This window comes from Pseudorasbora parva, chromosome 24 (genome assembly GCF_024679245.1).
Source record: "Pseudorasbora parva isolate DD20220531a chromosome 24, ASM2467924v1, whole genome shotgun sequence".
In the NCBI taxonomy this organism is placed as follows: domain Eukaryota; kingdom Metazoa; phylum Chordata; class Actinopteri; order Cypriniformes; family Gobionidae; genus Pseudorasbora; species Pseudorasbora parva.
The window spans coordinates 3,534,726-3,659,799 of record NC_090195.1 but is presented as its reverse complement, the minus strand read 5'-3'; the positions used below and the strand labels follow the sequence as shown (position 1 = coordinate 3,659,799).

General features: G+C 38.7%; 4 protein-coding genes and 1 long non-coding RNA gene across 12 annotated transcripts in view; 4 read left to right on the top strand and 1 right to left on the bottom strand.

Annotated features, from left to right (window-relative positions):
• Window positions 1-2,602, top strand: part of ntn2 (netrin 2) — a 38,727-nt gene extending 36,125 nt beyond the window's left edge. For both annotated transcript variants that reach the window (XM_067434608.1, XM_067434607.1), the window contains one exon: window positions 124-2,602. In XM_067434608.1, coding sequence (XP_067290709.1) covers window positions 124-458 — 335 coding nt within the window. In that variant the 3' untranslated portion in view covers window positions 459-2,602. The remainder of the gene's footprint in view (window positions 1-123) is intronic.
• A 26,244-nt stretch (window positions 2,603-28,846) lies between these two features.
• Window positions 28,847-47,570, bottom strand: eps8l1b (EPS8 signaling adaptor L1b). Of its 4 annotated transcripts, none has more exons than XM_067435623.1 (18): window positions 47,503-47,570; window positions 44,805-44,963; window positions 42,944-43,075; window positions 42,766-42,827; window positions 41,730-41,836; window positions 41,597-41,655; window positions 39,228-39,357; window positions 38,857-38,945; window positions 37,715-37,789; window positions 37,393-37,541; window positions 37,172-37,310; window positions 35,325-35,383; window positions 34,785-34,893; window positions 33,875-34,000; window positions 33,677-33,797; window positions 32,155-32,317; window positions 30,645-30,777; window positions 28,847-29,152 (listed from the first exon to the last, which is right to left on the bottom strand). In XM_067435623.1, exons 1-18 carry the CDS (start codon window positions 47,530-47,532, stop codon window positions 29,066-29,068), a joined length of 1,929 nt encoding a protein of 642 aa, XP_067291724.1. In that variant the 5' UTR covers window positions 47,533-47,570; the 3' UTR covers window positions 28,847-29,065. The 4 variants fall into 4 exon arrangements, with proteins under 4 accessions (XP_067291724.1, XP_067291725.1, XP_067291722.1 ...); XM_067435624.1 differs by having other exon boundaries at window positions 34,797-34,893; window positions 47,503-47,569; XM_067435621.1 differs by lacking the exon at window positions 47,503-47,570 and adding an exon at window positions 45,500-45,873.
• LOC137064249 (uncharacterized) lies at window positions 32,235-37,707 on the top strand. 3 transcript variants are annotated; one of them, XR_010901530.1, is made up of 5 exons: window positions 32,235-32,367; window positions 34,783-34,912; window positions 35,338-35,410; window positions 37,219-37,371; window positions 37,452-37,707. It is a non-coding gene; the product is annotated as an uncharacterized lncRNA (long non-coding RNA). The 3 variants fall into 3 exon arrangements; XR_010901532.1 differs by lacking the exon at window positions 32,235-32,367 and adding an exon at window positions 33,736-33,866; XR_010901531.1 differs by lacking the exon at window positions 32,235-32,367 and adding an exon at window positions 33,806-33,936.
• slc6a16b (solute carrier family 6 member 16b) lies at window positions 42,951-69,356 on the top strand. Its single transcript, XM_067435625.1, has 12 exons — window positions 42,951-43,085; window positions 51,605-51,809; window positions 51,911-52,068; window positions 53,750-53,870; window positions 53,980-54,161; window positions 56,568-56,678; window positions 65,026-65,267; window positions 65,355-65,502; window positions 66,282-66,483; window positions 66,631-66,790; window positions 66,878-67,040; window positions 68,416-69,356. Exons 1-12 carry the CDS (start codon window positions 43,083-43,085, stop codon window positions 68,692-68,694), a joined length of 1,974 nt encoding a protein of 657 aa, XP_067291726.1. The 5' UTR covers window positions 42,951-43,082; the 3' UTR covers window positions 68,695-69,356.
• An 11,990-nt stretch (window positions 69,357-81,346) lies between these two features.
• slc17a7b (solute carrier family 17 member 7b) lies at window positions 81,347-123,696 on the top strand. Of its 2 annotated transcripts, XM_067434633.1 has the most exons (13): window positions 81,347-81,474; window positions 88,402-88,654; window positions 90,908-91,026; window positions 91,115-91,229; window positions 92,614-92,701; window positions 115,897-115,983; window positions 117,948-118,090; window positions 118,180-118,329; window positions 118,612-118,744; window positions 118,913-119,023; window positions 120,321-120,448; window positions 120,817-120,886; window positions 121,400-123,696. In XM_067434633.1, exons 1-13 carry the CDS (start codon window positions 81,413-81,415, stop codon window positions 121,696-121,698), a joined length of 1,758 nt encoding a protein of 585 aa, XP_067290734.1. In that variant the 5' UTR covers window positions 81,347-81,412; the 3' UTR covers window positions 121,699-123,696. The 2 variants fall into 2 exon arrangements, with proteins under 2 accessions (XP_067290734.1, XP_067290735.1); XM_067434634.1 differs by lacking the exon at window positions 120,817-120,886 and having other exon boundaries at window positions 121,400-121,580.
• Window positions 123,697-125,074: the final 1,378 nt, after the last annotated feature.

Here is a 125,074-nt window from a genome sequence, read left to right as displayed (position 1 = left end):
AAATCTCACAATTTAATTTGTAATGTACGACACTTTTTATTTAATAAGCATCTGATTCAGTGCAGAATTGACCTTATTGTTAATCATATCTAGTGTACTGTTCTCATGTGTGTGTATTTGTAGCCGTCCAGGTCAGTGTGTTGGACATGGAGACAGTCGGCGACTGGGCCAAATTTGCTGTGAATCTGGTGTCTGTCTACAAGAGCCGTGGAGAGCCGCTGAAGAGAGGCGATCACGTGCTGTGGGTCCATATGAAGGATCTGGCCTGCAAATGCCCAAAAATACACATGGGCAAACGCTTCCTCATCCTGGGCACGACTGAGGGTCCCACGAGTCCCGAACGCCCGGGACTGCTGGCTGACAAAAACAGCCTGGTCATTCAGTGGAGGGACAATTGGACTCGACGACTGCGCAAGTTCCAGCGCAAAGAGAAGAAAGGCAAGTGCGGCAAAGCGTGATGGGATTGCGGGAAACTCTTTATTATTGACCACTGTCCTGCGTACGCGGGAGACTGCGAGACCGAACTCTGCGTGTTGTCGTCTGTACGTTTCCAGTGCGTTATTTGATATGTCGTCCTGTTGGTCAGCCTTCTAAAGGGACCGTTAAAAAGACTGTTTCTAATCACACACCACTGAATCTCACACACACACAACACAAGGACTGATTCCATTTCCTCTCAAAGCCACAATTTAATCTATCAAATATGAAATATGTCCTCAAATTACAAATCAGCAGAACGGTTCTGTCCGCATCTGGTTCGGTTCTTCTCGTCTTTGTGGCCTTCATTAGATGGTCACACTGGTGTTCACCACACGCTGCTCGCTTCAGTTCTGAAAACCTCAAAATCTTCATCGTCATCATCGTCGGTCTGGATCATTTCACATTTGAAGACCTTATTAAGCCTTCTCACAGCTGTGGATTGTGTGCTGTACGTGTGGATGTCTACTTTGATACTGAAGTTTTTTTCATCTAGTGGAAAAATGTCCATTAAATGTCCCATAGAACCAAACATACTCTGTGCAAGTATGCAAATGCAGGAATGTCTATCTTTACATGGACGGTTCGCTCAAAATTCACCCAAAAATGTATATTTTGTCATCATTTACTCACACTAATGTCATTTCAAAAACCCAGTGTTTCATTCTATATTCTGTGGAACGCAAGAGGAAAATGTCCTTCTTTTCCATATAAATACTTTCTGTTAAGCACCACAAAATGGCAAAACTCACTATAAAAGTAATCCATATAATGTCTAAATGAAATGAATAATCACAAGTTAAAGTCATTAAATGGCACCAGAAGATTTGGATTATAGTCCATGAGTTTAATGGACAAAATGATATGATCAATAAGTTATGACAACATATGTTTTTACATTGCTTTAACTCATCAAAATAAGGAATTTCAACTTTTTTAAAGTCAGTTTAATGTAATTTAGTTGAAATGACTTAAGCATCCAAGTTGATTGTACTTAAAAATATAAGGCAATACTAGCATACGAGTTCTGAAGGATATGAGGCAAGTAAAAAATTATAAAAAAAATGTATTTGGGGTAAATTGTTCCTTTAAATCAGTTGTGTTATGTTCAAGTAGCTTTAAACATGTCCAACATTTTAACTAAACTTAAGGTTGGAATACACGACACGACTTAAAAAATCTCAACAGACTTTCAAGTCATTCAGAAAACAAATTGTGATGCAATCGGCCTTCGAAGAAGGCAGCTAATATGATCAAAATATCAAACATGTTTGATCTACTCCAACTTGGATGAATTCATAATTTTAATCATACGCAATGCAACTTTCTGTGAAATTTCCGAGGGCTTGGAGACTTTCGGTAACTAGCGTTGACTCCTCCTGATTGTAAAAAATCTGGGCCAAACTTGTGTAGTATCTCTCATCTTGCACAGTAGTCCATCTGAAAGAGAAATCTGACTGTAGTGTAGAAGAAGACAGTTCATGCGAATGCTTTATAGCGCCCCTTGTGGCAGTGTGTACATGCACAGCTACATGAACTGCATTCTGGTGCGCTTCTGAATCTAACGACACGTGAAAGCAAGCTTGCTACTTGTGTTTGCATACTTTAGTAGAGCATGTTTCAGGGATAATGCTCTGTCCTACTGTTCGTCACTCTTTGTCTTCTACTACCGAATGTCTCGGTTTTTATCCGCCGCCTGACCATTTAAAAGACAGGACAAAGACGAGAATAATGACATGTATTGTTCTTGTTTGCATCTCTTACTGTCAGACACACATACACACAGGGGTCTTTAAAGTCTGAGACCACTTGCTTTTTTTATTTTAATTACAAATGCATTATCAGCATAACAATTTGCATTGAAAATGAATTAAAGTGCCCCGATTATGCTATTTTAAAGGTTCCTAATTTTGTTTTAGAGTCTCCTAAAATAGGTTTACATGCATCCAAAGTCAAAAAACACTTGAACTTTCTCATAATATCCATTACAGCATCAGCTCTTTTCTTACAGTGTCTGATACGGTTTAATAAAGCATTCAGTCTCTCTAAACCCCGCCTTTCTGAGAGCCTGCTCTGCTCCGATTGGTCAGACAGCCTGATCTGTTGTGATTGGTCTACCGCTTACAGCACATGTCGAAACCAGACACTCATTACTATATCTGAATTTCTGCTCATCTTCTGTCATATGAACAGTAACGATGATGATGGTTTTACCTTATCAATTTAAGAAAAAAGAACATCAAAGTGGATTTTCTTTTGCAGTTCTTTCTTTTAGGATACAATAACTTATCTTTGAAACTTTGCAGACTTTTTACATTCACAAACATATCTTACACAGTACATGAAAGGTTTTACCTGAAAAAGCATAATAGAGGCACTTTAACATTTAGTGGTATTTGGTGTCATTGCAGCAGTTGACATGAACAACCAAGATCATATTTCCAGCATTATTTGACTAATAAATGCCACAAATATAAGTATATAAATAAACAAATAACAGATTTTCCGTCTTTCAAACTTTGCGACCTCAGTGTATTAGCTATGTCAAATATCAGTAATTGTTCAGAGAAATGAAGGAATTACAGTGAAGGATTAACTAGAGATAAAATCGCTCATTTATATTCATGATCATGTCTAAACGAATTTCAGTACTAAAGTTTGTTTTACACTGTCTCTTTGCTGGATTAAGAAGTAAATCCCTTTTATTTGTGAAAAAAAATCACCGCCCAACCAATATGTCTCACGAGTGTATGATGACAGAATGTTTATTGTCAGGATAAGATGATTTCTATTGTAGTATTTTATGTTGATAGATGTCTGTGTTTATGCAATAACTAGTCTTTTGTATGCCAATGTTTGTTCTTTGTTAAACTAACAGGAGAGTTAACTGAAGTAGTGTTAAAATGTTGATCATTTTTAACCAGCATCCGTAGACACACTGTGGTAAACTCTCACACACATCATGCCACACACACACACACACACACACACACACACACACACACACACATACATATATATATATATACACTGTGTGCACTGTCTATAATTTTTATGTATATTTTAATACACACACATTCATATATATATATATATATATATATATATATATATATATATATATATATATATATATATATATATATATATATATTTAAGATTGTTTTTTATATTTATATATAAAATATTTAAATATATAAACAGTCTATACATAAATATATACATATGTGTGTATTCAAAAATACATAATACTTATTCACAGTAAATCACAATTGACTAGGGATATGTACGGAATGGAATACTATTATCATACTAGAGTTTATCATCCATACTGCATACTATTTCACATATTTTTCTTATTAATAAACAGCATGCAGCGTTAACTGCTTGGTAAGCAGTATGATAATATTCCATTCCAAACATTGCCAAGTGCTCTGTGTGTAACATTGTATCCCACAATGCAATGCACTCAACCTGACCTTCCTTTTGCAGTGTGACAAATGCACAGGAATTGCTATCAGCATATATTGTTTGTGATCTGTCGTCCAAAAGTTAAGACATCTTTGCACGAAGTTAGGTTAAAAATGCAAGACAACCATATTTACAAGATGACAACAGGACGAGTTAAACATGCAACGTGATGAGGTGACAATGTAGCGTTCTACTGTTTGCATAAATGCTTATTGTTGCATGTTTCACATACTATTTTTAAAAAGCAAAATATTTTATATCTGATTAACACAAACAGAATTGATTAACCCGAGGGATGAACAACACAAGTAGTGCAAACATTAACTAGTATGCTATTATTCCCTTCTGAACATAGTCAAGGGTGTAGCGATGCCAAGGAAATGCCATTTCCACAGCAATTTCCATTTCCATTTTACTCCTGGACTTGAGATGAGAGACTATAAACATACAAAAGCTTTCCCGCTGCATGAGTGGCACAGATTACCGGTTTTAATGACCCTTATGTCATTAAATAAATGAACAATTAGAGAAAGACTGAATTCTGTTTCTGGAGGGAAGCGGCCGACGTGCAGAATGTTTCTGCTTGTGCGAATGTATTTGTCTTTATAGTTGTGTGCAAAAGTTTGGGCACAATTCCCACATTTCCTCTTTGGTTGATTCATTTTGGCAAGAAGATTTCACTGCCATCCCAACTGAGCATGTGCTAAATTAGCTTTGAAGAAATGCAGCAAACAAACAGCTTTTCTGCATTAAAATGAGCAGAAATAAACAGAACGTTTAGATCAGCCACAGGCATTTGCGCACAACTGTATATTTTTACATATCGGTGTATGAATGAATATGTGTATGTATTTGTACATCCATTAGTCTGAATGTGATGTGTGTCTGTATGAAGATGTACATACATGAGTCAATGTGCAGTTTGATGAACTTTATGTTTCAACATGAGGAATATTCTTCCATCTAACGTACTGGGAGAGTTTCTCTCCTTCTCAACACCCGTTTTATTTGCTGTCTCTGTAACTGCAATGACCACTGAATTAATCAAATATACAAATAAATTATTAGTTGATGTATGTTTTTGTCTTGGTATTTATCAACTGTAATTAGTTCTGTACCACTTTAAAAGGGCCATATAATGCCCATTTTTAGAAGATTTGTCCCCAGAGTGTGTATGTGAAGTGACAGCTCAAAATACCCCACAGATCATTTTATAATGTTAAAATTGTCACTTTTTGAGGGTGAGCAAAAACATGTGTTTTGTGTGTATCCCTTTAAATGCAAATGAGCTGCTGCTCCGGCCCCCTTTCAAGAAGAGGGCGGAGCTTCAAGAGCATGTGTTAGCAGCTTCGATTACCTCATAAAGACACACTGAAAATGTCTGAAACTGTTCAGCCTTTTATGTTCAAATCGGAGTCAGACAATGAAGAAGAGACTCAAGAAGAAGTGACAACTAGAATAAGACCGGACGTTTCTGAAGGGTTAGTTGATGAATTAATGAGTTAACTATCTTATAGTCATTGATTAGCATGTTCTGTCATAATAATCTATAAATCACTCAAGTGGGAACTGTTTGTAAGGTTCACAGAGCCAGAGAATATCTGCTGCAAGAAGAGAGAACAGGTTTAGTTTAGTTTAATTACGGTTATAACTTATGTTGTCATCTTGCTTTATGACATGCTATTGCATTTGTGTTCGTACTGCATCAATAATGTGAAAAGATGAATGACAGCTTGAGCGACTCTTAAATGTGCTCGACTACAACAACTCTTCCTCTTCTCAACATGGCCTTATGTTGCATTCCCGGGGGCGGAGTTTATGTAAATTTTAGGGTTAGTGATGTCACTAACCCAGGAAGAAGCTCGTTGTAGTCCCTACTAGCTCTTTGTTGTAGTCCTTTAAAATCAATTTCTGTAAAGGAGAATATCTCCTTTTCTTTGACCTTTGAGCGTTGTAACTCTGCAGATGTTATTTTTTATGCTCAAACAGCAACATTACACACTAACTAAAGATAAAAAAGTCAGATCATAATCAACCACCTCTTTAATTAAAGCCTCACTGTGTCAAATTGAAAATTGAATTGAGAATGCTTTTTGGCTAGAAGTTTGAAATGCCACCTATCAAAATTGATTTAGTTTTTGTTTACATTTATGCATTTGGCAGATGATTATGTTTAAAGTGACACTGCAGTCATTTAATCATTTATGCATTCCCTGAAAACTGAACCATGTCATGGTATTCATTTTCCAGAATGAATTACCTGTGTGCATTTCTTTGAATTGCAGATCATTGTTCCTCTTCCTGTCATTCCAGCTCAACTTCCTGTATGCTGTGCTTGTGGCCAATTCCATTTAAATTGAAAGGGAGCCAATTCTTCAATTCTGAGTTTTGCATATAATTGAATTCTGTCCTTCATAACAAACAGTCCAACATAACTGATGAGTGAATCATATAGATCCAGCTAACGAAAGGTGTTCTTTCAACGTTTTAAACCTTTTTAGTAGTGCTCTCGTTTGACTTCAAGAATAGAATATGTAATAATCTAAAATCTTCATACACCTTAGCACCCAAATACAGCACCCTAGCAACCACCCCACAGACCATTGAAAATAGGGGAAGATGGATATAAATAAATCAGAATATCATAGAGACATGTGAGTTTGGCTCTTTTGATTTGGGCAGACATACAGTCTATTACTTTAACCGGCTAACTGTCTAGCCATGCCCTAGCAACCATTGTCGAGCACCCTAGTGACCCAAACCCAAAGAGGGATATCTTCAAATCGAATGCCATAAACGCATTGCGGTTGGTTTATATCATTCATACTAACAAGCAGCCTTTGGAGTATCATCAGCAGCAGCTGCCAAGGCACTCCCTAGCAACCAGAGTACCCTAGCAACCCTTACGCAAGACCCATATCTCTGCATCAGTTTATCGTATAGAGATGTGGGTTGGCTCTTTTGACTCATGCTAGCAAACGGGACATCCAACATGCTACACATGCTAACAGTGAGTAGCTACATGCTAATAGTGATTAGCTATGTGCAAAATCATGCTAAGAACATGTTAAAAACTCCATAGTAACAATCTGTGACAACTACCAACCACCTGCCAACACCACTGCAGCCTCCCAAAACACCCTAGCAATGTCCTATCAACCACCCAAAATATCTTAGCACCTGAATAGCAACCACCCTGAAGACCCTAGCAACCACCTAGCAACACCCTACGAACCACCTAGAATACCCAACCCGTTCACACTCCCAAGGCGTCAAAATCCGAAGCATGGTTGAGTGCCTTCCGCGTCACAATGAAGCGGCTAAAGGTGCCCTTAGGGGTCATTTTTTGATGCGCTGGGTGCTCCATTCATTTCAATGAGAAACCTTTGGCGTCACACACAGACGCATTTAATTCTTTGCATTTGTAAAAGCAGACATGATTTTATTAAAATTTAAAGGCTACTTTTATATTTTGGAGCAACTAACCCAACTCCTACCCTAAACCTACCCACATCTTAACAATATAAAACACATACCAGGCAAATAAATGTACAGTCACAAGTATTTATTGCAAAAACTGACCAAAACGTATTAAAGGGTTACTTCAGCGATTAGCATATGGCTTTGTATCAGTAGAAACCTTGGAGTATATTCAAATGATCGTGCTCCCCCCTCTTATATCCCCCAGAGACGAGAGATTTATGCATTTTATTTCTGGAAAAATTCCTCTCGTGACGCAAATTGACGATATTTGCGTCACGAGAGGAATGATTGCCCAGAGGCTAAAGACTACAGCCAGCAGAGGGAGCCATTTCCGCATGTTTTCAACTCGTGCATGGGGAATGGAGATCACACTTACAGCACAGCTCAGCTATAGGCATTAATTTAAACGGATGCTAAGCAATGTAAGTGTTTTAACTTCTCAAATTAATTTCTATGAAAGTTAAGCTTCCAAAAGCATGAACTGAAAACGCGTTGTGAATGTATGCCGCGAATGTGGTCGCGATTACCTCAGCTCTCATCACGAGAGCTCATCAACTCATTTATGACGTTAAATGTAATCTGACTCCTAATCTGAGTCTGCTGTGAAACTCACGCGGCAACTCGATCGTTATATTGAACAGACACGTTCAGTATTTAATTGTAGGAACTCAGTCTCTGTAATCCAGTAGCGGTGGCTTTGTGAATGGCCTCACAGGGCAGCGAAGCATTCTGGGAATTGTAGTCTTTCATCCCCATTAGACAAAAATACATTTTCTGTCTTTTCTCTGTCTAGAAAGCACCAAATTAAAAAATAATTTCACATTTCTACTACATTAATAACCCAGTTTAAATACAGATTCATCTTCCCAGTGCTGAAGTACCCCTTTAACTCATGTTGCATTGCATTCCAAGTCTTCTGAAGTCCTACGATGTCTTCATGTGAAGAGTTGATCTTGATGTTTTAATCGCTGAAATGATGATCCCGCTGCCCCGTGAACGAACTCATTCATAACTCATTCAAATGATTCAAAAGACTCCTGAGCATGACGCAATCGGTCACAAGACACACGAGAGCCAATGACATTTTACAATCAATGCTGACGTAATGACGCAATTGGTCTCAATACATACGAGAGCCAATGACATTTCACTATGAAATCTGACGTAACGGGCGGCAATATTTTAAATTTGTTGTGTTCATGATCCTCGGCGGATGGAGATGCCTATTGCTTTGCCAAACGACTGATTTGCATGAAGAAAATCCCCAAAAGCGATAGGCATCTCCATCCGCCGAGGATCATGAACACAACAATTTTCAAATATTGCAAACTTTGGCCTCAGAAAACTTGGATTATTTAACTTTTTTGAAAAACTCGTGGATGCAGTCGTATGTTATATCGTGTGTTTTATATCATGTTCACACAAATGGGTAGGTTTAGGGATGGGGTGGGGTTGGGTTACATGATAAAATGTGTTTAAATAGCGTAAATAATATAAATGTAATGAAATTATGCTTGCTGATTTAATTGAGAGGCACACTCCAACATGTTATAATGGCAAAATTATAAACCAATAAATAATTGTAATAAATAAATCAAAAAAAAATTTTCACCATGACGATAATATTCCCATAACCAGTGTCTGTGACGCCAAAGTTTTCTTATTGAAATGAAAGGAGCACACAGCACGTCGAAAAATGACGCCAAGGGGCACCTTTAGCATCTTCATTGTGACGCAGAAGGCACTCGACCATGCTTCGGATTTTGACGCCTTGGGAGTGAGAATGGGTTGGAATACCTTAGCAACCACCTAGCAACACCATATCAACCAACCAGAACACCCTGGCAACCACCCAGAAACACCCAATCGGCAAGCAGCACACATTTTCTTCAGGAAATGTATATTCTAGGTTTCTGAATGTTCTCTCAATGTTCAAAACATTGGTTATCTGAACATTAAAGGAATATTCCATTCTTCAAACATTATGGGAATGTTTAGCTGTTTAGCTATGAACATTTTGAAACAATTAGGAACGCTTAAAAAAACGTTAGATGAACGTTGTATAGAAAAAGTTTTGTACTGACATTTTGAGAGCATTATTAAATTATTAAGACCATGTAACTTTTAACAAACATTCTATTAACATTACTGGTATAACGTTTGTTCAGAACCTTGCCATAACAAGCTGCCGAAAGAACCACAAGAAAGAGAAGATTCACATTCTCCGAACAACTCTGAGCTTGTGTGTTTGTGCATGTGTTCTGTAAAACCAGAGTGAGTGAATTTTGGTAACTTTCCGACATGGTTTGGAGGGTCAAAACAGATGTAGAATAATAAAAAGCACATGTGAAAGAGAAATAGAGCTACATCACTCGCACAATCCTTTCAAAGTCGGTTAAAAAAAGAATTCTGCATGAAGATGATGAAAACAAACAGAACCAATGCAAAATACTCCTGAACTCGATATCAGCTCATGTCTTTATTATCGCGTGCCGCATGTCTGTGGATTGTTCTGATGACTTCTAAATCAGTCTACGACAGATCTCAGACATTATTTGCTCAGGTTTGCTTCAAACTAAATAAGCTAAGGAGTGATGGTGTGTAAAGGTGCAGTGGGGACACATCATGACTCGAGTCGCTGAAGGTGGTTCTGGCACATGCACACACAGAACGAGCGGCTTAATAATATACAGGTTTAAATGTATATAAACACGAGCAGGTTTCTGTTGGGCTGTATACATTACACTGACGTGTCTTAATATTTATACACCAGAGCGTACAGGGAGTTTGGAGAATTTAGGTGCTATTACTGTGTTTTCTCAGGTGTTTTTGCTGTTGATCTTAGAGAAGGACTCTGCTTAGACTGGCTGAGCGCTCCGCACAACACAAACACACACACCGCTCTGGCTTTACACCAGCAGAGAGGAAACTCATCTGACACTTCCTGTGTGTTTCAGAAACCAGCTGATGATTAATTAATGACTCAAAATAGCCTGTTAAGAATCAGTAAGAATGCTAATCTCTTCAAAGAATTGTTTCAGCACTGAATCATATTATCAAAAAATATTTTGAGTGTATATCATTCTTGAGTTACTACATTTTATTAGGAAGATAAAAAAGCAACCACCCAGAATACTAGCAACCACTTAGCAATGCCCTAGGGCCACCCAGAATACCTTAGCAACCATCTAGCAACACCATAGCAACAACATATATCACCCTAGCAACCACTCAGAACACCAAAGCAACCGCCTAGAAACACCCAATCGGCAACCGAGTGCTGAGTTTTCCCACTGCAAGCACCACTCGCATTTTCTTCAGGAAATGTAAATTCTAGTTTTTTAAACACCTAACATCGCTTGTTTTTAACTTGTTTATATAACTGGAGAAAACAAGCCAGAGTAAATATGATATATTTTCATAATATATATATTATATTTTCATATTATACATTTTTAAGGATTTTTTGATTTAAACCAAAATAAATAAACTATCGGTTTGTTTGTATTTTATGGTGTCTTGTGTTATTTGGACACTAAATTGTGGTCTTTTTAACTCCAAAACAAGTTAAAGGGATAGTTTTAAAATTAAATTTTGATATGTGTTAGCTTACCTCATGGGCATACGAGATGTAGGAGTATTTGTTTCCCCAGTAGTTTCAATTTTGATCATTTTAGGTCAAACCGTTCTTGTCTGTGCCTCACATAATGCAGGTCTATGGTCACCACCTCAAAGAGCAGACACAGAGAAGTCCAAATTAAACAATCCCCCATCGTAAGTACACACTGATGGCCTAAGACACGAAACGAGCGGTTTGTGTGAGAAAGCGAACAGTATTTATATCGTGTTTACCTCTTGTACACCACTACGTCCGACTGATCCGAGGGCGCGCGTGCGTGTTTCCTGTGGTGTACAAGAGGTAAAAACGATATAAATACTGTTAGCTTTCTCACACAAACCGCTCGTTTCGTGTCTTAGGCCATCAGTGTGTACTTACGATGGGGGATTGTTTCATTTGGACTTCTCTGTGTATGCTCTTTGAGGTGGTGACCATAGACCTGCATTATGTGAGGCACAGACAAGAACGGTTTGACCTAAAATGATCAAAATTGAAACTACTGGGGAAACAAATACTCCTACATCCCGGATGCCCATGAGGTAAGCTAAAACATATCAACATTTCATTTCAAAGTGAACTATCCCTTTAAGCAGTTTTTAACTTTTTTTATAAGTTATACAAGAGTCAAAATATTTTTGAAGTTGGTTTAATTTAATTTTGTACATTTATTTACCGCATGTTGAAGAAACAAGGTCAGAAACACACAGAAGTGAATGATTGACCAACACGTTTCTAAAGCATTAATCAAATAGCGTTATGAACACGTCATGTTGAAGTCAAATAGATAGATAGAAATAGAGCCAGTAATTTTGTATTGTAAGTGTAGAGCATGTTTCAGTCCTGAGGTCACCCTAATGCTGTCATTTCATTCGCAAAACCAAAGTCTAAAATCTAAAGCTTTTCTACCCTGCGTCCACTACTATTTCCTTGAGGAAATGCAAATCTACTTGGAGCCTTGCTTTTGAAAAGTGTACAGTATATGTGTGTCAAGTTCAGGATCTGGGCTGCAAACACAAAGGTTGCGGTTTCACGTCCAAGTATACAGGGGCGACCCAGGATCTGGAGAGTAACATAGATTACAATCGCTCTCTGTCACCATTGTACCCTTCAGCAAGACATTTAACTCCAGGCTGCTCCAGAGGGACAGAACCTGCAATTAGCGTACTGTAGGTCATTTAAGATACAAAGCGCCTGCTAAAAGCCAAGCATTTAAGGTGAAATAGCCCCTCAAAGTGCTGTAACATCATCTCAGTAAATTCATTAGTCTGAGTTTGCTGGAGTTGAAAACGAGCACAAAGGTCTGTAGCATGAAGACGACGGCAGCACATTTCCACTCAATACTTTTAGGCTTTTTCTCTTAACACACTTCTCTCTTCTTCAACCTCTGGCATTTCACACAGACAGATTTTGGGTTGTGGTACAAGAACTTCCACACATACCAACCCACTCTCGCTCTCTCTCGCTCTCGCTCTCTCTGTCTCTCTCTCTCTCTCTCTCTCTCTCTCTCTCTCTCTCTCTCTCTCTCTCTCTCTCTCTCTCTCTCTCTCTCTCTCTCTCTCTCTCTCTCTCTCTCTCTCTCCCTCTCTCTCTCTTTCTCTCTCTCTCAAGTTACCGGGTTTAAAGTGGAAACTTCATCCTTTATTTCAACACAAATCAATTAAACCACGTCTTGAGGATTACCAAAGCACACACACACTAACGCTGAGGTACGACAATTAGAAATTTAGTCTCTCTCCATCCTAAGAGCAATTCCCAAGTTTGCGTATCTCATTAGCTGGTGAAGAGAGACAGCATGCGGCTCTAATCACCTCAACACTTTTAGTGAAAGAGATGCGGGGAACTTGAATCCATGTCTCACATGTGCAGTTTGAACACCGCCACAAGTGGAGCTATTTTACTCACTGTTTTCATGTTCGTTCTGGCTTCAGATCAAACAGAAGTAGGCTAGGAGCTCAAATCTTTATTATTTTGTTGTTTTAAGAACAAACAAGTATTATAAAGTAGTTGAATTACAGAAACAATGCTTTACACAAGGGGCTGGTTGCACTTACAAGTTAGTCATCTTTTTTTTTCTCTCTTTAAGACTGTTCATAAATGTTTTAAATCAGTTATATAAAAGCAAAGATTACTCTTATTTGAAACCAAAAAGTAAGAGTGACTAATCTCTAGTTGTTCAGATACCTGAGACACGGTCATAACAATAAGAGCCCTATTTTAATGATTTGAGCACATGGTCTGAAGCACAGGTGCACCTGTTCCACTTTTGCCAGTTTAATGGCAGAAAAAATGGTCAACATTACCAGGTGCATGGTCCAAAAGAGTTGTACTATAGTCTCTTAATGAGTCATGGGTGTGCTTTAGGCATAACACATGCAATAAACCAATCAGAGTCTTATCTCCCATTCCCTTTAAAAACCAGTTACGTTTGCACCATGGCGGATTCACTCTTTACATGGCGGAATATACACATCCTCAACCTGAGTCAGTTTAAATACATGTGTATTGCCACAATTTGTTAAATAAGTAGCCAATTTATTAGTAGCCAGTTCACGCGTCCCTGTGTGTGTAATAAGCAGAGTGTAGGCACCTGCAGCAGTCAGGTGGTACAGGTACAGTGCACTGCACTGTAAGTTCCCTTTCGAGAGAGGTTCCTCGTATTACGTATGGGAAAAACTCCTTTTCTCGAGAATGTGAAGCAAAACTTTTAATAAAGGTATCTATGTAAAGCGCAGTGAGCTGCACGGCCATAGCCCAGCGCGAGGAGCGCTCTGATTGGCCGGGCTGCGGCAACTGCAGGAACCTATGGTGAGGCGGCTGAGAGGAACGAACCAATGGGGGGCGTTCCAGAAGCCCGCCGAAAAAGGTGCTTATATTTGCATACAGGAGGCTATATAAGACCCTAATTCGCCATAGGTGTCAGATTTTATCTCCTTCAGCGATACCTTCGCTGGTCTCCGGAAGAAGCACCGCCGTTGAAAAGGCACCAGCGGAACCTGCAGCTGAGGACGACGGACTCCCTCTCCTCCTTCTCTGCCGTTCCAGCTACGCCATCCGGCGTTATATATCCTTTAAACTGTGTCTATGTTGAGTGTTATATGTGTTTGTGTGTGTGTTGCCGCTGCAACGCCACTTCTAGAGCTTACAGGCTTGTTCTACTCGAGGACTCTCTCGTTCCGCCGCGTCGTTAAGCGCCGCGGAAAGACGGAGCTCTTCTCACTCTCCCTCTGCTCTCGTCCCGTCGCGCTGAATAGCGCCGCGGAAAGAGAGAATGTTAGAGGACATGAGCACACTCAAGCCGAAGCTCTCTTCACTCTGCCGCCGCCGCGGCTCTTCTTCCGCCGCTGCCACAGAGTTGTTCCCACTCTTCTCTCATTCCGTCGCGCTACAGCCGCGGACAGAGAATACTAGAGTGAATAGGCGAACTCGAGCCGAAGCTCTCGTCACTATACCGTCGCGCTGAGGAGGCGCCGCGGACAGACGGAGTTTTTCCTCAGTCTTCCTCTTCTCTAGTTCAGTCGCTCTATCGCCGCGGACAGAGAATACTAGAGTGAATAAACAAACTCGAGCCGAAGCTCTCGCCGTGCTAGAAGCGCCGCGGACAGAGTTTTACCTCACGCTTCCAATTCTCTCGTCCTGTCGCTCTATCGCCGCGGACAGAGAATACTAGAGTGAATAAACAAACTCGAGCCGAAGCTCTCGCCGTGCTAGAAGCGCCGCGGACAGAGTTTTTACCTCACGCTTCCAATTCTCTCGTCCTGTCGCTCTATCGCCGCGGACAGAGAATACTAGAGTGAATAAACAAACTCGAGCCGAAGCTCTCGCCGTGCTAGAAGCGCCGCGGACAGAGTTTTACCTCACGCTTCCAATTCTCTCGTCCTGTCGCTCTATCGCCGCGGACAGAGAATACTAGAGTGAATAAACAAACTCGAGCCGAAGCTCTCGCCGTTGTAATGGCTGCCTTGTCATGATAGCGCGCGCCCCTTCCACAGCGCGTTGCTGACTAGAGCGCGGCTTACGTCATAGCACGCGCTCACTGTCAGAGCATAAGGGCGTCGGAAAATGGCTGCCAAGCTAAGCCCTTTTTTCACTCTATCACTTCCAGTCCCCTTTATTCAGGCGGCTGGAAAGGCTTTTACACTGTAGACAAAGTGTCCACTACACAGTGTGCACCCCTACATAAGCACTGTTAATTCAGCCTCACAAAATCACAAATAAATCCCGCCGCGGCCGGATTACACCATATAAAGTCAACTAGCCTTATTGCAGTCAACTAGCCTGTGGTCAAACACGCTTGTCTGCATGCGCGCTTTCAGTCTAGACTAGAGCATAACGGCATTGTGGAATGGCTCACATACCACCCGCACTTCCTTACATTCTTCCAGTTCCCTTAAGTTAAGTGACTGGAGATGAAATATTGCAGTCAACTAGCCTGTGTTAAACACGCTCGTCTGCACACTAATGCTGTGTGCGTTTACCCCTGTGGATTTGCTCACTGGTTTGCACCGTGGGTATTCTACGTAGGTTGTGCGCCACTGCACATTGTTTACACTACACACAAAAGAGCTTTCTATGTAGGAAATGTGCCCACTTTACAGTCTGCACTCCTGCACCCAAGCACTTTTCACAAAGTTCACTCTCGCACACACAATATAAATGTGAGGCGTGCGCCCACTGCAAAGCCTGCACCGCCAAAACTAACACTATCCCCACAGTGTTACAAGCAATGTTACAGCACAAGCAACCCGGCTAACAGGCCCCTATTACTAAGCGGCCAGCCCCCGAATCTAATTCAACCCCTGGCTTCACGAGCCCAGGCCTGGCAGGCTATTCCTGGTATATAATATTGGGTGTTGAACATATAAAACGAGGTTCTCGCTACAGTTTTGCTCGCAGACCCCGCGATTCAAGCCGTGGTCGAGCCCTCTGTAAGAAGCAGTGTCAGTCACGTGCTTCTCGCTGAGGCATTGAGACTGTTAAAGGAGAGAGCGGCAGAAACAGTACACCCGACGCTAGCGAGTCAGGTTTTTACTGTCGCTAATTCCTCATGCCGAAAATGGGTGGCGGTTTCAGGCCCATTTTCCAGGCATCTGAACAAAGCACTTATGACACGCTCGTTTCAAGGTGCTGACGGTGAAACAAATCCTCGCGCACATTCGCCCCGGGGATTGGGTTTTCTCAATAGATCTGAAAAACGCATACTTCACGTTACGATAACCCCCCACCCCCACTACAGGCCATTCTTGAGATTCGCCTTCGAGGGGCAGGCTTATCAGTACAGTCATTGTCATAGACTCAAGAGTTACGGCATAAGAACCACCACGTCTTGATAATGTACATAAAATCGCTAGGGCAGCCGAGATCAGACTCTCTTCACTGCATGGCTAAGCATCTCCTTTTATGGGCAGAGCACAATCTGAGCTCCCTAAGGGCGGCTTACGTGCCAGGTATTCTGAATCAGGGTCCGGACATGTTATCCAGAGGACCCATGTCCCCAGGGGGATGGTCCCTTTACCCGCAAACAATTCAGCTCGCACAGCACACGCTACCCAATATTTTTTTTTTTCTGCAAACGCAGGGATGCCCTGGCCCATGTTGGCCCAGGCTCCCTCTATATGTTCCCTCCGATCGCGATCCAGCTGCAGCCTGTGCTTTTTAATAGCCCCACTTTGGAAGAACCGCACATGGTTCTCCATACTGTTTCAGCTGTCAGACACAGCCCCATGCCTATTCTGCCAATGAAAGGGAAGGTCTGGCATCCCAATCCCGAGCTGTGGGCCCTCCACGTATGGCCCATCAACGGTATCCGGGAACCTCTCTGACAAGTTATGAACACTATTTCGGAAGCTAGAGCCCCTGCTATCTGGTAGCTCTGCTTTGAAGTGGTCAGTGGTTTTCTAACCAATGTGCTACGCGAAACATCGGCGCACACTCATGCGAACTGGCGGAACCGCTCGCTTTCTCCAAGAGCTAATGGATGCGGGTCGTCCCCCCTCCATACTCGGGGTGTGTGTCTCCGCCATAGCAGCTAGCCACGCTCCGATCGCGGCACATTCACTAGGGAAAAGTGATCTTATTGTGTGTTTTCTTAAAGGGGCCAGGAGATTCAGCCCGCCTTGCCCCTACCTCGGTCCCTATTTGGGACCTCGCCATGGTTTTGGAGGCCGTGAAGGGTTCCCCCTCCTAACCACTTCAGAACACGAGCTTGAAGCACATATCACTCAAAACCGTTTTTCTGCTGGCTGTGGCCTCGGTTAACCGAGTGGGTGGCTTACCTGCACTCTCCGTGAGCCCTTCCTGTCTTGAGTTTGGGTCCAGCAACTTCAAGGTTGTGCTCAAACCGAGGCATGGTTTTATGCTGAAAGTGCTATCAACCCCTTCAGTATGCAGGTCTTTGCACTGCTTAACCCGCGTCTCAGAGAGAATAAGACGCAAACCTATTCTGCCCAGTCAGAGCATTGAGATTGTATCTAGAGCACTCCGCCCCCTTCAGGCAGTCGGATCAGCTCTTCATTGCTTCGGTGGCCGCACTAAAGTTTGTGCTGTCATGAAACAGTCTCTCACACTGGATAGTGGATGCAGTCCCACTAGCATATAGGTCTAGGACCTAACCTGTCCTACAGGCATTTAAGCCCACTCCTCTAGAGGCATGGCCTCATCTTGGGCTTGGTCGTGTGACATTTCTTTGGAAGATATCTGTGCGGCGGCAGGCTGGGCCTCTCCGTCCACTTTTATCAGATTCTACAAGTTGGAGGTTCCAGCTCTACAAGCAGGGCTTCTCTCCATCTAGGCTCTATCTTGACCCTGGCAAACAGATTGCCTTACATTTTGGCCTGTACACATTAGTCCTTAAGCACTATTCATTCATCATAGATCCGACTATGTCCGATCAGCTGTTCAAACGAACCGACTCTTCCGGTTCTTCATTCCCCTTATAAGCCGCCTCTGTCGGTGTCTCGGGTGTTTATAACATGTGCTTTGGGTATACTGGGTCAGTCAGCACACACGGCGCTTTACATTGTGTTCCCATACGTAATACGAGGAACCTCTCTCGAAAGGGAACGTACTTGGTTACTTTCGTAACCTCGGTTCCCTGAGAGAGAGGAACGAGTATTACGTTCCGTGCCGTGTTTATGCTTCTCAGGTATCGCTTCAGTCGATCTTAAAACCTGACACCTATGGCGAATTAGGGTCTTATATAGCCTCCTGTATGCAAATATAAGCACCTTTTTCGGCGGGCTTCTGGAACGCCCCCCATTGGTTCGTTCCTCTCAGCCGCCTCACCATAGGTTCCTGCAGTTGCCGCAGCCCGGCCAATCAGAGCGCTCCTCGCGCTGGGCTATGGCCGTGCAGCTCACTGCGCTTTACATAGATACCTTTATTAAAAGTTTTGCTTCACATTCTCGAGAAAAGGAGTTTTTCCCATACGTAATACTCGTTCCTCTCTCTCAGGGAACCGAGGTTACGAAAGTAACCGAGTACGTTTATGTTCATTATCATTGTAATGCTATGAGCTTTGGGACATCATTTAATGGCATGTGATGCATTTTGCAGACTGCTGTGTGTGATGTGTTTTGGAGGAGGCGTGGCTTTACAGACACTCTGAAGGGAGGATGGGATTTTATCAAGGGGGTAATCTTGATACGACAATGCATAAAAGGTTCCATTACCTTATATCTTACACTATTGCCCCGTAGAAGCTGTTTTTGTAAAAATAGGCTAACGATTGTTTTATAACCAACGCGAGCGACTCTGTCACACAGTTGAGAAATGACCGTATAGACCTGAGGAGACGCTCAGAAGCAATCTTTTACTGTCTATGAGACAGTCGGGGGGACGTGTAGACATAAAGTCCGATAAAGTCAAAGGAGAAGAATGGGGAGAAGCCGATAGTGAGCCAAAAGCAACGGGACAAAACATTTAAACAACGTGATTCAGATTTCCCTTTCCACAACTACTAGAAGACCTACAGCTGTCAGACAGGAGGCTCACGTCACATCTACGTCGTCAAGCTCAGTCTGAGCCTGCGCAGTTCTCTCAGCCATCAGGAAGTGAGTGCTTCTAATTGACTTCATTTTCCGCCGTTGAAGTCAATGGGAACGCTCTGTCCATTTCTTTTACTGTCTATGGATCTTATGCTTTCAATGCTAGCTCGCTATTGCTACTAGCCTCTCTGAAATTGTCTTCCCTACATTTAAGTTTTTTTAACAAAACAATTGACAGATTGACAATTAACAAATGGAGGCCAACCCCTTCCAAAAATCCTCCAAAAAATAACAATATTAAATCAACAATAATAATCAATTCAGGGCTAAATTTAAACAAAAAATAATCGTTTTTATTGATCATGTCATTTATTTTTAATTTTTTAGTAGTTTTGGGCCTCCATATTAACAATCCTGCTTTAAACCCTTCAGTTTAGGGGTTTTCAATCTTTTAAATGCCATGGACCCCCAAATATGATCATCCCTGTGTGAGAGACCTGCATCCTAACATTTATAAGGTATCTGTCTTTTATAAACACACAATTTATACACAGAAAAATGTATTTTATAAATCTAAAATTAGTTTGTCACATTATATTATATGTTTTGTTCTACGTGTATTAACTTTGTGGTTTATTTAATTTAAATACATTTTTTATTTATCCATATTAATGTATTTTTTTATTTTAATCTAATTTTATTTATTTATTAGATGAATAACAAACTAATATTTATTCCTTGAATCATATTTATTTTATTTAGAACTACTTTTTTGCTATAGTCATTTATTAGAATTAATATTATTATTTAACATTATAATTATTTGACCGCAGTTTGAAAACCCCTGCTGCAGTTTATTTGCTCCATAGACTTTCATTGCAAGTGCTTTATTTTTCATTTGTTTGTACAAACTCAGGGATGAGTCAACATTATCTAGAGTTCTATTTAACCTGGAATATTCATTAAAAATCCCAGTTATGGTACACAGGTCACACTGGTAAAAAAAAAAAAAAGAGTCTTTTTTTTAGGGTGTGTGTTTCTCAGAGATGCGCTGTGTGTTGTGTGTTACTTTGAAGTGCTGTGTTATGTTAGAGGTTTGCTTTCTTGTTCTGGCTGCCTCAGTTTCCCCCACAGCGTCTGGGATTTGACTTGGCAATTCCAGAACCTTCCATTTCTTCTTTTTTCAATTTGCTCGGCACATTTGAAGGGATTTATTCAAACTGACTTGTATCACATCTCAGCTGGTGTTCAGCCCAAGTGCACACAAAACACTCTTTGGACAGTTTGGATGCTACAGATTCTACACTCTGATAAGGCCAAATTTGGTTCTCAATGCTTAGTATGATGTTTGGCGACCGCAGCACATAACAGCAGGAAAACCACCTATACAGTCAGACCTGGTGGTGGTAACATTCTTTACTGTGGCAAGCACTGGAAAATTCATAAAGACAGCAGGGAAAAAGATTGGAGCTGTAACATGCCGTCCATGGGACTGAGATGATCTTTCAACATGACACTGACCCATAACATGCCATAAAACGTGCGCGAGAGTCGCTCAAAACCAGAAGATTAATGTCCCAGCGCAGAGCTAAGGCCAACTGAGCATCTGTAAAAGAACTTAAGTTTCTTTCCAACCTGATGGAGAGTTTTTCATTCTGCCAGGAAGAATGAACTAAACACAGACAAACCCCCAAGAGACTCACAACTCTGACTGCAGTCTGAAATTCAGTTTCAGATAGAGAGATACAGTTTGATTACATTTGATCATTATGTTTGGCTTAAATGCCAAACAACCACCCAGAATTCCATAGCAACCACCTAGAACAACCTGGCAACTGCATAGCAACACCCTAGCAACTACACAAAATATCTTAGTTATCTATCTGTCTTGTCTGCCTGCCTGTCTACCTTTCTGTCTGTCTGCCTATATGTCTGTCTGTCTGCCTGCCTATATGCCTGTCTGTCTGCCTATATGCCTGTCTGTCTGCCTATATGCCTGTCTGTCTGTCTGCCTGTCTGTCTGCCTATATGCCTGTCTGTCTGCCTATATGTCTGCCTGTCTGTCTATCTGTCTGTCTGTCTGCCTATATGTCTGTCTGTCTGTCTGTCTGCCTATATGTCTGTCTGTCTGCCTATATGTCTGCCTGTCTGCCTATATGTCTGTCTGTCTACCTATATGTCTGCCTGTCTGTCTGTCTGTCTGTCTGCCTATATGTCTGCCTGTCTGTCTGTCTGCCTATATGTCTGCCTGTCTGTCTGTCTGTCTGTCTGTCTGCCTGCCTGCCTATATGTCTGTCTGTCTGTCTGCCTATATGTCTGCCTGTCTGTCTGCCTGTCTGTCTGTCTGCCTATATGTCTGTCTGTCTGCCTGCCTATATGTCTGTCTGTCTGTCTGTCTGCCTATATGTCTGCCTGTCTGTTTGTCTGTCTGTCTGCCTATATGTCTGTCTGTCTGCCTATATGTCTGTCTGTCTGCCTATATATCTGTCTGTCTGTCTGTCTGTCTGCCTGTCTGTCTGCCCATGTGTCTGTCTGTCTGTCTGTCTGCCTATGTGTCTGTCTGCCTATGTGTCTGTCTGCCTATGTGTCTGTCTGCCTGTCTGTCTGTCTATCTGTCTGTCTGCCTATGTGTCTGTCTGCCTATGTGTCTGTCTGCCTGTCTGTCTGTCTGTCTGTCTGTCTGCCTATCTGTCTGTCTGTCTGTGCCTATCTGTCTGTCTGTCTTTCTGCCTGTCTGTCTGTCTGTCCGTCCGTCCGTCCGTCCATCCATCCATCCATCCATCAGTTTGTCTGATAGACTACATGGTATTAAAACCTTCAAACATCAAGCTTTTAAAACTACTTGTTTATGTCTTATGTTCTTTTCAAATTCGTAATGTGAAGTTACCAACCCAGTTGACTTCTACAATATTTCTGAATGAAACATCAGGATGGTGACAAGCGGCTGTATGAGTGTGACTGATGACGTCAGATGGAAAGGAAAGTTGAGAGGTTTAGTAAGTATATTTTGATGAACAATTATTGCATTAAATCATTTAGGTTTCTCTTTAGAATATTATGCACTGATGGAATTGTTCACAATGACATTATGAACATGTATTAAGAAGTAAATCTTAAATGATTTTGCTCTGATCCACACCTGACCTGTGTGCTTTGAGTAGTAATTATTTAAAGTTGAATTCTCATGTGCTCACAAAGGTCCGTCCGTGCGTTCGGAGTCTTCTGGGGATGCAAAGCCGCGTCTCCATGACACCCAGGGGGCGGAGCTTCCACGGTGCTATGGGAAAACAATCTGGACAATCTGAAGGACAGACAGAAGAACTGCAACAAAAGGCTTTAAGAGCGGCAGACAGCTCGTTCAAACCCCGAGCGCGTATGTGTGAGGCATTGTCTACATACACACCATCCATCAAGCGGTCAGGTGGCTCTCTCCCTCTCTCATCATTCTCTACAGCGCTCTTTCTACAGCATGAAATCAATTTTTTGCTCCTCATTTCCTTTGCCAAGAAAAGAGGCAAGTCTGCCAGACACACACACACACACACACACACACACACACACACACACACACACACACACACACACACACACACACACACACACACACACACACATTCCTCGTGTATTCCCATTGGACTTGTTAGGCGGAGTCTGTGTTTAAGTCTTGCCTAATTTAAAATAAGAAGCATTTTAGTTTACTGATTATGATCCTAAAACTTTTCAAACACACACACTCCATGATCAAAGATGCGCACACACATACATACACACACTGTCTTCATTGTCCAGACCACCCAGTGTGTGTGTTTTTGAGTGAGGGGTTACTTATCTATAGTTAGAGGATCAAACTATATATCTGCCTCCAGAAGTTAGCAAAGCCTTTTTAGGGAAGAACCAGGGTCATCCTTAATTTCAAAAATGATAATTAAATACAATTAATATTTGTATAATATTTTATCTTTTTTAAATGTATTTATCTAAAAAAAAATGTTTACTTGTATTTATCTAAAAAAAATTATTTTGTATGTTAGTACAAAAGGTTTTCTATCAGGAATAATACATTTTTATATAAAAACATTCAAAATGTACAATATTCTCATTTACGCAGATAAATGAGTAAACAAGTTTTGCTTTACTTTTAAAGTGGGAATTCTGATACGGAGGAATCCTATAGCAGTTTATCCTATTTTTTTAAATTATTAATTATGTTTTATTTTTATATTAAAAATGCAAAACATTTTCTTTTTACAGTTTCGGTTAGTCTGTAGAAATATATACATTTGCTATATATAAAAAACATTAGCATTAACCTTCTAGTATGTCTTATTTATAGGTTTGCCTTTACATTCAGTGTGGTAATTCTGATATGGAATACAAGCGGCTTTCCAATGAACTCTTGGTGATGTTTTGGTGGAAAATGTTGAGGTGAAGACAGTGTATTTCCAGTAAAATGCTCCCGATATTCCATTGGAATGTTTCTGATGTTCCAGTGGAATGTTTGTGATGTTCTGCTAGAATTAACATTTCTGGAGCGTGTCAGATGGCCGTCCAAAATCCAGTGCGTTATCCCGCTAGTATTTTTCTCATTATCCCGCCCTCGCGTTTCTCTGTGTCGGAGGAAAACACAAGGAGAGGCCGAAAAGAGAAGATGTTGTGACGGAATTTTCATCATCTTCTCTGTGACTGGTGTCGGAGTGAGCGGTCGGATCCAAAGAGGCTTTGTGTTGTTATCACGGCTTGCTGAGTGACGCGCGCGCACACACACACACGCGGCGCGGGCTGCAGGTGCAGGATCCTGGAATGTGTTTGAAATGATGTTCACCTGCAGGGGCCGTGAGAACCTGAAGGACTCAACAGAAACACGAACTCCACAGAGATCAAAGGTCAGAGGGCATCCTCTTGGTCTCATGTGAAATATCCACTCTGGATATTGACACACACACATACTAAAGTATTTCTCGTCAACCAATACAAATCTTGAACAGGTGCAGTGAGAGCGTCTCGCAGTCAGGATATGAGGGGGGTTTCGATTGTGAGGAGAAACTTTATGCGAAGGCCAGGACGGCGCTCTATTCGAGAACATGAAGCAAATGCTTCAATTTAACAAACAAACGCTAACATTTCATGCATCGTGCTTTAATGCAATGTGTCCGAATGCGGTTCATATCAACCATGCAATGCTGCATTCACAGGTTTTTTATATTTCAAAATGGGTTGCATGTTATTTACAGTACAGAAAGGTAACTACATGGGTTAAGCTTCAGGGTTAGTACATAGTTATCCAGTTATTGTAATAACTACATGAGGAACAGGACTGTAAAATAAAGTGCTACCCCAAAATATATCAATATAATGTTCAATAAATAAGGCAAAACAAGGCTTGCACATTAGACATGAGCAGAACTTGTATAACAAATTAAATACTTTAAATACAAAAATTAAATAAATGAAATGTTAAGACTGAACAACAGAATCACAAAAGCATACATGTACATATACATCTATCCATCAAGAATCAAAATATGTTCAAAAACCTAATTTTTAGGTTCTAATGATTCTGATTAAATTTGTTAAAATATACATATGTATATAACATTTAATTTGTGTTCCTGGTAATCAGAATAACTTTCCCTCTCTCCCGCAGCAACATCTCTTCTCTGTTTGCTGACGTGAGGGCGGGGCAACCTGTCACTCACATGAGATCCACCAATAGCAACCATCCAATCAATTCCTGATGGACAAAATCAAGTCCCGCCCTACGTTTTGTCTTGTTTGAGAAGTTGTTTCACTGAACAGTTTACTGCAGAACAACTCCCCTTTTTATAGCATCAAATGACTAACTAAATACAAGCTTATTTCCATGCCTTTATTACATCGCGGCTGGATTACTGTAACTCCTTATATTATGGTGTCGCAAAGTCTCAAATTTCTCGGCTCCAGTTAGTACAAAACGCCGCAGCGAAATTCTTAAAGGGCTATAGGAAATTTGATTATGTTACACCTCTTTTTTAAGATCGTTACATTGGTTGCCTATAGAGCTCCGTATTGAGTTTAAAATTTTGTTACTTGTGTACAAATCTTTAAAAAAAGTTGCTCCCCCATATTTATCTACTCAATTTCATTTGTATAGATCAAATAGGAGCCTTCGATCAAATGATCAATTTACATTTTACATTTACATTTAATCATTTAGCAGACGCTTTTATCCAAAGCGACTTACAAAAAAGGGTAGAGCAATAGAAGCAACGAAACAAACAAGGCCAACAACCTGTAAGAGCTTTTTTTTTTTTTTATAGCAAGCTACAACAAATACTCACGTACGGAAAATACAGAACACTGGATTTTGATAGCTATGATAACAACCCATTAGGACTAAGGCTGTTGCCCCAACTGTTGTCGTTAATGCGGATTCAGTGGCCCAATGGGTTGGTTTTGTATGGCATTCTAGCTAAACGCGCAGCAATAGCCATCGACAGCAAAAACTCACGTACGCAAAATACAAAATACACTGGATTTTGGTAGCTATGATAACTATGTAACATACCCGCCTGAAGGCACAAATCCGGATTAGAGATGTAGATATGATCAGTAGGTGCTATTCTGTATTGGTCAAGTGCAATAGGAAAAGTGCAATTGGAAAAGATGTGTCTTAAGATGTTTTTTAAAAATGTTATTCAATTTCTGCTTCATATTCCAAAAGCCCGCTTAAAGACAAGAGGAAATCGTGCTTTGGCTGTGGCCGGCCCTACTCTCTGGAATAAGTTACCCCTCGAAATTAAATTGGCCTCTACTGTATCAGAATTTAAAATCAGGTTAAAAACCTTTTTTTTTAACTTGGCTTTTAGTTGATTTTTATTTATTTTATTTTTTTTATACTGGCTTTTCGGTTTTTATCTGAACTATGATGTGATTTGATCTTGAAATATGATATGCTTTATCATTTTGTTTTTATTATATGTTTGACCATGTTCAGCACTTTGGTAGGTTCTACCTTGCTTAAAGCGCTTTATAAATAAAGTAACTTGAACTTGACTTAACTTGAACTTATTTTAAAAAACGAATATTAAACCTTTGTCATAAAAACTAACCAAAATGACAGAATCCATCTTTGGAAAAAAATTTTTTTGAAGTGTAATTTGATTGTTTCGTTTGTCTCTCGTCTCAATACATGGAGGGGGTGGGGTTTATGAGCTATACTGGGACCAACCACCTGGACGTGCTCGACACACTTAAAATCACAATAGAAAAGAAAGAACTATCACAACTTAAAGGGTTAGTTCAGCCAAAAATGAAATGTCTGTCATTAACTCCTCCCCCTAATGTCGTTCCTCACCCGTAAGACCTCCGTTCATCTTCACACACAGTTTAAGATATTTTATATTTAGTCTAAAATATAAATATTTTATATTATTTGAAATCAAACCCGGAAGAGAAGACAATGCTGAATAAAGTCGTAGTTTTTGTTATTTTTGGACCCCAATGTATTTTCTGATGCTTCAAGAGACTCTAATTAACCCACTGATGTCTCATATGGACTACTGTGATGATGTTTTTATTCCCTTTCTGGACATGGACAGTATAGTGTGCATACACTTGCATACGCTCTCGGACTAAATATAAAATATCTTAAACTGTGTGTGAAGATGAACGGAGGTGTTACAGGTGAGGAACGACATTAGGGAGAGGAGTTAATAACATCAGTTTCATTTTTGGGTGAACTAACCCTTTAAGCGCAACTCGGCCGTCATTATGTTAAGCCCCGCCCACCGACTCTATACACGATGTGATTGGCCCGACCAGAGTTTGGCTTTTACAGCTCAGAAGTGTATTGAGAGTTGCTAGACGACACTCGCAGCAGATTAGATTGGCTGCCGCTAGGGTGCGTCTAGATTTTAGGCTAGGATTCACCATATTAAAAACAAAAAAAACTCTAAATTAAGGCACAAAAAGACACAATGAAGAATCGTTTGGTAAAATCACATGACTTGGCGAGTTCGATACAAGCACAAACCACTAATGTTCACAAAACGAAAACATTTGTCCTGCCAAATCGATTAATCCCATCCAAAAAAAAGTGTGTACTTTGTATAATTATTATGTATATATAAATACACACATATGCGTGTTTATATTTAAGAAAAATGTGTTATATTTATATATCAAATATTTATGATATAAATGTATATACATGCAATATTTCTTAAATATATACACGTATGTGTTTGTATTCAAATATACATAATTATAAATAGTACACACACACATATATTTGAAACACAAACTTTTATTTTGGATGTGATTAATCGATTTGACAGCACAAAAAAAATTGAAAGCTCCCAATCATTCAGTACTGCCATTGAGATGACCGAAAGCTAACGCACCGCTCTCTCCAGGTACATCATCACACTCTCAGTGTTTCGGGCCTAAAGCATCAAACTTATGTTTGTACAGGTTCAGTGTGTGTGAAATCATAATATGGGTTTAATTAGCTAATGAATCTCACACATAAACTCTGCAGCTGTCTTAATCAAACATACAAACACACATTCCTCATCTCACCTGACACGACACCCGAGCAGCTGCTGAGAAACACACACACACACACACACACACACACACACACACACACACACACACACACACACACACACACACACACACACACACACACACACACACACACACACACACACACACACACACACACACACACACAGGCGTAATGGGTTTTATACTGCACAAACCATACTTTCTATCCCCTTACACTGCCCCTGCTCCTAAACCTACCCATCACAGGAAACATTCTGCATTTTTACTTTCTCAAAAAACTCATCCTGTATGATTTATAAGCATTTTGAAAAGTGGGGACATGGGGTAATGTCCTGATATGTCACCATTTTCTGTAATACCTGTGTCATACACATGTTATTATACACATTTTTGTCCTGATATGTCACAAACACACACACACACACACACACACACACACACACACACACACACACACACACACACACACACACACACACAGCGCCAGCATATAAAATCAATGTGAGAACTAGGGTTCCTTATAAAATGAGTTACCGTTCACAAACTTGTGTTAGTTTAGTATTATTGGGATACTATTATACTTATTAATGGTTATTCTTTTTATTTAATATATTCATTTTTAGTTAAAGCTTTAGAATTTTTTATTCTTCTTTCATTTTATAAAATATATGGCTTTTAATTTAAGTTAACCCTGCTAGGAGCAACAGCAGATACTAGTGAAAGATAAACTGTGTTTGTTTTGATTATTAGCGAGCCAAAATTATTCCACTTGGGTATTTTCTATTTGGTGTATTTTACTCCTTTGTGTTTTGGGGGTTTATTGCAACTAAAGCTGACTAAGCAATAGAGCAATACTTGCATTTGCTTTGTCTGAAGTTCAAGAACTACACAAGTGACACCAAAACGTTGTATTATTTCTAGATGGGCACATATAAACTAGTTAGGTTTGTAAGTATTAATATCATAATTAGTGGTATTTGCTTAGTTCTTGTCCAAGTGCATGTTGAGATTGATGGACCTTTAGTACATTGATTGCTTCTGAACTCTTTTTGTTTCATTATGTGGATTTCAGTTCTGGTTAAAGGTCTGGCTGGGAACCAAAGGTTGCAGCTTGTAGAAGTCCCAAAAGGGTTGATCTCTATATATCCGCAATATCACTGTGATATTGACAAGACACTGATTTCTTTAGTAATGGTAAAGTTTGTTTTGCACAGCCTGGTGTCTGCTGCCCTCTTGTGGAGAAAGAGGAATCGATAGTTTGTGCATTAAATGCATTTATTGAGAATATATTAGTAACCCATATTACACAGGTAATTTAGATGTTTGTACATAATTGTGCAAATTTACAATTCTCATTTCATGCCGTAAAGCTAAATGGGTAAACAAAACAATCTAAATCTGGTTACAATAACATTAATGATCTTATGCTCTTACACAAGATACACAGAGAGTGTATTTGAACTCTAGTCTATTCAATAGATCTTCATAAAGTTCCACTCTCCAGTTTCGAATCCACCTTCATCTTCTGCTTCTCCATCACCGTCTCCAGCTCTGTGGCTCTGTGAGCGTCCTGAGAGAGACACACAGTGTGTTTGATGGTCTTTAATTAGGTTGAAACTTTAATGAACCATGTTTAAGCAAGTGGTTAATGCATCTTTGCCTAGCCAATATTTTACTGTGCAGTATACACCGATCAGGCACAACATGACCTAATCCTAATATTGTGTTGGTCCCCCTTTTGCCACCAAAAGTGCCCCGACCTGTCAAGGCATGGACTCCACTAGACCCCTGAAGGTGTGCTGTGGTATCTGACACCAAGATGTTAGCAGCAGATTCTTCAAGTCCTGTAAGTTGCGAGGCGGGGCCTCCATGGATCGGACTTGTTTGTTCAGCTCATCCCACAGATGCTCGATTGGATTGAGATCTGGGGAATTTGGAGGCCAAGTCAACACCTTAATCTCGTTGTTGTGCTCCTCAAACAATTCTTGATTGCATTTTTGCTTTGTGTCAGGAGCATTATCCTGCTGGAAGAGCGACAGCCACCAGAATACCGTTTCCATGAAAGGTTGAACATGTTCTCAACAATGCTTAGGTAGGTGGAGCGTGTCAAAGTAAAATCAGGCAGGACCCAAGGTTTCTCAGCAAAACATTGCCCAAAGCATCACACTGCCTCTGCCGGCTCACCTTCTTCCCATATTGCATCCTGGTGCCATGTGTTCACCAGGTAAGCCATCACACAGTAGCTCGTCTGTTTGATCGGACCACACGGGCCAGCCTTCGCTCCCCACGTGCACCAATGAGCCTTGGCCGCCCATGACCCTGTGGCCGGTTCTCCACTGGTCCTTCCTTGGAGCACTTTTGATAGATACTGACCACTGCAGACCGGGAACAGCCCACAAGAGCTGCAGTTTTGCTCTGACCTAGTCGTCTAGCCGTCACAATTTAGCCCTCGTCAAACTCGCTCAAATCCTTACGCTTGCCCATTTTTCTTGCTTCTAACACATCAACTCTGAGGACAAAATGTTCACTTGCTGCCTAATATATCCCACCCACTAACAGGAGCCGTGATGAAGAGATCATCAGTGTTACTCACTTAAACTGTCAGTGGTCATAATGTTATGCCTGATCGGTGTATACCAACAAATATATAATCTCGACTGAAATATACAGAAAATTCAAAAAATATAAATGATATATGGTGTGTAATTTCTGGAAAAAGAGTGGCAAAATATGCATTGATGTTAAATATCAATTATAACATATTGGTATGTTTTTAATTCAAAGGTAATTCAGTATAAAACCATTTATTTTCATTTTAATAAACCAAAATGATACTGTACATGAGGGGATGTATGTCTGGACAGGAGTGAGTGGATTTAATATTGTGACCTTACAAAATGTTTAGTTTGTAAAACATTTAAATTTATAATTTTATAATTTAAAAACATTCTAAATGTAGAAGTAGAGTTTGATTTACTCCATAATCATTATATGTAGCTTCATATAAAACAACAGAAGTGTATGACACCTGGATGAAGTAAATGGCAGTGTGTTTGAGGTACCTCTATCTGGGCTCTCTGTACGGTCAGCTGACTGTAGACTCTAGCGCCCTCCTCAGGAATAACAGCGCGCAGCTCTTCTTTATTCAGAGAGAACAGCTGAGCTCCGTTCAGAACCCGCAGACACTGAACAGTCCTGCACACACACAGCAACAACACAAATGTGATGACACACATGTGGATTAAACTAGTACATGTTCTCAGCTCTGGCCCTCGAGCTCCACATTCAGGCAGAGTTTAGCTCCAACCTTGATCAAACTCACCTGCTTGTAACTTTCTAATAATCCTGAAAACCTTGATTAGCTTGTTCAGGAGTATTTGATCAGGGTTGGAGTAACATGTATCAGGAAAGTAGACCTTTAGGCCCAGAGTTAAGAACCCCTGATTAAAAATCACATTTTACCAGTCAGGACATTACACAAAAGAGTTTCAGACCGGTTTGTTCACTTAAATAAAAAAAGATTAATGTACCGAAAATGCATAGGGAAAATACTAGAGTTTCTATGATTAATAAAGGCTAAAATCATACTAAACTAATGTGTGGGACAGAGGTGGACAAAGTACACAACTCTTTTACTTGAGTAAAAGTAACAATACTACTGGTCAAATATTACTTCGTTACAAGTGAAAGTTGTAAAAACAGATTTTTACTCTAGTAAAAGTACAGAAGTATTTGTTTTCAAAAGTACTTAAGTATCAAAGTAAATTTCCTTTTTTATGCCAACACATTATTTTATTATTGTTGTATAAATGCACACTGTCATCATGGTTTAAGTCATTCAGTGATGCTCCATCTGACATACTAGCATACGACTAACTTAAACTCATTTGAATAATATAAGTTACAAAGCTGCTGTCACTTTACGGCCGAATGCATGGATCCAATACACTGATACACATCTGATATTCTCCTAACTTTACTCTTCTCTTTCTCCCAGACGTTTATATTTTTTATATTTTATAAGACATGCACCAAGTGTATGCCAACTAAACTAATCTTGATTTTTTTTTTAAATAACTGAAACATACTATCAAAGCATGGCTATGGGTGCACACACTTGTGTCTAAGGACCGTCTTCCATTTTGCTATGAACTGATCAGTGTTTAAAAAAAGTTGGGGAAATGTTTATGACCCTATAAGAGTGATTCGTGATAGACTGTCTGCAACAACAACAACAAAAAACCTTTTAAAGAAGGAAAAAATCATCCACAGACTTTCAGAGCTGCAACAGAAACAACTTTCGAAATGTTGTGGGGTAAAAAGTACGATATTTGTCTTTCAAATGTAGTGAAGTAAAAGTCATAAGTTTCCAGAAAAAATAATACTCCAGTAAAGTACAGATACTCAAAAAGTGTACTTAAGTTCAGTACTCTAGTAAACGAGCTTAGTTACTGTCCACCTCTGGTGTGGGATCAGTTTTTTTTCCAATGTCAGTGATGTGAGGTGTTACAGGCAGATTGTGATTATTAATAGTTGACTGATTGCTGTGGTAAAGTGTTTTTCCGGACTCACGGTTCACTGAAGCCTTTCTTCTGCAGCCAGTTTTCCACCTCCGCCGGCGGTGAGTTGAAGTCCAGCGGCGCAGACGTGTCCGTCGAGCGAGGAATGGTCAGTCGAGGAGACAGATTCTTCCCGCTGGTCAAGCGGTGCAGTAACTCATCATTCACCTGCATCGCTGACACAGGACGAGAGGGTCAATATGAGCACAAGAAGAAAGAGCTGCCCGTAAGCATCATTTACTATTATTATATTATATAATACATTAGGATTATTTAACTAAAATTCAAACCATTAAAAACATTTTAGTTACATGAAATCAATTAAATTAAATAATCAGCTTTTTATAAGGGCAACATTTCATATTTTTTTATTTAGTTGAAGTCAAAGTACTAAATTAACTAAAACAAATATTTTATAAAAGCAGTATAGTATGGAACTTGTTTCCGCCACAGAATAAAAATGTAAAAAAGTTAATTGCAACTTTTTATCTTACTTTACTCACAATTCTTAAACACAAATGCAAGTTTATATATATATATATATATATATATATATATATATATATATATATATATATATATATATATATATATATATATATATATATATAAAAACTTGCATTTGCAATTATACATTATGCGATTGCAATAAACTTGCAATTATATATTTTTTTTATATATATAAATGATTTATTTATATATATATATATATATAAAATGTTGTGGTGGAACGACGCTTCCATAATATATAGATATTTTTAAATTAATAAATAAATGACAAAACATAAAACAAAATTACTAAAACTTTAACATTTAAATATAAAAATAAAATGTACTTTAAAATATTAACAGAAGCTATAATAATATCAATGATACTAAAATAACACTGATTTAATACTTTCATTTTAGTTTAAGTTTTAGTAATTATGCTATGGGCTATTATAATATTTATCATTTTTTCTCTCTATTTAGCGTTAATTAATTTTTTATTACAGATTTAGTCATTTTAGTACTTCAGTTAGTTGCCAAGGCAATATTAAATATTAAATATTTTCCATTTTCATTTTTTCTATTTAAAACATTTAACCTAATTTAATCTTTCTATTTCATTAAATTTTATATAATATATAATATACATACATTTTATATACTTTCAAATACTGAAACGCTTTTTAATCGTTTTAGTTAACTAAAACAACACTGGTTTGAGAAGCACTTTCGATCTCGTTCTTCTCTTGGAGAATCTTGGGTTATACTTTATTTTAAGGTGTCCATGTTACAGTGTAATAACACAATTAAGCACTAAATAATAGTAATTAAATACATGTTCTTACTATATAATTATGGTGATTAAGGTTTGGTTTAAGGTTAGTTGCATGTAATTATGCATAATTGACTGTTATTACTATAGCAATAATAGTATGTAAAATGTGTAAAATAAAGTATTACCGAAACGTGAGATATTAAAGCGATCTGATGTGAGATGTTTAGGTTGGTCAGCCATAGGTCACCTGATACGAGTGTGTTTATTATACCTCTCTCTGTGTCCTCCGGCATTGATCCGTGAATCATGCTGCGTGGCCGAGCGGGGCTGGGGTCAGAGGTCACGGCAGATGGGCTGGGCAGGCCGTTGAATATCGGTGGAGCAGCGGGAGGCTGAAACGGAGACGATGGATGTCAGAAGCAGGAGAAGAAGAGAGATGAGTAATGAACTGAGCGATGAGAGTTTGTACCTTTGGAGTTCTGTGGACCACAGGGTTGTCGATGTGTGTGATCGGCTCCAGGATGTTAAACGGCACGAATCCCACTTCGTTAAACTTATTACGACACTTCCACCATCGCTTAGACGACTCGATCACCTGCACGACAGAAAAAGACAGGAAAATAAGGGATCATTTGCATTATTATAATACTTGGATGTGATACATATAAGTGCTGTCAGATTGATCGCAAAAAGTTTGTTTATATATAATATGTGTGTATGTATATATATATATATATATATATATATATATATATATATATATATATATATATGTATGTATGTACACACGCACACGCATATATAATATACAATTATTTATATATATATATATATATATATATATATATATATATATATATATATATATATATATTATATAACCAAACTTTTATTATAGAATTGATTAATCATGATTAATAGTTTTAACAGCACTAAAGACAGATATATATATATATATATATATATATATATATATATATATATATATATATATATATATATATATATATATATATATATATATATATATATATATATATATATATATATATTTGTGTGTGTGTGTGTGTGTGTGTGTTTGTATGGGGATTTATGCTTTAGCAAGTCATGCATGAAATTAAATAAATATATATTTATAATAAAATAAATAAATGTAAATGAATAAATGTTTAAAGAAATCTTCAGCTATCTCTATAAATAAATTCAAAAATATAAATTATATACATAGAAAATAAAAATTACATATATTAAAAAGTTCAAAATTAATGTATGTAAAACATTTTTGCATTTTGCACAAAATATTGCATTATATTTTGATTAGGTTATGGGTTGTGTTTGTATGTATTCATTATAATGATCTTTCTATAACATTAACAGACATCACTGATGACCTCTAGCTGCTCTCCTTGAAGTACAGACAGCTCACTGTTGTTCCGCGCAACAAAATCATAACTGCAGCGATACAAGCGCTCCTTCACACCGCCATCCCTGAGGAACAGAGACAGATGTGAGCACATTCCCAAATACAATTACAAAATAACAACCACCTTTCATTACTGAGATAAAACAGGACAGAAACTCTGAGTCATTTAAGAGCAGAGACAATAGACAATGACTGAATGAAGGTTTGTTTCACAGTGAAGCCATTCATTTACACTGAAGCGAAACTCCTCAGAGTCCACACCACAGATTCACTTTTGGTAGTTAGTCTTTTGTTATTTGTGTGAACAATCCCTGGCCAATATTGATCCTTACATTGGTCTGGAAGGAATTGATCTTTGCCTAATGTGATTGACTGTCAACAGAGCAACAGTTTCCTGTCACAGGTCTGACGATCCCTGATTGGTTACTTTCTATTGACTAATGATATGAGGATTAATGAGAGTGTCTGTGTGTTTGTTGGTGTGAACCAAACTTACGGTTCGTCTGTAGTCTGAACAGGAGCAGTGTGATGGTCCGGAGCGGGGGATGACGTCAGCTGGGTGTGACAGACACAATTCAACATGTGAGCAAATTAACATAAACTCACAATAATGGATGAGGAAATCACATTTAATGGTTTGTTTTTCTTCATGGTTCATTATGTTTTTAAATTCTTTGCTACCATCTGACTGTTTGGTTAGCATAAATAAATTATAAATAACTTAAACGGCCCAGAAAAAGTCATAAAATTGTCATTTATAAGAGACTAAAGAAACTAATCAAAGAAGCCTATCCAGTGTGTACAGTATATATGTATATTCAACAGTTTGGTTGAATATACATATATACTTAAGTGAAGTTAATTATTTTAAAATAATGAAGTTAATTATTTTATTCAGGAAGGATGCATTAAAGGGTTAGTTTACCCATCCTCATCCTCATCCTCATCCTCATGTTGTTCGACACCCATATTAGTGTTGAAATCCGATGGCTCAGAAAGGCCTTCATTGACATTAATGTCATTTCCTCTCTCAAGACCAATAAAGGCACTAAAGACGTCGCTACAAAGCCCATCTCACTACAGCGGCTCTACAATCATTTTATGAAGACACAAGAATAGTTTTAGTGCACAAAAAAAAACCTAAATAACGACTTGTATAGTGATGAGCCGATTTTAAAAAAGCTTCGATCCGTTATGAATCAGTGAATCGATTCATGATTCGGATCACCAATGTCACATGATTTCAGCAGTTTGGGGATTCGACACGTGATCCGAATCATGAACTGAATGAGAATCAAATTTTTTTTTTTTTTTAAATCAGCCCATCACTATACAAGTCGTTATTTAGGGGTTTTTTTGCGCACTAAAACTATTCTCGTGTCTTCATCTAATGATTGTAGAGCCGCTGTAGTGAGATGGGCTTTGTAACGACGTCTTTAGTGCCTTTATGGGTCTTGAGAGAGGAAATGACATTGGTGTCAATGAAGGCCTTTCTGAGCCATCGGATTTCAACACTAATATCTTCATCTGTGTGTGAAGATGAACGGAGGTCTGACGGCTGTCCAACCACATGAGGGAGAGTCATTAATGACAGAACTTTCATTTTTGGCTTAACTAACCCTTTAAATGTATCAAAATTGACATTTTTAATGTCAAATAAATGCTGTTTCCACAAAAATATTAGGCAGTTTTCCACACTGATAATAAATGTTTCTTGATCCTTATATTAGTATGATTAATGAAGGATCATGTGACACTGAAGACTGGAGTAATGATGATAAATGCAGCTTTGATCACAGTTGAAAATGGTTATTTTAAAATGTAATATTTCACATTTTCACATCAAATAAATACAGCATTTTGTACATTATTGGCAGAGGCGGACAGTATTGAAGTACTTTTACTTTCCAAGTAATTATGTTTTTCAAGTAATATGTACTTTATTAGTGCCTTCTTTGAAAAACTTTTACTTTACAACAATCCAAAACATAATATTGTACTTCAAAATTTCATGTTGAATATCATTTAATACTTAATTACATTAAAAATGTAGTACTGTATACTTTTACTTGTTTAAGTTTTACTTGAGTAAGTTTTACAAGTAAGAAAGTACTACATTTTTTATGTAATTAAGTATTAAAGGTAATAAAACAACATCTTTTATTTATGAAATGTAGTGCAGTAAAAAGTATGACATTATATATTATGCTTTGAAATGTATTGAAGTAAAAGTTTTCCAAAGAAAAACATGATAAAGTATATAGTTAAAAATTGACTTGAGTAGAAAGTAAAAATACTCCACTACTGTCCGCCTCTGATTATTGGCCAATATGCCTACATTACCTCTACTTTTGAGAGCTCTGCGTCCTGTTTGTGTTCTGACTCCACAGGATCGAGCCAGCCGGCGGCGTCGGACCCCGGAGGCTTCCAGCCGTCCTGAAACACGAGTGTGTACGGCGCCACGGGGCTCCGCAGAGCAGACCTACACGAAGGGAACCAGCCATCAGCATGTGCTCTTATTAAAGGGACAGATCTCCACAAATGTACATTTCAGCTTTAAGTACTTTTGATGTGTCCAGTTAGGCCCTAAAGAGATCCATAACGCGTTCTCCTGTGCCGTCAGGTTGTTCTGTAGCAGAGCCACGGCCCCTTGCGTCATAGCCGGGCTGGACACGGACGCAGCGAAACCAGGACCTCCGGTTGCCTTCACGATCTACAAACACACACATACACACACGAGGGTGAGTTGAGTGCACTGTTCTGCGTCTGTTCTCCACACAATAGCCCTTGAAAACAATACAGCGCAACAAAGGCCTTAAAAGCGCTGCTGTTTGTTCAAGAGAAATATGTGCAAACATATATAAGTGCACACACACACAGCCTTACCATGTCGAGCGGTTTGAAGACGTGATGCACGAGCTCCTCAGAGGTCGGATTGGAGATGGTAGATTTTAGCCGTGCCTGTAAAACAAACAGTGAGAAACTTCATACAACACTGAAGAACTAAGCTCTTGAAATTTTGATATAAATTAATAGTATTATTAATATTAACAATAATAATTGTTTTCTAGTCAATTCAATATATAATAATAATATATTATAATAATATATTCATAGCGGTATTAATAACTATATAATACAATGTTGTTTTTTATTACATTAGCAATTTTAATAATGTTAATATAAAATAGTATATAAAAATAACCAATAATGTTAATTATTACATTAGTAAATTAATAATTAAACTTAAATAAATATTAATTATTTATTTATTTATTTATCATATATTATATATAATATATTATAAATAAATAGTATTATTATTAACAATAATAATTATGTATTTATAATTGTAATATTAATTATACATTAATAACAATATTAATAATCATTTAATATAATGTTGTTACATTAACAATTTTAATAATAAAATAATGATTATTATAATGTAAATTATGAGTGAATGAAGCTCTTGAAATTAATAGTATTATTAATAACAATAATAATTTTTAAATATTAATAGCAATAAATAACTATATAATATGATATTGGTAATTATTACATTAACAATTTTAAAAAGTAAATATAAAATAGTTAATATAAAATAAATAAATAATATAAATCATTATATTAGTACATTATTAAGAATTAAGCTGTTGAAAATAATTATATATTTATATAATTTGACATTTTATTTATAATTGTATGTTTTTATATAAGAAATCAATAATAATAATAAATAATATTTATAATATATATTTAAAAATGTTTAGAGATGCAAGTTACATTTTCTGGGAAATTAAATGTATACTAAATATAATATTTTTGATATATATATATATATATATATATATATATTAAATTATAAATTATTAGTATGCATAATAAAAATAATAAATATGAAAAATTATACAATTAAAAAATGATCAATTAAATCATAAATTAAAATATATAATAAATTAATGAATTTACCCAGAAAAACATGTTGTGACCTTATTATTTAATAGTGATATTCGTTCATGACTCACCAACAGGCTGAAGATGTATTTGAATTTCTGAAACGCGTCCAGAAACTCTTTCTCAGAAGGAGGTTTGGCTTTAGCCGTGAGAAGATCCTCTAGAAACACACAACACACTCTCTGAAACACTGATCATGTGTGCTGTTATCAAAATAAAGTGAAACATTTCCAGGTGCATTATGTTCTTGGAACAAATGCAGATTTGTTTCAGAGGATTCAGGCATAGAGTATGTCAGAAGACGGACAACACACACAACGCTTTCCCTCCAGGGACTGATAACAAACCCGCATCGACTGATACTTCACTTGTGTTTTGGGGATCATTCACAGTATTTTTGCTTTCTTTTGATAAGCATTCAGGTTTATTCTTTTTTTCATACCATCTGCACTTTTCTTCTGACTTTTCTTCTTCTTTTTGCTCCTCTGGTCAAGGATAATCTGAGCCTCTGCTGACTGCTGCAGCTTTCCCATGAACGCTTCGATATCGTCAAAACAATGATTAAGCACATCCTAGAAATAGAGAGAGACGGCGGTCAGTAATAAAAAGACATGCTGAGATCTCTGATTTGGTTCTTCTTGATGTGTGAAACTGCTGTTAATGTACACAGTGATATCAGTGTGGCGCTGCTGGTCACGCTAATGGTCAAACTGAAGGTCGAATAGAGCCTCTGAGGTCAACGGTCTTATAAAGCGTCACTGACTGACTGAACAATACTTGCTAAGTCACTCATACTTTGTCCCTGTTAGTTAAATACAGAAACCAGAAATATCTGCAAAGTTTTAAACATGATGATGTATACAGTAAAGTAAAAAAAAAAAAATTATATATATATATATATGTCTGTGTAATTTACACATGCATGCATACATACATATGCTTTTTAATTTTAAATAAATAAAAAGGAGAAAAAAGAGATAAGTAGCATTTTCGGAGAAATTAAACACCAAATACAATATTTTAAATGTATTAAATGATGAATTATTATTATTATGCATAGTAAAAAGAAGAAATATTAAATAAATATACGTGTGTGTGTGTGTGTGTGTGTGTGTGTGTGTGTGTGTGTGTGTGTGTGTGTGTGTGTGTGTGTGTGTGTGTGTGTATGTGTGAGCCTGTTTATGTGGTTTATGAGGACACAAATTTGTATTACTACATGGGTATTAACCTGGTATTACACTATAAATGTGGTTTATGAGGACATATCAAATGTCCTCATAATTCAAATGGCCTTAAAAACATACTAAATGATGTTTTTTGAGAAAGTAAAACTGCAGAATGTTTCCTGTGATGGGTAGGTTTAGGGGCAGGGGCAGGGGATAGAAAATACGGTTTGTACAGTATAAAAACCATTACGCCTATGGAGAGTCCCTGTAAACCACATAGACCAACATGTGTGTGTGTGTGTGTGTGTGTGTGTGTGTGTGTGTGTGTGTGTGTGTGTGTGTGTGTGTGTGTGTGTGTGTGTGTGTGTGTGTGTGTGTGTGTGTGTGTGTGTGTGTGTGTGTGTGTGTGTGTGTGTGTGTGTGTGTGTGTGTGTGTGTGTGTGTGTGTGTGTGTGTGTGTGTGTGTGTGTGTGTGTGTGTGTGTGTGTGTGTGTGTGTGTGTGTGTGATTTAACAGTTTAGGGTAAGATTAAAAAACTTTAATACTTTAATTCAGCAAGGATGCATTAAAATGACAATAATGACATTTATGTTACAAAATATATCTATTTCAAGGTAATGCTGTTGTTTTTATCTTTCTGTTAATCAAAGAATCCTAAAACATTGATAATAATCATAAATGTTTCAAATCAGCATATTAGACTGATTTCATTGTTACAATGATACATTTTAAAATATATTCAAATAGAAAACCTTTTCTTTATTTTTTTATTGAAATAACATTTCACGGTAACACTTTATTTTACAGTGTCCTAGTTACATAAGTCACATGTAAGAACCATAGTAATAACAGTAAATTATGCATAATTAAATGAAACTAACCCTAAACCAAACCCTAACCCTACCCTATGCCTATCGTAAGTACATGTAGTAATTAATATTACTCAGTACTTAAATATATAACTACACTGTAACAATGACACTTTCAAATAAAGTGTAACCATTTCACTGTATGGCTGTTTTACTGGAGAAATGAATAAACTCAGCCTTAGTGAAAAGAGACTTCTTTCAAAAACATTAAACATTTATTATAAACATAATTGTTCCAAACTTTTGACGTGTGTGTGTGTGTGTGTGTGTGTGTGTGTGTTTGTGTGTGTGTGTGTGGGCATGTTTTTGTGACATATGAGGACACAAATGTGTATAATGACATGGGTATGACACAGGTATTACAGGAGAGGGTGAAATATGAGGACATTACCCATGTCCCCACTTTTCAAAAGGCTTATAAATCAGACAGGAGGAGTTTATATTAGAAAGTAAAAATGCAGAATGTTTCCTGTGATGGGTAGGTTTAGGGGCTGTGTGTGTGTGTGTGTGTGTGTGTGTGTGTGTGTGTGTGTGTGTGTGTGTGTGTGTGTGTGTGTGTGTGTGTGTGTGTGTGTGTGTGTGTGTGTGTGTGTGATGGGTAGGTTTAGGGGCAGGGGCAGTGTAAGGAGATAGAAAATACGGTTTGTACAGTATGAAAACCATTATGCCTATGGAATGTCCCCATATGTCACAAAAACAAACGTGTGTGTGTGTGTGTGTGTGTGTGTGTGTGTGTGGGTATGTGGGTTTGTGTGTATTTGTTTATATATACTCACTACGTCCATCTGAGCCTTAAGAAATGACTTATCAGGTTGACCGTTTGCCAGTCCATTAGCTAGAAATGAGAAGGAGTGTGTTAATCTGTGTTTGTTTATAATGAAAGTATAGATAGCATTGATCCACACACACCTCTGATGCCTGGGTAGGGTGGAGGGGGGTTGGATGAGGGTGGGTTTGGGGCTTGGGTGTACGGAGGGCTCGGGATTCTCGAAATATCCATACTGGACTGAGAGGACCTAAAACAAACACATTTACATGACAACACACCCTTTACACAGAATGAAAGTGCACGTTGTAGTCTAGCGGAAAATGTACAGTATTTCATTCACTACTGATGTACGTCACGGCGCTTTAATCTAAATGTGATTTAATTTCTGCCACACAATGATAATGAGTCATCGACAAACACATCAAACATCTTTTGACTTAACAAACGTTAAAAATAACGCCCATACAAACACACACACAATGGTAAAAAAAAGCTTTTTATCTTCTAAATAAAAGGCATTATCTTTTTTTATATAAAGACTTAATAATAAAATAAAAAATAAAGCTTGAGCTAATTTACTAAGCTAGTCAAATGTAGTGCCTTAGTCTTCTAATGTTTTATACAAAGGTTGATTAAACAGAAACCCAAACCCTAAAAGAAAACCTTCAGCAGGTTTTAAAACGACAGGACATCCCTCACTTTTCACTCGCTTATAGAGACAATTCTGTGCACAAAGTCTAAGTTAACCCACACACACTCATTCATAAATTATACTAGAAAATATGTTTGGCATTCAGTTTGACATTGAGATGCCTTGAGGTTAGTTCAACATATCTCCCGCTGTGAATCTCCCTCACACGAACACACAAACACACACATTCTCTAAAGCTGATAAGCGCACACAGAGCAGATGAAGATAACACACTTTACCTGACTGCAGTTCTGGTCGTAAGTATTTAGTCCTAAAGAGCAGCCGAGGTCGAATGAATCTTTATTTCCTTTGGAAACTCTGTCTCTCTCTCTGTCTCCCTCCCTGTACTCTCAGTCACTCCTTCGTAAGTTATGTGGAAACTGGTTAAACCGGTTTAGCTGCTCGATAACAGGTTCTTTTCTCTCTATCTGGGTAGTGAGCGCGCTGTGAAGATTACAACATCACCTGACGGTTCAGATCAGTACCTGTTCTCTCTTATAGTGAAATGCGACACAATTCGCTTGATGTCATCTCTTATGTGCTCCGCCTGAAATGTGCAAACAGGTAGACAGTGATGTCATTATAGAGGCGGAGCTCTGCCTGGAGAAACACACAGGTATCATCTGAATCAAGTATTGATCGATGCAATGAATCTTGTCTCACTTTGACAGACGCACAGCTGAAGAAATGCACGCTCGGCCTCTTCTGGGTGCAGCTCTGACAGACCAGCAGGAGAAGAGCTGGGTTTACACAATCACAGCGGAGAAGAGACGGCAAGGCAAACTCCTCCAGTTCCTCATCAATGGTCAGTCATGGAACAATCACACATTCATCATTAGTGGCAGCTGCATCTACATGCATTGAATAGTCTGTTCAACGTGCAATGCTTCACAAATACACAACTGAGTGATCAGATCAAGTGTATTTGAGTGTGTCTTAAATGCTGCAGGATCTTTTCTCTTCACTGACTTCATTTGAAATCTCAGTCCTTTAATCAGCTGGGGTTTTGCTGGTGCTTACAAGATAAACTTACGAGAACTTTATTGTGTGTGCATTAATCATATGCAACAGTTAATTGGCTCATTTCAAATTTCAAGGCTTAGATTTAATAACCCAGTGTTTGGGTAGTTTTTGTGTAACCCAGATCCTGGGTCAGACGTAACAACCCAGTGTTTGGGTAGTTTCTCAGATCCTGGGTCAGACGTAACAACCCAGTGTTTGGGTAGTTTCTCAGATCCTGGTTCAGACGTGACAACCCAGTGTTTGGGTAGTTTCTCAGATCCTGGGTCAGACGTGACAACCCAGTATTTGGGTAGTTTCTCAGATCCTGGGTCAGACGTGACAACCCAGTGTTTGGGTAGTTTCTCAGATCCTGGGTCAGACGTGACAACCCAGTGTTTGGGTAGTTTCTCAGATCCTGGGTCTGACATGACAACCCAGTGTTTGGGTAGTTTCTCAGATCCTGGGTCAGATGTGACAACCCAGTGTTTGGGTAGTTTCTCAGATCCTGGGTCAGTTGTGACAACCCAGTGTTTGGGTAGTTTTTGTGTTACTCAGATCCTGGGTCAGACTTAACAACCCAGTGTTTGAGTAGTTTCTCAGGTCCTGGGTCAGATGTAACAACCCAGTGTTTGGGCAGTTTTTGTGTAACCCAGATCCTGGGTCAGACGTAACAACCCAGTGTTTGGGTAGTTTTGGTGTTACTCAGATCCTGGGTCAGACTTAACAACCCAGTGTTTGAGTGATTAGATCAAGTGTCTTAAATGCTGCAGGATCTTTTCTCTTCACTGACTTCATTTGAAATCTCAGTCTTTTAATCAGCTGGGGCTTTGCTGGTTTTTAGTGGACTTGCAAGAAAATTTTACATTCATGTATTTGGCAGACACTTTTACCCAAAGTGATTGCATCACATTGCATTCAAGTTAACACATATTCTCCCGGTTTCACAGCCTTAAGCCGAGTCTCAGACAAATGCATGTTTGAGATGTTTTATATTGCACCATCTCAAGATGTACACCAGAAGTGTTTTATTCTGAGGCATGTTTATAGACGCTACTTAAATGTCCTCACAGAACTAAGGCCTAATCTGGATAAATCTAAGCCTTGAAATCTGAAACCAGGCAATTATCTGTTGCATATGATAAATGCACACACAATAAAGCTCTAAAGACTTTTGGACTATTCTTTCTTTGCTTGCTTTTTGCCATCAGTTTAATGGTAGTGTATGCAGTAGCTCTGACTTCTCAGTGTTTGGTAGTTTTTGTGTTACTCAGATCCTGGGTCAGACGTAACAACCCAGTGTTTGGGTAGTTTTTGTGTTACTCAGATCCTGGGTCAGACGTAACAACCCAGTGTTTGGGTAGTTTTTGTGTAACTCAGATCCTGGGTCAGACGTAACGACCCAGTGTTTGGGTAGTTTTTGTGTAACTCAGATCCTGGGTCAGACGTAACAACCCAGTGTTTGGGTAGTTTTTGTGTAACTCAGATCCTGGGTCAAGTGCTCTGTTCCGTGTTTTATTCGTACCTGGTTGTGTCTGTCTCTCAGGATGACTTTGTTGGTCCAGACCTCAAGCATCACCTCGGCACTGGAGAGCCGATAAGAGTCAACGAGAAGTTGAATCTGTGAGAGAGCCTCTTCAACAGTCTCCACACCCGCATCTCCCAGAGAGAAACTCACCAGCCGCTGGATTAAAAATAGAGCAAAAATCAGCATCACTGATATCAGGCTGTAAAAAAGATCAACAAAAAACATGGCAACGCACACACACTTATCAGCAGCACGCATGAATCACCTCTTCAACTGCCTTTTCTAGTTATTTAAATGCTTTGATTATAAATAATTGACCGTTCTGGAACACTGAACATTTCATTATATACATTCGATGTTTGGATTTTTTTTTTGCATTTATGCAAAACAAATCCAAAACGGTGTTTTAAAGTCAACCTGAACTGGCATTCATTTTACTTCTGTAATATGAAGCATTTCTGACCGAAACTGGATATTCAATGAAGAGATGTTGAAATAAAGTGAACGTGGTTGTGATTGAATTTTTTTTTACACAAAAAGAGTCGATTCTGATTTCATGCTAACTTAATATCAACCACACACACCCTGTTTCCCCTACAAAAGCATAAAGCACTTACTGTCCTTAAGTTACGCCCAATAAGAGAATCAACCCTGAGCGCATGTAAAAACAACCCCCCAAACTACAGACTCACCGTCAAGAGATCTGAACAATGTAAAAAAAGTCTTGCATCGACTTGTTCAGTCCTATTCGGTTGTGAATATTTGTATTGGTTTATTTTGCACGTCTTTAGCCAGTATAATAACTCTCTGAAGTGCATGTTCATCATCTGTTCAGCTCATTTCATGTCTTATCAATCTGGATAAGAGCAACTGCTGGACATGGCAGTCAGAAGAGGGCATATTTAAGTCGTCTTTGCTTTTTAAGATACTATTGCTGTTGCTCATACTTTAAATATAGTGGTTGATTTAAACTAACCATAACCAATGGTTCCCTTAAATTCTTGGACTGGCCAAGAATTCTTGGGGTCAGACGTAACAACCCAGTGTTTGGGTAGTTTTTGTGTCACTCAGATCCTGGGTCAGATGTAACAACCCAGTGTTTGGGTAGTTTTTGTGTAACCCAGATCCTGGGTCAGACGTAACAACCCAGTGTTTGGGTAGTTTTTGTGTAACCCAGATCCTGGGTCAGACGTAACAACCCAGTGTTTGGGTAGTTTTTGTGTAACCCAGATCCTGGGTCAGACGTAACAACCCAGTGTTTGGGTAATTTTTGTGTAACTCAGATCCTGGGTCAGATGTAACAACCTAGTGTTTGGGTAGTTTTTGTGTAACTCAGATCCTGGGTCAGACATAACAACCCAGTGTTTGGGTAGTTTTTGTGTAACTCAGACACTGGGTCAGACGTGACAACCCAGTGTTTGGGTAGTTTTTGTGTAACTCAGATCCTGGGTCAGACGTGACAACCCAGTGTTTGGGTAGTTTTTGTGTCACTCTGATCCTGGGTCAGACATAACAACCCAGTGTTTGGGTAGTTTTTGTGTCACTCTGATCCTGGGTCAGACGTAACAACCCAGTGTTTGGGTAGTTTTTGTGTAACTCAGATCCTGGGTCAGACGTGACAACCCAGTGTTTGGGTAGTTTTTGTGTAACTCAGATCCTGGGTCAGATGTAACAACCCAGTGTTTGGGTAGTTTTTGTGTTACTCAGATCCTGGGTCAGACGTAACAACCCAGTGTTTGGGTAGTTTTTGTGTTACTCAGACACTGGGTCAGACGTAACAACCCAGTGTTTGGGTAGTTTTTGTGTTACTCAGACACTGGGTCAGACGTAACAACCCAGTGTTTGGGTAGTTTTTGTGTAACTCAGATCCTGGGTCAGATGTAACAACCCAGTGTTTGGGTAGTTTTTGTGTTACTCAGATCCTGGGTCAGACGTAACAACCCAGTGTTTGGGTAGTTTTTGTGTTACTCAGACACTGGGTCAGACGTAACAACCCAGTGTTTGGGTAGTTTTTGTGTTACTCAGATCCTGGGTCAGACGTAACAACCCAGTGTTTGGGTAGTTTTTGTGTTACTCAGATCCTGGGTCAGACGTAACAACCCAGTGTTTGGGTAGTTTTTGTGTTACTCAGATCCTGGGTCAGACGTAACAACCCAGTGTTTGGGTAGTTTTTGTGTTACTCAGATCCTGGGTCAGACGTAACAACCCAGTGTTTGGGTAGTTTTTGTGTAACTCAGACACTGGGTCAGACGAGTTATTTACCACAGGCTTTTTTTCAGCAGAGACTGCTCGATTACACTTGAATTACTTCTAAATGTTAATTTTTAATTCTAATATTTGTTAAACAAGCTTAAATGTTGGCCATATTTAGAACTACCTTAAATAAGCTATACTGTGAAATATGATTGTAAATAAAGGAATTATCATGCAAGCCAGTGGTTGTGTCTGTTATTTAAATTTTTTAGAGGATTTAAATTAATCCACAGACATTAATTCACGTATGAAGTAAAAAAAAAAAAACGTGTTATAATAAAAAATGTATCATCTATGCTGTGATAAATCAACTCATTATGCTGGGTTAAATAAACAACCCAATGTGTTGGGTTAATTTTACCCATTGTTTTTAACCGCGTGTTTTTTAGAGTGTATAATTCACAGGCAAACACTGCTCAACCCTGGCCGATACGATACTCACAGTAAGCAGGTGTTGTGATATCACCTCCATCAAGAGCACTGACTGTCACACACCTGTGGAAACTCAAACAGATCAGACATGAGCATACAGTATGTGACGCGGATGTTCATGTGTATGTGACTGAACACATTTGAATGTAGCAGCGTCAGAAAGTGTGATTTTTACACCTTCCCTGTCCTCCTCCTCCTCCTGTTGGACCTGTCTGACTGCCTGCAGGCGTTTCAGATGAACAGACACTGTAAGCGCTGACCTTCACTTTTACATTGATGCTCAGAGAGCTTCATTATGAGGAATGAATGGACTATAATGAGCTAAATAAGCAACTAAATCACCATCTCTTTAAGTATTGAGACGGTTAAAAAAGAAACAGACAATGTCTGACTCATTTAAGGAAAAGTTGAATGAATGAAAGATGAATATGCTGTCATTATTTACTCACCCTCATGTTATTCGAAACCCATGTGACTTTCACGGAACACAGAATAAGATGTAAGATTAGGATATTCATCAACAGTTCAAGCGGCTCTTTTAACAGAAAGCACCTTAAGAATCGATGTGCAATATTTAAAAACGGCCGAATTAAATATCGAAATGTTGCCCTCCACCAATTGCAAATGTTCATATTCAAACAATGTAAAAAAAAAATCAGGTTTCCAATTGAACATTTTCTAGTGACTGATCATATCTACATTTTTCAGTTGGTCGAATTGAATTTCTGTGACTTAAATTGCATCAACTCACAGAATATCAATTCGGCCAACAGAAAAATGTAGATATGATCAGTCACCAGAAAATTTTCAATTAGAACGTGTTTTTTTTACAGTGAACTAAATGCATAAAGACTAAATAACTTCCGGTGAATATACATGCAGCATGAACATTTTTCACAACATCTCCTATTTTATGTTCCTAGGAAGGAAGTCATGCATGTTTGGCAAGGCATGAGTAAACAATGACATCATTTTCATCTTTAAATGAACAGTTCCCAATAGGTAGAAGAGAGAACGAGACACACACGAGTGTTTCTATTTCACAAACAAAACATGACTGATCATTTCCTTCATCTGTAATATCCTTTAAACAAATATAATACAGAAAAATATATGAAATGGCACAAGAATCAACTCTCTTAAACTCACCTCCTGGACGGTTGTCTTCTGACTAGTATTGTCAAAAACTCGATGTATTTTGATAGTGTGTTACTGTTAACCGCCCAGACATTCCTCTCACCATCTCTTATGTCTCACCATCGATACATCACAGACCAGTAAAGATGATGGTAATCTGAGATGGAAAAAATGTCTTAGGTGAGTGATCTTACTCGCCTTAAGGTATTTCTAAACTTATATTCATTATTATTGGCTCATGTACTCTTATTTTAGCCGTTTTGGGGGCATTACAAGTAACGTAAGTTATGTTATCGGTTAACTTTTTTTGTCATGTAACTAAAGTAATACTTTATTTTTTACAGATTTTTACATTTACAACCAAATATCTGTTACTTTTTAACCCCCGGAGCCGTGTGGAGCAGTTATATGATGGATAGATGCCCTTTAATGGACTTCAAAACAGAAACAGCCGTTCACTGCCATTATAAAGCTTGGATTAGCAAATATAAACATCTTAAATGTAACTCTGATTGTGTTTGTCTGAAAGAAGAATGTCTTTTACATCTAGGATGACTTGAGGGTAAGTATACTCATCTTTTTTTTTACTAGAGTGTGACATTTTTTTCTGTAGAGCTGAAAGGTGTGTTTGAGCTGCTGTATTTCCTTTAGCCTGAGGCTTTTGTTGTGTAAGGGCCTTTACATTGGCCAAAAATATAACATTTGTTGTTATTAAAAACAAACAAGCAATTCAAGTCGAGGAGAGCAATGTACATAATGCATTACATCAAAGTAACGCAATACTTGATTTTCAATACTTCAACACTGCATTAACTATATCTCATTGAAAGAGTTTTCTGGCTTTTAGTCTGTTAGCTCTGAGGTCACATCTGGCCACCTCTGGTTCACATGTGTGTTCTCAGGACAACATTGTGGGCGTGGCTGTTTTTGCTTTAGTGGGCGGTTCTTACTTGAGATTGACAGCTGGAATGTCGAACTCAACAACGTGGCAAAATAAACTCCAGAGGAATGAACTTTCTCCTTGTGGCTGAAACAGCACCTGAGGTTTAAAATGTGACGGATCGTTTATTCCCGACGCACTTTTATTGCTTTACTGAACTTTTATGGGTCCTGGCATTTCAGCTGAATTTTGAAAGTCTTGGATCATTTCTTTGAGGTTTTATGTCTGATCGTCAGAGGACATACAACGAGGATCTGCTACATTTTCAGTCATAAGAGAGGTAGGCTATAACAAAAATGGTTGATTATTATGATTCACTTATTATTAAATCGTAGGCTATGACATTTCCATAGCAGCAAGACGAAATATGTAGTTTGTAAGTTGCTTTTATAAAATTAATTTTTTAAACGTTTTAAATGGTCTAAGGCAGTTATTATATTCCTGGCAAGGCTTCTTTGCATTATATAAGAATAAGTATTTTCACGGTCAGTTGGGCATCGACAGGGAAATAAGATGCAAAGCGTCACGTGTTTACAGCGCCACCGGCCGGTCACTTCTACCTCGGTGTAATTTTCTTACTTGATTGCATCATTCATCAGTGAAACTTTCTGAAGGAAATGCAGAGCCGCAAAAAAAGAAAAGACATGCAGAGACGCATGTCAGCAATCCAGCATATAGGAAACCGTTTTAAAAACATACACAAACATTTATAAAGGCATGCTAGAGGTATATGGTTACGAACGAGGTGACATTTCAGGCTAAAACGCGCGTTCACAAAGCTACGAGCGTCGCGAGTGGGCGGGGCCTTGTAAATGGATGGACGCGCGCGTGGCTGAGGGTGTTTCCTGTGGTTCTGTAAACGCATAACCACTACGGAAGAGTAAAACGCGCGAAAAAATGAACGTCTTTCGGTACCGCTAAACGTCAAATAGTAGTTTCTAAAATACGGTTCGCCTGGGGAAGTTGTGAAGGGGTCGTTCAAAGAGGATTTGAGCCGCACGCCGGTGACAATAGCGCGCGCCTACACAACACGTGCGCGTGCGTTGAGAGCCCAAAATAATCAAAGCAGCGGTGAGAATTTATTTAACTCATATACTTACTATGTGTACATGTGTATTAATATTAAGCTGTACTGATTTAAAGTCATTTTGGACGCATATTGATTATCATATGATATGCACTAGCTGATATCTGACTGGTTACATTGCTTTACTGGCTCCACAGTGTTAGATTTTACCAAACAGCGTTTGGGTTTGATTAATCTTTCACTAAAGAACGTATTTATGCACATATTCAAACTGTTTTTTTTTTTTTGAATGCCTATCTGCCACTTTAAAGCCCATGTTTCCTGCTGTCAGGTGTAGATATGTGCGCATGCGCCTTACCATGGTGATGATAACACGTAAATGTCAGGGAATTAAAAAAAGTTTTCCAGACCTTGAATAACGTTAGTGTGTTTGTTCAGTTTATTTTTCCACATTCAGATTGCTTTTGGCATTGAAAGTGAGCTTAGTCATGTCATTTAGATCCATTTTATTTTTAAATTTCCTACAGTTTTGAGTCATAAACCACTTGATTTATTATTATAATAACAACAAGTTTATTTATAGATGTTGATGATAATAATGGTACATTAGATTTTTTTTTAGTATATTAATATACAGTAGTATGTTTTTATTTAATAGATGTCTTTATACTGTAACCTGTCTAGCTACAAATACTTATGAATGCAAATGCAAAAATAAATTGTACCTGGAGTGCTTCGGGTTCACATTGCATATTATAAGCACCATTTAAAAATTCATATTCAGTAATCACAATTTCACTGATCAACATTTCTTCTTATGTTTTTACACCATTATTTGTTTGGACTGAATACTCAAACGGAAATGAGCAGTTTTATGACTGAATTTGTGGCAAGATGAGATCAATCTTTATAGCAGCATATTTTATAACAAAGACAAATCCTCAAAAACAGCTGTGGTTAATGTGTGATTTGTTTGAATGGGAAAACAAGTTTCTGTTTTTCTCTCAGATGACGTCCGAGAAGCCTCCATTACCTGCAGACGGCCAGGGGGACGAGGCTGAACTGGGGTTAGAGGTCGAGCAGGAGGTCCCGGTGGAAACGGTCCGAGATGGATGGGACAGTAAGGTGGAATATTTCCTCGCTCAGGTCGGATTCAGTGTGGGATTGGGAAATGTGTGGCGCTTCCCGTACCTCTGCCATCAGAACGGAGGAGGTGAGCGAGGAGGAGATTATGCCAATATTGAATACAAAGACTAACCAGGCGTATATATTTAATAATTCTTGTTTTGTTTGAAACATTGTCATGTCTATTAGGAGCGTTCATCTTGCTGTATGTGGTGTTGATGGTGCTGGTTGGAGTGCCGTTGTTTTTTCTGGAGTTGGCGGCCGGTCAGAGCATCAGACAGGGAAGCATCGGCGTCTGGAGACACATTTCTCCAAAACTAGTTGGCATTGGCTACTCCAGCTGTGTGGTGAGTAATTGCTTTTTTTAATTGGCTGATTACTCTGATATAACACTGAAATTGTGAATTTTAGAGATGCACCGATCGATCAGCCAGGGACCGGAATTGGCCGATTTGCTCTGACCGGTCGGTCTGTCTCACGTCTTTTCTACGGCCAGCTGGTCCGTTTTGTTGTCAGCGGCACAGGCATTAATCTCAGCTGCACGTTCTCACTCTTCTTTTCGACTGCGAAGTGACACACACCCGCCTCCTCTCACTCACTCGTCTCGTTCGCTCCGGTTAAATGGTGCTTGTATTGCTCATCATTTTAGTCATTCCCGCAGGTTTTGCGCTCATACCAAAAGCGCAACCACTGTCAAGTTATCAGGGATTCTCAGCCTCAATTTTTGCCCAAACTTCAACTTCAGAACTTCAGAGTGTGCATGGAATAACTCCAAACATCTGAATATTCATCACTGAAGCAATGTATTGAAAATCTTTCAGCAGTAACTTGATTTTCTTTTGCTTATTTGCTTTTACTAACGTATACAGAGAAACAAACCATTTACAAATATGAGTTAAGACACAGCAATGAGATAACTTAAGGATATTTAACTCATGTGAACAAACAAACTGTCACTAGACTACTCAGGAGTATTTTTACATGGATGTTCATCAATGACTCTAAATCAAATGCACTTACTGCACATGACCAGTTAGCATAATAAATGCTAAAATTCAGATCTCATATCTAAACTCATTGTATCTGATAGACTTTTTCATCATTTAACAATTATATTTTTTTCCTTTTTTGCAATTTCAAGTTTGGCTTAACCACCACTGATCTATATAAGTGGAGCGCACAAACCGCTTCTCAGTCTCAATCAGCTTGTGAGTTGCAAGGACCAAAATAAGTGGCCAATGGCGCATAAAAAAATGGTTAAATACACACAAAATTATGCCAAAATGCTCATCTTGGCGAGTATTCAGTTAAACACAGTAAATTTTGGAACACAAATAGCTGAGAGAGATAATGCATGTTGTGTAACAGTATATTAGATTTGAAATCACCAATGAAATCTGACAACGGTCTCATAAGTTTTGTTTCTAAACGCTCGAATCAAGACAAAAAAAATGCGTTTTTCAACCTGCACAAAGCTAATGTGCATGTGCAATCCTGTCTCTTTTATTTAAAAGGCATTTATTGGGTGTAGCACTTTCTCCCATTCATAAGTAATAATAATATAATATAAAGTATATAAAGTCTTTGTCTTCACTCATGGTCTCATGTACAGACATGTACCCCATTACCTGTGCCAACCAGGTATAAAATATAAACTCTTTCATAGTGAATCAGAGTAAGACAACATGTTTTGGACGAATGATTGATGATATATTCACAATAAAAAGTTACATAGTGTAGCTTTTAATCATCAGACATCACAAAATACACAAAATTGTCGTATCATCTGTAAGCCTGGTCTCGAACCAGAGCTGTTTGGACCGATCAAATTATCAGGGCCTGATTGAGAACTTGTTCATATATGCATTCACCTTTACTATTTCTCTCAAAAATGATGATCATGTTGGTAAGTACTCTGTCTATCCTTAAATAATCTGACTATGACGATGTCAGGCTAATCATCTGTTGAACTGGTTGTTAATTTTCTCTTTAAAACATTGGCTTTCTTTTTCTCTCTTTATTTCCCAGGTGTGTTCCTTTGTTGCTCTGTATTATAATGTCATCATCAGTTGGAGTATCTTTTACTTGGGCAATTCTTTCCGGTATACTCTACCGTGGGAAAACTGTCCAACAGAAGGGAACAGCACTGGTAAGGATTAGTGTGTGTGTTGTGCAAGACAATTGGATATTGTTTAGATACGAGGAGCTGATGCCAGAAATGTGAAGCTGAAAACTAAAGATGCGTTTGTTGTTTTAAGTCGTAGTGAAGGAATGTGCCGCCAGCTCTCCCACGTCGTATTTCTGGTACCGTAAGGCTCTGGACATCACCGACTCCATTGATGAAACGGGAGAGTTCAACCTCATCATCACTGGATGCTTGCTGCTCGCTTGGGTCATCGTTTGTCTGGCCATGTACAAGGGCATCAAATCTACCGGCAAGGTACTCTCAGTGTGTGTTTGTACTATGCATAATGATTTAAAAGCAAGATAAAAAAATGCAATAAGTATTTAATAATAATGATTTAAAAACAAAAAATACTATTTCTATGCAAAATGTTTATTTTAAAATGCGGCAATAATTGTAATTTAAAACAAAATGCAAAGAAAGTTTGATTAAAAAAAAAGATAATAATAAAAAAAATGGCAAGCTGCTTAAATCAAACTTTCTTTGTTTGTGTTGTGATTTGCAGGGATGTGATTTTTCCGGATTAATCCGGAATTCCGGATTTTCCGACCTGAAAATGTGACCTACGTAAATCATGCAGATCTGTAAAAAAAAAAAAAAATGGCGGGGGGGATTGGGGGGTTGACCGTCATCTCACAGCCGTCACCATGGTAACCCGGGACGAAACCACGATCGCGGGATGGGCAACAAGCAGTGTTGCCAACTTGGCGACTTTGTCGCTATATTTAGCGGCTTTTCAGACCCCTCTAGCGATTTTTTGGACAAACTTCAGCTACTTTAGTTTATAAATGTCGGCAGTACTGTCCTGCGAGCGCGAGGTCTTATTTCCCCTCTGTCACACACACCTCTCTCTGCGTCTGCCCTGTTCAGTGAATGGCTGAGGGGAGCTGCACGCGCCTACAGACAGCAGCTGACAGACGTGAATGAGCGAGCTACACATGAGCACACAAGGTTGCCATCGATTTCTCACTTAATGTTATCTGCTTCTTTTGTTTTATATTTAAATAAATGAGTTATGATGAGTTCCATCTCTTGTGCTTATCACTTATATTACTCTCTCACAGAGCTTTAGTTCATCCAGTTTCTCAATTCAGATTTTACACATAATTTTTTTTGTAATTCACTATATCATATATTGTATGACAAAAAGGTATAGGAAATGAAAACATTTATTGGACAATCGACTGTAGGCTATTATATTATTGTAAAATATAGTAGGCTAAATGAAAAAACGTTACGCAGGCTGAACGCAAGGACGGCGTGATGACGTCACTAATATGCTAATTAACGCATAACGTCATCTAGCGACATTTAGCGATTTTTTTTGGCAGGCTTTAGCTACTTTCCTTGGAAAATAGTTGGCAACACTGGCAACAAGGACTGTATCGTGACAAGAACATCGCCGGATCGGATGATCTGGGTATACTATTGCTTTTGTCTATATATAACCTATAAGTTACTAATTTGACTTTGTTGTCGATTGATTAGATGATCGATTTTGATTGATTTTCCACTATGGCAGGATGTTTAAGCTGCATTTAACATTAACTTGACAGCTAACATTACTTGTATTTGCTAGCACTAGCTATATATGCAAACAGCGCGCTTTTCGGCGCCCCCCGCTTTTTTCACGTCAGTTTGGGTGACAAAGTCATCTGAAGCCATTCCATAGCTTAACCCTTAAATGCATGACTGTTTCGCCAAACATTCTTACATTAAATATAGAACCTTACCCAGATCTATATTTAACATGGATAACGTTAGACCTCTACCTGTCGCGATAATATATAAAACTCCTGATGTTAGAGTGATGTAACAGCTACAGAAGAATAAAATAAAACCTATTTCGTTACCTTTTGGAGCTTGGAAGGGTTCAGTTTGAGCAGATGTTTAATACCATCATCATATTTCCTCGTCAGAGATCGTTTACCAGTATATTCAGCATCTGCCTCATATTCGCGATCTCCAGCATATTCTCCAAACTCATTTTCAATGTCTTCAAAATCAATATTTTGCTCACTGACAGCTTCTTGACCACATCCATCATCAAGAGACAGTGACACTAATATTTGATTGTGTTTAATACTTGCTCTCTGCAGTAAATCACTAAGCCAAGTTTTGCAGATTATAATTATTATTGTTTCGTTTTCTGTCAGAGGTAACTATGAGTGAAACGTCACTTCATCATTGTGTATCAGACATTGCCACCTTGTGGAATAAATGTGAATTGCACCCCCATTTCGTCATTATAGATTAATTTATCATGCCAGGCGCAAATTCCAAAAGAAACGTGTAGAGGCTCTAAAAAAGCTTTCTACAAAGGCTAAAGAGTCATAGAAAAATTGAGGCCTTCTTTTGACATGAAAATGTGCATGCTGCACATTTAGCTATTAAAATTGGGTAAAAATGCATCCACCAAATAATTAGTTATTTTTCATACTGTACAAAAAAAGTTATTACAATAAAATGTATTTTTTTGTTCAAATAAGTTGTTATGGGTCCTGCTTTACTGTCCGTATTGATCCGCCACCAGTTTGATCGGCAGGGTGGGGGTGGTCTATATTATAAAATATGGTATATTTTCGTGCTTTTTTGTCCTTAGCCAATCACATGCCTGGATTTGATTATTGATGATATTGATCAGTTATTGGTTATATGCAGGTGATGTATTTCTCCTCCGTGTTTCCGTACGTGGTGCTGCTGTGTTTCCTGATCAGAGGCGTGACGCTGGACGGAGCTTCTGAGGGCATCAAGTTCATGTTTTACCCTAGAGTACGTAGACAAACACATGACTGCTTTCTTTTTATTTCTTTTTATTTTACCTTTATTTAACTAGGTAAATCGGTTGAGAACAGGTTCTCATTGGCAACCGCGACCTGGCCAAGATAAGGTGCAGAGTACAAGGCGACATGAAATTACACATAACATACCAACATTCAAATACACAATCAAAAATATAGAAGACGTTCAAATTATAAATAAAAAGCTCTAGACATTGTGCAAAAATAAAAATGGGCAAATAGATGCGATAACAGGCATTTCATTTAGTACGTGCAAAAATACATTCGACTATATTTGCAAAGAGCATCAACATGTACAGTGGTCTGTCAGTCAATTTGATAGTAAAACTTTAAAAGCAGTGATTGAAACAATGGATTCTAATTTGAGAGACTTTTGTAAAATGTTCCAATCATTTGCAGCAGAAAATTTAAAAGAAGAGCGGCCAAAAGAGGTGCGGGATTTTGTGGGGTCTAGAGAGATATATTTACTCGAGCGCAGGTTAAATACAGGCACTGATATGGTTACTAGAGTACTTGGGTAAGATGGTGGTTTACCTAATGTGGACTTGTAAATTAACGGATACCAGTGATTTAGGCGCCGGGTGTGTAACGAAGGCCATCCAACTAGTGAGTAAAGAGTACAGTGGTGGGTGTTGTATGGGGCTTTAGTAATAAAGAGAATCGCACTGTGGTAAACAACGTCCAATTTCTTGAGTAGACAATTAGTAGCAGTTCTGTAGACAACATCACTAAAGTCAAGCATTGGGATGATGGTCATTTTCACAAGGGCCAGTTCTGCAGGAAGAGTAAATGAAGCTTTATTTCGAAATAGAAACCCGATCCTGGACTTGATCTTTGACTGGAGATGGTTTATGTGGGTTTGAAAAGAAAGACAGGGGTCTAGCCAGACTGCACTGCATGTTGAGCTCCAGAATATGAGCAGGATTTATTGATTACACACCACAGGCACCAAACAGTGTCTTCTCTTAACAGTGTTCTGTTATTTATTTAAAAAGCAGCATTGCTTTTAGTATTAATTATGTACCTATATATTAATATTTTTAATTGCCTTTTTGTATTTTTTTAGCCATCATTTTAGTTTGTTTAAAGCTACACTGTGTAACTTTTTAGGGGCCAAGCACCGAAGGTGCGGAGGCACCTATTGAAATCGTTAGTGTTCCTATTATTATTATTAGGGGCCAAGCACCGAAGGTGCGGAGGCACCTATTGAAATCGTTAGTGTTCCTATTATTAGGGGCCAAGCACCGAAGGTGCGGAGGCACCTATTGAAATCGTTAGTGTTCCTATTATTATTATTCTGCTTCTTCTTCTTCTTCTTCTTCTTCTTCTTCTTCTTCTTCTTCTTCTTCCGCCATAGGAGTCTCTGGCAGCCCATAGAACCGTATGGTAAAAAGTTGTGAAATTTGGCACACTCATAGAGGCCAGTCTGAGCTGTCACTATAGCAAATTTGGTGCCTCTAACTCAATCCCTCTAGCGCCACCACCTGTCCAAAGTTTCACTCATATTTATGCTTATAACTTTTGACCCCTAAGGGCTAGAAACAAAATTCTTTTTTCATCGGATTCCTTGGCTCAAGCCGATTCGATTTCACCCTATGATGTCATTTTCCGGTATGCAAATTTTCCCGCCATTTTGAATTTTCTGAAAAACCTACTTTTTCGAACTCCTCCTAGGGCGTTGCTCCGATTTTCACGAAAATTGAAACAGATCATCTTCAGAGCATGTTGACAAAAAGTTATGGAATTCAAGTTGATTCGTCTAATCGTTTTCAATAAACGCACAAACAAATTTTACGTGGAGGTTGCAAAAACACACTAAAGGCTATATCTCCGCAACGCTTTATCGTATTCAAACCAACCTTGGTACATGTCATCACAAGCATGACTTGAAGCAACATGCAGCGTTTCGGCGCAGCGCCACCTACCTGTCCGGAGATACGAAAAATGCCTATTTTGGCTTATAACTTCTGAACCGTTTATCCAAAAATCATAAAATTGGTCTCATTAGATTCAGGGCGTCATGCCGAGTCGACTGATATCCAATTTTACCATGTCGGCCATTTTGGATGTCGGCCATTTTGAATTATGTGCAAAAATGCTGTATTTTATGAACGCATGAACAGATTGTTATGAAACTTGGTATGGGTCATCACCACGATGCCCTGAAGTAGCCTGAGAAGTTTCGAAACAGCGCCACCTAGTGGAGAATTTTTTTTTTCAAACGCTTATAACTTTGGGTGTGGTTGACATATTTTGATGGGAGTGTGTTTTTTGGTCTCCTGAATCCTTGCCGACTCCAACGATACCAGACTTGCCAGGTTTCGGCATATGGTTTGCGCAGAGTTGTAATTTAGTGCTTAAAAAACATTTGCTGATATCTTCGAAACCGCTAGTCCGATCGAGACGAAACCAGCCTCAGAAGTTCGGAAACATAGGTCGATAGCTATACGCTAATGCCCAAATCTCAAAATATTGATAGTAAGGGGTAGTAAAATCCAATAAAAGTCAGGTGTCAGTCATTTTTTACGTGTTTTTTCATATAAATGTCTATAACTCCAAAACAAAATGAAATATTTTCACCAAACTTGACACACATATGTATGGGCTCACTACGAGGACACATAAAAAAATTGGTGGGATTGTGCCTCTTGGTGGCGCTATAATAAAACAAAACATGAAATTCCCATTGACTTCAATGCAGTATTACGGTTTAAAATGCTAATGCTATAATTTAAGAATGCACTAGTGTATCGTTACAAAACTCGGTATGTGTCTTCCGCTCTATGTCCCGAAGATATTCAAAAAGTTTCGGGGCAGCGCCACCTTGTGGTCAAAAGTTGTAATAAAATGTACAAAAATGCTAATAACTTTTGATTAAATTAGCCTATTGTAATGAGACTGGTCATAATACATTCATTGGCTCATGCCGAGAAGATAGATACCAATTTTGCCATATTTTGCAAACCTATCTGTCCTCCGTCTTGTTATTTGTTAAAAATCTACTTTTTCAAACTCATCCTAGACCGTTTGTCCGATTTTCACCAAAATTGATCCGTATCGTCTTCAGACCATGCTGACAAATAGTTATGGATTTCGGATTGATAGACAAAACAGTTTTCATATACCACTGCAACAGAGTTGAGCCATGATGCAAAAATTACTCTTGAGGCTGTATCTCTGCAATGCTTTGACATATTGACACCAAACTTTGCATGTGTCATTGTCATCTCAATCTGACTAAACCACATCAGTTTCGTAACAGTGACACCTATTGGTCGAAAGTGATAAACCATTAAACCATTATTATTGACTGTATTTAAAATTTGACTGCTATTTTGCCTAAAATCAACTTAATAGGTCCTTAATGGCTCATTGTTGCAGTTGGCTTGAGACTTCCAGCCATGCTGGCATGTCTTGTCTTCTTCTTTGCGCTTGGCCCCGATAATGGCTGCTTGTTATTATTCTGCTTCTTCTTCTTCTTCTTCTTCTTCTTCTTCCGCCATAGGAGTCTCTGGCAGCCCATAGAACCGTATGGTAAAAAGTTGTGAAATTTGGCACACTCATAGAGGCCAGTCTGAGCTGTCACTATAGCAAATTTGGTGCCTCTAACTCAATCCCTCTAGCGCCACCACCTGTCCAAAGTTTCACTCATATTTATGCTTATAACTTTTGACCCCTAAGGGCTAGAAACAAAATTCTTTTTTCATCGGATTCCTTGGCTCAAGCCGATTCGATTTCACCCTATGATGTCATTTTCCGGTATGCAAATTTTCCCGCCATTTTGAATTTTCTGAAAAACCTACTTTTTCGAACTCCTCCTAGGCCGTTGCTCCGATTTTCACGAAAATTGAAACAGATCATCTTCAGAGCATGTTGACAAAAAGTTATGGAATTCAAGTTGATTCGTCCAATCGTTTTCAATAAACGCACAAACAAATTTTACGTGGAGGTTGCAAAAACACACTAAAGGCTATATCTCCGCAACGCTTTATCGTATTCAAACCAACCTTGGTACATGTCATCACAAGCATGACTTGAAGCAACATGCAGCGTTTCGGCGCAGCGCCACCTACCTGTCCGGAGATACGAAAAATGCCTATTTTGGCTTATAACTTCTGAACCGTTTATCCAAAAATCATAAAATTGGTCTCATTAGATTCAGGGCGTCATGCCGAGTCGACTGATATCCAATTTTACCATGTCGGCCATTTTGGATGTCGGCCATTTTGAATTATGTGCAAAAATGCTGTATTTTATGAACGCATGAACAGATTGTTATGAAACTTGGTATGGGTCATCACCACGATGCCTTGAAGTAGCCTGAGAAGTTTCGAAACAGCGCCACCTAGTGGAGAATTTTTTTTTTCAAACGCTTATAACTTTGGGTGTGGTTGACATATTTTGATGGGAGTGTGTTTTTTGGTCTCCTGAATCCTTGCCGACTCCAACGATACCAGACTTGCCAGGTTTCGGCATATGGTTTGCGCAGAGTTGTAATTTAGTGCTTAAAAAACATTTGCTGATATCTTCGAAACCGCTAGTCCGATCGAGACGAAACCAGCCTCAGAAGTTCGGAAACATAGGTCGATAGCTATACGCTAATGCCCAAATCTCAAAATATTGATAGTAAGGGGTAGTAAAATCCAATCAAAGTCAGGTGTCAGTCATTTTTTACGTGTTTTTTCATATAAATGTCTATAACTCCAAAACAAAATGAAATATTTTCACCAAACTTGACACACATATGTATGGGCTCACTACGAGGACACATAAAAAAATTGGTGGGATTGTGCCTCTTGGTGGCGCTATAATAAAACAAAACATGAAATTCCCATTGACTTCAATGCAGTATTACGGTTTAAAATGCTAATGCTATAATTTAAGAATGCACTAGTGTATCGTTACAAAACTCGGTATGTGTCTTCCGCTCTATGTCCCGAAGATATTCAAAAAGTTTCGGGGCAGCGTCACCTTGTGGTCAAAAGTTGTAATAAAATGTACAAAAATGCTAATAACTTTTGATTAAATTAGCCTATTGTAATGAGACTGGTCATAATACATTCATTGGCTCATGCCGAGAAGATAGATACCAATTTTGCCATATTTTGCAAACATATCTGTGCTCCATCTTGTTATTTGTTAAAAATCTACTTTTTCAAACTCATCCTAGACCGTTTGTCCGATTTTCACCAAAATTGATCCGTATCGTCTTCAGACCATGCTGACAAATACTTATGGATTTCGGATTGATAGACAAAACAGTTTTCATATACCACTGCAACAGAGTTGAGCCATGATGCAAAAATTACTCTTGAGGCTGTATCTCTGCAATGCTTTGACATATTGACACCAAACTTTGCATGTGTCATTGTCATCTCAATCTGACTAAACCACATCAGTTTCGTAACAGTGACACCTATTGGTCGAAAGTGATAAACCATTAAACCATTATTATTGACTGTATTTAAAATTTGACTGCTATTTTGCCTAAAATCAACTTAATAGGTCCTTAATGGCTCATTGTTGCAGTTGGCTTGAGACTTCCAGCCATGCTGGCATGTCTTGTCTTCTTCTTTGCGCTTGGCCCCGATAATGGCTGCTTGCAGCTATATTTCTGCTTCTTCTTCTTCTTCTTCTTCCGCCATAGGAGTCTCTGGCAGCCCATAGAACCGTATGGTAAAAAGTTGTGAAATTTGGCACACTCATAGAGGCCAGTCTGAGCTGTCACTATAGCAAATTTGGTGCCTCTAACTCAATCCCTCTAGCGCCACCACCTGTCCAAAGTTTCACTCATATTTATGCTTATAACTTTTGACCCCTAAGGGCTAGAAACAAAATTCTTTTTTCATCGGATTCCTTGGCTCAAGCCGATTCGATTTCACCCTATGATGTCATTTTCCGGTATGCAAATTTTCCCGCCATTTTGAATTTTCTGAAAAACCTACTTTTTCGAACTCCTCCTAGGCCGTTGCTCCGATTTTCACGAAAATTGAAACAGATCATCTTCAGAGCATGTTGACAAAAAGTTATGGAATTCAAGTTGATTCGTCCAATCGTTTTCAATAAACGCACAAACAAATTTTACGTGGAGGTTGCAAAAACACACTAAAGGCTATATCTCCGCAACGCTTTATCGTATTCAAACCAACCTTGGTACATGTCATCACAAGCATGACTTGAAGCAACATGCAGCGTTTCGGCGCAGCGCCACCTACCTGTCCGGAGATACGAAAAATGCCTATTTTGGCTTATAACTTCTGAACCGTTTATCCAAAAATCATAAAATTGGTCTCATTAGATTCAGGGCGTCATGCCGAGTCGACTGATATCCAATTTTACCATGTCGGCCATTTTGGATGTCGGCCATTTTGAATTATGTGCAAAAATGCTGTATTTTATGAACGCATGAACAGATTGTTATGAAACTTGGTATGGGTCATCACCACGATGCCCTGAAGTAGCCTGAGAAGTTTCGAAACAGCGCCACCTAGTGGAGAATTTTTTTTTTCAAACGCTTATAACTTTGGGTGTGGTTGACATATTTTGATGGGAGTGTGTTTTTTGGTCTCCTGAATCCTTGCCGACTCCAACGATACCAGACTTGCCAGGTTTCGGCATATGGTTTGCGCAGAGTTGTAATTTAGTGCTTAAAAAACATTTGCTGATATCTTCGAAACCGCTAGTCCGATCGAGACGAAACCAGCCTCAGAAGTTCGGAAACATAGGTCGATAGCTATACGCTAATGCCCAAATCTCAAAATATTGATAGTAAGGGGTAGTAAAATCCAATCAAAGTCAGGTGTCAGTCATTTTTTACGTGTTTTTTCATATAAATGTCTATAACTCCAAAACAAAATGAAATATTTTCACCAAACTTGACACACATATGTATGGGCTCACTACGAGGACACATAAAAAAATTGGTGGGATTGTGCCTCTTGGTGGCGCTATAATAAAACAAAACATGAAATTCCTATTGACTTCAATGCAGTATTACGGTTTAAAATGCTAATGCTATAATTTAAGAATGCACTAGTGTATCGTTACAAAACTCGGTATGTGTCTTCCGCTCTATGTCCCGAAGATATTCAAAAAGTTTCGGGGCAGCGCCACCTTGTGGTCAAAAGTTGTAATAAAATGTACAAAAATGCTAATAACTTTTGATTAAATTAGCCTATTGTAATGAGACTGGTCATAATACATTCATTGGCTCATGCCGAGAAGATAGATACCAATTTTGCCATATTTTGCAAACATATCTGTGCTCCATCTTGTTATTTGTTAAAAATCTACTTTTTCAAACTCATCCTAGACCGTTTGTCCGATTTTCACCAAAATTGATCCGTATCGTCTTCAGACCATGCTGACAAATACTTATGGATTTCGGATTGATAGACAAAACAGTTTTCATATACCACTGCAACAGAGTTGAGCCATGATGCAAAAATTACTCTTGAGGCTGTATCTCTGCAATGCTTTGACATATTGACACCAAACTTTGCATGTGTCATTGTCATCTCAATCTGACTAAACCACATCAGTTTCGTAACAGTGACACCTATTGGTCGAAAGTGATAAACCATTAAACCATTATTATTGACTGTATTTAAAATTTGACTGCTATTTTGCCTAAAATCAACTTAATAGGTCCTTAATGGCTCATTGTTGCAGTTGGCTTGAGACTTCCAGCCATGCTGGCATGTCTTGTCTTCTTCTTTGCGCTTGGCCCCGATAATGGCTGCTTGCAGCTATATTTTAACTTGTTCTTAGCTAAAAACACTTAATGTGCTCATTAATGTATATTTACTTCTTTCAAGTAATAAAGTATTCTCGTAAGTTTATAATATGCCATCTTGAAAGTACAGTAGCCAAAGAGGGACATACCCGTAAATTCAAGCTTCGCTTTTCGCGTTTTAACACTCGATGGCACCGTGTCGAATGTGAAGTGGGGGATTGCCGTGTTAATCTTGGACTAAATCGGCCACCGTAGGAGTTAAAACGAAATTGGAATTGAGAGGAACAGAAACTGGATGGTCATATACCTTTACACCGCTAGATGGGGGAAAATATCACACAGTGGAGCTTTAAGTAATTTTCTTTATATACATTTTCTTATTTCTTTAAGCTCATAACATTTAATTGCTAATGCAACATTTTCATTAAATATGTTATTTAGTTTAACCAAAAATGTTTGAATTGTTAATTAAAACTATGATACACACTATTTAAAATGCTCTTTTTTGTTGTTATTATCATCGTGTAACTTTAGGAGCGGTTCACAGTTTAAAGAGACTTCTCTTGTTCTGCGTTTCTCTCAGCTGGAGATCTGGGCTGACGTTCAGGTTTGGCGTCAGGCGGCGACTCAGGTCTTTTTCGCTCTGGGTTTGGGTTTCGGGTCTGTGATCGCATACTCCTCCTACAACCCGAGGAACAACAACTGCCATCGAGACGCGTTCACTGTGTCTGGAGTCAACTTCCTGACGTCTGTGCTGGCGTCACTGGTGGTGTTTGCTGTGCTGGGCTTCAGAGCCAAAACCATCGCCACTGACTGTGTCAAACGGTCCGTTTGCAGCTTACACAATGAATGCTTTAAATATATTTGACTGAAGCTTTGAGATGCTTAGATGATTGGTTGTGTATGTTGCAGTAATCTGATGGCGATCAATGCTTCAGATGTGCTTCATAAGAACATCACACTCAATGAGTATGAGAACTGGTACAGGAATAAAGGCCAGTATATGGAGATCCCCGGTTACAACATCACGGCCTGCAGCCTGGAGGACGAATTGAAACAGGTACGTGAAATTGACATTATGTAGAACTACATTTTGGATGAAAATGTGAGTGGCACAAAACTTTGGCAATGCTAGGGTTGCTAGGGCAATGCTGGAATATTTTGGGGGGTTGCTAGAGCAATACTAGAATGTTTTGGGGGTTGCTAGGGCATCACTGGAATGTTTTGGGGGTTGCTAGAGCAATGCTGGAATGTTTTGGGGGTTGCTAGAGCAATGCTGGAACATTTTGGGGGTTGCTATGGCATCACTGGAATGTTTTGGGGGGTTGCTAGAGCAATCCTGTAATGTTTTGGGGGTTGCTAGGGCTTCACTGGAATGTTTTGGGGAGGTTGCTAGAGTAATTCAAAAATGTTTTAGGGGTTGCTAGGGCACCGCTGGAATGTTTTGGGGGGTTGCTAGGGAAATGTTTAAATATTCTTGGTGGTTGCTAGGGCAATGCTGGGATGTTTTTGGAGATTGCTATGGCAGGGATATCAAAAATATGTTTTCCAGGGGCCTATTGCACAAAACTAGGATAAGGGATTAAGTCGAGATATCTTGGTGATCCTGGCTCAAAGTATCCGCTAATATACAGTTATCTTTCATTACTGCTATCATTCTTGGTGTGAGTGTGCCTTCAGGGTACGTTTACACGACAGCGCTGTACTAAATTTTGCATACAGATGACAAGATCACCAAGATATCCTCCTTTCTAAAGTGACTCAATCATTGAATATGATGTTTGAGATCTCTCTCGCTCGCTCGCTCGCTCTCTCTCACTCTCTCTCTCTCTCTCTCAGGGTGTTGAGGGAACGGGTCTGGCGTTCATAGCGTTCACAGAAGCGATGACGTTGTTTCCCGGTAGCCCGTTCTGGTCGGCGCTGTTCTTCCTCATGCTCCTCAATCTGGGTTTGTCCACAATGTTCGGCACCATGGCTGGAATACTGACACCGCTAACAGACACCTTTAAGATGCTACGCAACCACAAACTCCTCTTCACAGGTAAAACGCTACCCACCTCTTCTTTTCTTCTTGTGCTTATATTTAATGTATGGTTGGCATATTTGTAATTAAGTTGTTTTTGTTAGTAATCAGTATTGTAGTGTGAATATGATCTGTTTAATCTGTATTTTGTGTTTTCTCTGTCAGCGTGCAGCTGTGCGATGGGCTTTCTGATTGGTCTAATGTTCACTCAGCGCTGTGGAAACTACTTTGTGGCGATGTTTGACGATTATTCCGCCACACTTCCGCTCATCATCGTTGTCATCTTTCAGACCATCAGCGTGGCCTGGGTTTATGGAGCGGACAGGTATCGCAGACTTTCAGCGGTCGAGTAGAAGAGTTGTGTTATGTGGTTGAATTTATAAACGAGATCTGTCTTTTATTTTTAATGCAGGTTTTTGGAGGACCTGAAACAGATGTTGAACCGGCCGGTCCCTGTGGTGTACAAGTACCTGTGGAAGTACGTGTGCCCAATTGCCATGCTTGGGCTTTTGGGTGCCAGTCTGCTAAAGATGGTCCTGGAACGCCCTACATACACCGCCTGGAATAGAGAAAAGGTAAAATCATAAGTAAACCATTACTTTAATCTTTAACCATATAAAGCTACTGTATCATATGTAATATGCTCATTTCTAAGGCCTCTAAATTATTAAAGTGCCCCTATTATACTCCCACAACAGGTTTACATGCGTCAAAGTTCAAAAAACACTTTCTTTTTCTCATAATATACATTGCACATCACCTCATTTGGTTCAATGATTATCAAATGTCTCAACGGATGAATTGGTCTCTCTAAATCCCTCCTTTTTAAAAGCCTGCTCTGGGAGACAATAACTTCATTTTTAGTGTACTTTCAACTTTACAAACATCCATTTACACACTGCATGAAAGGGAAGAAAACATAATAGGGGCACATTAAAGGTGCACTATGTAGGATTTTTGCGGTAAAATATCCAAAAACCACTAGGCCAGTGTTATATATTTTGTTCAGTTGAGTTCTTACAATATCCCAAATGTTTCAAACTATTTGTAAATTGTGAGAATATTGCTATTTTAACCAAGGAGCCGGGACGTCTAAGCATAGCGTGTAAGGGAGTCGCCTGCCAGTCACCTCATATCTGCGTTACTCTGTTTCCGGTTTTATTCTGGAGAAACGCTTTACTCTCACTGCTGTGTGAACAAGTGTCACAGCAGACGCTGAGCGAATGTAATGTCATAACATCATTTTCAACACACTTAAATGTATCTATTATGATAAACAGACCTGCGTTACCTCATACTCATGACCGAAAAAAGCGGACATGGCACCGACGACGGTGTCCCATCGTAATAAAAGCTGCCGTTGACGGGTGTGTTGTTCATCTTATTAACAATCGCTCCAGCGGCCTTGCTCAGCTCCTTCAACACTCGGTCCTGCTCTGTTTCATATGACAGTAACATTAATAATCACATCCATCAACATCCTATCCTGATTCTTTCCCACTGGCTGTGAGGTGAAGAGGTGCTCAAACTTGGCGTATCAAACTACACCTTTGTTTTGAATAGGCACATAGTGTAGCTTTAACATGATCAAAATTTGCATTTGCAAATATTGGCAGATAAAGAGTGACAACTGATATTTATATGCATTTTATGTAGTCTGCTATGCTGTTTTAAAATTTGTTTCACATTACAAGCTATCAGAATGTCATGTAATTTTTAGCCATTTCATTTTTAGTCTGCTTGAAACTCTGAATCAAGGGTTTTTCTCCTCTTCGTGTTTGCGCTCCATATTCTCACAACTATGAGCCGTAAAAGGCTAATGTATCCATATGATACTTCAGAAAAAAACACATGCATTTGCGAACACATTTTTAGGTTTTGCCATATGTTAAAAATAATTTGTCATAATTTACATGGTTAACATTTGCTTCATCCACAATTTCCTCTCAGGCATCTAAGGAAGTTCTCCCTTATCCTGGTTGGGCGCTTGCTGTCCTGATCACACTCATCATTGTTGCGTTCCTTCCTGTTCCTATGGGATACCTACATTCCCTCCTCCTCGACCGGCTCAGCCAATCACCTGCAGACGCCGAGGCGAGATACGAGCCCTGTGCCACTACAGACACGGACCTGACCCCTCTCGACACTTTATACCCCTTGCTGGAGGCAAACCATGATCCCCATTTGCAAAACGGCAACATTGAAAGTGTCGAATCAAGTGTGTTATGAGAAAGCGAGAGGGAAGAAACTACAGCACAGCCTTCATTACGGTTCACAAACATCTGAGAAGGATCTATTTCAACTTTGTTGTACTTTTGCTGTTGGCAACAAACTATTATATGCGTACGTGCATATAGGTGGGCACAATTTTTTTTTTTAAAGAGTTTAAAGGGTTATCTCACCCGGAAAAAGAAAATTCTGGAATGCACATTCATGCATTGTGCAAGTCGCTCTAAATTTAATCATATTTCAAATGCATATAATGTGCATTATATTCAAAGTCTTCTGAAGCCATAGAACAGCTGCTGTAGGTGAAAATCTTACTTCCCGGTTTAAACATGTTACACGTGAAAACTTTGTTTAAATTCACCTGGGATGACAACTTTGATGGCGGTTTTCTTTTTTCTGATTGAACTGTCGCTTTAAGTAGATGTATGACAGTGGTCCATGCGTTTGCTGAGTCCCGGGGAACGTTAAACAACAATCTAAAGCCGGGTGCACACTGTGTGATTTTGGTCACGATTTGGCCGTCTGAGACCAATTTAGCAAATCCTAAAAGATTCCTCTGATCCTAGGCTAAAATCTGACATTGATCGTTAGTTTGACATGTTCACCGGCAGCCGATTAACGAGCGCTGAGATCAAATTTTACCTCAGAAGAAATTCTGGCAGTGTCAATTTTGGCGCACAATCCTGCAGTGTGACTTCACCTACGACGACAGTCAAATATCTCCGTTTTTTAAGACAAACTATGACCAAAACGAGAGCTAGAGATTTCTTTGTAGCCAGCATTTCAGTCCCGCGTGTAATGCAGCTCACCGTCACAGAACGGGTCGTTCATTGAAGGGGGGGTGAAATGCTGTTTCATGGATACTGATCTTTTTACACTGTTAAAGACATGGAATCCCATACTAAACATAGACAAAGTTTCAAAAGTTAAGGTGGACGTTTGATGGGAGTATTTCTTTGTCAAAAATACTACTTCCGGTTAGTCATAAGTTTCGGCAAGTTTTTTGAGATCATGCGTCCCCATTGACGTTAATGGGGGCGGAATTTCCTTGTATGGGCCTTACGGACAATTCTACCGGAAGCGCGTGAGAGAGAGAGAGAGCGAAAGCAACAGGCTATGCCCATCAAAGCGCTGGCTCGTAGGCTGCGCTGCACAGGTGATGTGCACAATTAACAATGACATCAAAAAGTGCGTTTTTGGTTGCCAGACCAAGACAGTCCTGCACAGATTCTCAAAAACCCCGCGTTAAGGCAACAGTGGATGTAATTTGCTTTTCCGGATCAGCAACTGAGTTGCGCGAATGTTTATATCTGTTCACTGCATGTCGGTGCCGACTGTTTCATAAACATGGCCCAGCTTGACGCCGGATTTTCCAATCGCCTAATGCTGAAGGATGGAGCAGTCCCAACGTTAGAACCGCGGGCGGTGAGTGAGACTGCTTCAAATGTCTGTGTCTATGCTCATCAAGTAGCCCAAACATGATCACGTATAGTTACTATATATATTACTATATATAGAAATTGATCAATGGAGCATGCGATGTGTAGTGCGTGTACATTTGTTAAGCTGGCCACTATATGTGTAACTTTATGTTTGTGTATTGTAAAAGCACTCCAAACAACAATACACAAAGAGTGGGGAAATATGTTGAACTAAATAAGCGCGCTTCTTCATTCAAATGTGCTACTATTCCGTGTTGTCTACACAAACCACGCGTAAACACACACACACACGTGCACAACTGCACTTCCCACATGTACACCTTCAAAGACAAAAATACGACGATATAATTCAAGTATAAATATGTAAATAACACAAGCCGCTAAGCATATTATATAGTTAGTGTATAACTTGTACCACATAGAGACGTCCTGCTCTAGTCGTTTTTGCTGCTGCTCCTGTTCAACTGCAGCCTCTGGGTCTGATTCCGGATCATAGATGTATGGCTGTATCTGATTAAAAGCCATATTTTTATTTTGAATAAAGTTTTTTTCCCGCTGTTAGGGATGACACAGCTTTACGACGCACTCGACTCAACACAATAGCAGCGCGCTGCTGCACACGTCATTATTCAGCTCCGCTCACACGACACGCCCCCACCCGCTCAGCTTTTTTCGGAAAGACTCGGAACAGCGCATCTTTCTTATATAATTATTAAAAAAATAAAGACTTTTCGGAGATATGCAGGATGCAATGCTACTCTATAGGTACTCAAGATTGACATGACACTGACTGAAACTGAGTGTTTTACCCCCCCTTTGATGATATAAAACTCCGGCTGAGTTTTATTGCGTGCGTCCGTTTTTAGCGCGCCTTCACTATCGTGCAGTCTGACATTAATGACAACTGAGATCTTACAGTGTGACATAGAGATCATGTTCGTACAGTCTGACAAGGGACATTCGCAAAGGATTTTGAAAAATTGCACAGTGTGCAGGACCCATAAGGCTAAAGTTACAACGGTCCAATGATATGGTTACTGATGGTCCTGCTGGTTTCGCGATCTGACGGTGTTTTATGATGGGTGCGACCCGTCGGTGTTATTTGAACTCTACGGTACTAAAGGAGCAGCCAGTGCTGCTTCTCCATTGATTTAATGAATTAAGTCACAGGCGTGAAATAAATCGGTCAAAACAAGAATATAATCATTCCCAAAAGTTCCAATATTATGTTGAAGTTAAATATTCCAGAGGTGCTTTTGGTGTGTTAACGCTGTCATGAACACAATGTACATCTCGAGAGGATAGCCAGGGTCAAAGGTCATCAACCATGATGGTTAAGGATGACAGCATTGAGCCATAATGTTAACGTTGAGCCATCCTGATATGTTCTGCGTTGTGTCATTATTTAATTATAATTTAATATTGTAAAAAGCTGCTTTGTGCTCAAAAGAGTCAATATTCACCCAAAACGAAGACCGGTTTCAGAGTCAGACCAGTAACACAAAGGCTGCTGCCGAAATCTCATACTCGCTTGAGTAGGGACTTATTTTGGATCAGTCATTACTTCATGAGTGCTAAAAGAGTGCATTCTATATATTGTGTGTGTGTGTGAGTGTGTGAATGAATGTAATCTGGATGTACTACATTCTCCATGTTGTCTTTATCATGTGGTCTACCAGCTTCATTTGTGTCGCTTCACTGCCAATCTCAAATCCTCTCCCGTGGCCTCATGGGATAGTAAAGTGTAAACTTGTGTCACATACTGTTTTTCACTTACTCTATAGTAGGGAAGTGTGTGATTTTGGATGCAGCCAAAGTTCTCAGAAGATGATGTAAATTTTAAAACTTCAATATCAGTTTTGGGTGAATCTCAAAAACAACACTTAAAAAATGTCTGGGTCATATTTCATCTCATGGTCTTAACTGTTATGCAAAATATTAGTCATTTGCGAGCTATTGAATCTTTATTTATTTGAAATGAATTTGTGTGTGTGTATTGTGTAAAATTCTTGTCTTTTTTTAGCACAAACTACAGCCAATCATTTAAAAAAAAGTTTTTAAAAATGCGTTTGTGTATGTGATGCAAATGCAATTCTGGTTTATGATGAAGTATTTTCATGCAACAGAATTTTCAGAACAATTTTACATTTTTATATTGTACAGAGATGATTTTCATCTGTAAGATGTTTTTATGCCCCTCTGACGTGTTTCTGAACGTGACCATCTGACCCGCTGGCCAGACATTTTATGGCTTATAGTCATTGAAGTAACGTTATCTTTGCCTCTCACAGGGGTTTGATGGGTCTTCTGTGTTTGTTCAGTAGCTTGAACGCTCTGTTTGAAATTAGTTTGTTGTGGTCAGTAATAAAAAATGATTAAATGATAATTTAACTGTGTTTCTTGTGTAGAATACTTGAGAGAAGTGTTTTTAAAGAGTAATATCTTTGTCCCACGCTACAGAATATTTTCAGTGTTTGCTTCGCTTTTGTCAAAGTCAGAAACGATTCTGGGGTTTTTGATTTGTGTGAATGTTTTTGAAGCTCGTGCTGTGCAGACGGTGTTCAGTTTGCCTCATGATCATGATCTTGTTTCTGTATAAATGTTTGTGATTTCATGTGAGAAGTTTATGTATTTTTTCTGATAAGGGGAATCTCTTATCACCCTTTATCATCCTGTGAAACGCCTGCCTTTACATGCACATGAACGTTAATGCCATCCCGTTCTTAATCCGTAGGGTTTAATATGGAGTCGGCCGACCCTTTGCAGCTATAACAGCTTCAGCTCTTCTGGGAAGGTTTAGGAGTGTGTTTATGGGAATTTTTGACCATTCTTCTAGAAGCTCATTTGTGAGGTCAGGCACTGATGTTAGACGAGAAGGCCTGACTCTCAGTCTCCGCTCTAATTCATCCCAAAGCTGTTCTATCGGGTTGAGCTCAGGACTCTGTGCAGGCCAGTCAAGTTCCTCCACACCAAACTCGCTCATCCATGTCTTTATGGACCAACACTTTGTGCACTGGAGCGCAGTCATGGTCGAACAGGAAGGGGCCATTCCCAAACGGTTCCCACAAAGTTGTGAGCATGAAATTGTCCAAAATGTCTTGGTATGTGAAAGCATTAAGAGTTCCTTTCACTGGAACTAAGGGGCCGAGCCCAACCCCACACCATAATCTCCCTCCACCAAACTATACACTTGGCACAATGCAGTCAGGCTCTCCCGTTCCAGTTCTGGCAACCGCCAAACCCAGACTTGTCCGTTGGATTGCTCTCAGCATGTGCTGAACCCGCTCTGTGATTTTACGTGGCCTAACACTTCGTGGCTGAGTTGCTGTTGTTCTCAATGGCTTCCACTTTGTTATAATCCCACTAACAGTTGAGTGTGGAATATTTAGTAGTGAGGACATTTCACGAATGGCAACCTAACAGTACAACACTTGAATTAAAATTAGTCAAGCCAAAATGTATTCTGACACCTTTTTTCTCAATTACACTTTATGCTTAAAATTAAAGTGTCAGAACAAATTGATCTGGATAATGTCCGATAACATTGATATAAAGGTATGCAATTATACATATACGCTTTTTTTATTTAATTATACACTCCATGTATATATTTATGAAATATTTACATATATATGATGTGTGTGTGTATATATATATATATATATATATATATATATATATATATATATATATATATATATATATTTATAATATACAAACACATATAATGTAAACATTAACATTTATTTTGGATGTTTATTTTTTAATCGATTGCCCAGCACTGTATATATATATATATATATATATATATATATATATATATATATATATATATATATATATATATATATATATATATATATATATATAATATCTTTTAAGATATTTCATCTGATATTTGACTATAACTATAGTTCTCTAGTCTCTAGCTGTTTTTGTAATGATCATGTGTGTGTGTGTGTGTCAGTGTGTGTGTGTGTGTGTGTGTGAGAGAGAGAGAGCTCAATGATCCTGGGACTTTGGTTGTCATGGTGTGAACTCCACCCTGGAAAGAGACGAGCCACAAACAAAGTGATGCTCAGCTGAAGACATGAATCACTGGAGGAGAAGAGATCAGAAAGACGGAGATCAGAAACCCAGCAGAAGGTATGTAGAACAGAAAGAAATCTTTAGCATGTTGTGTTCACCTGTACCTGAGGTCTGCGCCTTGCTTTTGTCAGTCTAGTTGATCAGGTTATAAATACTGCAGAAAACTAAAACAGCTGAAGGCCTTCTGCTCATCCATCAGACCAGGCCAGAGGCTCAGTGTTCATAATTACTATACAGAACATGCTTCAATCTGCACATGATCCTAAATCCAGATTTAGTGCTGATAGTTTAATATTTTAATGTACATTTTAATATATAAGAATATAGATCTAGAAAGATGCATTAGTGTCTCTGACTTGATTATTTTGCCTTTCGAACTGAACTACAAGTGTGAATGAACATTTCTTTGTTGTTTAAGCAAATATAATAATCATGATGATTTTAATTGCCTAAACAACTGGCACAACTTACCCCACCATACCTTCTAAGTTGTCTTCTATCAAGGAGAAATTTGAACTAAAACTATTTTAGTCTGATTTGAACTGAAATTCAGTGCTGAACACAGATCACTGCCTGAGCCTGAACACTTTTATGAATTCTATACACCTTTTTCATTTGAGTTGAGTGCATAATGTATTTCACATATTTTTTTCAGCTTTATTGTAATGAGCAGGTTTCTAGTTTGAGTTAATAACAGCACTGGTAGTAAATAATCATATGCAGTTCCAAGCCGTTATTATGTGAGCTACTAAAGGAAAGCAAATCAAATAAAGAAAATCACGTGAATTCGTCAGGATGAAATGAGTCCCAGAGGAGGAGGATGAAAAGTGAATGCTGTTCTGCTCATGGCCACTAGAGGACACTGAAGGCTTTTCTCTCATTAGTGCTTCATTATCATGTGTCTCAGGAGATGAATAATTGCGTTTGTTTGTTATAATGATTCTCTCTCTGTTTGCAGTATGCTCAAGTGGACTCTGGTGCTGGTGTGTGTGAGTGTGTGTTTGGGTCAGAATCCGATCAACAGCAACCCAGCAGAAGAAACAGACCTGACCTCTGATCAGTACGACCACATCACACTGAAACAAACCTGTAAGACACACACACACACACACACACACACACACACACACACTCACACAACTATCATCTGATGCGTGTTTGTTCTCAAAGATTTAACTCTGACCACCTATTCGAGTCTAGAATTTTACGACTTGTTGGGTAGTCTAGTCTAGTTTTAATTCTATTCATCAAAATTCATCCATTTTTTTTACACAACTGTTTAAACATTGATAAAAATAATAAATGTTTCTTGATCAGCAAATCATCCTCATATCAGAATGATTTCTGAAGGGTCCTGCGACACTGAAGACTGGAGGAATGAGGATGAAAATTTTAGCATTGATCACAGGAAGAAATTACATTTTAAAATATATTCAAATAGAAAACGGTTATTTTATCATTTAATAATATTTCACGATATTACAGCTTTTTTGTATTTCTAATAACATAAATCCAGCCTTGGTGAGCAGTAGAGACTTCTTCAAAAACATTTAAAAATCAACTTTTGACCGGTAATGTTTATGTTCAGTGTGTGTGTGTGTGTGTGTGTGTGTGTGTGTGTGTGTGTGTGTGTGTGTGTGTGTGTGTGTGTCAGAGGCAAGCTAGTAACCCTTACGAAAGGAAAATATATTTACCAATATATTACTTGAAATATATTATAATATATTGTAAATACATGGATTAATATATTGATGGTATTATACAATATATTATATATTCCTGTAATATATTGCAAAATATACAAATGATTGCCGCTTTCAATATATTGCAATATATTGGAGAATATAAATATTAAATCCCATATATGTGGATATATTGCCTAATGTATTACATGATATTTTCCAATTTACTGCAATATATTTTTGTTTCGTAAGGGAAGAGCTGTGTATTAAATCTTCACTTGGCTGGCTCAGCGACCGACACTAGAGATCCACAATTTTTCTGTGAACGCAAAGTTTCTTGGGGAAACCCAAAACATTTGTGAGAGAATGTAAAAGCATTGACAAGTAATTTTTGCCCCATTTTATATTAGTTTTCCTTCACCCCGTCCCTTAAGGGCTTCGTACATTCCACAGCTGATGTGTGCCGTTTTTCTTTGCTATTTTACTTTAAAAGAGTTTTCTCTTGTTCAGTAAAATGTTTTAGGATTGAAGTCTTCTGCCATCATTGTTTCCTTTAGATTTGTTTCTCAGTTCACTGCAATTTTAACCTTTTCTGGCTCCATTCCATGTTTTATAGGCAGCCGCTGTCACGCTAATTCAGTTGGTTTTAAATTATTCTGATTTATTTTAGTTCAGGACTCCATAGTCTAGGTGTTAGTAATCTGTACTTAATCTGTGTTTCAGAAAACCATTTTTTAAATCACGCGTAACTATTCTAGATTAAGGCCTACTCCTGGTTTAATTTAAACCCTGTCCGGGAGACCGCTCCATGAGTTGTTGGGTCGTCTAGTCTAGTCTAGTCTTTATTTTAAGACTGGTTAGGTAGTTTTGTCTGGTCTCTTGTTGGGTAAAGAACACTGTGTGTGTGTGTGTGTGTTTTCTACTGACAGACGCTCATTTGACGATGAACAACAATAAGATGGCCGTGTTCCTCGCTGCTGCTCTAGGAACTCTGGCTCTGATGGGTGTGCTTTACTGCATCTACAGCCAGTTCTACAACAAAAACCTTTATTCACATACTCAGCTACATGAATCCGGTACGTACACACACACACACACACACACACACACACACACGTACACAAACACTACCTAGATCCATAATATAAAGTACACAAAGTTAAATCACAACACACAGTGACATTACAAAACAGAATCTTTGTTCCAAATCTTTTTAGACACCTTGTTTTAGATAATGACAATAATCACAGTCCCAGAATGCTTTGCAACAAGCTCTTTAAAAAACTTGATTATAAAATAGAATCATTATAAATGTCATTTTGTATTGCAAGGTGCAGGGAAAAAATGTAATCTACTTTAAAGTAGATTATTTCACCTAAGGTTGAGTGTGGTTTTGTCTTGCATAACTATTCTTTCAGTAGCTCCAGGTAGATTATACATAACGCACATAATTAATAATAATATATATAATAATAAGACTGAGGAGTTTCTAATCTGTGGTTCTCTGTCAGATATCGCTCTGGATCTGAGCAGCTCGTCCTCCTCTGTGTTTTCTGGTTATGTGATGGAGGGATGGATGCACCAGCGGATGGAGAAAGGCGTTGGCAGTTACGGCTCTCTCTCTGACACTCCTTCAATAATCACTCTCCCTCCTCCTCTTTCACCTCCTCACCGAGCGTCTCCCTTTCACTCGCTCTCTCGATCCCGACCGCCGCCTCTCAGGACTATTTCAGCCCAGGATCTGGAGAAGAGCTTCCTCTGAGACCGGCCACGCATCCGCTGCGACTCTTCCTGTGTGTGTGTGTGTGTGTGTGTGTGTGTGAGAGAGAGAGGGGTCAATTTACAGCTGTATGCAAAAGCCTCATGACCTCTGACACATTATACGGCTTTTATAATCTCTGCTGCAAACATTTAAACTTGACTAACCTCTCCAGATTTCAATGCAGGGCTGCTGTTATTGTGCTGATTCTGAAGGAGAACAATGATCTATTCTATTCTATTCTATTCTATTCTATTCTATTCTATTCTATTCTATTCTATTCTATTCTATTCTATTCTATTCTATTGTTCACTTCTCTGTATGTTCTGTCCATTTATTCTTTGTTCTGTTGCTTTCCATTAGTTATTTTTTAATCATTTTATATTAATAATGTAACATTGCTTAAAGGTTGTGGGATTCGCTATTTTCTTCTGTTGTTCATCCCTTCTTTTTGTTCTGTTCATTTATTTTTCCTGTGCTTTCTGTTCTCTCTAGTCTATTCTATTCATCTGTTTTTTTTTATCATATTTTGCTATTAATATACAGAATCTTACGTTCCTTCAAATATTTTTATGGAATTTTCCATTCCATTGAAAATCTCAATCAATAAATATGTAAATAAATTCCAGATTATATCGTTCAGATCAGCTGCATCTGCTTTTGTAGTGGACAGTTATTAGACAGTTATTAGGCAGTTATTGGACAGTTATTGATAACACTTTGCAATAAGGTTATTTGGTTAACATTAGTTAATGCATTGGGCATCATGAAACAAACATTTTTAATGAAGGATAATATTTAATGTTGTACAATTAACATTATGTATATTGAAATAAATGAACGATCAGTGGATAAAAAAATATCCACTAACATTGAAGTACTTTTATCAATTATTATTTATCATTCATGTAATATGTCCTTTTAGAATAAAAGTATTACTTGCTTTACAAAATATTGGGTCGTCTTTGTCTAGCTGTTTTATTTATTTGAGAAAATATAGGCCTTTAGCTTAAATTCAACCTGTTGTCTAGTTTTGTAAAACTGTTTTTATGTATTTGTAACAACTCAGTAAATGTAAAATATCATTGTTTGCAGGAATAGTCAATGACTATATTTTAACCAGAAATAATGTCACTAGATCAGAAAATCAAATGTTAGGTTTGATTCAAGTTCAAGAGTTTTATTTGTCACATACACAGTTATACAGAATACAACCGGCAGTGAAATGTAAACAGGTCCGCTCCATGGACAGCAAATAACAATTAACAAAAAAAGCACAATAAATTATAAAATAGGGATAGGATAAAATAGGAATAGGATAAGGTGCTATGTATATATACATATGTAGAATTATGAATAAATCAAGTAAAAGAAATAAGAGATGTGGAATAAAATAAGTGAGATAAAGTAAACTGGAGACTATAAAAATAAATACGTGGATAACAGAAGTGCAGGAGTGTAATGTGCAAACAGCATTATAATGAGTAGTTAATAAAGTGCAGTGCAATTTAAGTATGTGAGTTTGTTAATACTGAAGTGAGGTGAAGTCACATGTTGTTAAGTGACAGCGTTCAGGAGTCTGATTTTGATCATATCCGTCTTGTTTCAGGGTTGGTTAATGGCTAGGATTAAATATGATAGAAATGTTGTTCCAGGACCATCAAAACATCCAGCTCTATTTCTCAGACACATTCCCAGCTCGAGCTCTTGAGTTGTTGTTTGTAGTGGCATATCGTGTCCACTAAGTGTCTCGCATCTTATTTGCCTTGTGGATTAAAAATAGACAGCTAGTGTGCGTGTATGCAAGGTTTAGGGATCGGGGCCTGATCTCACACACGCACACACCCCCACACACACACTCTCACACACTCACACACCTCCACACACACTCTCTCTCTCTCTCACACACACACACACACACACTCACAGACAGAGGGAGGGTTTAAGTCGTGTGAGCACGCTGCCTCTTCACTCTTGCAGATTTACTGTAATCTCATTTCAGCACCTCGGACAGTGACACACGTGGACACCAGACCTCCATGTTCATTAATCATTACAAGCCCCAAACACAACCACAGCGTGTCAAAGACTCCACTTAACTAGTTCAGCTCTATCTCTTAATCTAGTGCAACATTTCCTTGATGCAACTCGCAAAATAAAGTTGTTTGGACGCAGTAATACTGGTTTCAGTGTATAATCTCTGGCTTTTATCCAATAATGGATCCACCGATATTCCTTTTGGAGTGTCATTCCAGAAATTATATTTAAAGGCACAATATGTACGATTTTTGGATTAAAATATCCCAAAACCCAAAAAATTATCCCAAATGTTTCCAAGAATGTTTAAATCCAGATAAATAAGCAATATTGTGTTTTATTAGACAGTTGAGTGACTGTTAGGATCATTCATCGATCGAAAACTGATCACTGTATTTGTTTTTATGGCTGCCACTTTAAATCCTTGCACTTAGAGTGGATTCTGATTGGCTGTTTTTTATCGTTCATAAACGGGAAATTATTGTATGGTATAATCGATATTGTTCCTTTGTGTTCTTATCGAGTTCATTATTCTCAAAGAATTAAGTCCCGTTCACACCAAAAACGATAACTATATTGTTAATATTAGCAGCCACACAAATGCATTATGTTCTGTTTATTATAAGCGCACTGCAGGTATAATTCTGATTGGCTATGAAAAATGGCTCGAGATAAAGAGTGCGCTTAGAGTGGATTCTGATTGGCTGTTTTTTTATCGTTCATATAAACGGGAAATTATTGTATGGTATAAACGATATTGTTCCTATGTAGTTATCATAAAAGTTGTGGTATAGACTCTTCTTTTAAGCTTAGAATGATTTTTACAAAAACAAAATATTATCGTTATCGTAAAGGCCCGGTCACACCAAGAACAACAACGATAACTAGCGTCCACTCCAACACACCACACTGTTATGTTTATTGACCCTTTTCACATTTACGGCCTTTTCAGAAGCAGAAGTCATAGCAAATGAGAGACAACATAAATATATATTTTTTTATGTTTCAATTGGCTCAAACACTTAAAAAGATAAACTATTCTTTCAAAAAGAGGGAAAACATAGAGAGATATTGATAAAGGCAGTCAGAAGAGTGAAAGAGGTCAATTTTACCGTCACTCACATAGGCGCTGTATTAGAAACAGTAACACCCTCACAGCAGCGTTTATTTATTTAGTTATTTTTTTGTAATTTAATAAAAAGAATATAATGCATAGTAGGCTATAGTGTTATAAATGTACACGCATAAAAAATGCAAATATAAAAAAAAACTTTGCAGGATTTACAACGCTGATAACCGTAAAACGCCACGTCACACTCTGAGAAAGGGTCAGGTTGAAGCCCGCGCTAATTCTGATTTCCTGAGTGTTTTTTATCGTTAAGTGCCTGGAAAAAAATCATTATGAAAGTAACGTTAATATCGATCATTTGTGTCGTTATTGTCGTGATGTGGACTTTTGTTAAACTTCTATCGTTATCGTTATACCGATAGTTATCGTCGTTGGTGTGAGGGGGTCCTTTAAACACCTGAAGTTTATGGATGTATGTGTGTGTATGGATGGATGCGCGCCCTAGTGTCTGTGTGAGGGAGAGTATTAGTGTATGTGTGTGTGTGTGTGTGTGTGTGGAAGGGGGTGGGTGAGTGCTTGTGAGCAGGAGAGCAGGAGCGCGCGCAGAGTACCGGTCGGTCCCGCGGTGGAGTTGTAGAGGATGGAGGTCCGACCTGAGCGGTTTAAAGCAGCAGCGGCGAAGACACTTGGAAGGATAAACCGGTAAGAGACAAATGAAAAATAAACTTAATTAAACTTTTAAAGAAATGCCAAAGCCGGTGTATGTGTTCGTATTAACAGTGGAATGTCTGATTCGGTGGTTAAAGCGTTAAAATAGAGCTGAATGAGGTCCAATTCTGATTAAATTAAAACCAACAATTTAGCCTGTACTTGCTGTTTATCAGAACATATATTGTAAAAATAAGATGAGCGTGTGTATGGAGGTATGGAGCCGGTGGGATTAGAGCAGGTGAGCTGTTGTACATGACCGCAAACACACAATATAGAGTCATATAAAAGAGAACAACATAAGTCAGTCTTTCGGTGCTTTGGTGCTTGTGTCATCACAAGTTAAAGAGATACTCATTTATGTAGGTGTTTGTCTAGTGTGTGTGTGTGTGTGTGACTTTATTAACGCGACCAGATTAACTCGACTGGACTCTATTAATAGCAACTCTTGTCCGGTTTGTGTCGTCACATTTCACCTGTCATGTGACCACTTCCGTTCTGCATCATGTAAAGATGTCCAGATTTTGACACCTGATAGGGTATTTATGCTACTTTAAGTGTGTAATGATCATTTAAAACACTTCCTGGTGACATTTGTTCAGCATCTGAGTACTGCTCAATTGTACAGACATATTTGACCTTAATGCATGATGAATATAATGTATATTTTACATTTTAGCAAATAGTAATATCCACATTTTTTTTTCATACTTTTCGGATGCACTGTTGTACTTTATTATTTGGCAGCTAAACTTCTGAGAATATAATTATAAAATTAGTTTTTATTATATGCTTTTGTCATGTGTTTTTGTCTAATTTATTTATATTTTTGTCCAGTTTTTTTATTTTAGTGCTTTAGTTTTAACTTATTTCAGTTTGTTGCCTGAATAACATTTCTGTTTTTTATTGTATTTTATTCTACTTTAAGGGTATAGCGATCGTTTAAAGCACATTTGGTGAGCATCTGAGTACTGTTCAATTATATAGACATATCTGACCTTAATGCATGATTCATTTAAATGCATATTTTACAGTATCTATGGCATTTTTATTATATCCTTTACAGTGTTATTTAGCATATATAACTATTTTCAGCTATTACAGCTGCACGTTTAGGATTTTACAACACATTCACTGTTTTACCTTCTTTTTTGGCAGCTAAACTTAATTCTGAAAATATTAAATTATAAAAAATATTAAATTATAAAAAATAAATTATATACATTTTAAATTCATAATATACTTCCCTCACAACGTTCCTGTTATGAATTGGAAAATTATGTAATGCAAAAGAACTATAAATAATGCATTTGTAATAGCAGATTTATGATTGTAATTAAGTTAAAAAGATTTATTAAAGAACTGACATGGATATTGTTAGATAAAGCAAAAAATACAATGAACAGAATATGAAATGACGTCATTTGACTTTTGTTTCAGCAGTAAATTGTCAAATATTGGTTTGTAATTAACACTGGTTAAATATTAATGGCTCAGTTAATACTTAATGACATTCAATATTTAATATTATAATCGATTCTTCAATGTCAGTGGAATAATTACAGGACTAGTGAAGGCGTTTGATGCGTTTATAGTCTCCTGCCGGAGGTTCAGTCCGAGAGAAAATTGCAGTAAACTTGTGATTAAAGATTGATGAAGTGAAGTACGCTGCTCTTTTTTATCCCCGCGGGCAAAACGCCTTCGTATTTAAATGATGATATATGCGGATGAATGTGTTATTCATTTAATCAGTGTTTATACTTTTAAGGGTCAAATCAACTTTCATTGAACTGTCACATTAGCACACAGGGTCTGTCTGTTTCTCTGGATTTTGAGCGGTCTTTAACGTGTAAATCCAGTCCTGAAATAGATCCCCAACTAACCTGCTGCTAGTTAAATCCTCTCTCTCTCTCTCTCTCTCTCTCTCTCTCTCTCTCTCTCTCTCTCTCTCTCTCTCTCTCTCTCTCTCTCTCTCTCTCTCTCTCTCTCTCTCTCTCTCTCTCTCTCTCTCTCTCTCTCTCTCTTTCTCTCTCTCTCTCTCTCTCTCTCTCTCTCTCTCTCTCTCTCTCTCTCTCCTGGAAAGCCCCACAAGTCACCACGGTTGTCCACGTCACGGCTGCTATTACTGGAGCGTCATTAAACTGTTAGTTCTTCCTGGACAATGTGAGGATGTTGTTACGTATAAACGGCCATTTAAAAGCTCAATTCTCTTACTTGAGTATTGATTCCTCTGTAATCAGATCAGATGAGATCAACAGGTTATTATATTGGCCAAAACACTCTCCTCGGCCGTGATAGAAGCTTGTAGCAGTCTGCTCTTTTGATGATGCCAGGCTTTTATTCACAAGTCTCATTGTGTTTGAGACTGTTGTATGTTTTGTACTGTGCGAGCCTTAAAGGGATAGGTTACCCACAAATAAACATTAGCTCATGATTTTCTCATCCTCGAGCCATCCTGAGTATATTAATAATGTCCTTGCTAATCCAAGCTTATAATGGCAGCCAAAAATTTGAAGCCCCAAAAAGTGCATCCATCCATTATAAAAGTGGTCCACGCGCCTCAGGGGTTAATAAAGGCCTTCTGAAGAGAATCGTTTGTGTGAGAAAAATTAACACATTATAAAGTACTTTACTTTAAAAAAGTGTAACTGCCGTGACGATGATGTCAGACGTAGCGTAAGGCCGGAGACACACTGCAAGCGTGGTGTGAGCGTGGCGTTTCTGCTGCGTGTCATTCGCGAGGCGGCTGCCTGGCGTTTTCTCTGTCTTTGCACACCAGAAGCGTGTCTGACGCGGCTCTGCTGCTGCTACTAATGTTCAGGGAAGCCCTATACTTCATGTTAAATATAAATATATCGCCTATTGATACAGCAAAGACAATGTCAGCAGTAGCCTATTGGCCAAACATATCTATGGTATTGATGGCAAAATAGGCTACACAATATTTCGTTCTGTATTGACAGGTTTAATATTTCAAAATCGATAATTATGTTGTTTTTTATTATTACAATTAGGCCTATATCTGCATTTATGTTAACCTACAGACTTTCAAACATGAAAATGTCATTTATTAATATGTATTCGTGTCAAAATGGCATATAAACATCTTTTCCTATTCTATTTTGCCTAGAAACGCTTCCAACACCCTTGCGTGTCATGTGAAAAATAGGCGTCTCTTTTATTTGAAGCATGCATGCGTTTTCCGCGCGGCTCGGACCGCGTGTGAGCCGCAGGCAGTATGCAAGCTCTAACCGGTTAACATGGGAACCGAAATAAAAACGGGCACGCCACGCAGCCGAGACGCTCACGACACGCTTGCAGTGTGTCCCCGGCCTAAGGCTTTGAACTGCGAGAGGCAGTTGAATACGGAAGGCGATATTTTATGTAATAGCATGTTAAATATGGATATTTTTCTTACACAAATCAATCAATTCGCTTCAGAAGGCCTTTTTTAACCCCTTTAAGCAAAGCATTGAACCTGGCGTTACTCCAGCGGACTAAAGCGATAAGTGTCAAAAATAGGGATAACAGTGTCTCGCCAGCAGAAAGTCCGGCTCATTTTATGACTTATTCTGGAACTGACGTTGACTGATGTATAAAGAGACCAGACACAGTTTTTGTTGTTGTTTTGTTGCAATTAGTGTCAGGTAAATCTGAAATAACACAGAAATGTGTAAGAATTGAGAATTTTTTCACCCAAAATGAATAAGGAAATAAAAAGATTTTTTTTTTTTAACATACTCCCTTACAAGGTTCCTCTTTTTAGTATTATAAATTTGCTTTTTTTTATTTTAGTGCTTCAGCTTAAACTTATTTCAGTATTTTATTTATTTTATTGTCTGTCACAGTACTGCTACGCATCTGAAGGACTGTTATGGTTTAAATGCATCTAATCTCAGTCAAATGAATCTCAATTAACCTCTATAAACACACTGTAAACATTATTTTATAGCAGTTTTGAAGGTTTTTTTTATAGCAAAGTATTTTTTCCAGTGTAGATTCAATGGATTGAGGTGGATGAACTGATTTAGAAGAACAGAAGGGAAGAATGGATGGATGAAGGGGGAGGGAGACGAGAGGCAGAAAAAGACTAAAATAGAAAGTTTGATCAATAATTCAGGCTCTGAGGAACATTATTATTTCATCAGCTGCAGTGGTTCTGTAACCTGACGGTAAGAGTGCGTCGTGCTGTCTGTACTTAACAGTGACGAGAGATTCGAAGAGAGATCCACGACTTGTGCTGAAGGCCACAGATCTTTGACACATCTGACATGAAGTTTTGCAGCACAATTTATTTAAGCTCTACTATTTAAGCTATACATTCAAATGATTTATTACTCCTGCTCATATTTAGAGTTCCTGATGTGCTCAACCGTCTAACGTTGATTGTGTGTGTATCGTCCTGCAGTGTTTGTGCTCCAAACACGAATGGTTCCTCAAATCAAAGTTGTGTCCCAAATGTCGCACTAATACACAACACACTCAAGCGTGTAGTGTATGAATTTTATAAGGTTGTTCTGTCATTTGAGATCAGAATCTGATGCTCTTCCTCCTCCACTATGTTAAAGCTGTGACAGTTGAGTGTGTGAAGTGTCCAACACTTCATTTTTACAGTAAATGAAGGCCATCCTCCGGGTTTTTAAAGTGCACTTTCTATTTGGAATTTGCAGTACGAACACAATACGTTCTTTATTTATTCTATAAAACGGCAGAATACTGCATAAGTATGCACACTGGGAGTTTTATGAAGTCCAACACCACTCATATTTCTCAGAAGATATTTATTAATTTTTGATGTGATTCTGTGATGTTTGTGGTCAAAGGAATCTGCCGCTCTCAGAGCATGTTACTGTGTGTTTAATCCGGATTAGATGTGACACATCGGTTCATTATGAATGTGAACTGTGAAGCGTTTCAATTCAGCCTCATATTTTTGTTTTATGATGACCAGTGAACATCCAAAACTTTAAATGATAATTTAAAGCTGAACTCAGATGATTATCCTAAAATCCCTTAGCAGAAATAAAAACATGCATATAAACATTGTTATACCATAAGAGTTTAGAGCTATAAATTAATTATTGCTATGCAGATGAATTATTAATTCCATTTAAGATGTATGCATGAATTGTATATACTGTATTTCCATCCATTTGGATTGCAGTTTATCATAAACTAATACATTTAAAGGTGCACTATGTAGTATTTTTGCAGTAAAATATCCAAAAACCACTAGGCCGGTGTTATATATTTTGTTCAGTTGAGTACTTACAATATCCCAAATGTTTCCAACTATTTGTAAATTGTGAGAAAAATGCTATTTTCATTAAGGACCGGGACGTGTCAGCATAGCGTTTGAGCGAGTCGCCTGTCAATCGCGTCATATCTGCGCTACCCTCGGTTTTATTCTGCAGAAGCGCTTTTCTCTTAGCAGTGTGAACATGTCACAGCAACGCCGAGCGAACGCACAGAGGAACGTCAGAACATCATTTTAAACACACTTAAATGTATCTGATATGATAAACAGAACTGCTTTACCTTAAAATCATGACCGGAAACGCGGAAGTGCGACTGTGTCCTGTCCCGCCATAATAAAAGTTCTGGTACTCGCGAGCCGTGTGTTTGTATAACAATCGCTCCAGCGGCCGTGCTCAGCTCCTCAACACTCGCTCCTGCTCTGCTTTACACTACAGTAACGTTAATATCTGCATCCATGAACATGATTTCTGCCCGAGTCCTATTTTCCACCGGCTGTGAGGAGAAGACCACATGTCCCAAGATACTGCGCTCACACTTGGCGTCATCAAACTACGCCTTTGTTTTGAATGGGCGCCCTCCAGTGGAAGGAAAGTTGCATAGTGCACCTTTAATGTGATGCATATTTGTAAGTCATACATAAATGAAACGTAAGATTTTTGCATTCCAAAAAAAAAGCAAAATGTATTATTAAATTATATAAAATTTTCAGAATGCATTTATTCAAATGGTTTAGAATCAGCATTAATGTGTTCATGATGAAAACAGTTAAAAAAATATGAACATGGCTAAAATATGGCTTTACATATATAAAATATACACTTTAAATTCATGTCAGGGGTCTCTCCTCAACCACCACCAGTGTGCAGCATCCACTTGGATGAACGGCACCAGTGCGCTCACACACACACCAGCGATAGGTGGAGAGGAGAGAGGGTGATAGAGCCAATTCAGTGGATGGGGATTATTAGGAGGCCATGATTGTTAAGGGCCAATCAAGGGAATTTGGCCAGGACACCAGGGTACACCCCTGCTCTTTTACGAGAAGTGCCATGGGATTTTTAATGACCACAGAGAGTCAGGACCATCATCGCCATACTGTCATATTGAAGAGTTTATTAGTACTATTACAGAAATCTGACCTGTTTCATCCTCTTTTCATTTATGCATGACTGATGCATCACATTACATTTTTGTGATATAACTATGTAATTCAAATGGAAATTTTACATTGTGTTCAAATACATACATGTTTTTACTACAATATTATCATTACCATTATTATTTACATGTTCTATTATTTTTATGGCATCTCATCGCGGAAAAGCAGAGTCGGAATTTCATCGTACAGCGACTGTGCGTAAAATAATAAAGTTTGAACTTGAACTACTTAAATTTAGCCATAATATTTGAGTGTGTAGCTTGTGTGTTTTGGAAGAATTTGATGAAGTTTCTTGATAAATCTGAGCACGTTAAGACTTTATTAAGGATTGTTTCCCCTCCAGCTCTCTCATTGCTGTCTTGAGAGAACTTACTGAGATATTAAAGAGATTTTTCTCAGTTTTCTTTCCTAAAGGCAGCTGATTCGGAAGACTTTAGTGGTGCATGAAACAGTTAAAAGAGCCAAATGTTTTTGATGTGTGTGTGTGTGTGTGTGTTTGGCAGGGTTCTAGAGAAGCGTCAGGAGAATGGCGAGACAATTGAGTTATCGGCGGAGGGCCGTCCGGAGCTGCAGGAGGAGAAGGAGCTGCCTGTGGTGGACTGCACGTGTTTCGGCCTGCCGCGGCGGTACATCATCGCTATACTGTCAGGCCTGGGGTTCTGTATCTCGTTCGGTATCCGCTGTAACCTGGGTGTGGCCGTCGTTAGCATGGTGAACAACCACACCGTCTATAGAGAAGGAAAGCCGTACAATGTGGTAAGTTCAATTTCATGTGCAAAAATTCAGAACTATAGACTCCATCAACACTTTGCAAATTTGGTGTTGTTCTCAAACCCTTTTGTGTTAGCCTGACAAGCCAGACCCACATCAAGATGTTTGGTCTGAAAACTCACCATTGACGGCTCAATCCGAGGGGCGGGATAAACGGTTGTCTTTCAAACTCCCTCTGCACGCGATAGGATAGCGCTACAACCAACCAGAGCAACGTGAAGCGGAGCTCGTTGATAGATTAAACTTTCGCCGTATCCGGTCGGCAAAACAGTGCCGTTCTTTGTTCTTTTCTCAGAGAAAAGCTTAACTCCAAGTCTTCCAAAGTCGCAATCAAAGCTGATTCGAAAGACCGCCGTTCGCCAGCTCCTGTGTTTACTAGAAGCACGCAAGCGCAACTCGGCCGTCGTCATTATGTTAAACTCCACCCACCGACTCTATACACGATGTGATTGGCCGGACTAGAGTTTGTTTCTTAGAGTTCAGAAGGGTTTTGAGAGTTTTTAGATGACACTCACGGCAGATTAGATTTGCTGCCGCTAGGGTGCGTCTAGATTTCTAGGCTACTTTTGTGTCACTATATTTCCATTTAATTGCGGATTTAACTTATGCACACAATTGGAATGTCACATAAAAAATTTGCGAATAAAGCAGCGTTTCCATCCCATGTTTTCAGGTGAACAAAAACGTCACTTTCTGGGAAATTGCCGCCAAATAAATGTAATAAAAATGGTTGCAGCAATTGACTGAGCCACCGTTGCTCTTCTTTCCACCATCATAAATGACTTGTGTTTCCAAGCACACAGACCAAACGCAATAAAATCTGTCATGTTATCTTTTCGTTCGGATGCTGCGGTTTGGGAATGCAATCATGTGTTGGACTTAATCAATAATGCAATCATGTGTAAGACTTATGCTCAGGCATTTTTAGAATGACCAAACCAACATGATTTGAGCGTTTTGAAGAAACAAAATTTATGAGAGAGTTGTTGTCAGATTTCATTGGTAATTATAAGCATGATATTTAATCATAAGCTTGGCGAACAGTTTTGGAGAATTTGATGTTTCCTCATTCAAAGGAATAGGAGCTGCACTTGCATGCCCGAGAGGTGTTTAAAATGGCCGCCGAGTGAAATGACTTTTCTTAAAAGGATTTTTTTGAGATGCTGGGATGCGGTTGGTCCGCCGGTTAGTCCAGTTATCCAATCACATTCTCTGTTGAGGCAAAGTCATGTGCTTTTTTGTTGCGCATTGAGGGATTTATTTTGTAAATGTGTTTCCACTGTAGTTTATGTGCATGTCTTGTAATCAGGGCATTGCCCTCAATTGAGCACATACATTTATAGGTGCACTTTTACAATTCATGTGCCTGCAGCATTTTTTATGCAATATTTTATGCACATAAATAAGTGGATTCCTTGGAAACATAGCTAATGTCAGCTTATTGTTCAGTTAAAACAAAATTCCAGTTTTCTTGCATCATGTCAAAGTCAATTTTTCAATTTCCACCCCACCAGATTTTCTGCAATTTTGTCAAAAATGTTCAAACTCCCCATAGTTGTTCATCAGATCTTTGTGTCCAGATGATCTTGCAACTACTCTGCTCAAATGATATTAAAAGATTTTTAGACATGACAAATCATTATAATGAATTAGACATCAAACATAAAAAAGAGGTTGTATTTTAACAACACTTTACGCTTTACAAAGCGTACAAATGACACCTAACTTGTAAATTGTGAACTAGGACTGATTCTGATCATAATCTTTGAATCGTTTGGCAAAAAACCTTAGATGATGACCTTTCATTCTTTTAATCATGCTTGATGCAGAGCACACTGTTTTTATTTTATTTTATGCAATTGAAGGATACTTGAGGCAATGCAAGATCTTTAAAACACTGTGCTTGTGATTTACAGCAATGTAACATGCCTTATTTTTCATGAGTGTTGAGTATATTACAATGTGTTATTTTGAACATTTCCCAACAGTGTTGCATACTGTGCAGTATTTACTCACTGCATAAAGTATTATGTGTAAAATCATGCAACTAGTTATTTTGCTGAATGCAGTGCACATCGATTTATTTAGTGCATTTTGTTAATAAAAGCAACATTACAATTTAAACTGATGCATTCATGCTTGGAGGATTTCTGTGTTGTTTTATGCATTTATATAGTTTTTCAGTTCTGTATTGTAATTTGTTCATTTTATTAAGTGAGGAAAGTTTCTGTATTTCAGAAAGCTCAGTTCACCTGGGATCCAGAGACCGTAGGAATGATTCATGGATCATTTTTTTGGGGATATATTGTCACTCAGATTCCTGGAGGCTTTATCTGTCAGAAATTTGCCGCCAACAGGTCAGTCATACAGTCATTAATTCACACTGAACAGAATGAGTACAAACACTGTTGATGCAGTGGATGTTTCCCTCTCTCTGTTTCTCAGAGTGTTTGGCTTTGCCGTCGTGTCCACGTCTATCCTGAATATGTTGATTCCCACAGCAGCACGGATACACTTCGGCTGTGTGATTTTAGTGAGGATACTACAGGGGCTGGTGGAGGTAAAAAAACAACAAAAACAATATACACTATATTACCAAAAGTATTGGGACACTCCTCCAAATCATTGAGTTCAGGTGTTCAAGCACTTCATGGCCACAGGTGTATAAATCAAGCACTAGGCATGCAGACGCTTCTACACACATTAGTGTAAGAATGGGTCGCTCTCAAGAGCTCAGTGAACTCAAGCGTGGTGCCGTGATAGGTTGCCACCTGTCCAATAAGTCCATTCGTGACATTTCCTCACTACTAAATATATCATGCTCAACTGTTAGTGGGATTATAACAAAGTGGAAGCCATTGAGAACAACAGCAACAACTCAGCCACAGAGTGTTAGGCCACGTAAAATCACAGAGCGGGGTCAGCGCATGCTGAGGGTCACAGTGCGCAGAAGTCACCAACTTTCTGCAAAGTCAATAGCTCCAGACCTCCAAACTTCTGTGGCCTTCAGATGAGCTCAAGAACAGCGTAGAGAGCTTAATGGAATGGGTTTCCATGGCCGAGCAGCTCATCCAAACCTTACATCACCAAGAGCAATGCAAAGCGAGGGATGCAGTGGAGTAAAGCAGCCGCCACTGGACTCTAGAGCAGAGGAGACGTGTTCTCCGAGTGACCAATCACGCTTCTCTGTCTGACAATTCGATGGACAAGTTTGGATTGGGCGGTTGCCAGGAGAACAGTACTTGCCTGACTGCATTGTGCCAAGTGTAAAGTTTGGTGGAGGAGGGTTATGGTGTGGGGGTTGTTTTCCAGGGGTTGGGCTTGGCCCCTTAGTTCCAGTGAAAGGAACGCTTAATGCTTTAGCATACCAAGACATTTTGGACAATTTCATGCTCCCAACTTTGTGGGAAAAGTTTGGGGATGGCCCCTTCCTGTCCCACCATGACTGCGCTCCAGTGCACAAAGCGTCGGTCCATAAAGACATGGATGAGTGAGTTTGGTGTGGAGGAACTTGACTGTACTGCACAGAGTCCTGAGCTCAACCCGATAGAACAGCTTTGGGATGAATTAGAGCGGAGACTGAGAGCCAGGCCTTCTCGTCTAACATCAGTGCCTGACCTCACAAATGAGCTTCTAGAAGAAAAATCCCATAAACACACTCCTAAACCTTCCCAGAAGAGCTGAAGCTGTTATAGCAGCAAAGGGTGGGCCAACTCCATATTAAACCCTACGGATTAAGAATGGGATGGCATTAACGTTAAAAGTCAGGGGTCCCAAAACTTTTGGCAATATAGTGTAAAATATAAAATGATATATCTCCCAACAGTGTTACCTACTGACTTCTGCATGTCTTGACAATAATCTGGGTATTGCGTGACTAAACCACAGTAGTGCTCTGATTATAGTCTATGACTTCATCTACTGTCATTGTCATTTCTGCTCAGGGTGTGTCTTACCCAGCATGCCACGGGATCTGGGCTAAATGGGCCCCGCCGCTGGAAAGAAGCCGATTGGCCACAACAGCGTTCTGTGGTGAGGTCATTATTTTTGCTGAGCAGTTTAATATCTATGGAAAATTGTCAGTGACCTTAAATCATTTTGATTATTGCTTTCGCCCATACGATTATTAAGTATTCATAATAATTATAAGGAATAATAATATAATTATAATAATGGTAATTACAATGATTGTTAATAATAATTAATAGGATAATAATACAACAATAATATTAATAGCCAGTTATTGTTAGGGCCCAAGCCCTGAAAGGGCGAAGAGCCCTATTGTTCTTCTAAGGATTATTATTAGGGCCCAAGCCCTGAAAGGGCGCAGAGCCCTATTGTTCTTCTAAGGATTATTATTATTAGGGCCCAAGCCCTGAAAGGGCGCAGAGCCCTATTGTTCTTCTAAGGATTATTTTTTGTTATTATTATTTATTATTTTTTTACGCGACTATTTGGGCATTTTTGGGGCCCTTCCCATGCTCGAAAACTCTTGAAACTTTGCACACGCATCAGAATGCGCGGCCATCAGGGCCGGGCTGAGGCTGGGACCCGGGCGTGGCAGGGGGGCTCGACAGCGCCCCCTAAAGTGGGGTCTGAAAACGTGGTCTATAAATCAAACACACTTTCACGTACATATATGAAACTCGGTACACATATAGAGCTCATCGGGCCAAACAACTTTCGTGCTCTAAGTTATGTGTCAGCCCAACAGGAAGTGAGCTATTATGGGTTGTTCGGAAAACGCACGCTCTGGAATTTGCGATACTCCTCCTAGACAATTCACCCGATCAGCACCAAACTCGGTCAGCATGAAGTCAAGACACTGAGGATGCTAAATTGCGAGCAACTTTTTGATATCTCAAACGGTTAGGCCGTGGCGAAGAGACGAATTTATGGCGAGAAAAGGGAAACAGGAAGTGTGTTATAACTTTTGCATACATTAATTCATTTTGATGAAACTTCAGCTGTGTGTTCGTTGTAAGTGGCCGATCACATGGATATGACTTTTGTGAGTCAAAGTTATAGCGCCACCAACTGGCAGCAGGAAGTGTCACTTTTGTCCAAAGTGGGGGGTTAGTTTTATCTACATTCACCAAACTCGGTATATATATTGTACTTTTCGAGCCGGACAACTTTCTCATTTACAGTCATTAGCTCTGTCCAACAGGAAGTCAGATAATTTGGTTGGAAGATAACAAGAAGTCGAAAACGAGCTCTGAGTTTTTACCCTCTCCTCAAAAGCGATTCATTCAATCTCCTCCAAACTCGGACAACATGAAGTAAATATACAGAAGATGCTAAAATGCGAACGGTTATTGGATATCTCAAACGGTGGTCCCGTAGCAAAAGCCTAAAAAACACAAAATAAGAACACAAGTGCCTGGTTCATAAATAAGGCTATACTCCCACCTGCTGGTTATTCTATATATCACACTGTTTTTTTTTTTTGTTTTTTTTTTCAAAACATGCTCTCCTTTAAATGTCCAGTAGAGGGCAATATTGTATAAGTTTTCAAGCAAAAAAACCTTGCCTCTGTGTGTGTGTGTGAATGGTTTTCTAGCCTGGTGGGGACTTAAACCTGAATGCACACAGACTCATGGGGACCTCCCAATGGGTTTAAAAACTTATAAATCAGACAGAATGAGTTACTTTGAAAAGGTGAAAATGCAGAAAGTTGTGTGATGGGTAGGTTTAGGGGCAGGGGCAGTGTAGGGGGACAGAATTAATGTTTTGTACAGCATAAAAACCACTACGTCTATGGTGAGTCCCCAGAAAGATAGTGAACCAGATGTGTGTGTGTGTGTGTGTGTGTGTGTGTGTGTGTGTGTGTGTGTGTGTGTGTGTGTGTGTGTGTATGTGTGTGTGTGTGTGTGTGGCTGTGTGTATGTGTTGTGGATGGGGGAATGGGGGATGGGCTGAGCTGATTTGAGTTGCCTGCAGCATACTTCAGCATTACTACTGTGTGTGTGTGTGTGCGTGTGTGCGTGTGTGTGTGTGTGCGTGTGTGTGTGTGTGTGTTGTTCTAGCCTGGTGGGGACTTAAACTTGAATGCACACAGACTCATGGGGACTTCTCAATGGGTACAAAAGCTCATAAATCAGACAGAATGTGTTCTTTTGAAAAGGTGAAAATGCAGAAAGTTGTGTGATGGGTAGGAGCAGTGTAGGAGGACAGAATATATGGTTTGTACAGCATAAAAACCATTACGTCTATGAGTCCCCAAAAAGATAGCGAACCAGACATGTGTGTGTGTGTGTGTGTGTGTGTGTGTGTGTGTGTGTGTGTGTGTGTGTGTGAGAGAGAGAGAGAGAGAGAGAGAGAGAGAGAGAGAGAGAGAGAGAGAGAGAGAGAGAGAGAGAGAGAGAGAGAGAGAGAGAGAGAGACACTTTTCTGTCTAAAAAGATTACCTCTCAATGCTGTGCTTTGGCCTGCATTAAAGGATTAAACATATTATTCTGGGTTTGAATAAAAAAATAAATGTATAAAACCTGTTTATTTGTAGGGCATTGAAAATATTGTTTTATATAATTAGTTAAATAATTGTGTTAATACAAATAATTATAATTAAAAAAATATAAATATAAAAAAAATTACCCCCCCCTCTCCCACTCTCAGGATCACTCTGTGTGTGTGTGTGTGTGTGTGTGTGTGTGTGTGTGTGTGTGTGTGTGTGTGTGTGTGTGTGTCACCTTGTCTCTTGTTTTTTCATAATTTAACCCTTTCATTTCATAGGCTATCACAAATATCTATCACTTTATTGTGAAAAATAAGTAAAACAAAAACATATATTATATCTTTAATTAAATACTGGTCTTCTGAACTTACAAAATTTTGAGCTGCAAAAAATACATTTGCACATAATTGAAAGTGATATCCTAATACTTTTAATTGTTTTCTATGACATGGGCTTTAAAGAAGGTCATGCGCTGTGTTTGCAAAGATCACGTATGACACCTCTCTAAACTAATTATTTATTGATAGAATTCAAATGAATAAAAAAAATTAAATTTCACATGAATTTATAAAAGTGGCTGTTTATAATAAACTTCCATAAATTTTATGCACGCATATTACTCTTACCTGACACTGATATTAAAATCATTGTTGCGGTCTCTGTGATTTGGCTTAATTTATTTTTAAGAGAAGTGTAAGGATAATATAACTTCAGCATTTGGACAGTATTCTGCACTCATTTTGAAATTGACATTTGACATCACCTGACATAAAATTAATGAATAAAATGTAATTGATCTCAGAGATATGACTGTTGTGGTTCCTGGTCATAGCAGCACCAGTTGCTGCAGTTAATGAGGTGAATTCAAATGACTTTGACATAGTCCCTTTATTTATTTTTTCCCATATTAAATGCCTATTGGCCTTCTGTGCACAGTTAAGCTGATGCCACCGGTGTGGCGGTGCCACCGGCTTGGGCCCGCCATCGCTGCTCGTTATTATTATTATTATTATTATCTTTTCGCCTTTTGGGCATTTTTGGGGCCCTTCCCATGCTCGAAAACTCTTGAAACTTTGCACACGCATCGGAATGCGCGGCCAACAGGGTCTGGCAAAGGCCTTTGCCCCGGGCGTGGTAGGGGGGCTCAACAGCGCCCCCTTGAAAAACTGGGTCTATATATTAAACACACTTGCACGTACATGTATGAAACTCGGTACACATATAGATCTCATCGGGCCAAACAACTTCCGCACTCATAGTCATAAGCTTCGCCCAACAGGAAGTGAGCTATTATGGGTTGTTCGGAAAACGCATGCTCTGGAATTTGCGATACTCCTCCTAGACGATTCACCCGATCAGCACCAAACTCGGTCAGCATGAAGTCAAGACACTGAGGATGCTAAATTGCAAGCAACTTTTTGATATCTCAAACGGTTTGGCCGTGGCGAAGAGACAAATTTATGGCGAGAAAAGGGAAACAGGAAGTGTGTTATAACTTTTGCATACATTAATTCATTTTGATGAAACTTCAGCTGTGTGTTCGTTGTAAGAGGCTGATCACATGGATATGACTTTTGTGAGTCAAAGTTATAGCGCCACCAACTGGCAGCAGGAAGTGTGTCACTTTTGTCCAAAGTGGGGGGGTTAGTTTTATCTACATTCACCAAACTCGGTATATATATTGTACATTTCGAGCCGGACAACTTTCTAATTTACAGTCATTAGCTCTGACCAACAGGAAGTCAGATAATTTGGTTGGAAGATAACAAGAAGTGGCAAAGCGAGCTCTGAGTTTTTACCTTCTCCTCAAAAGCGATTCATTCAATCTCCTCCAAACTCGGACAACATGAAGTAAATATACAGAAGATGCTAAAATGCGAACGGTTATTGGATATCTCAAACGGTGTTCCCGTAGCAAAAGCCTAAAAAACACAAAATAAGAACACAAGTGCCTGGTTCATAAATAAGGCTATACTCCCACCTGCTGGTTATTCTATATATCACACTGTTTTTTTTTGTTTGTTTTTTTCAACACTTATGCTCTCACTTAAATGACCAGTAGAGGGCAATATTGTATAAGTTTTCAAGCAAAAAAACATTACCTCTGTGTGTGTGTGTGAATGGTTTTCTAGCCTGGTGGGGACTTAAACCTGAATGCACACAGACTCATGGGGACTTCCCAATGGGTACAAAAGCTTATAAATCAAACCGAATGAGTTACTTTGAAAAGGTGAAAATGCAGAAAGTTGTGTGATGGGTAGGTTTAGGGGTAGGAGCAGTGTAGGAGGACAGAATATATGGTTTGTACAGCATAAAAACCATTACATCTATGGTGAGTCCCCAGAAAAAGATAGTGAACCAGACATGAGTGTGTGTGTGTGTGTGTGTGTGTGTGAGGGGCAGGGGGGGGGGGGGGGGGATGGGCTGAGCTGATTTGAGTTGCCTGCAGCATACTTCAGCATTACTACTGTGTGTGTGTGTGTGTGTGTGTGTGTGTGTGTGTGTGTGTGTGTGTGTGTGTGTGTGTGTGTGTGTGTGTGTGTGTTGTTCTAGCCTGGTGGGGACTTCAACCTGAATGCACACAGACTCATGCGGACACATGTCACTGTAGGGGCCTAAATTGAGGTCCCAATGGGTACAAAAGCTTATAAATCATACAGAATGAGTTATTTTGAAAATGTAAAAATGCAGAAAGTTTTGTGAAATGGGTAGGTTTAGGGGTAGGGGCAGGAGGACAGAATATATGGTTTGTAAAGCATAAAAACCATTACGTCTATGAGTCCCCAGAAAGATAGTGAACCAGACATGAGTGTGTGTGTGTGTGTGTGTGTGTGTGTGTGTGTGTGTGTGTGTGTGTGTGTGTGTGTGTGTGTGTGTGTGTGTGCGTGTGCGCTAAAAAGATTACCTCTCAATGCTGTGCTTTGGCCTGCATTAAAGGATAAAACATATTATTCTGGGTTTGAATAAAAAAATAAATGTATAAAACCAGTTTATTTGTAGGGCATTGACAATATTGTTTTATATAATTAGTTAAATAATTGTGTTAATACAAATAATTATTAATAAAAAAATATAAATATAAAAAAACATTACTAACAAAAGAAAAAAACACATTTAATTGTCTTAAAAAAAAGTAGATTAATGCCTTTTGTTTAAATATAAATATAGAATAACTAAATATAGAATAACCAGAAAGTGGAAGTGTAGCCTTATTTAGTAACCAGGCTGGATATGTCCTAGGGAACACTGTTTTGAAGATAAAACTATTGTTGTTATTGTAAAACAGTGTTTTCAGACAGTGAAATAAAAACAATGTTCGCTCACTGTTTAGATTTTGTGTCTGTCATTCCCCTCCCCCCTCCCTCTCTCAGGATCACTCTGTGTGTGTGTGTGTGGAGGGGGTCTCTCTCACTCTGTGTGTGTGTGTGTGGGGGGGGGGGGGGGTCTCTCTCACTGTGTGTGTGTGTGTGTGTGTGTGTGTGTGTGTGTGTGTGTGTGTGTGTGTGTGTGGAGGGGGTCTCTCTCACTCTGTCTGTGTCACCTTGTCTCTTGTTTTTTCATAATTTAACCCTTTCATATCATAATTTCTATCAGCAATATCTATCACTTTATTGTGAAAAATAAGTTTAAAAAAATGTATTATATATATAATACTGGTCTTCTGAACTTACAATATTTTGAGCTGCAAAAAATACATTTGCACATAATTGAAAGTGATATCCTAATACTTTTAAATGTTTTCTTTAACATTGGCTTTAAAGAAGGTCATGTGCTGTGTTTGCAAAGATCATGTATGACACCTCTTTAAACTAATTATTTATTGATATAATTCAAATGGATTAAAAAATTAAATTTCACATGATTTTATAAAAGTGGCTGTTTATTATAAACTTCCATAAATTATATGCACGCATATTACTCTTACCTGACACTGATATTAAAATCATTGTTGCGGTCTCTGTGATTTGGCTTAATTTATTTTTAAGAGAAGTGTAAGGATAATACAACTTCAGCATTTGGACAGTATTCTGCACTCATTTTGAAATTGACATTTGACATCATCTGACATAAAATTAATGAATAAAATGTAATTGATCTCAGAGATGTGAGTGTTGTGGTTCCTGGTCATAGCAGCACCAGTTGCTGCAGTTAATGAGGTGAATTCTAATGACTTTGACATAGTCCCTTTATTTATTTTTCCAATATTAAATGCCTATTGGCCTGCTGCGCACAGTTAAGCTGATGCCACCGGGGTGGCGGTGCCCCCGGCTTGGGCCCGTCATCGCTGCTCGCAGCTTTAATTTTTTTTTGTTATTATTTATTATTTTTTTACGCGACTATTTGGGCATTTTTGGGGCCCTTCCCATGCTCGAAAACTCTTGAAACTTTGCACACACATCAGAATGTGCGGCCATCAGGGCCGGGCTGAGGCTGGGACCCGGGCGTGGCAGGGGGGCTCGACAGCGCCCCCTAAAGTGGGGTCTGAAAACGTGGTCTATAAATCAAACACACTTTCACGTACATATATGAAACTCGGTACACATATAGAGCTCATCAGGCCAAACAACTTTCGTGCTCTAAGTTATGTGTCAGCCCAACAGGAAGTGAGCTATTATGGGTTGTTCGGAAAACGCACGCTCTGGAATTTGCGATACTCCTCCTAGACGATTCACCCGATCAGCACCAAACTCGGTCAGCATGAAGTCAAGACACTGAGGATGCTAAATTGCGAGCAACTTTTTGATATCTCAAACGGTTTGGCCGTGGCGAAGAGACGAATTTATGGCGAGAAAAGGGAAACAGGAAGTGTGTTATAACTTTTGCATACATTAATTCATTTTGATGAAACTTCAGCTGTGTGTTCGTTGTAAGTGGCCGATCACATGGATATGACTTTTGTGAGTCAAAGTTATAGCGCCACCAACTGGCAGCAGGAAGTGTCACTTTTGTCCAAAGTGGGGGGTTAGTTTTATCTACATTCACCAAACTCGGTATATATATTGTACATTTCGAGCCGGACAACTTTCTAATTTACAGTCATTAGCTCTGACCAACAGGAAGTCAGATAATTTGGTTGGAAGATAACAAGAAGTCGAAAACGAGCTCTGAGTTTTTACCCTCTCCTCAAAAGCGATTCATTCAATCTCCTCCAAACTCGGACAACATGAAGTAAATATACAGAAGATGCTAAAATGCGAACGGTTATTGGATATCTCAAACGGTGGTCCCGTAGCAAAAGCCTAAAAAACACAAAATAAGAACACAAGTGCCTGGTTCATAAATAAGGCTATACTCCCACCTGCTGGTTATTCTATATATCACACTGTTTTTTTTTTTTTTTTTTTTTTCAAAACATGCTCTCCTTTAAATGACCAGTAGAGGGCAATATTGTATAAGTTTTCAAGCAAAAAAACCTTGCCTCTGTGTGTGTGTGTGAATGGTTTTCTAGCCTGGTGGGGACTTAAACCTGAATGCACACAGACTCATGGGGACCTCCCAATGGGTTTAAAAACTTATAAATCAGACAGAATGAGTTCTTTTGAAAAGGTGAAAATGCAGAAAGTTGTGTGATGGGTAGGTTTAGGGGCAGGGGCACTGTAGGGGGACAGAATATATGGTTTGTACAGCATAAAAACCATTACGTCTATGAGTCCCCAAAAAGATAGCGAACCAGACATGAGTGTGTGTGTGTGTGTGTGTGTGTGTGTGTGGAGGGGGGATGGGCCCCCCCATACTGTGTGTGTGTGTGTGTGTGTGTGTGTGTGTGGAGAGAGAGGGAGGGGGGCTGATTTCTACCTTCAGCTTACTACAGTGTGTGTGTGTGTGTGTGTGTGTGTGTGTGTGTGTGTGTGTGTGTGTGTGTGTGTGTGTGTGTGTGTGTGTGTGGAGAGAGAGGGAGGGGGGCTGATTTCTACCTGCAGCTTACTACAGTGTGTGTGTGTGTGTGTGTGTGTGTGTGTGTGTGTGTGTGTGTGTGTGTGTGTGGTTTTCTAGCCTGTTGGGGACTTCAACCTGAATCCACACAGACTCATTGGGACTCGTGTCACTGTAGGGACCTAAACTGAGGTCCCAATGGGTACAGAAGCTTATGAATCATACAGAATGAGTTCTTTTGAAAATGTAAAAATGCAGAAAGTTTTGTGTGATGGGTAGGTTTAGGGGCAGTGTAGGAGGACAGAATATATGGTTTGTACAGCATAAAAACCATTACGTCTATGAGTCCCCAGAAAGATAGTGAAACAGACATGAGTGTACGTATGCTAGTGTGTGTGTATGTGTGTGTGTGTTTGTGTGGATGGGGGGATGGGCTGAGCTGATAAGGGCTGCCTGCAGCATTACTACTGTGTGTGTGTGTGTGTGTGTGTGTGTGTGTGTGTGTGTGTGTGTGTGTGTGTGTGTGTGTGTGTGTGTGTGTGTTTGTGTGGATGGGGGGATGGGCTGAGCTGATAAGGGCTGCCTGCAGCATTACTACTGTGTGTGTGTGTGTGTGTGTGTGTGTGTGTGTGTGTGTGTGTGTGTGTGTGTGTGTGTGTGTGTGTGTGTGTGTGTGTGTGTGTGTGTGGAGAGGGTCTCTCTCACTCTGTGTGTGTGTCACCTTGTCTCTTGTTTTTTTCATAATTTAACCCTTTCATATCATAGGCTATCACAAATATCTATCACTTTATTGTGAAAAATAAGTAAAAAACTAAAATATATATTATATCTTTAATTAAATACTGGTCTTCTGAACTTACAAAATTTTAAGCTGCAAAAAATACATTTGCACATAATTGAAAGTGATATCCTAATACTTTTAATTGTTTTCTATAACATGGGCTTTAAAGAAGGTCATGTGCTGTGTTTGCAAAGATCACGTATGACACCCCCATTAAACTAATTATTTATTGATAGAATTCAAATGGATGAAAAAATAATTTCACATGATTTTATAAAAGTGGCTGTTTAGAATAAACTTCCATAAATTATATGCACGCATATTACTCTTACCTGACACTGATATTAAAATCATTGTTGCGGTCTCTGTGATTTGGCTTAATTTATTTTTAAGAGAAGTGTAAGGATAATACAACTTCAGCATTTGGACAGTATTCTGCACTCATTTTGAAATTGACATTTGACATCACCTGTCATAAAATTAATGAATAAAATGTAATTGATCTCATAGATGTGAGTGTTGTGGTTCCTGGTCATAGCAGCACCAGTTGCTGCAGTTAATGAGGTGAATTCAAATGACTTTGACATAGTCCCTTTATTTATTTTTTCCCATATTAAATGCCTATTGGCCTGCTGTGCACAGTTAAGCTGATGCCACCGGGGTGGCGGTGCCCCCGGCTTGGGCCCGTCATCGCTGCTCGCAGCTTTAATTAGGGCCCAAGCCCTGAAAGGGCGCAGAGCCCTATTGTTCTTCTAAGGATTATTTTTCTTTTTTGTTATTATTATTATTTATTATTTTTTTACGCGACTATTTGGGCATTTTTGGGGCCCTTCCCATGCTCGAAAACTCTTGAAACTTTGCACACACATCAGAATGCACGGCCATCAGGGCCGGGCTAAGGCTGGGACCCGGGCGTGGCAGGGGGGCTCGACAGCGCCCCCTAAAGTGGGGTCTGAAAACATGGTCTATAAATCAAACACACTTTCACGTACATATATGAAACTCGGTACACATATAGAGCTCATCGGGCCGAACAACTTTCGTGCTCTATGTTATGCGTCAGCCCAACAGGAAGTGAGCTATTATGGGTTGTTCAGAAAACGCATGCTGTGGAATTTGCGATACTCCTCCTAGACGATTCACCCGATCAGCACCAAACTCGGTCAGCATGAAGTCAAGACACTGAGGATGCTAAATTGCGAGCAACTTTTTGATATCTCAAACGGTTTGGCCGTGGGGAAGAGACGAATTTATGGCGAGAAAAGGGAAACAGGAAGTGTGTTATAACTTCTGCATACATTAATTCATTTTGATGAAACTTCAGCTGTGTGTTCGTTGTAAGAGGCTGATCACATGGATATGACTTTTGTGAGTCAAAGTTATAGCGCCACCAACTGGCAGCAGGAAGTGTCACTTTTGTCCAAAGCGGGGGGGTTAGTTTTATCTGCATTCACCAAACTCGGTATATATATTGTACATTTCGAGCCGGACAACTTTCTAATTTACAGTCATTAGCTCTGACCAACAGGAAGTCAGATAATTTGGTTGGAAGATAACAAGAAGTCGAAAGCGAGCTCTGAGTTTTTACCCTCTCCTCAAAAGCGATTCATTCAATTTCCTCCAAACTCGGACAACATGAAGTAAATATACAGAAGATGCTAAAATGCGAACGGTTATTGGATATCTCAAACGGTGTTCCCTTAGCAAAAGCCTAAAAAACACAAAATAAGAACACAAGTGCCTGGTTCATAAATAAGGCTATACTCCCACCTGCTGGTTATTCTATATATCACACTGTTTTTTTTTTGGTTTTTTTTTCAAAACATGCTCTCCCTTAAATGACCAGTAGAGGGCAATATTGTATAAGTTTTCAAGCAAAAAAACCTTGCCTCTGTGTGTGTGTGTGTGAATGGTTTTCTAGCCTGGTGGGGACTTAAACCTGAATGCACACAGACTCATGGGGACCTCCCAATGGGTTCAAAAACTTATAAATCAGACAGAATTAGTTACTTTGAAAAGGTGAAAATGCAGAAAGTTGTGTGATGGGTAGGTTTAGGGGTAGGAGCAGTGTATGAGGACAGAATATATGGTTTGTACAGCATAAAAACCATTACATCTATGGTGAGTCCCCAGAAAGATAGTGAACCAGATATGAGTGTGTGTGTGTGTGTGTGTGTGTGTGTGTGTGTGTGTGTGTGTGTGTGTGTGTGTGTGTGTGTGTGTGTGTGTGTGGCTGTGTGTATGTGTTGTGGATGGGGGAATGGGGGATGGGCTGAGCTGATTTGAGTTGCCTGCAGCATACTTCAGCATTACTACTGTGTGTGTGTGTGTGTGTGTGTGCGTGTGTGCGTGTGTGCGTGTGTGCGTGTGTGCGTGTGTGTGTGTGTGTGTGTGTGTGTGTGTGTGTGTTGTTCTAGCCTGGTGGGGACTTAAACTTGAATGCACACAGACTCATGGGGACTTCTCAATGGGTACAAAAGCTCATAAATCAGACAGAATGAGTTCTTTTGAAAAGGTGATAATGCAGAAAGTTGTGTAATGGGTAGGAGCAGTGTAGGAGGACAGAATATATGGTTTGTACAGTATAAAAACCATTACGTCTATGAGTCCCCAAAAAGATAGCGAACCAGACATGAGTGTGTGTGTGTGTGTGTGTGTGTGTGTGTCTGTGAGAGAGAGAGAGAGAGAGAGAGAGAGAGAGAGAGAGAGAGAGAGAGAGAGAGAGAGAGAGAGAGAGAGAGAGAGAGACTTTTCTGTCTAAAAAGATTACCTCTCAATACTGTGCTTTGGCCTGCATTAAAGGATTAAACATATTATTCTGGGTTTGAATAAAAAAATAAATGTATAAAACCAGTTTATTTGTAGGGCATTGACAATATTAGTTTATATAATTAGTTAAATAATTGTGTTAATACAAATAATTATAATTAAAAAAATATAAATATAAAAAAATTACCCCCCCTCTCCCTCTCTCAGGATCACTCTGTGTGTGTGCGTGTGTGTGTGTGTGTGTGTGTGTGTGTGTGTGTGTGTGTGTGTGTGTGTCACCTTGTCTCTTGTTTTTTCATAATTTAACCCTTTCATTTCATAGGCTATCACAAATATATATCACTTTATTGTGAAAAATAAGTAAAACAAAAACATATATTATATCTTTAATTAAATACTGGTCTTTTGAACTTACAAAATTTTGAGCTGCAAAAAATACATTTGCACATAATTGAAAGTGATATCCTAATACTTTTAATTGTTTTCTATAACATGGGCTTTAAAGAAGGTCATGTGCTGTGTTTGCAAAGATCACGTATGACACCTCTTTAAACTAATTATTTATTGATAGAATTCAAATGAATAAAAAAAATTAAATTTCACATAAATTTATAAAAGTGGCTGTTTATAATAAACTTCCATAAATTATATGCACGCCTATTACTCTTACCTGACACTGATATTAAAATCATTGTTGCGGTCTCTGTGATTTGGCTTAATTTATTTTTAAGAGAAGTGTAAGGATAATACAACTTCAGCATTTGGACAGTATTCTGCACTCATTTTGAAATTGACATTTGACATCATCTGACATAAAATTAATGAATAAAATGTAATTGATCTCAGATGTGAGTGTTGTGGTTCCTGATCATAGCAGCACCAGTTGCTGCAGTTAATGAGGTGAATTCAAATGACTTTGACATAGTCCCTTTATTTATTTTTTCCCATATTAAATGCCTATTGGCCTTCTGTGCACAGTTAAGCTGATGCCACCGGGGTGGCGGTGCCCCCGGCTTGGGCCCGCCATCGCTGCTCGCAGCTTTAATTATTATTATTATTATTATCTTTTCGCCTTTTGGGCATTTTTGGGGCCTTTCCCATGCTCGAAAACTCTTGAAACTTTGCACACGCATCGGAATGCGCGGCCAACAGGGTCGGGCAGAGGCCTTTGACCCGGGCGTGGCAGGGGGGCTCAACAGCGCCCCCTTGAAAAACTGGGTCTATATATTAAACACACTTGCACGTACATGTATGAAACTCGGTACACTTATAGATCTCATCGGGCCAAACAACTTCCGCACTCATAGTCATAAGCTTCGCCCAACAGGAAGTGAGATATTATGGGTCGTTCGGAAAACGCATGCTGTGGAATTTGCGATACTCCTCCTAGACGATTCACCCGATCAGCACCAAACTTGGTCAGCATGAAGTCAAGACACTGAGGATGCTAAATTGCAAGCAACTTTTTGATATCTCAAACGGTTTGGCCGTGGCGAAGAGACAAATTTATGGCGAGAAAAGAGAAACAGGAAGTGTGTTATAACTTTTGCATACATTAATTCATTTTGATGAAACTTCAGCTGTGTGTTCGTTGTAAGAGGCCGATCACATGGATATGACTTTTGTGAGTCAAAGTTATAGCGCCACCAACTGGCAGCAGGAAGTGTGTCACTTTTGTCCAAAATGGGGGGGTTAGTTTTATCTGCAGTCACCAAACTCGGTATATATATTGAACATTTTGAGCCGGACAACTTTCTAATTTACAGTCATTAGCTCTGACCAACAGGAAGTCAGATAATTTGGTTGGAAGATAACAAAAAGTTGAAAACGAGCTCTGAGTTTTTACCTTCTCCTCAAAAGGGGATTCATTCAATCTCCTTCAAACTCGGACGACATGAAGTAAATATACAGAAGATGCTAAAATGCGAACGGTTATTGGATATCTCAAACGGTGTTCCCGTAGCAAAAGCTTAAAAAATACAAAAGAGAGACACAAGTAACTGGTTCATAAATAAGGCTATACTCCCACCTGCTGGTTATTCTATATAGCACACTGTTTTTTTTTGTTTTTTTTTCAACACTTATGCTCTCCCTTAAATGACCAGTAGAGGGCAATATTGTATAAGTTTTCAAGCAAAAAACTTGCCTCTGTGTGTGTGTGTGAATGGTTTTCTAACCTGGTGGGGACTTAAACCTGAATGCACACAGACTCATGGGGACTTCCAAATGGGTACAAAAGCTTATAAATCAGACAGAATGAGTTCTTTTGAAAATGTAAAAATGCAGAAAGTTTTGTGTGATGGGTAGGTTTAGGGGTAGGAGCAGTGTAGGAGGACAGAATATGGTTTGCACAGCATAAAAACCATTATGTCTATGGATGGGCTGAACTGATAAGAGTTGCCTGCAGCATACTTTAGCATTACTAGTGTGTGTGTGTGTGTGTGTGTGTATGTGTTCTTTTTTCTAGCCTGGTGGGGACTTCAACCTGAATGCACACAGACTCATGGGGACATGTGTCATTGATTTCTACAGTGTGTGTGTGTGTGTGTGGGGGGGGGGGGGTTTGTTGTGGATGGGGGATGGTGGATGGGCTTAACTGATAAGAGTTGCCTGCAGCATACTTCAGCATTACTACTGTGTGTGTGTGTGTGTGTGTGTGTGTGTGTGTGTGTGTGTGTGTGTGTGTGTGTGTTCTTTTTTCTAGCCTGGTGGGGACTTCAACCTGAATGCACACAGACTCATTGGGACACGTGTCACTGGTTTCTACAGTGTGTGTATGTGTGTGTGTGTGTGTGTGTGTGTGAGAGAGCCACTCTTCTGTCTAAAAAGATTACCTCTCAATGCTGTGCTTTGGCCTGCATTAAAGGATTAAACATATTATTCTGGGTTTGAATAAAAAAATTAATGTATAAAACTTGTTTATTTGTAGGGCATTGACAATATTGTTTTATATAATTAGTTAAATAATTGTGTTAATACAAATAATTATTAATAAAAAATATAAATATAAAAAAAATTACTAACAAAAGAAAAAAACACATTTAATTGTCTTTAAAAAAAAGTAGTGTGTGTAACTTAAAAAATGAGAAGATTAATGCCTTATGTTTAAATATAAATATAGAATAACTAAATATAGAATAACCAGAAGGTGGGAGTGTAGCCTTATTTAGTAACCAGGTTGGATATGTCCTAGGGAACACTGTTTTGAAGATAAAACTATTGTTGTTATTGCAAAACAGTGTTTTCAGACAGTGAAATAAAAACAATGTTCGCTCACTGTTTAGATTTTGTGTCTGTCATTCCCCTTCCCCCTCCCTCTCTCAGGATCACTCTGTGTGTGTGTGTGTGTGTGTGTGTGTGTGTGTGTGTGTGTGTGGAGGGGGTCTCTCTCACTCTGTGTGTGTGTGTGTGTGTGTGTGTGTGTGTGTGTGTGTGTGTGTGTGTGTGTGTGTGTGTGTGTGTGTGAGTGTGTGAATGTGTGTGTGGAGGGGGTCTCTCTCACTCTGTCTGTGTCGCCTTGTCTCTTGTTTTTTCATAATTTAACCCTTTCATATCATAATTGCTATCAGCAATATCTATCACTTTATTGTGAAAAATAAGTTAAAAAAAAAAGTATTATATATAATACTGGTCTTCTGAACTTACAATATTTTGAGCTGCAAAAAATACATTTGCACATTATGGAAAGTGATATCCTAATACTTTTAATTGTTTTCTATAACATGGGCTTTAAAGAAGGTCATGTGCTGTGTTTGCAAAGATCACGTATGACACCTCTTTAAACTAGTTATTTATTGATAGAATTCAAATGGATAAAAAAATTTAATTTCGCATGAATTTATAAAAGTGGCTGTTTATAATAAACTTCCATAAATTATATGCACGCTTATTACTCTTATCTGACACTGATATTAAAATCATTGTTGCGGTTTCTGTGATTTGGCTTAATTTATTTATTTATTTATATTTAAAAAAAATATTGAATGCCACACATATTGAAATGAAAACAAGCATGCTTTTTGCAGCATAAGACTGGTGAACAATCACAAGCTACGGTAGGTCAAAAACACACGAAGACAAGTGCTGCAGTTAATGAGGTGAATTCAAATGACTTTGACATAGTCCCTTTATTTATTTTTTTCCATATTAAATGCCTATTGGCCTTCTGCGCACAGTTAAGCTGATGCCACCGGGGTGGCGGTGCCACCGGCTTGGGCCCGTCATCGCTGCTCGCAGCTTTAATTATTATTTATTATTATTTTTTTTACCGACTATTTGGGCATTTTTGGGGCCTTTCCCATGCTCGAAAACTCTTGAAACTTTGCACACGCATCAGAATGCGCGGCCATCAGGGCCGGGCTGAGGCTGGGACCCGGGCGTGGCAGGGGGGCTCAACAGCGCCCCCTAAAGTGGGCTCTGAAAACGGGGTCTATAAATCAAACACACTTGCACGTACATATATGAAACCCGGTACACATATAGAGCTCATGGAGCCGAACAACTTTCGTGCTCTAACTTATGCGTCAGCCCAACAGGAAGTGAGCTATTATGAGTTGTTCGGAAAACGCATGCTCTGAAATTTGCGATACTCCTCCTAGACGATTCACCCGATCAGCACCAAACTCGGTCAGCATGAAGTCAAGACACTGAGGATGCCAAATTGCTAGCAACTTTTTGATATCTCAAACGGTTAGGCCGTGGCGAAGAGACAAATTTATGGCGAGAAAAAGGAAACAGGAAGTGAGTTATAACTTTTGCATACATTAATTCATTTTGATGAAACTTCAGCTGTGTGTTCGTTGTAAGAGGACGATCACATTGATATGACTTTTGTGAGACAAAGTTATAGCGCCACCAACTGGCAGCAGGAAGTGTGTCACTTTCAAAATTGCTTTAAATCCCCATCTTATTTTCACCCGATTTACTTCAAACTTCATCAGTATTATGTCAAAACATAGCAGATATAGACATATGAATGGATTCCTGATTCTAGAAAAACTGTTGTCATGGCAACGTGTCAAAGTCTAATAATCTTTTTTGGTGTTTTTGAGACTCTTGACATGCTTGAAATTGCATGAAACTCAACACACACATCTGACATGCTGTCCAGAAGATGCAAGCAAAGATTCAGAAACGGGCGTGGTAGAGGGGCTCAGTAGCGCCATCTTTTGTCCAAAGTGGGGGGTTAGTTTTATCTGCAGTCACCAAACTCGGTATATATATTGTACATTTCGAGCCGGACAACTTTCTAATTTACAGTCATTAGCTCTGACCAACAGGAAGTCAGATAATTTGGTTGGAAGATAACAAGAAGTCGAAAGCGAGCTCTGAGTTTTTACCTTCTCCTCAAAAGCGATTTATTCAATCTCCTCCAAACTCGGACAACATAAAGTAAATATACAGAAGATGCTAAAATGCGAACGGTTATTGGATATCTCAAATGGTTTTCCCTTAGCAAAAGCCTAAAAAAGACAAAATAAGCACACAAGTGCCTGGTTCATAAATAAGGCTATACTCCCACCTGCTGGTTATTCTATATATCACACTGTTTTTTTTGTGTGTTTTTTTTTCAACACTTATGCTCTCCCTTAAATGACCAGTAGAGGGCAATATTGTATAAGTTTTCAAGCAAAAAAACTTGCCTCTGTGTGTGTGTGAGAATGGTTTTCTAGGCTGGTGGGGACTAAAACCTGAATGCACACAGACTCATGAGGACTTCCCAATGGGTACAAAAGCTTATAAATCATACAGAATGAGTTCTTTTGAAAATGTGAAAATGCAGAAAGTTTTGTGTGATGGGTAGGTTTTGGGGTAGGAGCAGTGTAGGAGGACAGAATATAAAATAAATTTGCACATAATTGAAAGTTATATCCTAATACTTTTAATTGTTTTCTATAACATGGGCTTTAAAGAAGGTCATGTGCTGTGTTTGCAAAGATCACGTATGACACCTCTTTAAACTAATTATTTATTGATAAAATTCAAATGGATAAAAAAATATAATTTCACATGATCTTATAAAAGTGGCTATAAAAACCATTACGTCTATGGTGAGTCCCCAAATAGATAGTGAACCAGACATGTGTGTGTGTGTGTGTGTGTGTGTGTGTGTGTGTGTGTGTGTGTGTGTGTGTGTGTGTGTGTGTGTGTGTGTGTGTGTGTGTGTGTGTGTGTGTTCTTTTTTCTAGCCTGGTGGGGACTTCAACCTGAATGCACACAGCCTCATGGGGACATGTGTCATTGATTTCTACAGTGTGTGTGTGTGTGTGTGGGGGGGGGGGGGGGGGTTGTTGTGGATGGGGGATGGTGGATGGGCTTAACTGATAAGAGTTGCCTGCAGCATACTTCAGCATTACTACTGTGTGTGTGTGTGTGTGTGTGTGCGTGTTCTTTTTTCTAGCCTGGTGGGGACTTCAACCTGAATGCACACAGACTCATTGGGACACGTGTCACTGATTTCTACAGTGTGTGTGTGTGTGTGTGTGTGTGTGTGTGTGTGTGTATGTGTATGTGTATGTGTGTGTGTGTGTGTGTGTGTGTGTGTGTGTGTGTGTGAGAGAGAGCCACTCTTCTGTCTAAAAAGATTACCTCTCAATGCTGTGCTTTGGCCTGCATTAAAGGATTAAACATATTATTCTGGGTTTGAATAAAAAAATTCATGTATAAAACCAGTTTCTTTGTAGGGCATTGACAATATTGTTTTATATAATTAGTTAAATAATTGTGTTAATACAAATAATTATTAATAAAAAAATATAAATATTTTAAAAAAAACATTACTAACAAAAGAAAAAACACATTGAATTGTCTTTAAAAAGAAAAGGAATAAAAAGTACTGTGTGTGTAACTTAAAAAAATGAGAAGATTAATGCCTTTTGTTTAAGGAAAAAAATGAGATCCAATGAGCTACCGGTATATAGAATAACCAGAAGGTGGGAGTGTAGCCTTATTTAGTAACCAGGTTGGATATGTCCTAGGGAACACTGTTTTGAAGATTAAACTATTGTTGTTATTGCAAAACAGTGTTTTCAGACAGTGAAATAAAAACAATGTTCTCTCACTGTCTAGATTTTGTGTCTGTCATTCCCCTCCCCCCTCACTCTCTCAGGATCACTCTGTGTGAATGTGTGTGTGGAGGGGGTCTCTCTCACTCTGTGTATGTCGCCTTGTTTCTTGTTTTTCATAATTTAACCCTTTCATATCATAGGCTATCAGCAATATCTATCATTTTATTGTGAAAAATAAGTTTTAAAAAATTTATTATATATATAAATAACACTAGTCTTCTGAACTTACAATATTTTGAGCTGCAAAAAATAAATTTGCACCTAATTGAAAGTTATATCCTAATACTTTTAATTGTTTTCTATAACATGGGCTTTAAAGAAGGTCATGTGCTGTGTTTGCAAAGATCACGTATGACACCTCTTTAAACTAATTATTTATTGATAAAATTCAAATGGATAAAAAAATATAATTTCACATGATCTTATAAAAGTGGCTGTTTATAATAAACTTCTATAAATTTTATGCACGCATATTACTCTTACCTGACACTGATATTAAAATCATTGTTGCGGTCTCTGTGATTTGGCTTAATGTATTTTTAAGAGAAGTGTAAGGATAATACAACTTCAGCATTTGGACAGTATTCTGCACTCATTTTGAAATTGACATTTGACATCACCTGACATAAAATTAATGAATAAAATGTAATTGATCTCATAGATGTGAGTGTTGTGGTTCCTGGTCATAGCAGCACCAGTTGCTGCAGTTAATGATGTGAATTCAAATGACTTTGACATAGTCCCTTTATTTATTTTTTCCCCATATTAAATGCCTATTGGCCTGCTGTGCACAGTTAAGCTGATGCCACCGGGGTGGCGGTGCCCCCGGCTTGGGCCCGTCATCGCTGCTCGCAGCTTTAATTATTATTATTATCTTTTCGCCTTTTGGGCATTTTTGGGGCCCTTCCCATGCTCGAAAACTCTTGAAACTTTGCACACGCATCGGAATGCGCGGCCAACAGGGTCTGGCAGAGGCCTTTGACCCGGGCGTGGCAGGGGGGCTCAACAGCGCCCCCTTGAAAAACTGGGTCTATATATTAAACACACTTGCACGTACATGTATGAAACTCGGTACGCCTATAGATCTCATCGGGCCAAACAACTTCCGCACTCATAGTCATAAGCTTCGCCCAACAGGAAGTGAGCTATTATGGGTTGTTCGGAAAACGCATGCTCTGGAATTTGCGATACTCCTCCTAGACGATTCACCCGATCAGCACCAAACTCGGTCAGCATGAAGTCAAGACACTGAGGATGCCAAATTGCGAGCAACTTTTTGATATCTCAAACGGTTAGGCCGTGGCGAAGAGACGAATTTATAGCGAGAAAAAGGAAACAGGAAGTGTTTTAAAACTTTTGCATACATTAATTCATTTTGATGAAACTTCAGCTTTGTGTTCGTTGTAAGAGGCCGATCACATGGATATGACTTTTGTGAGTCAAAGTTATAGCGCCACCAACTGGCAGCAGGAAGTGTCACTTCACGTCCAAAGTGGGGGGTTAGTTTTATCTGCAGTCACCAAACTTGGTATATATATTGTACTTTTCGAGCCGGACAACTTTCTAATTTACAGTCATTAGCTCTGACCAACAGGAAGTCAGATAATTTGGTTGGAAGATAACACAAAGTGGAAAGCGAGCTCTGAGTTTTTACCTTCTCCTCAAAAGCGATTCATTCAATCTCCTCCAAACTCGGACAACATGAAGTAAATATACAGAAGATGCTAAAATGTGAACGGTTATTGGATATCTCAAACGGTTTTCCCTTAGTAAAAGCCTAAAAAAGACCAAATTGGGACACAAGTAATGGTTCATAAATAAGGCTATACTCCCACCTGCTGGTTATTCTATATATCACACTGTTTTTTTTTTCCTGTTTTTTCAACACTCATGCTCTCCCTTAAATGACCAGTAGAGGGCAATATTGTATAAGTTTTCAAGCAAAAAACCTTGCCTCTGTGTGTGTGTGTGAATGGTTTTCTAGCCTGGTGGGGACTTAAACCTGAAGGCACACAGACTCATGGGGACTTCCCAATGGGTACAAAAGCTTATAAATCACACAGAATGAGTTCTTTTGAAGAAAGTTTTGTGTGATGAGTAGGTTTAGGGGCAGGAGCAGTGTAGGATGACAGAATATATGGTTTGTACAGCATAAAAACCATTACGTCTATGAGTCCCCAGAAAGATAGTGAACCAGACATGAGTGTGTGTGTATGTGTGTGTGTTTGTGGGTGGGTGTGTGTGTTGTGGATGGGGGATGGTGGATGAGCTTAACTGATAAGAGTTGCCTGCAGCATACTTCAGCATTACTACTCTGTGTGTGTGCGTGTGTGTGTGTGTTCTTTTTTCTAGCCTGGTGGGGACTTCAACCTGAATGCACACAGACTCATGGAGACACGTGTCACTGATTTCTACAGTGTGTGTGTGTGTGTGTGTGTGTGTGTGTGCGTGTGTGTGTGTGTGTGTTCTTTGTTCTAGCCTGGTGGGGACTTCAACCTGAATGCACACAGACTCATGGGGACACGTGTCACTGATTTCTACAGTGTGTGTGTGTGTGTGTGTGTGTGTGAGCCACTCTTCTGTCTAAAAAGATTACCTCTCAATGCTGTGCTTTGGCCTGCATTAAAGGATAAAACATTTTATTCTGGGTTTGAATAAAAAAATTAATGTATAAAACCAGTTTATTTGTAGGGCATTGACAATATTGTTTTATATAATTAGTTAAATAATTGTGTTAATACAAATAATTATTAATAAAAAAAATATAAATATAAAAAAACATTACTAACAAAAGAAAAAAACACAGTTAATTGTCTTTAAAAAAAAAAAAAGTAGTGTGTGTAACTTAAAAAATGAGAAGATTAACGCCTTTTGTTTAAATATAAATATAGAATAACTAATTTTAGAATAACCAGAAGGTGGAAGTGTAGCCTTATTTAGTAACCAGGTTGGATATGTCCTAGGGAACACTGTTTTGAAGATAAAACTATTGTTGTTATTGTAAAACAGTGTTTTCAGACAGTGAAATAAAAACAATGTTCTCTCACTGTTTAGATTTTGTGTCTGTCATTCCCCTCCCCCCTCACTCTCTCAGGATCACTCTGTGTGTGTGTGTGTGTGTGTGTGTGTGTGGAGGGGGTCTCTCTCACTCTCTGTGTGTGTGTGTGTGTGTGTGTGTGTGTGTGTGTGTGTGTGTGTGTGTGTGTGTGAATGTGTGTGTGGAGGGGGTCTCTCTCACTCTGTCTGTGTCGCCTTGTCTCTTGTTTTTTCATAATTTAACCCTTTCATATCATAATTGCTATCAGCAATATCTATCACTTTATTGTGAAAAATAAGTTAAAAAATGTATTATATATATAATACTGGTCTTCTGAACTTACAATATTTTGAGCTGCAAAAAATACATTTGCACATAATTGAAAGTGATATCCTAATACTTTTAATTGTTTTCTATAACATGGGCTTTAAAGAAGGCCATGTGCTGTGTTTGCAAAGATCACGTATGACACCTCTTTAAACTAATTATTTATTGATAGAATTCAAATGGATAAAAAAAATTAAATTTCGCATGAATTTATAAAAGTGGCTGTTTATAATAAACTTCCATAAATTATATGCACGCTTATTACTCTTACCTGACACTGATATTAAAATCATTGTTGCGGTTTCTGTGATTTGGCTTAATTTATTTATTTATTTATATTAAAAAAAAATATTGAATGCCACACATATTGAAATAAAAACAAGCATGCTTTTTGCAGCATAAGACTGGTGAACAATCACAAGCTACGGTAGGTCAAAAACACATGAAGAGAAGTGCTGCAGTTAATGAGGTGAATTCAAATGACTTTGACATAGTCCCTTTATTTATTTATTTTCCATATTAAATGCCTATTGGCCTTTTGTGCACAGTTAAGCTGATGCCACCGGGGTGGCGGTGCCACCGGCTTGGGCCCGTCATCGCTGCTCGCAGCTTTAATTATTATTATTTTCACTGTATATAATAATAATAGAAATACTTATTCAGTGTTCATAATCATTATTTATTCAAATGAATAATAGTATTATAATCATAGTATTAAATGTATTGTTATTTATAATAATGAATATGATAACAACTACAGCAACAGCAACAATAATAATTATTAATATTATTAACACTGAATATAATAATAATAACTGTAGTATTGTGGTCAGTAATTATAATCATTATAATTATTAATAAGATTAATATTAATCATTATTAATAAGAATGTGTGTGATTTGTTGTGTTTCTCAGGCTCATATGCAGGTGCAGTGATAGCCATGCCATTAGCTGGGATTCTCGTTCAGTACTCAGGCTGGCCCTCCGTCTTCTACGTATATGGTGAGAAACACACACACACACACACACACACACACACACACACACACACACACACACACACACACACACACACACACACACACACACACACACACACACACACACACACACACACACACACACATGTTGGTCTATGTGGTTTACAGGGACTCTCCATAGGCGTAATGGTTTTTATACTGTACAAACCGTATTTTCTATCCCCTTACACTGCCCCTGCCCCTAAACCTACCCATCACACACACACACACACACACACACACACACACACACACACACACACACACACTGCCCCTGCCCCTAAACCTACCCATCACAGGAAACATTCTGCTTTTTTACTTTCTCAAAAAAACATCATTTAGTAAAAGCTACACTGTGTAACTTTGTTAGTTTATTCTTAGCTAAAATCACTTAGTTCTTTCAAAAATATATGTGCTCATTAATGTATATTTACTTCTTTCAAGTAATAAAGTATTCTCGTAATTTTATAATATACCATTGAAAATGCATAAGTGTTAGGAGTTCGGATGGCAGGCACCATGTTGCTCCTCCATCTTGAAAGTACAGTAGCCAAAGAGGGACATCCCCGTAAATTCAAGCTTCGCTTTTCGCGTTTTTACACTCGATGGCACCGTGTCGAATGTGAAGAGGAGGATTGCTTGAGGCTGCTATATGATGATGGAGGATCACTCTTAAGCCCCTTTCTAAATGCACGTCGGACCCGCAATATTCCCGGAACATTGCCGGGTCGCCTTCTGTGTGAAAGCAACCACGTCCCGGCATTGATTACCAAATTCGACCCGGGTCGGGGACCTAGTAATATTGCGGGATATGTATCAGAGTCGCCAAGGAAGCGGAAAAGAGAATTAAGACGGCAACGCGACAGGCAAATCAACAAGACAAAAGTAAATATTGGAGTGGCCTTTCCAAGATGGAAAGAGCTCATGAGGAGCAACGATTTTAAAAAGAACGCCGACGTTGCCTGCTTTCTTCTCGACAGGTAATATTAATTCAGCCTATTTGTGTATATTGGAAGTTTTATTGTTGCTTGGCTAATTATATCATGGTGTGCGGTGCATAACACTAGAACGACGTCTAGGATAGTTTTCCTCGCGTCAATGATGAAAAAGTATTGTTTACCTTATAACATAAATCCGTGTTCTATGACGGATAACATGAGATTAATATTTGAATTGCATTATAATTTGTTTGCCTTACGCTAGTGATGTCGTACAATATACACAATAACGATAGCACTGATAAAAAAAGTTCCTTTACTAAGATTAGCTTGCATTCGTCTGGAACCTGACAGCTGATGTTAGCAATGAAATGGTAAAAAATAACGAAAACGTAAAACTATTATTCATTTTACATATATTAATTCGATCATAGATCATTTGGCAAATTAAATAACTGCAAATTATAATCGTTTTCAAAAGTAACCTCATCACTTGCAACACTCACCGAAGAGGTCGAACTGGAAGCCATGACTAAATCGGCCACCGTAGGAGTTGAAACGAAATCGAAATTGAGAGGAACAGAAACTATTATTCACTGGATGGTCATATATCTTTTCACCACTAGATGGGGGAAAATATCACACAGTGTAGCTTTAAAGGCCATTTGAATTATGAGGACATTTGATATGTCCTCATAAACCACTTTTATAGTGTAATACCAGTGTAATACCCATGTAGTTATACAAATTTGTGTCCTCATAAATCACATAAACAGGCTCACACACACACACACACACACAAAAGTGGGATCATGGGTAATGTCCTCATATTTCACCCCCTCCTTGTAATACCCATGTCATTATACACATTTGTTTTCTGATATTTCACAAAAACACACACACACACACACACACACACACACACACACACACACACACACACACACACACACACACACCCACACACACACACACACACTAATGACTGAGTGTGTCTCTCTGGCTGCAGGTAGTTTTGGGATCTGCTGGTATTTGTTCTGGATTCTGGTGTCATACGAGAGCCCGGCGGCTCATCCGACCATCACCCCGGAGGAAAGGCAGTACATCGAAGATGCCATTGGGGAATCGGCTGGACTCGTGAACCCACTGATGGTACGAACACACACCTGTGCATGTTTAAATACTGATTCTAGAGTCCAGAGACGACCAGGCTGACTCTCTCCTCTCTTTACCTCATGCAGAAATTTAACACTCCATGGCGTCACTTTTTCACATCGATGCCCGTTTATGCCATCATCGTGGCCAATTTCTGCAGGAGCTGGACGTTTTACCTGCTGCTCATCAGTCAACCTGCGTATTTTGAGGAGGTGTTTAAGTTTGAGATCAGCAAGGTGAGTGAGCAGACGAGATTCAGACGACAATACCTCACTCTGCGCTCAGATAATAAGAAGAATATTGTTCATATTTTGATTAGTCAGTGTTGGTTATTTAGTGTTTATAATAGTAGTAATGATACAATAAATATGACTTATTATTATGAACACTGAATATATTATAACAATACTTTTTATAAATAATAATAAGAAAATAAGAAAAACAATAAATATTTTTTATTTTAGGAGAAGCATCTGAGACAACTGATAATTAAACCCATTCCTGGTCTCTGTCTTTAGGTTGGTATCGTGTCTGCTCTTCCTCATCTGGTGATGACTATCGTTGTGCCGATCGGAGGACAGCTGGCCGACTACCTGAGGACTCACAACATCATGACCACCACAAACGTCAGGAAACTCATGAACTGTGGAGGTAAAGCCTGCGCATTCATTTAGAGGAATGATAGAATTATCCCTCTCTCTTTTCGATAGATAAAGGACACTGGATGCTGCTATAAATGAGACATAAACGCCATGTGGCTGATCAGTCTGGAGTCACTGATTGGCTGACAGATGCTTCTTATGTTCTGTGTGTGTTTAGGATTTGGGCTGGAGGCCACGTTTCTTCTGGTGGTGGGTTTCTCACACACTAAGGGGGTCGCCATCTCCTTTCTTGTCCTTGCTGTCGGATTTAGTGGTTTTGCTATCTCAGGTAAGAACATACATTGTCAGCATTTTTCTTCAATTGCCATCCACTGCCAGCATTTTTTATAATTTTCACAAAAGTTTCATGGCCTCCAAAATATTTGTGGCAATAACCAACAATACAATGTAAGAGTCAAAATGATCAAATTTTCTTTTATGCTAAAAATCATTAGGCTATTAAGTAAAGATCATGTTTCATGTAGATATTATGTAAATGTTCTAGTGTAAATATATAAAAATACTATTATTAACATGCATTGCTAAGGACTTCATTTGGACCACTTTAAAGGCGATTTTTCCTCAATATTTAGTTTTTTTAGCACCCTCAGATTCCAGTTTTTCAAATAGTTGTAGTTCTATCCTAACAAACCATACATCTGTGGAAAGCCTATTTATCCAGAAAATAATAATTTAAAAAAAATGACCCTTATGACTGGTTCTGTGGTCCAGGGTCACATTTTGCTGTATGCATATCTGAACATGCATGATGTCAAAAGAAAGAACAGACCCTCTGCTAATAAACAAAAAAGCCTGTCTTATTCTATCATCATGCATTCTTTTTTAATCAAAACTTGAATGTATAGTAAGTTTAATTAAAAAGCAACATTTTGAGAAAAAAATTACATTTTTGTCAAAGACTACATCTGGATCAAATTCTGAACGATGATCAAACACAGATGGAGTAGATGGAGTCCCTCAACACCCCAAAGCTTCAGTCTTGTAGCTCGTCCTGGGGCAAAAATCGAATCAGTTTTGATTTAAATGGTGTTTAATGTTGATGATTGCCTAATTTTACATATGCATATGATTATAAATGCTATCACTTGTTTCTGCTTCTTCTTCACGTGTATTTTGATCAGGATAATAGTTTAATAGTGACCCTTACCATATAAAAGTAAAAACTGTTATAAATTTAAGGAAGAGTTACATTTATATATTTATACTGTTCAAAAAAAAGATGCTGTTCTTTTGAACTTACTTTTAAAGCATCCTGAAATAATAGATGTATAACAGTTTCCACAAAAATACTAGTTTTTAACATGGATAATAATCATACATTTTTCTTTAGTATCAAATCCTCATATCAGAATGATTTCTGAAGGATCATGTGACACTGAAGATTGGAGTAATGATGATAAATTCAGCTTTGATCACAGGAATAAATTACATTTTAACACATATTTAAATAGAAAACTGTTATTTTAAATTGTAATAATATTTCACATTTTTAGTCAAATAAATGCGGCCTTGGTGAGCAGAAGAGACCTCTTTCTAAAATATAAAAACATCTCCCCAACCTTTAGGGTTCAATGTAAATCATTTGGACATCGCTCCTCGCTACGCCAGTATCCTGATGGGCATCTCTAACGGCGTGGGCACGCTCTCTGGGATGGTGTGTCCTCTGATTGTTGGAGCCATGACCAAAAACAAGGTATTGAGCTTAACCCATAGACACGGAGGAAAAGAGAGTTTGTTGAGCTGGACAGTCTGTTCCTGTTTGTGTTTACAGCTCATGCCTTATAACATTTATAGAGATCATGTGTCGTTTTCTCATCTCTCTGGTTTCCTGTCATTATATAACCGCTCCTTTTCTCGTTTTCTTCTCTTTTCTGTTCCCGGGCATCACATTTTGTTCATGCACATCGCCCTTCTCTTCTTGCCTTTATATCTCTCACGTTAGGGTTAGGTTGCACATACATTACCTGAAATGTTATGATGACACATGCATACACAGATATCTCTATCAGACTCTACACACACATAAACAGACGTTCTTGTCCTGTGTGTTTCTCTCTGTAGACGCGGGAGGAGTGGCAATATGTGTTTCTCATTGCTTCACTTGTTCATTATGGTGGAGTTATCTTCTACGGTGAATATTTCTGTCCATTTCCTTCCATCCATCTCTACATTGTCCTTATGTAATATTTATAGTTATTGATCAAAATTCCTTTTGTGTGTGTGTGTGTGTAATATCTGTGGCACTGGGGATGAAAGGCTGGATCTAATCTAACTTAATTTGTAAACATTTTATTATTCATATTTTTTTATTTGATTACTTTTATTTGAATTGTTTTCTATTATTTAGTCAATTTAACAAAAATGTTTATTAATCGTTTATTAAAATTATAGGAGGTATAAAAAGTGATTAAACGAAAATAATAAAAAAGTATTTTTTTTTAAAATCACGACATTTAAAATGTATGTGCAGTCTTAAAATAAATATATAGACAATTTTTCCTTGGATTTTGGGGTGGACATTTTGATTGTTATTTATTATTAAACATATCCTGCCTATTTTTGTGAGATTCTGCCTGAATCCCCTTCAAAATGAATAAATGTCAACATAAATCATAGTGATGATGTCCCTGCTGATGTATTTCAGGTATTTTTGCGTCGGGGGAGAAGCAGCCGTGGGCGGAGCCAGAGAACATGAGCGAGGAGAAATGCGGCATATTAGGAGAAGATGAGCTGGCGGATGAAACGGAAGAGCTGTACCGCTCAACGGGCGGCGGCTACGGAGCTACTACCCAATCAGGTGACCCCAATGGGGCGGGGACTGGAGGGGGCGGAGCCGGAGGAAGCTGGGTCTCAGACTGGGACAAAACAGAGGAATACGTCCAGCCTGTTGGCACGAACAGCTTCCTGTACGGAGGAGAGGAGGACAGGGGACTGACCGAATGATTTTGAGGGCTCAGAGATCAAGAGGACGGGTGGGTGGAAAAAAGGACAGAATATTCCTCCCGTGCAGAAACTGACTGGGACGGAGGAAGTGGTTTTGACCCAAACTAAAGAACATCATCATTAACATCAAACCTTTCTATTGATATCACATAGATTCAGCAGAAGTGTGTGTGAGAGAGTGTGTGTGTCAGTTTGAGTGCATGAGGGCGTTTACCAGGGTACGAAAGCGTAAAACTGGCTGATCTACATGACTAATCGAACGTATGGACGTCAAGTGTGTCCCTACTTTCGACTGCCCGATCATGTATTTTAGCCAGTGATCATCATGGTTTTGACAGTATTACTGTTATGAGATGTTACTGCCATTCTGCCTAAATTGTGACAATCATGAAACTGCGTGTTAATGGTGATACTCACACACGACATACATGTTCAAATCCACTTTGCAGAACAACTAAAGTATAAATCACATAAAAAATTAGAGAATTGATCTCATGTGCCAATACTGTGAGGTGCGTTTAGTATTGGTCCCTTTTCAACGAGTCTCGTGTAGACAAACACACTTTTAAAGGCTAGCGGTATGAACTATTTGGATAAACTTATAGCAGTGTTGATATACATTGTTTTTGATAGCTAATTCTCTTTAACGATTACATTTTTGATCTTTCATTTTTATTTTTTTTATGTATTTAACCTGTAGCCATATTAAAGTTGTAGTCATTTATTCTGTTGAAGGAATATTCAGCATTCAATAAAAGTCCATCTACAGCGTTTGTGGCATAATAACAACTAGCACTAATATTTTTCAGTTTTCTGTGGCAATTGACATTATCCCACAAACGTTGTCAATAGAGCTCTTTTATTGAAACAAAAATGATAATTTGTTTAATGAAAACATCATATTCAGCCTTTACTTTTTTTGTTCTAAGTCGGACAAAACCGATGCCAAGTGCTGACCGTTTGCGTGGAGGGCTTCCACTCGGCAACACGAACAACATGCTATGGAAAGATTGCGCATATAGACGAGAGAGGGACCAGAAAATGGTAGTAGAGGAGATGAGATGAGATGACCCTGCAGGTTAGTTACAGTATATGGTTGAAAAGAAATAACACAGTTTAACAGAAATGATCAGCACTTCCTCTCTTTCTCTCCAGCATGGCACTTGACATTTTCAATATACTCTTATTTACTCACACATCAGCATATTCAAGAGAAAGTTCACCCAAAAATGGAAGTTTTGTCATCATTTACTGACTCTCATGTCGTCCCAAACCTAAATGACTTTATTTCTTCTGTGGAAGAATATGTGGCAGTGGTGAATCTCATTTCTGGGTAATTGCATCCACAAAATTAAAATGAACAACAACAAAATCTGAATCTTAATTGACCCTTCGCTAAGCCCCGCCCCCCGTAGTTACTGTTGCTACGCCTGTCAAGCTTTCGCCCCTGGCACGTCTATTACAGTATGTATGCGCCGGTGTCAGACATTTCCGAGGAGATAATTAGTCATTTCTGGCGAACAGGGGAAATATCTGAGCGAGTAAGAAAAAAGGGACTGCAGTATGTATTTGCGGGATATATCCGCGACATATTATGCAACCGATTACAGAATAATTTCAATAAAATTGAAGCTAAAGCCTATGGTCTCAGTGCAATCAGCAGCTGCCTCATATGTATGTTCATGCACAACAGGGTAAGTAAAATGAGAAAATAATCGAATAATTATAAATCAAACAACTTATCAATAAATCTTGTGGAATAAACACAAGACATTAGCCTGAAAACTTTGCAATGATTCTCCGGCTTAACGTTATATTTAGCGCGCCGGGCTACTGCTCACATGTCGTGTGTCTATAACCTACTCCTTGGACCTGATTCTGACCTGAGCCTTTCATCAAAAACCACACATTTACTGAAACCTTATAACAGAAAGCCAGTCTCTCAAACATGATGGGTTTTATTAATATTATAAACACAGCCACTGCAACAATCCTTATGATGAAATTAATTATTAAGTTAATTTGCACACATTTTGTCTAAACAAAACTACAATACAAAACTAATAAATAAAGCTAAGACAGTTCTTTTTATAGTCTATATACTGCATCATATGTAATAACTTGCATCAGTCAAAAACCTCATGTATTTTCAGTTTGTTGAAGCAAACGTAGGTGTTTTTGTTAATCCTGACGACATTTAACGTTGTGAATGGGGTCTCACACACACTGCTTGATTCAAGGCTGGTATTTCTTACCTTCAGTTTTACGTTTTGGGGAAGGAAAAAAAAATACACCATCTGTCCAAACTTTTAGGATAGGCATCAGATTTGCACAATCCATACGCACAGATTTGCATCGGCATGTTTCCCTCGAAAGCTTGACAGAGCTTCCGTGCCTAGTTACGGTTGCTAAGCCACGATTGGCCTGAGGTGGTATTCGGGCGTGGCTTAGCGAAGGGTCAATTGTACATTAATTAAAATATTTAAAATAGAAGCAAATTAATAAAAAGTATTTTCTAAAAATTAGTTTTAATTTAATTTATATAGATTTGCAATAATACTCATTGTCGTTTAAAAAAATGTAATCAGCATAAATTAATTCCTACCATGCTGTATACAAATAATTTTAATAATCTTATTAATAGATTTTATTCATTTTTAATGTGGTTGTATGGTTTGTTTACCCCTAATACATAGGAAGTACCATTGCAATTATGATGAAAGTGGATGTCGATTTAGGCTGTCAGGCTCCAAAGTTTTCATAAAACATCACCCCCTGGTTAAAGGCCTAAACCTATAATCCCAGACTACAATGCATGTTTAAACTGAACACACTTACACTGACATGTCTTCAAATATGTCACTGCCACTGTTTTGTCTCAAGATGCTCACCAGTAACGTGTTTTTCTAAGGCACATTTATAAAAGCTACTTAAATGTCTTAATTGAACTAAGGCCTAATCCTGGCTTAATCTAAGCCCTGTCTGTGAAACCAGGCCCATAAGTCTTTGAATATGGTGTGTGAGTCATATGACCTGCTGTTATGATGCTTTAGGGTTGTTTCTCAGCTGGAGCGCTTCGGTTGCATATATTCAAAGGACATTTACATTTAATCATTTAGCAGACGCTTTTATCCAAAGCGACATACAAAAAAGGGGAGAGCAATAGAAGCAACGAAACAAACAAGGCCAACAACCTGTAAGAGCTGTAAGAAGTCTCAGTTAATTAAGCACAGTACACAAACAAATATTATTATTATTTTTTTGGACAAACAAACAAAATTTAAGGACCGTCTTTTGTGCTCCACAGAAGAAAGTAAATCATTCACGGTTTGGAACGACATGAGGGTGAGTAAATGATGACACAATTGACATTTTT

What these genes read in the sequence shown, in the direction of transcription:
- slc6a16b (XM_067435625.1), top strand. An exon ending in GCATCAAATCTACCGGCAAG is followed by an intron (nt 54,162 to 56,567) that starts GTACTCTCAGTG and finishes GGTTATATGCAG; the next exon opens with GTGATGTATTTCTCCTCCGT. An exon ending in TGGAGGACGAATTGAAACAG is followed by an intron (nt 65,503 to 66,281) that starts GTACGTGAAATT and finishes TCTCTCTCTCAG; the next exon opens with GGTGTTGAGGGAACGGGTCT.
- slc17a7b (XM_067434633.1), top strand. Translation starts at nt 81,413, where the DNA reads ATGGAGGTCCGACCTGAGCGGTTTAAAGCAGCAGCGGCGAAGACACTT. An exon ending in TACTACAGGGGCTGGTGGAG is followed by an intron (nt 91,230 to 92,613) that starts GTAAAAAAACAA and finishes ATTTCTGCTCAG; the next exon opens with GGTGTGTCTTACCCAGCATG. An exon ending in GAAACTCATGAACTGTGGAG is followed by an intron (nt 118,745 to 118,912) that starts GTAAAGCCTGCG and finishes GTGTGTGTTTAG; the next exon opens with GATTTGGGCTGGAGGCCACG.
- eps8l1b (XM_067435621.1), bottom strand. Translation starts at nt 45,634, where the DNA reads ATGATGAACATGCACTTCAGAGAGTTATTATACTGGCTAAAGACGTGC. An exon ending in AAGAAAGGCTTCAGTGAACC is followed by an intron (nt 30,778 to 32,154) that starts GTGAGTCCGGAA and finishes GTGTGTGTGCAG; the next exon opens with GACTGTTCAGTGTCTGCGGG. An exon ending in TACAGAGAGCCCAGATAGAG is followed by an intron (nt 29,153 to 30,644) that starts GTACCTCAAACA and finishes TGTCTCTCTCAG; the next exon opens with GACGCTCACAGAGCCACAGA.